This window comes from Chenopodium quinoa, unplaced genomic scaffold (assembly GCF_001683475.1).
Source record: "Chenopodium quinoa cultivar QQ74 unplaced genomic scaffold, ASM168347v1, whole genome shotgun sequence".
In the NCBI taxonomy this organism is placed as follows: domain Eukaryota; kingdom Viridiplantae; phylum Streptophyta; class Magnoliopsida; order Caryophyllales; family Amaranthaceae; genus Chenopodium; species Chenopodium quinoa.
In genome coordinates this window covers 1,258,084-1,394,494 of record NW_018744041.1, presented here as the reverse complement: position 1 = coordinate 1,394,494, position 136,411 = coordinate 1,258,084, and the positions used below count along the sequence as shown (strand labels likewise).

The window sequence follows — 136,411 nt, the reverse complement described above, 5'->3', positions numbered from 1 at the left end:
CCTTGTCATTCATTGTCCTTAAACAATTTTCCATCTTCTCTAATCAAAATAATTTTAATTATTATTATTATTAGTATTTTGCCCCTAAGAAAGCTTCCAAAGATGAGCATAGAAACGCATTTAGGGGTTGTCATTAAGGGAAGAGTTAGTAAAAGGTCATATTCTCCTTGTGACCTGCCATGGGGACCACTTGTTTAGTGCCTAAATATAAGCTATAATGACCTTATAGTGCATTAGTGGGCTACTTACCTCTAATCTTTGATATTAATAGCAATTTTATTTTTACTTTTGGTGTATAGAGAGCTATAAACGGCCATAATATAGATGGAATTCGACCTAAATTTTCAGATCTCACCATCCCAAAACTTTACCAATTACGAGTAATTAAATTTAATTACCACATACAGAGTATATGTTTAGTTAAACCGCATAAAGCTATAGCTAATACTTCGTATTAAACAATTTTCCATTTTTTTTAAAAAAAAAAAATCCATTTAGCTAAAATTATTTTACCGGTTTTTTATGGAGTATGGAATAAGTACAAATACACGATTTGATAGGTACAAATATTCTCATAGATAACTTAATTCTCTTTTTTAAGGCATTTCTTTCATTGGGGCATATACTCACTCATATAGCAATATATAGCATGGTATCAATCTCGCTTCAAATCATCACTCTAATCTATTTATCCTTTCAAGCGAACAATTAAAAATAATAACTAGAGATTATGCGGCTAAACTTTTTAACGACACAAGAGGTGAAGAGGAATGTTAGTGAGCTATGAGTTGTACATGAACATTATTTACAAAATTTGGCAGGAGCACACAACCCATAAGTAGATCACTAGACCTATTAATTTTTTTACCAATCAACCCAAAACATAAATTACTATAGTGCCCTCTGACAACACATGGGTCAAGCCATACTTCCAAACATGCTTAAAACACAAGACATGTTAGCACGATACAAGGGCTATGTGACATGGCACAAGCCCTTTAATTGAATAGTCCGTTCAAATTCCTAAATTTTATGAAAACCAAAAGGATTTTCTTAACGAATAAACACTCACCAGTAAAAGATCAAGTTATGGGGTTAATGAATAATGCAAGACCATGATATAGAATTTGGCAGCCAACTCTGTTTGACTCTGCAAAACAGCTACTACGATTAATATTGCCTTACAAATTGATCCTGAAAATTGTTATCGTCTAAAATACTGAAAATTGCTGTACAAAGAAAAATTTAATTCTGTTTGACTCTGCTAAACAGCTACAACGTTTATAGAATGGGTCAATTAACTATGGCAAGAAATTATAGGAATTGTTGAGCTTCAGCACCAGTCAGGGAACTAAACTAATACAAACGTTTCCGACAATCTCCTGTACCGCAGAAACAAGGCAGTACTTTAACTTTTCCATCAGAGCCTATAACGCTATCCAGTGCGTACCCATAGTCGTAAGTCAGTTCCTGTTGCAAGAAGCATACATCAAGTAGTAATCAGCAGACAGGTCACAGTGTATTTAGAGGAAAAAATAAAAAGGAAAAACTTAAAAAATAAAGAGCAATTGCTAATGACTTCAGTTAGAGCAACAATGAGGAAATAAAGTCCTAAACCAATCAGAAGGCTGTACTTCTAAGACAAATGACAGATCAGATGAATTCATGCTTGTTACTTTGTTAGTCATTAGTTTCAGTAGTCAAAATATCAAATTTCACTATATGAACACAGAATATAGTTCCAAGTACGAAATAAAAACCACTTTTATTTGCTATCCTAGACCTAGTTATTAAGGTACCACAGAAAACTGGATGGCTGAATTAGAATGAATTTGTAATAATCAATGATTAGATCATTAAATTTTAAGCGCTGATACAAGGTCATTCAAATCTGGTAATTTAAATTTTCCAAAGCAATTATTAAAATTACATCATTAATGCAAACTAATCACATCATTAATGCAACAACGAGAAACATGTTTAAACAATTATTTTCTGAGGTGCATTTTAAAAAAGAAAATCCAGTCCTCCAAACATAAAGAACAGAATCCGGCCAAGCAGTCAAAGGAGTCAAAATACCTGCATGGGCGGTATATTGTCTGCAGCAATGAGCACAATGCGAGCTAATCGTAAGTCATGGTGTGCACTCAAGATACATTGCACAAATAAATTAGGTTCACAACTGTGATTAATAAATCTAGCAACATTTCCTCTAGAACCTGCATCAATACAAAACTCCGGTGTACCATCTAACATCGTCTTATCAATCTTTGGTATACTTATAGCAGAGGACACCTGTACATTTCCTAAGCGTCTCTGAAAATAGAGATTAAATATTATTAAAGGACGAGAGTTGAGGATTGTACAAAAAAAATGTTTCTAATAATCAGTTTTACTAGGCAACACAAGAAAAAACACAATGTTCAGCTAAGAATTTAGTTGACACCACAAACGAATGATATACTTGTATCAGATATAATATTCCACGAGAATCTAATATGAAGCTCATGCAACAGGCCATAACATGACATACAAGAGAACATATACAGGGTCTTAAAATCCAAGGCTTAAGGAAATCGAATGATGCATCCATAACAGTACTTATTTTGCATTAACATTGTCACTATGCACAGTTCTCACACTTGCAATATCTAAATAGTTAGTACACATCCATTCAATTTAAGATAAATTATCACATCCCCTTCCTCACTTCGATGTATTGTCATTGATACATGCAATTACAATTTACAAGTGGCAACTTGTCAATAAACAATAGCAGACATTTGAATATAGTTGCAACATTACCTCTCTTCCTTCGATCTCATTAATGGTGTGCAAGCAATCAATTTCAAAGATGTATTCATTTGACTCATCTACAGCAATGCTATCAAGTTCATCACTTCTTCTCACCACTCCGATGTATTCGCAAAGCGGTGCACCTGAAGGAATATAATCCCATGACCTAACAGCCCAACCCTTGTCAGGTGTACGATACACCTGCTCAAAAGACAAAAGCACAGTTAATGTATGATACATGATAAATTAAAGATTTGATGCTATCAAAATCAAACCTCAAGACGGTATTTGATTTTCCTTTGAGATATGCGATTTAGGCATCCAGGGTTGCAGCCACAGTTTGGTCCACATTCAAAAACAACATCCTTGGGCTCAGCTAACCTGGAAACCATAATTGCTTCAATAAGATAAAGTTCCAAGAACAAAAATAATAGAATACAACAACAAAGCCTTAGTCCCAAAATGATTTGGGGTCAAATAACATGAATCGTCATAAGAAATCATCAGCCAAAGAAAAAGGTTTCAAAAGACGATATCCACTTAAAAAAGTTTAAAATAAGGTGTGTAAAATGAGAAAACGAAAAATTTAAGAGTTTCATAATATAGTACCAAGAATAAAATTTAAGAAAGTTTTAAAAGAGTAATAGTGGTAAAATATGTGAGTAAAAAACATAATGGCTTGAGAAAACTTTAGCAAAGAAATATTCCCTCCGTGTTTTAATAAGTGTTAACACTTACCAAATCCGACCATGTTTTAATAACTGTTACACTTCCTTTTTTGGCAAAAAACTACAATAAAATATTATATCTCTCTCCTCTCATGGTCCCCACCCAAACCCACTACTATTTTTTTTATTATATATTTCCTCTCACATTCATTACTTTTCAATAAACTATTAACCCCACTATCTTTCTTTTACAATTTTTTAACACTCCAACTACCCCACTTATTTCTTATTTTATTTAAGTCCATTAAACTGCCTAAAACTATGTGCAGGTCAAACTGTAATACTTAAGTAAATAAAGTTTATCAACCACGAATTGAGTGAATAATAATAGTAAATGCTAAGTTAAAATAAACAAAAGTAAATACTATATTATTTACAACTTTGGAGGGCTACATGAACTCCTTAAAAAAATTTGTTTATGAGTGTTAAAGAGAGAGATAAATATATGGATGCATGTGATGAGGAGAAAGATAGAGAAATGACAACCTCAAAAGAAAAGAAAATATCTGTTAAAAATAATGTGTAGCATATATTTTTGGCAAAGGTAAAGGTAGTATGTAATCATGATGCGTTGTTGACGTGAATTTTCTCCACACGGCCTTGTTTCAACACCATGTTTTCCTCAATCCCCAAAGCACACATATCACTATCAACCACCCTCTAGAAAGTTTTCTTAAGTTTCCATCTAACGATCCTAACACTTTGCATCTTGTCTCACTTGGTCTCCTTCTATTCTTCTAACATGGTCAAACCACCTTAAGCAATGTTCCCTCATCATGCAATCAATCGTAGTAACCTCTACTTTCTTCCAAATTATCGCATTCCACAATCAATCCTTTCTTATATGGCTACACATCCATCGCAGCATACACATCTCTGCCACATTCATTTCATGCACGTGGCAATGTTATACAATTTACATCCAACATTCTCTGCCATATAACAAAGCAGGCATTATTGTCATTCGGTAGCATTTACTATAAAAGAAAAAAAAAACCGTTGCACTCTTCCACTTCAATCAAATCGCTTTGATCCTATGCGCTATATTTTCGTCCAACTCTCCATCCTTTTGAATTATAGATCCTAGATATTGCACCTCATGACAATCATCCAACTTAGGTCGTTAAACTTACAAATCCAAATACTGTCTTATGTTTGCTCACCTTTGAATTCCAAAGTTTGTATTCACAATTCAAACTTACTTTCCATGCACATTTCTATGATAACAACGTACCCAAGATTGAAGAAAAAATAATATTAAAAGAAAATGTAAATCAAATAGGCCTAAGCCATATAAAGACCACACCCACACTCACACCCCCATCCACTAATTAAATTAATAACAATATCAGGGGAAAAAAAAAGGCATTAATGTATAATTTACATTAAAGTATGCAAAAGAATTCCATACATAAAAAAAGAAAAACAGAAAAAATAGTAAACTAAAAACCTCACCTCCCACCATCACGAAGCACATAAGGGAAATCTTGTCCATTGAGTTTTGCACAAGCACAAGTTTTGTGGTTTGTGCAACTCCCCTTACATGAGCATCCTGGCGCAGCTGGAGGCAGCTTCACACTTTCTGCAACTTCTACAGTCTTGATATACGTAAATTCTACAAATATTGCATCATCACAAAGTAATTCAAACTTAAATGGTTTGCCAGCTGTCATTTTATTCAACAAATATATAAAGGAAAGATAATGTCATGTCCCTTAATTAGATTCCTACTTCTAGCATTTATTCCTCACATGATAGAGAGAAGTAGGAATCTAATTAAGGGACAGAGGGAGTAGTAATAACACGGGGAGGAGGGAGTAGGGTATACACCCTTTCTTTTCTTGATTTTTGGCAAATCTTAAGGCCCATTTTATTCCTTTTTTCTTTCACACCTGTAAGTTGTGGGAGAATTTAAGAAATGCGAAATAATGCATACATAAATGATACTCCCTCCATGTTTAAATACTAGTAAATGAAGAGTCTTCCTTTTGCGGCCGTGTTTAAATAAATGAAACGTTTCCTTTTTTTTTAGTAAATTCTATCTATTTTTAATAATAATCTCTACATTTTTTTGTCCCTACAAAACCCCTTACTTTCTTCTCTCATCAAACTTATACCCCACTACCTATATTTAAACACGGAGGGAGTAGCTTAATTAGGGATACTTTTTAAATCTATTATGATAATAATGTTTGTGACATTGGTACAAGGTAAATTCATAATTTCAAAAAAGGATTAAATCCTCCGTTCTTTTAATATTGCACCACTTGCCATTTAAAGAAGTTTTACAAAGACACAAATATTACACCATTTCCATTTTAAGACAAAAAAATATCACTGTTCACACTGCAAATATCCAACATACCCATACCTTTTCACACTTATTCTTAAGTTTATGTTTATCACATGGACAATTTTGTATTTTTTACCTTCTCTCAATTTCTTTTTCCCACTACCCAAATTATTGTGCCCAACCTATATGGTGCAATGATAAAAATAAATAAATAAACGGAGGAAGTATATAAATTAAAAATATGCTATTTCACAAAGAGATGAAAAGAAGATAAACAGACAACCTAAACAAAATAACTTTAAACCTTAAGGTTCCAACACTTCCCCCCTTATCAGTACTTTAATTATTAATAAATTTATCCCTTTATATTCTTTACTCTCTTCCATAAACAACAAGCAAAGAAGAAATGTTACAAGTAAAAAAAGCCAAGGAAGTTATTTCATTAAAATTGAACTTGTGTAGCTCCAAAGGCCATGAGTGACTTAGCTTAATCAATCAATCAAAACCTTAATCCCATAAGTGAAGTCGGCTATATGAACCAAAAGTAATTATTCCATGTAGTCATCGACAAAAAAATCTTGCTCCTCCATCCTTTACGAACCAATGCCTAGTCCTCATGCAAATCCATATACTTCATATTTTTCCTTACTCCTTCCACCAAGTCATTTTCAGTCTCCCTCTCCCTCGTTTAACCCCTCCATGGTCCCACTCTTCCACTCTTCATACCGATACAGCCTCGAGTCTACCTTACATGCCTAAACAGCGCAACGATTTTGCCTTAGTTTATCTCTAGTGCATGCCACACCTACTTTCTCGCAAATAACCTCATTTCTAATTTTATCTCTTAGAGTATTCCTGCACATCCACCTTAATATGCGCATTTCCGTAACCTCCATCTTTTTAATGTGCTCTTCCTTAGAAGCCCAATATTTAGTATCAAGAGCAACACAAGTCTTATGACAGTCCTCTAGAATTTTCCCTTCAACTGTAAGGGAATGCTTCGGTCACATAACACTCCCATGGCCGCTCTCCATTTAAGCCACCCCGGCTTAATCCTATGGGGCACGTCTTGATTAATGCCACCATTTTACAGGATGATCGATCCAAAATAATTAAAACATTCACTCATGGTCAAGCCCTTCCCATCCAAACTCACCACATCATTGCTTGTACCCCTCTGAGTCTTACTACGACTTAGCTTGAACCCTCTAGATTCCAACTTTTGCCACCATTGCTCCAATTTGGCAATAAACCCAAAAAAAAAATCGTGAAATAATAAAAGTAAAAGAACTGAGCATTAACGGAATAAGGACTATGAGGTCCTGACTAAAGTGAGCAACCACAACATACGGTAAAATAAGAATAAAAAAGCAAAGCTACTAATGACCGGCTCCAATTACTAACACCGCGCACAGAAACTATAGCAAACTTACCTGGGGGACATATAGGAGGGTCATCAACTAAATTTGTCACAGGAATGCAATTATCTTCAAGACCATTGCTAATATCACGGCAGACCAACCTTCACAAAAAAAATATTGTAATAAGCAAGCAGATTATCTTGAAAATGAAAGAATTCTGTCACAGTTTGAGACTAATGTACAAAATCTTACCCGGGCAAGTCTGAAACAACCTTAAGCGGGCTTCCTCGAATAAATTGGACCTGAGAAAATTGCTCGAGTTAAAAGTCCCACAATACATGCATCAAGAATCAACCAATTGAACCTAAACAGCTATAATCTTTTCATTTCATGGGTATTTGATAGCACGCAACTAGAATATTTGAAGCAGGTTCAGACAATAAAAATAAAGAATCAAACAGTATCAACTTCAGATTATCTGTTACAGAGATTTGCACATGTATACAGGGGAAAAAAAAAAGAAAAAAAAAAAACCCAACCTTTTTCAAAGTTATCAAATTTGAAGTACAAATGAGCAAACGACATTTAGAAAATCTATTACACTTACTTACAAAAAAAGGTTCTATGTTTCAACTTTAACCTAAGATAACAAGCCTTGCTATTAACATCCTAGTAAATGAATCATATGGTCAGCTCATCTACAAATTAAAAACCTATGCTTTGATTCTAAGACATGGTTTTAAACAACCTGATACATAATACTTGTGGAAATATCCCAACCCCCCATAAAAGGGAGGCCCTATCAATATATTTTGAGTAAGATTAAATTTGCTCAATGTTAACAGGGTGTGATAATATACTGTTACAACTCCAGGAACTTGCTCAGGAAGCAGCTATCTTAAGCTGCCCAAAACCATCACGAGGTCCTAAATACACATTTAATACAAACTATAGAAAACAGAGACTGATACAAATGTCCAGTACTGGGCACATATTTAAGTGTTGAACACGTTAGGGTTAAGATATGGACATGGGACAGTCTACTAAATTTGGACGCTGGTGCAAGGACAGGATATTTTTAAAACAAATTCCAGAATTGAAAAGAATTGCATGTTGTATACACAATTACACACATTTAAGATAAAATCAAATACTGGATCCGCACATTTACACACATTTAAGGTAAAATCAAAAACTGGATCCGGTCAAAAGTATAAATGTCAAGCCCATTTGTGACCATATATCTCACAATCTTTCCCTCATTTTCTCCTCTTGAACAATTTACTTAGTAAGTGTGGTTCGAAACAAAAAATGTGCCGACTTTGAAAAGTCAGTACTTTTCTCATTATTGAAATCCTATGCTAAAGGCCTAAAGCCTTGTTTCAAAAAAAAAAATCCTACGCTAAAGCCAGCAGGAATATGCAACAGCTTCGGTACATTTTATAATTCACATAATTCGCAAAGAAAGAACACAAAATAAAAACTCTTACTGCACAATACAGCAAAGAGCAGATATGGGTATATCCCTATCCCTGTGCAGATGTGGGAAATATCCAGGGGCTACAGTGTATTTATGATTCAGATAATTACATAGAACATAAAATAAAAGGTCTAACAATACAATCGATAATGTGCAAATGTGGGTGGTTTCTTATCCCCATCCATGGCTAAACGGGGATCAGATTATGAAGTGGTCTAAAATAGATATAAAGAAAGTCACTCTCACTCTAGAAACTGATTTTAAGACAATAGGGCAGCAGATTCTCTCATTCACAGCATAATTGATGACCAAATAATACTCCAATGACTACTAGAACTTGTCTTATAATACCATCAAATCTTTCCTCAACATTCTAGGTTTGAAAGGTAGCACAGACAGGTACTACAGAAAGCATTGCCAAATAAAAGTTGCCGCTACAGATAAGTAAACACCAACTTGCTAACCGACAAAAAAAAAAAAAAAAAAAAAGAAAAATTGAAGAAAGCATATGCCAAAGAAAAATTGCCGCCATAATTGAGTAAACACCAACTTGCTAGAGGAACCAACAAATAAATTATGGAAACACAAAACAGTGATTATAGATGTGAAGACAAGCTTCCTCAATCCTTTCATGTTCAAGCATCTTCAGTGCAGCAAATTTACTATCATATTGCTGACTTAACAACAGTAAGATATCTTTCAGCACGTCAGAAGAACAAGCAAATCACTTAGGAGTTGGGAACAAAATTAAATTCAAATATAAACCTGATTCATAGATAACTTTGGTTGTCCTTTTATCCGTTTTAAACGGTACTTATAAACAACATGGCCTCTACACCCTTTATCAGCCCAAGAATCGACAACCTGCATGTATTAAATGCAAATTTGGAGGATCAAATAACCACAAGATCTGTTAACTCAAGACGATACAATTCATCAAATAAAAATATTCTGACAACGAAGACCTTGCAATAACTGATTTATAAATATGAACCAATTGCATTTATGACAGGAAGCAGTAATAATACAGATGAATATCGTGTATAGAACAAAGAAACCATTATAAAAGCAACAATATAGTAATTAATCAACTACTCGACACGTTATCCCCAAAAAAAGAAATTTTAGCTTCAATTATTCCAAAACAGGGACTATCAAGATTGCAAGGCTAACTACCAGGGAGTGCAAAATGAACATTTGCACAAGGGTCTTCATTTTCAGGGGCCAAACTCCTGAAGCTAAAATATAATCTCTACTTCAATCAACACATGATGTTTTAGATAATAAGTTGCGGTTGTTTTATCTATTGTTAATTTTATAAAAAAAAGCAAATGAGATAACTGATAAGAGAATGTGGAGTACTTTTATGTTGTAAGAAAAGCAGGGAGAGCAGCACCAAAGCATGGGTAGTTGTATAAAATATAAATAGAGTCTCAAACTCACATTAATTCACAAAACAAGAGCCAAAATAAAGAAAAACAAAGTCTATTTTTTAAATCAAATCTACTTAAATTAAGTAAGCAAACTACCTTGTACAATCCATCATATGAATAAATTTTTCCAGAGTAACTGCCAGCATTTTTACGCCCACGGACTACTCTGATGGGAACAGACTGATCCATGCTATTCTGCAAGATTACCAAATAGTTTAATAGAAGAAAATCTAAAGACTTGGCAAAAAGTCAAAACGAGCAAGAAGCCACTGTGAAACTACAAAATGCGCTGCAGCATGAAGGATCTTTTTTATAAAGAATCAAAGACAAAATATTATCCCAAAAGAGATACAAGTAATGGTTTTGAAGGAAAGATATCAATAGGTATAGCCAAAGTACGAAAATTCCCAAGTCACTCACCTTCAAAGCAAGATTACCTCGAACCAAAACTTGATCCTCCTGCTGTAATTTACTACCAAGCAAGTCATGGCCCCCCTCACCAGTGTAGATAATATCATCTGCATTATCCAAATCATCTTCATACTGGCCAGACATTACTATGGCCACAGCAATCGGCAAAGTACACTTTTCATGTCCCTTTAGCATAAAATTAAAAGGCAAATCAAATTGCAATCCTTGGATTATTTAATATTTGTTTGGTTGGCTTTATTAAAATGGCATGAGCTTGTGATGACAGAACGTGAAATAAGGATTATGTAGGCAAGTTCAATGACTCAACCAAAGCTAGGCTGATTTACAATTGTTGTAGCGCAAGCAGAATCAAACCACCAACTTTATAAAGGTTTATTACACGCGATTGTCACTAATTGCAAAGAACACAAACAACTTAACCAGAAATTTAGTAATACAATCTTTCCCAAAGCAAATAAGGAAGAATAAACAGTGTGGAGAAGAAAAGAAGCAAAGCAAACAACTAAACATATCTATATCAAAACTTAAGTAACCCAGACAAACAAAACAACAAGAAAGGAGCAACAAATCCCAAATAAAAAAAAAAGGGTAAAATATAATTTCACCACCCGGGCGTCCAACAACCATTACCACTTTTATATTTTGGTTTAAACATCTTTTTAAATTACAATATGCAAATTTAATAAATCAATATGGCTAATTTTACATACGGTCAACCCTCACTCAATAGTAAATACTCCCTTGGTTTCTAAATAAAAGCCCCACTTCTCATATATGGTCGTTACAAAATAGTAGAGCTAATATTTTATTGAAAAGTAAGGAATATGAGAGGGAAAGAAATAATAAATTTTAAAAAAAAAATCGTGGATTTAAGTGGGGACCATGAGATGAGGGAGAATTAATATTTAAATGGAGTATGTTGACAAAAAAGGAAGTGTATAACACTTTTAAAAACAAAAATAGTAGAGCGAAACCAAGTGCAAATAAGGAAATGTTGCAAAATTTATGAAACTTCCTACAATGGTAACTATTGCAATATTAGTGGAATGGATAAAGTATAACCTATGGTCAGTAAAGCTGTGAAGTACTAGGGCTTGGTTCTCTACACCTTGTTTTCAAGAGCTTAGTAATTATTCTAGTTATATCAAACTAGATCAGATCATAATGATTCATCTTGTTTCCGTTTTCTTTGTACAAAATCTCTTAAAATCTGAACTTAAATTACAGATATGAAAATGTAGTGTAGAGCTACTTCCTACATCCTACCATACAAAACATATTGTTGATTTAATAAAGCGGGTTCTTTCGGATCATTTTATCAATTTATATCAAAAGAATTGTTTGAAAATGTTCTTTAGAAGGAAAAAAAAAATAGAACACAATGTGAATGTTATGCATATAATTAATTAAGAAAACATTAAAGGTAAGAAATGAAAGTAGAACTAACTCATGAACCAAAAAATAGGGGGAAATCTCAACTAACTCTGAAAAACTTTACCTTTTTGGCTTTAGATTGTCCAATATAATCAATCCCATTCAGCCAATGACTATGAAATCCAACAGCAGTCATCTCAGCTCGAGAATAAAACTGATACCCCACATCAATTCCTGCCCATTCCACAAACAACGGAATCCAGTTAGTTTCGGAGCTGAGAAAATAAGAAATCCTTCTTGCTCGGGTTACATGCACCAACCAGGAAGAGAGCCAATTGTCTTCTCAGGATACAATATTTCATTCTTCTCTCTCATCTGTCAACACATTGTAAACAAGTCAACAGTGAATGCAAGTACAGCTTGTATTGATTTCGCTGCAGGGTCTACAAAATGCATGGACAACAGTCATATGTGCTTCACAACAACAGCACCACTATGTTTTTCAATGTATGACTGATAAAGCAACAACTATATTGTCGATGTGACATCAGTTGAGATGTAAAAGTATATTACAGACAGGACTGAAGGCATATTGATATAAGTAGTAAAAAAATTAGAGTACAGAAGAGTGTAACAGTCTGAGCCAAAAGGTTTACTACTCTACCATCTAAAGCAATGACATATGTAGATTAATATAGCAGTTGAACAATCTCAATTCCATTTACGAGTATTATTCACATTTTACAGGATTGAGTTCTGACATGCCAACTTGCCAAGAAGCTAAGACCTGGCAAGTAATCTATATAGTATTCCATCCAGGCACAGAAATTAAGTTACAGAGTATTACAAAATGTGAAGGAACAAGGGAACAATACTTTCCAGTAAAAACAGCCTGGCAGAAGTGTGGAGGACCATATTCATCTCTTATGGATACGAAGAGCATTAAAAGTGCCAAAATTGGCTAAAATACTCCCAAAAAACCTCATACGTCAATTCAAGCTCCAAAGTTAAGAAGATAAAATCAGAAGCATTCAAATACTCTTTATAATATTTTCAACTTTTGATAAATGAACACTTTGTATTGAAAAATAATACAATTCTAGCAGCTTAAATATTTACGTAATGAAATCTAACATGCCAATGTGTAACCATAAAATCAAGCACAAAGTATATTTATTACCTAAAGTGATGCATTTACTTATTGTCTAGAGCAATGAAACTAAAAAAAGTGCAAAAACTTGCCTTGGTTAAAGCCTTGAGGTCAGGCCGACAAGAAGTCCGCTTAACATCTTTCTCCTGTAAATGAAGCCAAAAAATTAATTCCACATCACTTACATATCTATCCTAATCCTTCAAGAAACCGGACAAAAGCGATGAAAGAATAGGCTTGATAGAGGAAAAGCTAAACAATGTAAATTGCATAGGACAAAAGAATAGCCCTTAGATGTTCAAATACAAACTTGTACTCTGTTCTAAGCATATTCAAATGTGTGCTTCCTACACTTGTATCAAGGAACAACCAAGGTTTCAGAATGATATACAATTCAATAGAGAATCTCAAAAATTAAAAATGGCAAGAAAAGGAGGGAACTAAATGATATATGCAGTCATGACCATAGTAAAGATCACACATTGAGAAAGTGTAATATCTCACAGTGATGTCATTGTCTGAATCAACCTATCAAGATGAGTAACAAAGCCCTTAACAGCTTGAAAATAGTGGCTATCAAGAAACTTGTAGCCAAAAGAGCCAATAAACAGATGCAAAGTATTTCAAACAGCATCTCACATTAAGATAAAAACAGGTAGAGGGAAAATAATAACAGAGATCTTGTAACAGATACAATAGTGTTTATCAATAACACATTCTCCCATGCAGGAGCTAAAGAGTCAACACAAAACAATGTTGAAAAATTGACATTTAAGCATAATTTTGATACATATACTTGACAAATAATAGCAAAAAGATTGATCATAATTGCAAAGTAATACTTCGTGTAGAAAAACACGCCTTCACCTTGGACGTTGAAGATTTCTTTTTCTCCTGGGCAATCTCACTTCTCTTGCGCCTCTCCTCTTCCTCCTAGATGAAATTGGTATGTAAAAAAGTAAAGTTAAATCTAGAAAACACAATATCAAAATAACCAATACTTTCCTAGCTGGTAGAATTTTTGAATACATAACCTTTTAGACCAATAAGTCATAATGTCATATGAATGTTTGATTGACATGAACAAAAAATGAATTTTTTTTTTTTTCTTGCCACTCCATAGATCTAAATAATTGCAATAAAAATAAAAATGTAATGAAGATACCTGGACACATTGAAGGTAGTATGTATTAAAGATTCTCAAAGTCTCCTTCACCCTAGCATGATCACTTCTTCCAGCAGCATCAGGAGGGGCTCCATCATGTTTCTTTGCTTCCTCTTCCCAGGCTTTTAATGCCATATTAAACTGATTAGGTGTTTCACCATTAGAAGCACGGGTTACTTCATTCACATATGAACATTCAAAGTCCAAGTTACAGTTATCTTCCTTAGAATGGTCATGTTTACATCTTTTAGCACTAAATACGTCCGTAGCAAGGGAAGCATCAAGTGATCTCTTATCATCAACAGGACTCTCCAGTATAGTATTGTGATTTTTGTTATCTTGCTTGATATGAAGTCTAGGGCTTACTCTCCTTTGCATTGGAGTCGTCGACATAGTCTTCTTCTCATTTTTATGCTCACGTTGAATAGCAGGGCTCATAGTCTTTGGCACTGGAGTCTCAAGCAAATTTTCTTCATTGCCTTGAATTCTAGGGCTTACTCTCTTCTTAATACTAGGTTCTTTGGAAGTATCCAGTTTCCCATTGGTCACCGTAAATGGGTGAAGCCTGGGGCTAAGTCTTCTCTGAACTTGACTTACTTGACTAGCAGAAATCGAATGCACATCAGGGCTTATACCAAGTGAAACGGTATCTTTTTGCGGTGTTACAGTACTTCCGAGATTCTCATGGAGCCTAGGGCTCATCCTTCTTTGAAAATTCGAATCAGTGGCCACAACCTTAGGGGTAGGGGTTTTAGAATGAGCAATGACTGTAGGGGTATCTACCAGCTCCTTTGTTTGGGCGGGGCGACGGGAATTGGGGCTTAGCGTTCCTCTAACACTAGATTGACCAGGAGGTGAATCTATATCAAAAACTGAAGAGTTATTATGAAATCTTGGACTAAATCTTCTAGGAACGGAACCCGAATTCCCGGCATCATTAGACTCAGTATGAAGCCTAGGACTGAGTCTCCTCCGGAATTCCCCATTACTCACATTCCCTAAATCCATCGATTAAGAATACCTAATACTTGAATTTCAAGAATAATCAATCTGCATAACAATTATAACCCAAAATTCACATTGTTGATTACCAAATTTTAATCAAAGCTAGACAAACACATTGCTCGAAATCAAAACGAAAAGATAGAAGAGAAAAAAGAATTATACCTCACAATTCACAAACAAACCCTAATCCGTCGCAATTCAAGCACCAATTACGCAACCTGGAAATAGAAAAATGTAAAAAGATTGAAATTTGCAGTGATTAAATACAAAAAATTGAAGAATTCTTGAAAAATACCAGTTAATCACTCCAATTCAAGAATGCATGTTTTTTGATTGAGTGATTAGCGAGTAGCAATTGACTGCTGCTCCTGCGACTCGATTGAATGCAGATTAGTTTGTCTCTACTTCAGTGTTGCCTTTTATTTATTAGGGTTTTTCGAAAATTAAAATTATGGAAGTGTTACTATTATTATTATTATTAAAATATTAATAAGGGGATTTCTGAAAGGTAAGACCTCAAAGGCGGGAACTTGGATGTTGGATATGAGTCATGTTATATGACTAGTGACTTGGTCATACACTCATACTTTTCATGCACATTTTTTTAATTTTATTCATAATAAGATTTTAATGAACCAACTACATTGCCATGTGAGACTTATATTGTGTGTGATAAAAAATAAATATACTCCGTATATTGTATCTCGAAAAAATAAAAAATAAATAATAAGATGTATAAAAATTTTATAAATTTTGAAGTAGCTAAATAGTATGTAATGTTAATCTAAGTAGTTTATTATGGAGTTTAGGTGACAACTATCTCTATTACAGTATTACTTCATAAAAGGAGTAGTTAAGAAGGCAAGACTGTTGGACAAACAATCCACTTAGGGCTTCAAACTCCTTTCAATGTCCAAAATCAATTTGGACATAATTCATTTTGCACCTAATGACTTATAAGGCTAGCCCAAGCTTAGTCGTAGTGGTCTAATAGGAAAGAAATCATCAACTAATATCATTCATATCATAAAATATAGGAAAATATATTTGTGTGAGATACTTTCCATACATATATTAGGAAAGTAATATCATTAGCCATATTTATGGTAGGATATGATTTTATTGGGATATTATGAGATCTTGGTGAATATATTTTGTTATATATGATAATATTGTATATTGTGAAAGATATTGTAGAGTTTATTGTAGTATATCTTGGCCTTGCCCTTCAAATTTACTAAGCCTATTAATATTGTATGTGGCCATGAATATGATATCAGAATACTGAGAATTATTTAGTCATGTATAGCATGGTATCAAGAGCCTGAGTGAGATCCTTTTTTTTTTCTGATCGTTGTTTTTCATAAACATAGTTCATCTCTAAGATTTCGTGCAAGTCCCATATTCAATTTTTTTTCTCAACTTATGTGTGTGTTTGAGAGATAACAGGAGGAGATAGATATTTAATAACTAACTATTATTAAAATATCATTATAATTAGTTTTTTATGATAAAAAAATCTTAAAATATAATTAACAAATTTTGATCAAAAGAAAGGATTACGAAAGATATGTTAGATATAAAATGATGTAGATTATTATCAAAATTATGTTAAGAAATATTTTTATAGTTCACTTAGGTTCCAGTGACGGGCCAGACAATATTATTACCCATACTAGGTTAGTTCCCGTGCCATGCACGGTAATGTTTAATAACTAAATATTATTAAAATATCATTATAATTAGTTTTTTATGATAAAAAAAATCTAAAAATATAATTAACAAATTTTGATCAAAAGAAAGGATTACGAAAGATATGTTAGATATAAAATGATGTAGAAAATTATCAAAATTTAAGAAATATTTTATAGTTATATAAATATTTGTGTTAAAGATATGTCAAATCATTTTTATTGCAAGCAATTATATTATATATTAGGGTATTATTTTTGTATATAAGTGTTGTTTCTTTAATAAAATTTTATTTAGCAAAAAAAAAATGGTGTGTCTTTTTTTATATAGTTATTGATGATTCAACTAAAGGGTGATAATTATGATGCAATAAAAAGTATTGATACGATATTAGTGATTCATATTTTTAATATTATGGTAAATTGGTAATATCTTTTAGGTCGATGATTTCACTCGATCTATTAGATTATACGTTCAATTTAGACACACACTTTAAGGAGAAGAGAAATAATGGTAAAGCAAGTAGGTAGATCATGTGCTTTAGCTTATTTAATCAACTTTGAAGTGAGGCCAACCAAAAATACACTTTCCAAAAATAAATACGTGTCAACTAAAATAAACAATTGTAATATTATTTTAGGTCTTATATAAAAGGGAAAGTTTAAATTAATCTCTAAAATAAATCAGTAAATATGTCTCCTCTCACAAAAAATTGTTTTTCTTCAATTTTTTAATAATAAAAAGTGAAATCATAAAGTGGCACAAAAATCAATGCATAAAATTGTGATAGGAGATAAATTGAAATGTTAATCTCATGGATTAACCTTGGCCGTTCAACTAAGAAATATAGCCTAGCCTTCTTTTCTCTCTTCTCTCTCCTAAACCTAGCCTCCATTGTCAATTTTAAAGGGGCTTCCATCGGATTTCACCGATGGAAAGCCCTTTTGTTTCAGGTTACAATAATGTCTCCCTCGAAAGAAAAGGTTTATCTCCTTCGAAAGACAGGGTTTTTTCGATCTCCTTCGAAAAACAAGGTTTTTTTGTACTCCTTCGAAAAACAAGGTTTTATTTGTGCTTAATTTGGTCTCCGGTTGTGCGCGGCTACTATTGATTATGGCTCGAATTCGGGTTACGGAATCAGCACAAGAATTTACTTTATCACAAAATTTTGAAGCGACGACGGATCGACTCAAAAGGTTGTATGAGACAACTGTAATCCCCCGTATTTTTAAATATTTTATAAATGAAATTTTATTTTATTTATAATATTTATTTGTACTTTTCCGGAATTTAATTGCAAAAGTTTCAAATTATTAATATTGGTTAAAAATTATTTTAGCACAAACTATTTTATGAACCTATGTTCTACAATTCATGATCATACAAACAAAGCCTAGTCCATTTCATTTACCTAATTGGCCCAATAATTTTATGAGGCCCAATCTTCTTACTTACCCTACAACATTCCCTCCTATAAATACCCTATTAATCCCCAAAATTTTCCCACACAAAAAGGTTAGTCTTATTTTCTCTCTACTTTGTTTTATTAATTTGTATAATTATAATTATTGATTTATGGATTTTGATTTTATTGTTTGAAAGTAATTTAATTAGTATCAAGTTGTATTTTCACGAAGTTTTTTATTTTCACGAAGTTTTTTTATACTTAAAATATTATCCTTGAGTTTGATTAATAAAATTAATTATGTTTAAATTTAATTAAGCATAAATATATGTTTTATTGAAGTTTTAAGTGCTGAAAATAGTTTCTAAGTACTACTTTTGATGTTTTATAAAGAGGGTTTAATCACCCATTAAAAAGGGAGATTATTAGGGGTTTTTTAAATAATTTTAAGATTTTTATTAAACTTTAAACTTGCTGTAATTTCATGTATAATGATGTATTTTAAGTTTTTTATGAAGGAAATATAAAGAACTATACATAAGCCTATAATTTTAACTAAAGGGAAGGTTTTAAAGTGTTGTTTAATTGGATTTTGAAGGTTTTAAAGTAAGTTAGTATTGCTGTAAATTTGGTTGTTTGGGTATTGATTGAAATCTTATTGTTTGGTTTAGGAGAGGACTTTATAGAAGGTGATTTCTAGTTGGTTAAGTGACATACCAATTCGTTTATTCAAGGTACGTACAAGTTACGAAATCTTGCTTTTAGGTGCATGTTTAAGGACGGATCGAGAACTTAGTGTAATGTATAGGGATGACTGGACTAAATTGTTTGGTTATACATTGTGAATTTCATATGATGTGCACTATTTTATATTGCAAGTATTATTTATGCTCTAATTATGCAAGGTGTGCTTAGAGGCAAAGGTATGCAATTGGTGTAAAGATTAATTTATTACTCATTCATGATTATTGAAATAGGATGAGTAACGGGAGAATTCAAGTCTTATAAGACGAGGTTAAGGTTTTGGGGTGCCTTATGCACTCAAGGTGTTTATACACTGAGGTAGTTAAAGGAATAAATAATAAATAATAAATGTTGCTTGTCACTAATAAATCAAGAATTGAAATTGAAAAGTTGTTTTACTTGATTGAATTGATATTGGATTGATTGTATTGTTTGCATATGAGTCATCACCAAGTCTAAACCTGTAAATCACGTAAAGTGCAAGATGGATGAGCAATAAAACTCTGGATTGGTGCACTTCTGGAGTAATGACAATCAGGGGTTGGGGTACACGGGGTATATTAGTCGTGTACTTTTATCGAGGCCGTCTGATCTACGAGTCTCCTATTTCAAATATTTTATTTTTTAAAACTAGGAGTTAGGTGAGATCTCATACTAACTACGGTCACGGAGTCGCGCCCGTGGTCGTTGGATTTTTATTGATGTTTCCGAAAGGAGGCATGGGGTTTTTCTTTTATTGATGTTCCAAATGGGACATGGGTTGGACAACTTTGTCTATTGCTAAATCCAATGAAGTAAATAAATGAGTCAGTTAATATCAATTAGTGAGGTTTTAATAAACTTGATAATTGAGTCGTGAATTGAGTCTGTATTTTATGATGCTTATGCTTGATTATTAATAGCATGTTAGGTATGTTCTTAATTTATTTCGCAGCTTGTATGTACTCAGCTTTGTTGATTGCGTGCTTTTGTGTGTGTCTTTCTTTGGTCATGGCCTTCGCTTTCAATGACCCTGTGACGATCCAATTTTTACACTTGTGATATTGGGGAGCAGATTAACCACAGGTTCTTACATATGCAGCATTCGCATCAGGGTTGTGGGATTTTGAGTAGAGAGTTGGTTATTATTCGCAGTTTATTTCTTTTCATAAGTTTGAATTTATTTAAACTCTGGTTTTATTTATTTACTACTTTTGTGGGGTTTTGAATAAGGGCCTTAATGGTTCCATCTTGTATCACTTAATTTGGTTTTATTTGTTGTTTTTGAAACTTATTTATAACTGAGTTAGTTTTTCCGCTGCTATTTTCTGATAAAGCCTTAACGTTTGAACACGTGGCGGTAGCACGCCAGTAATTCTCTTGAATATTGTTCAGGGTATTTACAGATTTAAGAGAGAATTATTGGGGTGTTACAACAACGAATCGAGAATATGCCGAATTGTTATATTTATGTATTTGGATTCTTATCCATTCTCCGATTAATTCTTGTTTGATTTTGTTAAATTCGTTTTCATTATCGTTCAATGTCAATTGTATATGCTGTATGGCTTATATTAATGAAATTTAATGTCCTTTAAGACTTCTTTTTTTTTAAAAAAAAAAAAACCTTGGATGCTCCCTCTAAACATATTGTTCTACTTTTGTTTGCTACATTTTGACTTTTAGTGATTAACTTTTTAAAATTTTTACTTTTAAATTCAAAATCCTTTTATACTGTCATGTTACCTGCCAAACCACCACACACCCCGACCCAAACTACCAACCAACCATCGTGTTTGCAGAACCTTATGGCAATCACCAATTTATCACCACTCTTAACTGCGGTTTTTGGATTGGTTCGTGGGTTGTAAGATGGGAATGACTCGGGATGGTGATGATAAGGAAGGTAAGTGGCATGGAAGCTTGGGTACATCAATGGTTATTGAAAGATTGGACAATGTTTTCCTTGAATACTGATCAATTGGATCACCGTATATATACACAACTACAGCCTTGATAATAGGCTTAACTCAAGCTAGGATAATTACAAAGCTAACAACTTTGACTAACTCCACTATATACGGCAACTATAGAAGACATATTAGGAACAAATATCTTCTTTGACTAATTACAATATATACTATATTTAACACACCCCCCAGTCGAAGCGGGAGGGCTACGGACACTGAGACTGTCCCTAAAATCTCCAAACAATACTAGAGGAAGGCCTTTAGTAAAGATGTCAGCTATTTGATGTCGTGAAGGCACGTGAAGCACTCGGACTTCACCCCGAGCAACTTTTTCCCTGACAAAATGAATATCCATTTCTATATGTTTTGTCCGTTGATGTTGAATTGGATTTCCTGATAAATAAATTGCACTGACATTGTCACAATAAACAAGAGTGGCCTTATTAATCGGACAATGTAACTCCAAGAGAAGGTTCTGAAGCCAACATGATTCGGAAACAACATTTGCCACCCCACGGTATTCTGCCTCTGAACTCGATTTCGACACTGTTGGTTGTTGTTTTGATGACCAAGACACCAAATTGTCACCCAAAAATACACAATAACCAGAAGTAGATCGTCGAGTATCGGGACACCCACCCCAATCTGCATCAGTATATGAGACCAGAGTAGAAAAAGAAGATGGATATAAATGGAGGTCGTACTCCAATGTACCCTGAACATACCGAATAATTCTTTTCAGAGCAGTCATATGATCAACCCTAGGATCATGCATATGTAAGCAGACCTGTTGAACAGCATAAGAAATATCCGGCCTAGTAAAAGTAAGATACTGAAGAGCCCCTGCAAGACTCCGATAGAGGGTGGGATCATCAAATGTTGTACTAGATGTAGCACTAACCTTAGGCTTCGTATCAACCGGAGTAGGAGATGGTTTACACGAAGACATCCCTGCTCGCTCTATTATCTCATCGGCATATTTCCGTTGAGATAAAAACATACCCCCCCCTTTTCCGGGTCACAACAATTCCCAGAAAATAATTCAAAGGACCAAGATCCTTCATAGCGAACTCAGAGCTCAGAAGATCCATAATAGAACAACGGAGAGTATCAGAAGAAGCAGTGAGAATTATATCATCAACATAGAGTCAAATGTATGCCATATCAGACCCCTTTTGATAAATAAACAACGGATTATCCATTTTACTGTTAGTAAAACCAAGAGACAACACATAATCTGCAAAACGCTTGTACCAAGCTCTAGGGGCTTGCTTCAGTCCATATAATGACTTACGCAAGAGGCAAACATAATCTGGATGGCCAGGATCCCTGTAACCTAAGGGTTGATGCATATACACAGTTTCCTGCAACTCACCATGAAGAAAGGCATTTTTGACATCCAACTGATGAATCGACCATTCCTTCGAAAGAGATAGACTGAGAACAGTACGAATAGTAGCCGGCTTCACCACCGGACTAAATGTCTCACCGCAATCAATGCCAACCTGTTGTGTTTTTCCATCACCTACAAGACGGGCTTTATGCCTCTCAAAATCACCATTAGATTTAACTTTATGAGTGAAAATCCACATAGATCAAATAACATTCACATGCGGAGGACGGGGCACCAACTCCCACGTCTTATTTTCAATAAGAGCATTATATTCATCATCCATGGACATTTTTCAATTTGGGTCACGAAGAGCCGCAACCAGGTTACGAGGCAATGGAGACCCCTGAACCGCAGTATGCATGGAATACTTTTTATTTGGCTTAAAAATTCCATTACGGCTACGAGTTATGACAGTAGGCTGTTGAGGAATATTTTGTGGAGGGAATTGATTTGGGGTGGTTTGTGTTTGAGAAGTGGGCAAGGAGGAAGATGGCCTTGGGCCAGAAGAAGAAGCCGACCCAGAAGCTGGACTGGGCTGCTCGCTGATGGGTTCTAGCGTCACAACAGGCTCACAAGTGGGTGTGAGTTGCTGGACAGGTGAACTTGAAGGAATTGTGTCTTCGATAAGTGCAATTACTAGATATATCAAGGATTACTATTATGGAGATAATAATTTCATCCTATTGGGGCGTCATCCTCTATTGCTAGACTATGAGAGATGATCTTTGGGCTAGTTAAATAGTCCAAAGCCCTTTAGAATGGATCCTATAAGGTCACACACAAGGGTAATGGGTTAAGCAAGTTAGAGGCCCATTAATGGGCCTCATGAGCATTTAATTAGTCATAAGTATGATTGGGCTAAGTGTAGTTTGAGTGGGATTAGGAATTGGGCTTTGACTTGGACTATTATTTAGAGATATGATCTATAAATAATAGTCATGCCTAGGGTTGATTAATTAAGTCACAATTAACATACAGTGAATTGTGAATCTAAGCAACCATCATCCAAAGTCCTTTCCTTTCTCAAACTCACGGGCCTCTCTCTCCCCTCTCACCCACGGCCGACCACCCTAGTGGTCCTCGTGGTGTTGCGCGGTGGTCCTTGGCTAGTTCGTTGTTCGTTCATCTCCGTAGAAAGTCAATTGAAGGTTTCAATTGCAACTAACTAGCATTAGTGGAGGTTTTAATCTGTGCCCGTGGACCAAGTAGAGGAATCACACTTGAGGTTCTTTATCTCCCTAGTTCTTGCTCGATCACCGGTGGAATCACGCTTCAAAGGTATTATTCTTACTCTTTATGTGTTATGCATGAGATCCTTGGTTAGGTGCTATATAAATATGATTCATGATTATTTCCGCTGCGTAGTACCTATAATTCCCTTCAACTGGGCCCTGCGAGTTGGGTTGGAGCTGCATGACTTGAAGTTTGATAATAATTTAGCACGTATGGGGACAAATCATTATCAAGAAAATCATATGTATGGGAAGCATGGGAGTGTAAATCAGCAAAAGGAAATACATTCTCATCAAATATGACATGGCGACAAATAATAATTTTTCTAGAAGATAAATCATAGCACTTGTAGCCTCGATGATTGGAAGGATACCCTAAGAAAACACACGGAGTAGACCGGGGTTGTAATTTATTAATAGTGGTAGATGGGAAAAGAGGGTAACACAAACAACCAAAAACCCGTAAATGAGAATAAGAAGGAACCTTTTGATAAAGAACCTCAAGAGGAGATTTATTTCCCAGAAGTTTACTTGGAAGGATATTAAGAAGATATGTTGCCATTTGAAGGGAATGATGCCAAAAAGATGGGGGGAGAGAAGAATGAGCGAGAAGAGTTCTTGACATATTATTTACAGTCCGAATTTTACGTTCGGCTTTCCCATTTTGAGATGAAGTATAAGGACAAGATAGGCGGAAAGACATGCCATTAGCTTTACAAAAATCCCAAAAAGGACCATTATCAAATTCCCGGCCATTATCACATTGGACATTTTTTATATTATGTTCAAATTGAGTAGAAATATGGGCTTTAAAAGCTAAAAATATGTCATACACCTCAGATTTCTTAGCCAAAGGAAAAGTCCACAAATATTTCGAAAAATCATCCAAAAATAAAACATAATATCGATGCCCGGAAGAGCTCAAAACCGGAGATGACCAAAGGTCACTATGAATAATATCAAATGACATAGAAGTACAAGAAGTACATGAAATAAATGGCAACTTAATATGTTTCCCAAGTACACAAGACTCGCAAACACATGAACTAGAAATTTTATTACAAGCAATGCTTTTATTTTTCCTAAGCACATCTAAGGTAGGAGCCGCCGGATGACCCAACCGATTATGCCAAAGTTTGGGAGAGAGAGCGGCATAGGTAGATGAGTAAGCTTGATTGTTGAGAGAAGATGAAAATGGATAAAGGTCACCTTGACTATCACATCTCATTATTGGCATCCCCGTCCGAAAGTCCTTCACAGAAAACCCAATAGGATCAAACTCAACTGACACAGAATTATCAGTAGTAAACTTTCTAATAGATATGAGATTTTTAATTAATTTGGGAGCATGAAGGACATTTTTGAGAGAGAGAGGTTGACTAGGGGAGGGCAATTTAGAGTGACCAAAACCAAGAATCGGAATTTTATGACCATTACCAACAATAATATTATGAGTAGGATGATTGCTCAAATTAAAATAAGACGAGAGATTACCGGATGAGGACGTCATATGAGACGTTGCTCCAGTGTCCATGTACCAAGCTGGGTCGGGCTGTTGAAGGGACATGGTATGCATCGCAACTTCAATATCTGTAGGCACCCAAGAAGCGGACTGACCAGATGCTGGAATGGACTGCTGCACATAGGCCTGCTGCTGTGGTCTTGGGCCCAAGATGCCGGGCTGTCGCTGCTGCTGGGGTATAGAAGGCCTGACCCATCCTTGATTAGGGAATGGGCAAGGAGGAATGGGCCAGGTCTGCCCATACCAAGGCCACATAAATGGCTGATGCTGCCATTGAGACGTTGGAGCATTGGAGTTGGAGTTCCCCCCGTTCTGTCCTCGGCCACCAGACTTGCCACCACTGTTGTTGCGTCTGCCACCACCGGAATTCTTCCGGGTGTTGTTGTTTTTCCGGCTGCCGGAGTTCTGACCAACCGACTGCTTCCCCTTCGAGTGACTGTGCTTCTCCGAAACATCGTCTTGCGAAGTGTGAATCATGGCAGACTTAATGGCTGCCTCCTTTGCCATACCCGCCTCCTCCAAAATTAGCATTGACCGAGCTTTGTAAAAAGGAGGAAGAGGGTCGGATTGCCGGATTACCGTACCTACACCACGGTATGCTTTTGTGAGACCCCCTACCAATTGCAACACCATACGGCTGTCCGAAACCGGTGCCCCAACATTCTTTAACTGATCTCCAAGGGACTTAAGATGTTGACAGTAAGCCGACACATTCGGGAAATCCTCCATAGCAGTCGTGGAGAATTCTTGCTCCAAAGCAACGGCACGGGAATGTTCATTATCTTGGAATATATCTCGCAATCGATTCCAAGCATCCATGGCCGTAGAGTCGGGTTCAATGATTGTCTGCAACAAGTCATTAGAGATAGTAGAATAGATTCACGATAAGACCGCGGCATCCAAGGTCGACCAAATTCCTTCTCCTCATCCGTAGATGGAACCTTTTCCTTGCCTTTTTCTGGAGGAATAATATGGTGAAGGACTTTGTGTGATCTTGCGTGAATTTTGAACAACTCCGCCCACGTAGAGTATTGAACGTTTTTCATATCAAGAGTAATTGGAATAGCACTCTTGATATTAGAGACGGCAAGAGCCGGATGAAAAGATGATTTAGAATCACCCATGGAGAAAAGGAGATGAAGAAAAGAAGAAGATAAGGAAGGAGAGCACTAGGGCGCAGCGGAATTTAGAGAAGAAGGCAACCTAGGCTAACCGATACCATGAAAGATTGGATAATGTTTTCCTTGAATACTGATCAATTGGATCACCGTATATATACACAACTACAGCCTTGATAATAGGCTTAACTCAAGCTAGGATAATTACAAAGCTAACAACTTTGACTAACTCCACTATATACGACAACTATAGAAGATATAATAGGAACAAATATCTTCTTTGACTAATTACAATATATACTATATTTAACAGTTATGGTGCATGTGGTGGTTGCAATTATGTAGATGAGGAAGTGAGATATGAGAGATTGTTTAATTTTATTCAAACGAGCCACTACATATTCAACATGTGGCAATTTTCAATCGATTTGCTTGATTGTAATAAGATAGAGATCAGCATGAATTAATCGATAGCAAGACCTTTCAAAAGAAGGTTATCCATAGTTGTAATTGGTAATAAAGTCAATTTTCTTAAATTAAAACTTGTTTTATGAGATATCAACATTAGTTTAGTGGTTTTTGTTTTATTAAAAAGGAACCCAAAAAAAATCAAAGAATTAGTAAACTATAAAAGACTCAAGCTCATCCTATTCTTCTATTATTCAATTAGCTGCCCTGCTCTTCTTTCTTTATTTCCTCACTGAGCTCTCTCCCCTCTGCCGAATTCTACGGTAGAGAATGCTGTAATAATAATTGGTCCATGAGAGACCTTTTTAAGTATTGCAAAAGAAAGGGCCTGCTGATAGAGCTGGGCGAGGCAGCGATACTAGTTATCAGGTCAGAGAAAGGCCTGGCCCATAAGCTGGCCCCCTTAAAAACCCAAGCCTTTTTTAGGTAATTTGTTAGCCATTGTGTATTTAGTCAATTGATTTAGTACTAAAAGTCCATAGGGGAATAATGTCAATATTTCTACCATGTCCAAGTTTTATATTGATAATAGAAGAATAGGATGACGGTGCCACTAATAATTTTGACTGTAATTTTTATTTGTAAGAAGTTCACAACAGTATAATAGTGATTTAATGTCAGCACTTATCACTTTAGGTATGGTTATAAATAAACATATCGGTCTCTCATTTCTTCTTGATAATCCCTACATTTTAAAAAGCTCAAGTAAACTCTGTATAAATAGTGTGCAGACATATATGCTCAAAATAAAGATTGTTTACTTATTTGTTTAATGATACGGAGTAACAACTCTTTTTTTGAATTCTTACAAATAGTGTTCCAACATTCATACCCCTAAATAAATTTGTTTACATATTTTTCCTTAATATTGATAACTAAAAACAGTTAATTTATGGCATAAGGCCAAGTTGAAAGAGTTCCCCGGACATTCATGGCTAGGTATGGCACGCACGTCTAGGGTTGGTCATCGATCCAAGACCATACCGGTCCAGATAAAAAATTATAATTTCAAGAACTGAAGACCAGACTGATTAAGCTGGGACTGAACCTGGACCGAAAGAATCGGTCCAAAACCCAAACCGAACCTCTTTAAGAATTTTTTTTATAAATTTATAATAACTTTATGGAAAACTCGAAAAAGGTAAAGGATAAACTATATTTTAGAGTTTTTCGTTTGTATATTTATTTCAAAAAAGCTCATACAATTAAAGTGTTCTAAACTTATTAAGGATAATCTTAACCATTATTTAAGGTTTCATGCAAAATTTTAAGCAAAAAACCGATTTGGTCCAAGACCAATTTTTACAGGGTTTCGGATCGGACCGAAAACCAGAAAATAAGTTTCTATACCCGAAGACCAGACCGATTTTCGAACACCGTACCCTACGCGCATCGCACACATTAGCCTCCTTAGCGTTTACAAAAAATTTAGTAAAAAATAATATGTCCAATAATTGTCCAACTAACCCTTTTTTTCTTTAGTGAGTAATTTGCAGATAATAACTCATTATGCTCGTTTTTAAAACAATAAATAAATAAATTAGGGTAAAACTGTAAAAGCACATAGCTTAAGTTATATTTTAAAGGTTTTTAGTGAAAAGAATTGAGATAACTTTACGAAAAAAACCTCCTTAAAATAAGTTGGACTCAGATTTTTTTTCCCTCTTTTCATTTGCTTGCAACATAACATTAAAACACGCATTTCTAAGAGTGATATGAGAGGTAAAATGAATTGTATATAAAAGTAATCAGAAAAGAAATATCCAATAATTTGTTTGTTTACATTCTTTAATCTCTTCCTTGTTGTACATGTGATAATATAAGTTACTTTCTTGACTCTTTGGATGCTCATGCTCTCGCCCTACCCATAGGAGTATTCGTTTAATTTGTCTTGGTCGCGCTGCTCCCACACTTGGGTGTTATTAATATAATTTTTGATGGTTTCGTTCGGGATGGTCGAAGGGATTTAGGCATTGCTCTAAGAGATCATTTGGGAAATAAGTTTATAGTCGCTCTTTTAATTTTGGAATGAGTCCTCCGCTTATTGCGGAAGAGATTAAGAGAAGCTACAACCCTTTGTAACAATCTTCTTCTAGCGCAGGCCCATAATATTTCAAAGGTGTTCATAGAAGGGGGATAGTTTACTTATTATTAATATTTTACAGGGAAATGCTGAATGTTCGTGGAAAATTCAGCTATTGATGGGAGACGTTAAGGAGCCATTTTGAAATCTCATTTCAATTCATTCGCGCTACATTTATAGAGAGGGGTAATATAACTACAGACTATGTTGCTTTTCTGAGCCATTTTTGGCAAGCTCAGAAAGATATTGATCCATTCATCTATACTATTAAATGGAGTATTTTTTGTTTAATTTATTTAGATAAGTTAGGGTACAATATTGAGAGAAACTATCCTAACTTCTTTGTTTACCTTTATGCAAAAAAAAAAACTTCATAATTAATTAGTCAAAATAGACTTGATCAAACTGAGCCCAATTTGAATTTTGGCAAATTTTTCCGACTCAATCCGATTTTTAAATTTTTTTAAGCGGGCTTAGGAATACGATTTATGCAATTTTAGTTATTTTTTTTTGGTCCGGTCTCTGGCTAGTTTGGATGGTTTTAGGCACATAGCATTTCGCCCCAGAAATGATATAATCTTTTCAGTCTCGGCCCGGCTAGAACCTGCTCAATAATCACCTTTTTTTTTTTTTTTTTTTTTTTTTTTTTTTTTTTTTTTAATTCATATAAAAGTACAAAAGAAGAAAGAAGAAAAAAAGAAAAATACTAGTAATTGACCAACGGATCTTGTGTCCTCTTCTTTCTCCACACCTTGTTGTTTTTAGAGAAGTTTATTTTATTCATTTATTTTTTAAAAAAACACTTAATTTTTGGAGGGGAATTCTCTCTCTTACATGATTTCTGTGTTCCATGATCCAAACGATGATTTCGCGCAATATATAAATAAAAATAAAAATCGACACCCCATTTTCCCCAAATTATTAGTTAATAATAATAATTTTAGTTGGAAAAACCAATCTTTGGTTTTCTTCTACCTCCACCTACTCTTCCCTCTCTCCCTCCCTTCCCCCGTGCCCCCGCGGAGGCAGGCGAGCGAGCGAGGGCATATCCTTTGGCGCGAAGAAAAAGAAATTTGTTCGACTTACAAACATTTCGTAAATACAATAAAATAACACAAGAAAAGCAGGTAGGGGGAGGAAGGGAAGGAGGTATAGTTAACGTGCAATGCAGGGAAAAGAAGAGATGAAGATGAAAGAGGAGAGAGAGTGTTAAGGCATCAAACAAAAGCCTTTGTTTTGGATGTTGTTGCACGGCACAGATACCTAGATCCCTCCACCCCTCCTGCAATTCTTAACCAGTTTCCTTTTCTTTTGCCGTAGTTTATTCTTTTTTATATATTCATACATTTCTTTCTTTCTTTCTTTCTTCTTCTCTAATTTTTCTGTCTGTCTTTTTGGTTTCTCTCTATTCCCGAAATTCATTATTGGAAGTTGTGATTTTATTGAATTGGGTTATTGGGTTTTTTTGATTTTTATCAAAAACTGGGAAAAAATGCCGTCTCAAATGATGGATCAGCAGGGTTTGTCTGCATCGCCTTACTTTTCTGGGGATCCTCAATTTCCTGCCGACAAACAATCTCCATTCTGGAACATCAATAACTTTGGTAATTCTTATTAATTTTTTTTAATACCAAGTTCTTTAATATAAAGATATACTAGAATGTACATGTGCATATTGTATTAGATTGAATTATATGGAGTAGTATGAATTATGATTCTTAAAATATTATTATCATGTAATTTGTGAAGTTGGGTATTTAATATTGTTGTGTAGATCATTAGATTAAGGTAGTTATTGAAGGTTTTGAAGGGATTATAGTAAATTTTGAATTTTTTGAATGGTTTTGGAGGAATTGCTTAGAATTGCTTGTGTAATATTTGCAGTGTAATACTCATTGAATTTTATCTGAAAATGTGTATGGAAAGTTGTTATTGAAGGTAATAATTACATACGAATTAAGAATTTCTTTCAATTATGTATTTATGTAGGCAAATTAGGCTCTTTAATGGTCATTGCATAGTATGCAGAGATGGAGCGACAATGTACATAACGAATTCTGTCATGCCTTATTGGAGTAGTCAACTAGTCATCCATTCTTTTTTCCCGGAATTGAGAAATTGATGGTGATAGAGTGTGCCATCTCATACCTTGATGTATTGCTCATTTTCATTCCTTGGATTTTCTTTTTATCAACCAATATTGATTAGGAAACTAGATTATAACCAACACACATATAGTTGGATTTTTAAGGAAATAAACAAAGTGAAACATTTTATTGTTAATGAAAGAATACATTTTCAATGGAATTTGTAAATCAGACCATGTAAGTGCTATGTATACTTAAGTTCAAAGATTATTTTGTAAGTGCATGTTTGGTATGAATATAAGAAGGAGAAAGGGTATGCTTTACTTATTTATGAATAATAGGATAATGTAAGTGTTACCATTATTTGTTCTAGACAAGGGGAATGGATTCCTAGTACTCTGTATTAAAAATTCGGGATTAAGGAGGGAAACATTTTTGTTACCGTTGGGAGTTGAGAAAGGTTATGAAAAGTGGTAATGGTTACCTTCGGGAAATGGATTGTGCTACCTCATCTATGACAACAAGCATTAACACTTTGTTTGGATAAGGCATTGGGGGAGGGAAACCTCCATTTTTGATAAACATCATTCCTCTAAAATGGGAGGATATTGAAGGAAAATAGAGCTCTACCTCCCGGCCTCCCCTCTCCCTTTCCTTTCCCTCTTATTGTGCTATCCAAACAGATTCAAGTAGTGGAAACTCAAATTTGATTCCAAATCCACCACATAAACACTATGCTAAACATGATGTGAATCCATGCTTTCGGCCAGCAAAGTAGGATGTGATTGCTTGTCTCTATATGATCCCTCCTTTTTATCATCAGCTTGGTTTGATTTCATTCTTCTCTGTATGTACTTAAGAAACCTGAAATTATTGTTGGAGAAATGATTTTTTTTCCACTATAAATTTTGCAGGTATGAAGACAGATGCAATTGCTGGCACTTCATGCGGGGTTCCTGTTGCTGGATCACCTTTAGAGAAACTAGTACATGTGGATTCTCTAGCAACCAATGGTCATGAAAATCTTGAACAGACGGTCAGCTTTAGTTTGCAAAGACATGCAGTGGGAGCAGAAAGAGCTCTTAGTCGGTCCTTGAATTTGTGGAGTTCTATGGACCTTAATCCTGTCGCTAGATCAAATCCTAATGCACAACAGTCATGGGAGAAGAATAACACAATTTCTCACTATGAAAATGGGCTATTTTCAAGTTCAATGTCTGAGATGTTTACCCGAAAGTGTAAGTGTCTTTATTTTCCCCCCTTACATGAGAAGATGCTAAAACTTAACTTTTCTGCTATGTCATTCTCCCTCACAGTTACTTCATTTTGATTTTCTTATATTAGCTCAAATTCCCATGACACTGTTATATGGTGAACTGGTGATTGTCATGCTCCTCTGTGCTGAATGACTAATCTGTTCTCAATGTTTCTTAATCCATTTTTATAGTGCAACTATCCTCAAATGACGACTTCCATGGTCACTCTGTTGATACTGTTGCCTCGCACTATGAGGAGGAAGAACCTTTTCAGTCCCTTGAGGAAATTGAGGCCCAGACCATAGGAAATCTGCTTCCTGATGATGATGAATTGCTCTCTGGAGTTGTTGTTGATGGGATTGAAAGTAAGATTCAACTAAGAGGAGAGGATGACATAGAAGATTTGGACCTTTTTAATAGTGTTGGAGGGATGGATTTAGGAGATGATACATCATCTGCAGTACAAAGGAATTCTGAATTTCCTTGCAGCTTTAACGGACAACTCACTGGAACTAGTATCTCTTTTAATGGGGAACATCCTTATGGAGAACATCCGTACCGCACTTTGTTTGTGAGAAACATTAATAGCAATGTTGAAGATTCCGAGTTGCAGGCTCTCTTTGAGGTAGGTGTAGGAGTTTTTTTGTTTATCACTTGCGATGATTGGAATGTAGTCAAATTAATTATGTTCTTGTCTCGATTTTGCAGTTGTGAAATTTGACAGAGGATTGTTAATCTAATTGTTTGTCCTAAACTTGCAGCAATATGGAGATATCCGCACCCTGTATACAGCTTGCAAACATAGGGGTTTTGTTATGATTTCATACTTTGACATCAGAGCAGCAAGGAATGCAATGAAGGCACTTCAAAATAAGCCTTTGAGACGAAGGAGGCTTGATATACATTACTCAATCCCAAAGGTAATAATTATTTATTTTCAGCTTTTCATGCATTTGACTTGGCTTTCAGTAGAGTTATCAAATTGGAATACACTCATGCTCCTCCCCATGATTGATTTGTTTAGGACAATCCTTCAGATAAGGATGTAAACCAAGGAACTCTAGTGGTATCTAACCTTGATGCTTCTGTTACAATCGATGATATTCGTCAGATTTTTGGTGCTTATGGAGAGGTTAAGGAGGTAAGTATGTCAATTATTTTTTGCACATGCTAACACTTTTAGTGTCTGATGTTCTTCAGTGCACAAGTACCACTTTCAAATGGGCATTATATAACAAATTCATTTTATGTACCACAGATACGGGAAATCCCACACAGAAGTAACCAAAAGTTTGTAGAATTCTACGATGTCAGAGCTGCTGATGAAGCTCTCTGTGCATTGGACAAAAGTGATATTGCTGGTAAGAAGATAAAGGTTGAACCAAGTCGTCCTGGGGGAGCAAGACGAAGGTATCAAGTTTTAAAGATTTCTCTGCAGAGTCTGAGTATAATTCCACAATTTTGCTGAAGCAAAAATTCATGTTACGAAGTATAATACAAAATTTCTGAAACCTACGTTTCAGTAGCATGTTGCCAATTTCTCTCCCTTTCTCTTTGAGCTTTTATTTTCTTTTGATTATTATTCCACTTTATGCAGTTTAATGCAACCATTGCCCCCAGATATGGAGCAAGAGGAATCCGGTATTCATGTACAGCAAAGTAGTGCTGGTAAGGAAACTTTCTTACTTGTTCTGTGTTGGTTAAATGTGAAGGGGTGATACTCTAATCATTAAATGTTAGAAACATTATTTTCAGGGATTTCAAGCAGCTCCATCAGCTCTATTAGCATGGAAAGCGATGCTAGTTGTGTTACAAGTGCCGGCATACAGGCAACTCTGGGTTCATTCATAGATAATTCTGCTCGTCATGAAATCTCTTCTAGTGTCCCCAATGGCTTACCATCCCTTCTCAGAGCTGAATCAGGAAGCTATCAAGCTGGGCTCTCTGAGTCTGGAAAGTTAGCTAGCCAAGTAAATTATGATTTTCGAGGCTTGCCAACTCTTTATCCTTGCTCAGTTCCAAAGTATAGTGATGGTTTAGCTAATAGTGTTTCTTGCAATTCTGACGGTTACGTGCCTGCTATTGTTAGTTCCCTGGTTGAGAATAATCACTTGGGCCGAATAAGCTCAAATGTCGAAATGTGTAACGGTATGTGTGTTTTGAGATTTTTGCATCTCCTTTGTGAACATCCCTTAGTCAATCTAGGCATGTACAGAATGAAATTTACTTATTTTAGTTAAGATCAATCAGATGGATGTCTAAACTCCTTATACTGTACCTTTTATTCTGTTAGATTTTTCTACATCTGGGAATGCGAGCGGATCTCTTCCCGGGCATCATTTCATGTGGAGTAATACTAATCACCACCAACCTCCAGCTTTTGGGTGGCCAAACTCCCCTTCGCAATCAAATGGGATTTGTAGTCCTCAAAACCAACATCAGCTTCATGGATTCACTAGATCACCATCTCATATGCTGAACTCAATTCAACCCCATCATGTGGGATCGGCACCAGCTGTTAACTACTCTCTTTGGGATAGGCAAAATTCTTATCCAGGGGGGTCGCCTGAAGCATCTGGCTTCCACCAGGGTCCATTAGGGAATATGAGACTTTCAGGCAGCCCTCTGCACCACATGGATTTTGTTCCTCATAATTTATTTCCTCATGTCGGTGGAAACAGCTTGGATTTACCAATCTCTTCTAGAAATGTTCTGAATTCCCATCATCAAAGAGGCATGATTTATCCCCCCAGGAACCAGATGAACATGGCAGGCTCATTTGAACATCCTGTTGAACGTGCTAGAAGAAATAGAAGTGATGGCTCTTCTGCTCAAGCTGACAACAAGAAACTATATGAACTTGATCTCGACCGCATTAGGCGGGGGGAAGACAATCGAACCACTCTTATGATAAAGAATATTCCTAACAAGTACGTAGAATTTCCGTTTTAAGTGAATTAAATTACTATATAATTAATCTTTTTTATGCTATATATCCCACAAAAATGGATTGGAGTCAATGGACTAATTGAATCAATCCTAGTGAATTGTTTTTAGTTTCTTAAACTTGACATTTTTCATGTTTGATTGTATTTGCTCCCTACCACGTTTTACGTGTTTGTAGATATACATCCAAGATGCTTATGGCTGCCATTGATGAACGCCACCGTGGAACTTATGACTTCATCTATTTACCAATTGATTTTAAGGTAAGTTTACTTTTATCCGGTGACTATCTATTATGTGTAGACAGGACCTAAACGAGATTTACCTTTTGTTATACTCTGTGTGGACTGTATTTTCCTTAACACCTATCCTCATTTTATGCAGAACAAGTGCAATGTGGGTTATGCCTTTATCAACATGATTGATCCTAGCCATATCATCTCATGCTATGAGGTTTGTTTTCTTTTCAACTCTTAACTAGTGGCTTGTTAATTCAAAATTTTCATTTTTTGCTCACTTCTGAGTGTATTTTGACCTGAAAGTTTGAAATGGGCAGACATTAAATGGGAAGAAATGGGAAAAGTTCAACAGTGAAAAGGTTGCATCACTTGCTTATGCTCGCATACAAGGCAAAGCTGCTCTTGTTGCTCATTTTCAGAATTCTAGCTTAATGAATGAGGACAAGCGATGCAGACCTATTCTTTTCCACAGCGATGGCACCAATGCTGGTGATCAGGTATGAGCATCACCAAGCTATCATCGAGCAAATATATTACCAACTCTTGACTTATTTTGCTCCTCTTTCTTTTTCTCTCTATTTTTTACACACACACCAAAAAAAAAAAAAAAAAAGAAAAAAAAAAACCTATAATACGTATTACCATTGTATACAATTATAGTTGCAGACTTGCAGTAATGTTGTCCCATTTTACAAAGCCTCTTCAACTACATTGGGTTAATAATTTAATAATTGATGTTGATCCTGTTGGTGATACATGGTATGAAGTATATTTTATTTGTGATGGGTGGGTGATTCTGTAACCCTGCATCGTTTCTCTGATTCCTGTTTTTTTTTTTTTTTTTTTTTAAATTACAGGTGCCGTTTCCCATGGGTGTTAACGTTAGATCTAGACCTGGTAAATCAAGATCCTGCAATAATGAGGAAAATCAACTAGAGAGCCCTCCTAATGTTGTTAGCAAGGAAGAATATACTTGTGGAGAATCATCTTCAAGCTCGGGAAAGGAATCAGATTGAACAGTGAACTAAACTCAAAGTTAAAAGTGTTATACGGAGGAAACGGTGAGGATGAAGAGGGAGAAATTAAGAAAAGGATGTGCATAAATAGACCAAAGGAGTGAGGTGAGGCACTGGTCATGCAGTCTTTGCATGATTAATATCAACAATAATAAGATTAATCTAACTATACGCATTGAGAGAGTTTACTCTCGGTGCATGTAATTACGAGGAGAGTTAGTAAATGGAGCAACAACTGGAGCTTCAAAATTTTGATTGGTGTTGAGTCTTATAAATACACTTTATTCGTAAATATATACTCCGTAGGTGTATATAAGTGGTGAAGATAGAAGAGAGCTCTACAGCAGCTGGGAGAAGGTTTCCTGGGCTGAACTCCTTTTACTGATTTTCCTATTTTTAACTTTGTATGTTGACATTCTTGTCATTATACCCTTCCGAGGGTAAATTTATGAAAAGACTTTTAATTTGAAAATTTTGATTTTATTGTTTCATGCAACTGCTGCCAAGATGTGCTTGCAATGTTGCATATTCTATGATTCCTCACTTTTGTATCTAAATGTTGCGATCAAGTGAATTAGTCATCAACAAATGCATTTTCAGCAGCAATTTGGCCTAACATAACAGCAACATGATATTGCATAAATTTTCATCAAAGAACCAACTAGATAACTCTTCTTGGCCTAATTCCTCTGGTTCCGACGAAATAAATGGGTGTTTGAGCCAGCAGTGTGAACCTGATGAGGTTATTCTTGACAGGCATAGGAGACTGGTGGTAGACTTCAGCAATTACACAGAGTGAATCTACAGCACTGTCACTGTAAAGCAGTCTGTTAGCAGGGGGTGTTTGGTCTCCCCCACCTACTGAAGTGGTGAAGATCAACGTTGATGCCTCAACTCGGGAAGACGGCTGGATTAGTGTGAGTGCTGTGGCTCGAGACAGCATGAGGGCTGTTACGTTTTCCGCGGTCAGGAGGGTTCAGGCTCGCTGGGAACCTCTTGTAGCAGAGTACAGGGTTGCTCTGTTTGGGATCAGGAAGGCGAAGGAATTTGGGTTCAGCAATATCATCCTGGAATTGGACTCCAGGAGTGCAATAGCTTTGTTTCAGTTTTTTGGTCTCATGTGAAGAGAGATGGGAATTTAGTTGTCCATCATCTCGCTAGGATAATGCTTGGCGGTGTTGAACAATGTTGGGTGAATCACTTTCTAATAAGATTTCCCCATAGATATTGTTGGACGATCATTCTAATTAATTAAATGCACTATTCCCCCTTTTTAAAAAAAGAGATAACATTAAATTACAAACCCTTTCTAGGAAGGAGAAAACGAAACTAAAAAATATAGGTCAAAATATGTTGAATAATAGAGATTTATTATAAATTTATAACTAAACATCTATAATCTAAAACTGATTGAAAACAAGAAAAAAAATTAGGGAAATTCCCATTGATACATCCGTGGTTTTGACTTTTCCCATTGATACACTCCAAAATTTTTGTCTTCTCATCAGTACACCTATGGTTTAGCCTTTTTCCCAACTGTGACTAACACCGTTACAAAGTATATTATTAAGTTAAAATAATTAATGAAAAGATTATAATACCCCTTTTAAATATCTAATGTCTCAATTTGCGTGTCAAAAATTGTTCGGTTAATGACTAGGACTCCCAAAACTTTAACTGAACAATTTTTGACACGCAAATCGAGACATTAGATGTTTAAAAAGGGTATTATAGTCTTTTCCTTAGTTATTTTAACTTAATGAAATACTTTTTAACGGTGTTAGTCACGGTTGGGAAAAAAATCAAACCATGGGTGTACCGACGGGAAGACAAAAATTTTGGAATGTATCAATGGGAAAAGTCAAAACCACGGGTGTACCAATGGGAATTTCCCAAAAAATTACTCCCTATGCTGCAATATAATTTCATTTCTCTCTATATATCTTTCACATTAAATATCTATACATCTTTTACATTAAATATCATCGGAGTAACAATTTGAGACACTCCTTAATAATTAATTAGCATTAATAATTTGATACGATCTAGCTCATTAGCAACCTTGTTACCATTCGGTTTTTATAAAAAACCACATAATATCTTGTAAAGAGGTAAATGTTGCATTTTGATTACGTGTAATAAATACGTTTTACAAAAGATCATATTATATTAATACGGAGTAATAGATAACCTATGTAATTCAATACGGTATTTTGATATTGGCACTTTTCTAAAATATTTTATACAAACTCCGTGTATCGTGCCGTTAACTAACGCAAAGTTAATCTTTTCTCTTCATTTGATAATTAAATAAAAATACAATTATCAAATTGAGAACAAAATGCTTATGATTGATACCGTAAATCCGGTATATATAACAATCTCTCGTACTTTATTTTTGGCTAATGAAAGCTAAAAGCCTAATGGGCTGTAGACACATGTACTGGTATCAACGATAAAATTCGTTGCAACATAAAATTGATACAAATAATACTGTAGTAGGCTAGTATCAGTGGACGATTGTAAGAAATCAAGGAGAAGAGCTTGAAATCGAAATCTATGGCGAAACAACAGGAAGAAAGCAACTCCAATCCTGCTGCTGCTGCTGCTGCTTCTGCTTCTGCTTCTGATTGGGAGAATTTCAGGGATGACGATATCATGCTTCAACATTCTGCTATTCGCGCTGAACAAGCCGACAAAATCCATTTTCTGGGAGATAAGGTTTTTCATTTCTTAATTTCTTTGTTTTCAAAACCCTAAGATTCGATTGATTACAAGTTTGCAATAATTCTTAATCCCAATTTTTATGTTTACGACAAAATTAGGTCATTAATTGTTCGAATCTTGAATGATCATTGTTATAGTTGGCCCTCTTTTGATTGAACTTGTAACCTAAATTGTAGATTATTCTGTATTTGATTGAATCAGTTTTTGTGATTGGATGCATTTGTTTTATGTAGGAACCTCTTTCTGCTTTAGCTGCTGAATATCAATCAGGAAGTTCTATTCTGCTTGAAAAGATCAAGGTTTAAATTCGCTTTCTTTTTTGATATTTTGTGTTTAATTTTGAGTGCATGATAATTATATATGAAAAATGATGATTATAAATGATTCTCATTATCTGCTGAGCAGATTCTTGATGAAAAATACTCTGCAATTAGGCGAACTCGAGGAGATGGGAATTGCTTTTTCAGAAGTTTCATGTTCTCATACTTGGTAGGAGCCTACATTTTCTGTGGATATGTAATTAGTAGTGTATTCTGTTCTATTCTTTTTGTTACCGATTTCAGTTTCTTGGCTTCTTATTTTGTTGTGATTTTAGGAGCATATTTTAGAAACTCAAGACAAGGCTGAGGTAGATCGCGTCAAGGCTAATGTTGAAGAGTGCCGGAAGACACTCCAGAGTCTTGGCTATGCAGACTTTACGTTTGAAGATTTTTTTGGGGTGAATGCACTTTCTCATTTCTGTATACAATCAAAGGAATTTCATTATATACCTTACATGCTGCGGTTGATTTTAGTCCCATGATCTTACTTTCGTGTCCAACCACTATACCGTTTGCCTCAATTAATTATAAATAAATTTTTTGTGTCTTTTATTCTATGTTGCAAGTGTTACAATTTACTTTTTTGCTCTAATTTATAAATTTTTTTTTGTGGCGGATGTCTACAGCTATTTCTTGAGCAGCTGGAAAACGTTATTCAAGGGACTGAAGCTTCAATAAGGTCCTCTTTGTTGGCTTCTTATGTCCTCTTGTTGATATGTTTGATGTCCCCTCACATAAACTTATGCTAGCATGATCTCATTTTGTTTCTTTTGTTTTATCAGTCATGACGAGCTTGTTGAGAGGAGTCGGGATCAATCAATATCTGATTATGGTGGGTTATATTACATGTTGAGCATCTATTATTGACTTTCCTTTCTTGCTTTGTTTGTTGACAATATGTGTTGGTTAGTTGTAATGTTCTTTAGATTCATAACATCTGGGGAGATACGAAAGCGTGCGGAGTTCTTTGAACCCTTCATACTGGGATTGACTAATGCAACTGTGGATCAGGTTTGTCTTTGGCTTTAAATTGGAAGTTAGACACTTACTTTTAGTTTATTTTATTTTATTTTTGGGTAAAAATTATTTTAAGTTGCAACAGCAAATTTCTTTGTTGGCAGAATTTCTGTCAGATATGTTTAATTGGGGATCCTTTATGAGTTGTAAGAAGATAGTGTAGTGAAGAAATAAAATATAGTAAAGAAGAGAGTAAGTTGACTTAGGGCCTTAACCAGCCAAACCATCTTAACAAAATCATCTTCTTTGAAGCTATGATACACATATTTAACTTTTTGCTAATAATCAGTGATAATTCTGAATTTTCTACTCTACTATTTTTGTCATTTTTTTTAGGATATCCACAGAAAATCTCCGTATTACTTGGTATGGAAAAAATCTTACGCTCAATCTATGTCATGTGGTCCCCTCTACTTCCTTTCTTTTTCTCACATCCTCACTTCACCCTACTAAGCTTGTTAATATGCAGGACTATGCCTAACATGGAGGTTATTTGTGGATAGTGTATTATTATTCATAAATTATAATTCTTTAGTTTAACTTGATTAATATGGTTTGCTTGTTCATGCCTCAATATGAACTATAGGTGAAGGTTGATTTTCTAGTGTGCTAAGCTCATTGTCACCCCTGACCCCTGTTTGACCTTAGAAAGTACTGGTGTCTTTGGGAGCTAGATAGCCAAGACGGTGGATTTAGGTCCTTATTGTTATTGTATTTGTCGGATAGTAAGGGAAGTAGAGTTAGTTGAATTACTTAGAAATGATTAGCTAGGAATCTAGAGTAGTCATTTTCCTCACATAAGACGGATAAGGCTTCCTAATGCAAGGGAGAACAAATCAACCCATTTTTCTGGGAGTGGGATCTGTGACAGGTTGACAGGTCCTCAAAAATAACCCTTTTGTTGTTAACCTGTATCAAGTTGTATATATCCAGCCTTAGGATGTATTAAGAAGGTATTTATGGGAAGTGCATCTGGATTTTGGTCTTTAATTTGTGTTTTGGAGTTCATCCCTAAGGTGTGGTTTTGTTAGTAAAGTGCGAGTTGCTGAGCATCTTCTAACATTGCTTTTGGTTGGTTGATGATGTTACTTTATGGATGGATAACTACAGTGAGGTGGATACTAGGGGATATATGGATATAGAAATAAACTTCTTGTGTATGATTTTGAACCTCAGGGGCATACGTGAAATGTGAACATATATTTAAGTGAAGAATTAAATGAACTTACGATTTAGAAAAATTAATTATTTTGAGATACGGACATGAGATCTACAAGATGTTATTACTTGGAAAAGTGTAGATTTTGAAGCTTATTGATCAATAACGATTTTCTCGTTGTATTCTCTATAATTATGCTTTGGTTAATCCTTATTAACTCTATGAAGGAAAAGGAAAGTAAAAACTTCATGTGGTGTTCAAAAATTTTATATGCTCCCCTTGCCATCTCCTAGATGCAAAAGTTTGAATTTCCAAATAGCTTACCAATGAGCGTTCCCCATTGTGGTATTGGAATTCCCTTTACGTGGGGTCTGATTTGGGTTTGATAGGAACATATGCATAATCTCTATATGTGGGTAACAATTATCCATCCCTATTCGGTAGCGTCTATGTGGTGTAGAAGCACACCCAAATTAATTGCCCCTTATTTACTAGCATGTAGGTAGTGGAAAGAGGGGTCTTTCCTATGAAAAATGTGCTTGCAAGTAATTACCAATAATATGTTCCTCTGCTTTTCAATAGATGCAAAATTTTGTCTTTTTGTTGTTTATACTGAGTAACTATAGACATTCACCATGCAATTGATACGTACAATTATTAGAACCATGTTGATTGATTGTAGCAGCGGTTTCTTTGTATTTTGTAGGCTGTTTCATCCATTTCGATCTGCTTTGTTAATGTCCCATATGCATCAAGTTCAACCATGATAGTACCTAAACCTATTCTCCACATCCCCCCTCCCCTTCCCATTTGATGTTGCCTTTTGGACAGTGGCATACCTTGTTGACAACTTCCCCTGTCTTTGGACATTTACACTAATAATGAAACAGTTATATACCTGAATAAGAGATATTTGGACATTTACACTAATAATGAAGCAGTTACAAAGTAAAAATTGGAATTCTCATTCTATTTATAATGATTTGACTGGGTAGCATCTTTATTCTTATCCTCAATTGTTGCCCCTTGTTGATTCATAATGAAATGCCTTGGTATTGTCTTGGATTTAATAAATTGTTCCCTGGTTGTGTAAAAGAATGACATGTTGGTTTGGTTTAGATCAGTTTTTTTTTATTTATTTTTTTATTATTTTTTTTTTTGTTTTTCGTATGGTTTAATTTTATGGATGGTAGTAATATTGCCTTTTCTTTTCTATATTCTGCCATGGTTTGGGAAGCCTGAGAATTATAAATTCAACTTTATAATTTTAAATTTTGCTGCATTGTTTGCTACATTCTAAACATATTAGCTGTTGTCCTTTTCATTCACTATCCTACTTGTATCAATAAATAATTGCAAGTTTGTGCTAACAAAAGTAATTATGTAAGAAACTAGTTGTCATTTTGGTAGGTAGATTTCTGTATGTAACATCTGAAAATATTTTATGGACTCTTAACTTGCTTAGTATTTTATAAATTGTTTGTTATGTGTAGTTTTGCAAATCATCGGTGGAGCCTATGGGTGAAGAAAGTGATCATGTTCACATCATTGCTCTATCAGATGCATTAGGTGTGCCAATTCGCGTTGTATACCTGGACCGTAGCTCATGTGATACTGGTGGTGTTAGTGTAAATCACCATGATTTCGTGCCTTCTGCCTTGTCAAGTGGTGGCAGCGGCTTGGAGATCAATCCTTACATAACCTTGCTTTATCGTCCAGGTCATTATGACATTCTTTACCCAAAGTAATGTAGTAATGCATTTCTGTAAATGCTGGTGGTGAAAAGGGTGTATTTTCTGAGACAAGGGGTTAGGTTCAGTACAGTAGGTGGAGCTTTGGATAACCATTTTTCTCACCAAAAGTGTATTTGTCTAAAAAGAGCCTCAATGTTGCATGTGGGAAGTATTGGGATCGTCCAAACAACTTATTTTGGTCATTTGCTCACTTAAAAAACTGTACCATCATGGGATAGCTTGTCCTTGTTATATGGGATGGTGTTGCATTGCCCAGGGAAGGTGTATTTTGTATATTTTCATTTTCGAATCCAAATGGCAATAGCTTTGAATATAAAGTTTATTGCTTTCTTTAGTTACATTGTAGAAGTAATGGCTGGAGATTGCTTCCTGTGAGCCCCCTTATCTTCTTGTATACATGCTGTCACTATATACCAGGTGACGATTAGACACTTTGTTAAGGAAAGGGATTTGTGGGTCTGGTAATTGCTGATAGTTTATATAGAGGCTTGTGGTACATATTTGTTTAGTGCTAGTAATATTGGTGGTTGGGGTGAACTTATTTCCTGGCTAGGAAGTAGGAAGGACGCTTTCTGATCACATTTGAAAAGACTGCTGCTATGAATGGGGTTTGATTCGAGTGTTGGTAGTTATTGCTGTGATGCCCTCTATTAAACTTTGCCTGGTTTATGATAGATAAATGCTTGTTCATTGCAGGGCTGTTTTCTGAATTTTGAAGACAAATAGGGGTGTTTTGAGAATTTGATGACTAGTATGGGCTATATTTGGATTTATTGGGGTTTGTGATGATTAAGATGAACAAAATCGATTCATCATTGCTGTTTTAAACTTGGAGTGATAAAATATGGAATTGTAGTGTTTACAAGTTAAAGTTTGGGAGGAGTCTCATTAAGTAGGGAGATGTGGGTGTAGATAAATCTTGACTGCCCCTTTTGATTGTTTTAAAAAGCTGGTAGATAATGGCATTACCAGCAATATCATGGGATGGGCAAGCTGGGTCTAGTTCATTGTAGGAGAGCGGGGGAGGGAGCCAGGGCAGTGCGGGTGATGAGATGGACCGGTGTCTGGTGGTGGTGGAGTGCGTTGCAAGTGGTTGGTTAGTTCTATGAAGTTAAATAGTGAGTCTTTGGATACCACTCTTAAGATTTCAACCAATTAAATTGTCGTCCTTAATTTTGAAATGTCGGGGGTACATTAGTTCATATGGATAGTGATCTAGGGTAAGGTAGTATTGATCGTACCGTGGAGGGCGTGGACCGTGGTACATTAGTACGTATTGTCGATAGCTAGGGTAAGGTAGTATTGATCGTACCGTTGACCCTTGTAGTCTAGTAGACATGTGAATGGTGAATTTGTGATGGGAATGAAGTGCTAAATGTGAGACTTGTGTTTATACAAGTACAAGTATTAATGTTGCTTTCTTTTATGTCTAATTCGAATGTATCGGGTCATTCTTTCATCAAGGAAAATGACAATTTGATGGATTAATAATAATAATTATGAGGTCTCGATTCTCTTTTTATTTTATCTTATTATTTTATAGTTTTTGTCGTTTATGGCAATTTGACACTCCATGCATGCTTTAGTGATGCAAGTATGTACTAATCTCCCGGCGAAAATTAAGTGGGAGGCCCCATTTTCTAAATGCTAATCATAAGTACGTTTAGGACTTTCATTTTCATCTATCTTATTTTTATAAACCACGGGTGAAACTACTTTAATAATATGAACAACATAAAAAGGTTACACTTTTTATCGTATTTTATTTATAGAATGAGTAGGAAGATATTTAGCTCTTATTACTATCTTTAACAGAAATATATCATCGGCTGTATGATTTATTGAAATAATACGTACTACCTCGTTTCATATTATTTGCAACGATTTGACATAAAGTAGAGAGGAAAAATGTCTAATCGTTGTAAATAATATGAAACAGATGTAGGGCCTGTTCATATTTACTTATTTTCAGTTCAGTTCAGTTCAGCTTCAATCAGTTCAGTTCAGCTTAGCTCCAATCAGTTCAGCTCAGCTCCAATCAGTTCAGTTCAGTTCAGCTCTTAATTTCCCTCTCTCATAAAATATTCATTTCAGCTTAGTTCAGTTCAGTTCAGTTCCAATCAGTTCAGTTCAGTTCAGTTAAGCTCCAATCAGTTCAGTTCAGTTCAGTTCAGCTCAGTTCAGTAAATATGAACAGGCCCGTAGTAGTAAAATAAGTTAGGAGTATGGACCACGAGGAGAAAAAAATAATTTTAGTGTAATTATAATAACTAAAAGAAAATTAGATATAATTAGAAATAGAATGTTTGCAAAAATGAAAAAGTGAAACTTAAAAAAATAGAGTTTTAAGAAAATTGTGATATTTAGAGTGTTTTATTTACTCAGATTTTTATTATTTGAATTTTCATGAAAAAATGGACAATTTAAGTATGTAACTAATGTAGGAATTGGGAATAGAGAATGGTGATTTAATATTGGAATAATGCATAGGAAAATTTAGTAAGTGAAAAGTTATTTAAAAAATTGTATGGAAGAGAAAAGTGTGGACACATTTCTCAAATAGCTAGATAAAGTAAAATTAATCGAATTCTATTTTAAAATATATCAAAAGATTTCAAATGAGAAAAACATTTGAATATTCATAATCGAAAAAAGAAAAGAACAAAATGTAGCTAAGGTTGTTAAAATTTTCGACTTGAATTTGACTAACCATAGCTTATTAACTCTATAAATATAAGTTTATGAAATAAATAAGGCCATTACTTTAGTTTGTAACTTGCATATTTTATTTTTTAACTAGTGTCTCGACTCTTGAGCATTAGAGTTACTTTTTGTAATTTTGAGTCTAGTATAGTGAGAAAGACTAATAACCTCGTAAGCATAATACCAAATGTAATTGCATGATATTTGAAAAAAAATTTTGAGGATGAAAAATTAGCATGAAAATCTTATCTATATGTTAATATGCATGAAAATCTTCTCTATATGTTATGATTGATTGATGGTTAAGTTCTCATTTTTATTCCAAATGTGTTTAATGAACTAAATTTTTTTTTTGAAAAAAAAAATCCCTTTAAGAATTCTACTTTTTGATAATTTAACAAACTAGACATTTTATCTAATACATTTCTCTAACTTAGTTTAAGGCACAGTTTTGATGATAGAATATGCATTTAAAGGTTTTTTTTTTTTTTTTCCTTCTTCTGTATAGTAAAGTTAATTAATTGATAAAAAGGCATATGTACGACATTACATAGAATATTTAAATCTAACAAATGTATAGCACGTTGAATCAAATAAAACTTAATTTCAATAAAACTACGTATGATTGTTTCATATTGAATATTTTATCAAATAAAACTTTGCATGGTCACTCATTACACTTAAACAATGTAATTTTATTGTAATTTTAGAGAAAGATTTTTAAAACATTAGAATTTCTAAAAGTAGTATTGTAGTAAGATTGTACGTGATTTTTTGAATGAATCTGGGTAACACAATGAATCATAGAAGTCGAACAATAAAAAAAAAAATACTTCCTCCATTTTGATAATAAAACTAATAATCACAAGTTCACAGCACTAGACATTACACATAATTTAAAGAAACTTATAAGGTGGGAGCGAAATAGGACTTTTAAAAAATGAAGTATAGTTGGTGGCTAGAGGATGTATTTAATTGTTAGTAAATGAGAGAACTAAAATAATAAAATATTTGTGAGATGGATTGATGGAGTAATGAGAGAGATACAATAAAAATACTACAAAGTATGTAATACTCCCTCCGTTTTTAAATACTTGCTCCATTTCTATTTTTTGCACTATTCATTTGTTCTACTTTGACTAATGTTTGTGATTTATACATAAGAAAAAATATATTCTTGTGGATACTTGTTGGAATCATCTTAATGAATAAATTATTAATTTTCAATTGTCAGAATTTATACTTATTAATAATTAAAGATATTAGTGATAAAAAATTAGCATCGGCATACGTGTCTAACAGAAATGGAGCAAGTATTTAAAAACGGAGGGAGTAATAAGTTGTTACTATGCCCTGTTCAGTTCATCACCTTATAAAAATAATATTCTATATAAATAAGTTTAGTTCAGTAAAAATCAGTAACTCTAAAGCAAAAATATAATACTGGAGTAGAGAACCGGTTTAAATAATTTTAGTTCAGCAAAAATAAAATGAAGTGAATTTAGTCTAAATAATAAAGTGTTGATATTATTATGAAATAAAGGGAGTATATAATACAGTAGATGATTTGATAAAATACATCTTAAACAAACTTTGACTAACTTAAACTTTGACTAAGATGTAGTACTCCGTAGCATATGCTTAATAAGAAAATTAAAAAGACCAAAAAGGTGAAGTAGAAGAAGCGGCTCACAGTTTAGGAGTTAGATTATATATATATATATATATATATATATATATATATATATATATATATATATATATATATATATATATATATATAGGAAGAGGATCATGTAAAAACAAGATTAAATCTGAAAACTGAAAACGGTTAATCTAGATCGTTGATTTCTATCTAACGGATGAGATCATATATGCCTTCTACGAAGTACTTCGTACTTCATAATAATTTAATTGGTTCAAATAACATTTCATTCTCTCTCCTCTATTATGCCGTATGTTTCTTTTCTCTCTCCTCCATAATCTCTTGATTTTTTCTCTCTCATCTCACTCATTCTCTCCTTCCAACTCAAAATAAATGTTAAACTCATCAAATTTCAGTGGATTTTGCTTCAATCTTTAATAATTTTGACGTTAGCTTTAAAGGTGAATCTCACAAGTGACTTTTTCATTGATATTTTTTGTTTAATTTTTTTATTTTCTACATTTATGTTTAAAATCAAACTGATTTTTTCAATCTAATTTTCAAAATCGTAGGAGTAATTACAATTTATTTGAGCTTTTTCACGTCTATTTGAGTTTCATATCAGTGCAATTTTGATAAAATTGAACTTAATTTCTTGGTATTATTTGTTTTGGGTCGATAATATGATTTTCTAATTTACACCTATATATAATGTTTTTGGATAAGCTAGGTTGATATTCGTTTGATTATTATGTTTAATATGATTTATAATTTTTCTATTTATGTATCGAATTTGATTTCTAGGTTTTGCAATTAGAATTTTGATATTCTTTTACGGTTGATGGTCTTTGCTTAGGTGGCTACTCGTGGTGTGGTTCGGGAGTTTCTACTACTCGGATCGGTGTTTGGTAAGCGGTGCAGTAGTCGAGATTTGGTGCGGTGGCGAGCTGATGGTTGCAGGGTGGTCCGATGGTAACTGGTTGTGCGGTTGGAGGTACAGTTACTTGAGTGATAGGCTTACATGTAGTAACTTTGTCCTTGATTGGGCTCTGTTCTTAGGGACAGTGTGGGGTATGTTCTTTGCTGCGGGGTAGCTCAGGGTCCTGAGAAGTGGGATACGAAGGTAGCAGAGGCCAATGAAATTTTATGGGGTCTGAAGTTAGCGCTGGACGAAGGCATTGATAAGTTAGTGGTTGAAACTGGAAAGTGATTGCTTGGGTTTAATTCAAGATATGCGTGCTCAACCCAGTGGCTTAAGTTCATTTCATTTAATTGTTGATGATATTTTAGAGTTCTAGTTTTAGTAGTATGGTCAAAATTGAAACAGTTACCCAATTTTTGTATATAGCGACCTCTATGTAAATGCTGTCAAATTGATATAGTTACCCTATTTTTGTATATAGTGACTTCTATTAATAGGATCAAAATTGATATAGTTACCCTATTTTTGTATATAGTGACAAATGTTGTAAAAATTGATATAGTTACCGTATTTTTGTATATAGTTACGTTATTTTTATATATAGTGACTCTATGTTATTTTATTTTTTTTAAACTGTTAGATCTTGTTAGTAATAATGGATGGTTGAGATTTTCTGTTTTTAGTTTTCACCATAAGCCCTGTTTTTAGCGGAACCTCCCCGTATATATATATATATATATATATATATATATATATATATATATATATATATATATATATATATTAATGAGAAAACCCTTGAATTGTCACATAATACTATAAGAGGCAAAAAAAAAAGGTGGTGAAAGAGTAAACCCTATTTTTTTTTTTTTTTTCTTTCATATCATATTAGATATCTAATAAAGATGTTGAATGAACCTAAAATCAAGTGTATGTTGAGCATAGAGATAGAAGCCGCAACTGGACCACTAGTAGCACGCAGCTAGGCTACCTTGTTTAGAAGATATAAGCCCCACATACAACCCAATTGTTGCTTACAACTTGCATGTGATTATCAATTCAGATCAAGTTGCATCTCCTACTCACAGTACTTAGCTTGCTAGTTCTGTATCATGTATTTCATCAGATCCTTAGTTTGTTAGCTATCGGATCGTTAATAATATCATCGGAGAAGGAACGTAATACGTACGACGACGATTCGAGCTAGCTTAGCTACTAGCTAGAGAGGCTGTTACAGTGGATCCAGAAAGCGGGCATAATGGGAAAAGGCCACTTCCCCAACAAACATCATCTCAACAACGGATACAAGAAGATGAAGCTTCTGGTAAAAGACTATCAACATCCTCGACTCATCATCAAGCTGATGTAGCTTCTCATGTCATGGATTGGAGAGATCAGAATGACATGAAGGCTATGGTTTCAGCCCTTGCTCAAGTCATGGCCTCCGCCTCCGATTCCGATCATCTTCCTTCCTCCGCCGTACCACCTCATGACGCTTCACTACACCACCCCTCTCAAGATCAACCAACTACAACTGGTACGTCTATTTATATTACTCTTTCTTCATGTTTGTACTAATTAGCATCATCTACTATATTTGCTATTAGATCCCAACTGGTTTTCCATTTTTTGTTTTTTAAAAACTAATTAGTAAGTTTTACTTAGTTGTAATTAGATTTGTGCACTAGCTTAGCTAATATAATTGCTCTACTTAAGGAATTAGATTCTATCTAATATATATAATTAGAATGTGTGGTTGAGATCTCAATTTATTGTCCCTAATCAGCTTAGCGAATATGGATACCATAAAGTTAAGATTCAAACCATTACTGTATCCAACACTCAACTTATTATTCTATTCGTCCTTTTAGGTTCCTTCATTATCTTTTCTTTATACGAAAGAATTGATCTTTATTGTTCTTTCAACTTATACCTTTTTCTTTTATGAGAACTTTTTCCTCGTTTTGCCCTCTAGTACCTCAAGCACAAAAAACCGCACTTGCCGCTATTTTTTTTCAACTTTGCACACCAATTGCTCTAATCTCATTCATTATATATGTTCCCATCATTTAATTTGCCTTAGTATGTATGTGTCTAAAATAAAGTTACAAAATTGGTTAGAAAAAAATGGAGGAAGAAAAAGATAAGGTAAATAAGCTATTAAAAAAGATGAAAAGATCAAAATTGATAAGAAAATAATAAGTAAAAAAAAAAAAAGTGAAAGAACTATTTAAGTTCACACTTGGCTGGTTTGGCGTGAAGCCGTGAATGATTTCTTTGGAGTTTCCCTGCCTTGTAAGTAGTACATGCGTAAGGGATTCTCTTTCTTAGCTTTTCCCTTTTTTTTTCTTTTTTTTTTTTTTTGTTTTTCCTTAATTATTTTCTAAAAAAATAATTAAATTACCGACGTTAATATATTTATAAATATATATATTAAGAATATAATTTTGTTGTTTGTCTGCCTAACTGACAGATTATTTAACTAAGACAGCATGATTACTTACTATTATTATTTCATACTTTGGTTTTGTTTGAACAAGTCTACATCAAATATCACCACATTCTTCTAATTTTAATCGTTGTTTTCGACTTCGTCACTATATTGGACCATATACTACTATATCAATTGAAATTTCTAGAAGTCCACGTGTATCAATTTGGAAACTTTAATTTTTTTTTTTTTTCAATTTGTTTGGCTCAAGAAAGCTCTACTTCAAAAGGTTAGGTACAAGTTTGATCAACCAGATGGTTAGTAGATGCCTTGTAAACAGTATGTGCTTCCTTTGTTATTAAGGATTTATACTCATTTCTTTATAAAATTTAATTATTTGTAGTATTCCATAGGCTCGGTTTTCCTCACTTTAATTCTATTTGTTTTAAATTTGATAAGTTTTAATTAGTAAGATGAAATAAGGGGCAATAAGTTTAGATAACCGTTCAAAAAAAAAAAAAAAAGTTTAGATAAAATAATATAAAAGCTAATAAGTTTTAATAAGATAAGTTCGAGATTAAAAAAATAGTGAAATTCAGGTGAAGATATCAAGTTCCATGCATCTTAAATTCTTAATGATGTATTGATGTACATGTATGTCTAAAGTAGTAACTCATTTTTTTTTAATTTCTTTTCTTTTTGAAAAGTAAGATACATGAAGGAAATTAGGTACATCTTCTCGCAAGACCGTGATCTAATCTACAAAGAAGTAAAAAATAAGAAAATTTACTATCGAGAAATGGATATGACCTAAAGCAGTAACTCACTCGCACAATAGAATATTAACTTTAGTTCATTTGCCTATTAGTAAAACCCTTTGCATATATAAAAGTAATGCACTTAGTTAAAAATTGAGAGAATATTGTAATACAGAGTAACATTTATTGTTAAAATAGAAACTCTTAGGGCCTGTTCTCATACACTGAACTCAGCTGAACTGAATTAAACTGAGCTCAAAGCTGAGCTAAACTGAACTGAACTAAAGTGAATTAAAATGAATATTTTATAAGAGAAGGAAATTAAGAGCTGAGCTGAACTAAACTGAATTGAAAATAAACGTACGAGAAAATGCACTTAGTTTGATCATATGCTGGTAATAGTAGTATTTAACATTTTCTCTACATGTTGCAAATATATGCATGCATCTAAACGTAAATAGGAGCTCCAATCAATATGTAAATTCATCATTGTCAGCTGTCATCCCCACATATTCCTTAATTGGCCTAAGCATATAAGGGCATTTTCCACGCACCTACCTCATAATGTAGGTTTTCGTACTTTTTATTTTCTGTCAATTCCATTTTATTTCATGTCATATGATTTGACTCAAATTATAATAATATCCTTCAATTGGTACATATATATATATATACATATATATATATATATATATATATATATATGCACTCTCTAAACCTCATTGTTTCATGCATGTAACGTAGTTTAATTTAACAAAATAACTGACGATCATGCTTAAAAAGTAGGTGAGGGAAGTGGTAAAAAAAGACATTACAGAGGAGTAAGACAAAGGCCATGGGGAAAATGGGCAGCAGAGATAAGAGACCCAAAGAAAGCAGCAAGAGTTTGGCTAGGAACATTCGAGACTGCCGAGGCAGCTGCCATCGCATACGACGAAGCAGCCTTGAAGTTCAAAGGCACCAAAGCCAAGCTCAACTTCCCTGAAAGAGTTATTTATGGTCATCCTCATTACTACATGGCTAACAACCAGAATCAAACCTCATCGACTACTACTATTACTGCTACTACTACTACTACTGCTACTGCTACTACTACTGCTACAACTTCTTCTCACGGTCAAGTTCCTAGCGAAATGTCATCTTCGATTTTGTCACATCAGCATCACCAAGATACTACTAGTAATAATACCAATATATACCCACATCTTGTGCAATACGCACAACTTCTTTCTAGTAACGACGTAAACTTCCCCTATTTCATGACACACCTCTATCCACAAACTAGTGCCAATACTAATATTACTAGTAGCAATAACTATTATTATTCTACATCATCGGCGTCTCACTCTTCACCTTTATCTTCTACCATGGCTTCATCAGTGAATCAGGCCGTGCCACCACCTCGATATGAAGAGTGGGATTTCGAGAGTTTTTCTACCACCAGCAGCAGCAACAGCTCCTCTCAATATTGTAGTAGCTCCTCTAATTATAATAAGAGGCCTGGTCCTGATAAATGATGGTGTTTATGCATCTAGATATGAGTTGCCCTAATTTCTGTTTGTGTTATTTTTTCTGGATTATATTATTGCTGAACCTACACTACACCTCCAACATTATTTTATAGTGTGCCACCATTTTTTTTTTGTTCAATCCAAATAATGAATTGATCATCTGCATGCTAGCTCTAAACTAACCATGCATCCCTTATTAAGCCTAACTCTTTCCCAAATATATCTTGCACTATTACGTTAATTCTTGTACAATTTTAGTCGTACGTCAAAATGGACAATATAACAGGTTCTTTCTCATAAAATGGACAATATAAAAGGTTCTTCTTTCTCACAAAATTTTCTATTATTAATTGTGAATTTGTTAAATTTTGTATTCTTTTAAATATGATTTACGACTCATATACTTGTATACCTTTTGAACAGTACAATTGAGTACATGCTATGAGGGCTATAGGTGATGTACATTGAAAATATCGTGTAAATAATACAGAGTAATATCTATAACTACTCCGTATAAATTTTTTTTTGATGTAATATATGTATTTTATTTCACGTTTGCCATGCGTTAAAGGTGTCACCTTCTGAAATAACACATGCGTTAAAGGTGTCACCTTTTGAAATAACACATGCATGTAATTATATTGATAAAAGATGAGAGAGTTAAACAATTTATAAGGCTAAGAGGTGGGTAACGTACTCCTATTACTCATATTGGGATGGAGCCTCATTGGACTTGTAAAGTGGACTCCCTCTCTCGTACCGAGTATAAAAGCTAAACTGTTGTGTTAACTCAGTATGTAATCATTTAATTATAAACCTAACCATTTGTCTTTTGCATTATTTATATACTAATTTTAACTTAATTTTTACTTCTATATAGTATTGTGTAGTATGTTGTTAATATACTCTACATATTTTCATAAAATCAAAACCGTAAACATTGATGATTTAATGCTACACAATTCAAATATTAATGGCTAAAAACTTATTACATAAGCAAATTAAATATGCTAATCAAATTGTTACTCGTTTTGTTTTTTCCTAAATAAAAAAAAAATGTAGGGCATGTTCACATTTACTGAATTGAGTTGAGCTAAACTGAACTGAACTGACTGGAGCTAAACTGAACTGAACTGACTGGAGCTAAACTGAACTGAACTGAGCTGAAAAGAATATTTTATGAGAGAGGGAAATTAGGAGCTGAACTCAAGTGAACTAATTGGAGCTAAATTGAACTAAACTGAAATGATTGGAGCTGAACTGAACTGAACTGAAATTAAGTAAATGTGAACAGACTTGTAGTATATTTAGTACTCTTTTGTTTTTAAAAACATTCTGTTTGACTTTGTCACTATGTACAAGCATCCAATTTACCAAAGTTTGTGCTTTATATTAGAGAGATTAAAATTCAAAATAATCATGTGAGTACTTGTTATTTTGCTAAATCACTATAGTTTTTCGAATAATTATATCCTTTATGAGTAATTAATTTGTACTTATCTATTAAATAATACTAAAACAAAACATTGCTGACATCATTTCTCCTCAAAATTGCATATGTGTCGCTTTCTTATGAAATATTTTCCCGCCTAAAACCATTGATGATGTCATTATTTATTTGTGATACTTTTAATTATGATATTTTTTTAATTTTTTTTTTGTGATATTTCATAAACAAGCTAAGCTAAGTAAATGCTTTCAACAACTTCTTATAACAAAAAAAAAAAAAAAAAATCAACAACATTAATCTAGAAAATTGGAGTGTAGTAAATTGAATAGCAACTTTATACCTTTCTTTTGATTTAAAGATCTACTCCGTATTATAAACTCTCCTCAATTCCTTATCACTAATATTCAAACGTACAAAAAAATTCATGAAATATTTAAACTATTATGTATACTGTATAGTCGTATATTCATTTCAAGAAATCTCCTTTCAATAAGTTTATATCAAAATTAAAAAGTGCTACACTACAATTTTTTTTTTGTTAAAAACCGTGCATTGTACGGGGATAATCTAATTACAAGTAATAATTAATGATATTACTACAAAGCGCATATAATTACTTAATTTGGGGTGAGAGAGGAAGAAGCGAGGAGGTGGTTCCAATTAATTACTCATAAAGGATAAAAGAAACCAGACAAAAAATCCTATTGAAGCTTGAGAAAGAATTGCGATGGAAACGACAGCAATAGGGGCAGCAGCAGCAACTATGAGTCGACCGTTTAAGATGACGAGAATCAGGAAGAAGAATTACATCAACACTATTTGTCAGCAACAATATCATCATCATCTTCTTCTTCGTCGTCATCAGCAAAATTCTCAACTGAAATTGAAGTTTGGAGAAAGCAGCAGCAACAGAATAGTGAATTTTGGTAAAGTTGAATTTGGAGAAATCGGAAGAATTAGAAATTCCCGTCAATTTCAGTGCAAAGCAATTGATCAAACCCAAAACGTCTTTCAAGGTGTTTACGGTCCCTGGACTATCGACTCGTCCGACGTTCGTGAGGTTTTCTCTTTCTCCTCTTTTTTTTTTTTTTTTTGCAGTATCCATTTCTATCATTCTAAGATTTTTAACTAATTATTGTCTCAACTTCTAATTTGGTTTATTATTACTATGATTTCCTTGCTTTATAAAATTGATTATACAAAGTTTAGTTAAGGCTTATACTAAAACAATTGTTAATAGGATTAGTAGCCTCATCTGAGGTATCCTAATCTCCGTTTGTTGTAATGGAAAACATGATTGTGGAAAAAGGGTTTTTGTTGTTTGTTTGATTAATTGAAAGTTCATACAGAGAAAATTGGAAATTAAAGGGAGGGTAGGATAGAGGAGAAAATGAGAAATAACATACAAGTGATGAATAAAGAGGAAAATGTGACATACCTTGTTTACAAAAGTAAAATGTTTTCCACCAAAATAAAAGAAAAATTGTTTTATACCCTTTAACCAAAAAAAAAAAAAACAAAGGGAATTGGAAAAATGAACTTGAAAAATGTTTTCCACCAAAATAAACGAAGCCTTAAGCTCCTAGGGAAAACACAATTGTAAAAATAGTTTTCCTTCCAAGAAAATTTTTATTATAAGGGGGAATTAGGAGTGGAAGGGACAAGATGGATGAGCGCAAAGGTAAAGGATGTAAAGACTAAGGAGTACGAAGGAAAATGTGGCATATCATCCTTTTAAAAGGAAAACATTTTCCACTTTTGGGAGAACTATTTTCACCTTTGGTAAAATTGTTTTCCATCCCTTTACTAATAACCAAACAATGGAGAATGACAAACATTTTCTAGGATAATGTTTTCCGCTAAAGCAAACAGAGCCTTTGTGTTTTCTTATATTCCATTTGGGTGCTTTGGTGTGTGAATATTGCCCTAAACCTATTTCTGTTGAGAATTTTTGTTCGAGTAGTCCTTAATGTTGAATTTTCTTAAAGCCTTTTTTTTTTTTTTTTTGGTGTGTGTAGTTTTTTATTTACAAATTACAAAAAGAAATATTAGAAAATTGGTTTGCATGGTATTGGTGGTGCTTTTTGGGGACTTGGGATTGGTGAGAGTTACCATTTGGTGTAGCTTCTTTGCATCAACAGCCAGCCACTAGCTAGTCAACCAGTAGAAAAATGATGGTCCTATTTAGTTATTAATGTTACATCTCTTGATCAAGAGTGATTTTATTATCAATTTAGTACTTATGTTTTGGTGATGTTTCATCATGCTTGAAGCTTGATGACAACCCTTTTAATTCTAGTATGTTATTCCAAAGGTGATTTTATATAGGTCTGGACTTGTGACGGCAGCTCTCTCCTTTGTTCTTGCCTCTTCAACAGCTTTTTTGCCTGATAACTCTTTGTTAAGCGACATCCTTAAGCAGAATTTAGATCTGTTCTATCTGTTGGGATCCACTGGACTGGGTTTGTCATTATTTTTGATTCACATCTATGTAACCGAAATCAAGCGCACCCTGCAAGCACTTTGGGCCTTAGGTACCGTTGGTTCATTAGTCACCTATACGACCCTTGCTCAACCGGCTGGAGAAGGCTTGGTGCAATATGTTGTTCATAACCCAACTGCTGTATGGCTTGTGGGTCCTGTTTTTGCTTCTCTCACAGGACTGGTTTTCAAAGAAGGCAAGTGCCCTGAATATCTGGTGTACTTCTCATTCTCGACTTCTCGACCAATCTTTATCATTGATTTATTTAGCTTTCAATATCTGGTACTAAAAAAAAACTACTCATCAGGAAATCTAGGCCATTTTGTATTTTGTCTTTATCAATGATCCCAACTGCATCTTTTTTTTGCCGATCTTTGGGACTAACCATTGTTTTCTCACATAGGCCTCTGCTATGGGAAGTTGGAAGCTGCTGTCCTTACTTTTATAATTCCTATCAGTCTTCTTGGACACCTGGTACTATTACTCTTGCAAGTGAACTTTACATTTTGCATTTAATTGGTATCTTTCTCAGCCAAAAAAGGGAGAACCCTTGAAGTATGTTATGATGCTTTCATATGTACTTGCTGGTGTGGGTTATGGTCCGTAAACTGGATATATATATTTCCTGTTAGTGTTTTGTGCTTGAGTGCTAATGTTACTATCAACAGAAAATCTTATTGTTCCTCCATTCAAGATTTTTTTTCCGAAATTTTAGTGTTTTGTGACTGAACTTTTTTGTCAGTCGTTCCTAGCTGCTTATTCATTAGGTTCTTTTCTGCATTAAGGATCTACTTGCTAATTGCCGTATTATTGAAGCTTTGTTACAGGGACTATATTGCATAAGAGAATCATTCTGTTCTTGAGAAATGTTTGAGAATATTTTAGTATTTTATGTCATTTCTCTGATATTTTCTTATAAACTTCGTATGTTGTAATTCTCAGTGACAGAAAATAACCAGGATGAATTAAAATTGTTCAGATAGCTAAATGAGATAAATTACTAGTTATAATTGAACTTTTTTTTGTCAGCAATTCCTAAGGTTTACTTGCCAAATTAAAGAATCTATGTAAAGTTGACCCTTGGGGAATAGGATTGTCCCTTCTTAAGAGTTGAGAGGTGTTTGAGGATATATTCTGTGATTTATGTCAATTTCTGTTTGTTTCATACTCATGTGCTGTAATTCTGAGCTGCAAAAACTAACCTGCACAGAATAAACTTGTCTTTTGAAAATATATATATTCCTGCTATACATGTTGTGATGTATTTGTGGTTCTCAGCACAGATGTAATAATATAGTTGCCTACTGTTGTTAATTTGGGCTTGGTGTGCTTGACATGAATTGTAACAGACTGGCATATTAGACGATGCTGTGAAATTGAGTCTCCTAGGTGTGTGGATGGCACTCTTTATCGTTTTTGCTGGAAGGAAGTTCACTCAACCTGTAAAGGTACGCATCTTTCCTTTGTATTTGGAAATCTTTGTTCTCTTTTATTATATGCCTGTAAAGGTACGTATCTTTCCTTTGTATTTGGAAATCTTTGTTCTCTTTTATTATATGTATCATATTAGAAGTCTTCATCAGATTAAATTTTAGTTTAGGATGACCTGAGAAGTTGTAATTCCAATTTCCTGAAATTGCAGGATGACATAGGTGATAAGTCTGTATTCATGTTTAACGCTCTTCCAGAAGAGGAGAAGGCAGTTTTGCTTGAGAAGCTTAATCAGTGAAGGTTTTAGTTCACGTCTACCTTGAGACCTAGCTTCCTAAGCAATAATCTATGTGAATTTTGTAAGTATTTCAACCATTTTGTCGGTCTGTAACTAACTTACTATATACAGTACCATCCATGAAATTTTAAGCATGGTATCGGTATCTTGCTGTTGAAAATTAATATATATTCTTCGCAAATAACTTCCTGATTAGTTCCTCTTGTAGTCTCTTTAAAAGCTTAGTCTATTCTCTTGATAGTAAGATACTGAAATTCTGGCCTGAACGCCTTGTTGCCTTGATATACTCCCCCTGCACATTATTGTTGTAAAATTTCCTGCATCAGCTGCAATGTCCGGCTCTCTCTGTGAAATCCAATTACCAAAGGCAACAACCAATGAACTTTTTATCCCAGGACCATCAGAAACATGTTGCTCTGTAGAAAACATTTGTAGAAGAGAAAAACAAAATCTTTCATATCTGTGAAGTTCCAGGCAAAGGGACTATTTGATTAAAAGGAACCATTTCTTTGTTATTGCAGAATGCAACAGGTTCTGCAATAATATAAAGTGCTGTTATAACTAGTATCAATCAGAACCTGCTGCTTTAGTCAACGCTCCTCGCTCATAGCTCTGATTTGGCTTTCTTTATTACGAAGTATATAACCTAGTATGAGGAAGTTGAATATAGTCATATTGAATATCTACATTGTCAAAATTTGATTAAAAAAAACAGGTAGATCTTTCGTTGCCTCGCGGCATACAAAAACCTTGAATCTTATGTTACTTCATTGGATTACTGGAGTATGGGGTAAGGCCGATGATGAATCATTGAATCTTTCTATTTCTAAAGAAAATAAGCCACAAAGCTACATCAGGGAATGAAGAAGGGCATTTTGTTAATCATCCACAGCATGGATACTATGGAAACATCTTTGTCAAGAGTAACCTCACCTTTAAATCATGAAGTATCAAGCTTAAAAATTGAATAACTGATATTTTTGTGATATCTTGGTTGGCCAGTATTGATTTCACTTATTGGGATCTCGCTAATCTAAACAAGTACTACACTAATACTTGGTTCAACCTAAAACATAAGGGAGTGATTTTCTAGACAATAAAGAATTGACACAAATTCTTATGTGTGACTAGTCATTATAAGGGTTACTTCCTTAGTATAATAAGGATTACTCGGTCAGTGGTATAGGATTCACTCGGTCAGTATTACAGATTTACAGGGGTAACTTTGTTTTTTTATAGGGGCCACACGGTACAGCCGACCACACACAAGACATGCTGAAAAATTATAAAGGGAAGGATATGAATAAGATGTTAGGAATAGAAGAAATCAAATGTTTGTTTAGGGGATAGGGTTGATTTGGGGTCTTGGAGATAAGGATAAGGATAAGGATAAGGGTGCAACATTATATTCCTAAAAGCATAATGGATAATATAATTATTCTCCTCCATTTTTTTTCCCATTTGATCTCTCTTATCCCTATCCGCTATATCAAACGCATTATAATGTGAGTAATTACTAATTAGTGTCTTTAAACGATAATTATTACTGGTAGAAAATTTGTAAAGGTTTCACTAAATTTAGAAATGTAACTAGTTATGAAAAAAATAACCTAAAATGAAACCCCTCGTCCCCTCGAGTATGTTATTGTAAATTATCTTTTCCGTTACTCAATTTTTTATATATATATATATATATATATATTTTTTAAATATGGTCAAGTTTCCGAAATTGACCTTCACCAACCCAGCTCACGAGGTAACCAAAGAAGCAAGAGAAAAACCAAACTCTGTTCCCAATTCCCAACAACCAACCTGGTTTTCAAAAATAAGGTGGGTAATATATAAACAATAAACATTCCTGCTAATTTCATTTCCTACTCATTCATAAACCCTAACCCCCAATTTCAAATCAATCAATGGCGACAATATCAAAGATTCTAAACCCAGTTACAGCATCATCTTCTTCATCATCATCAAAGTTGAATAGCAGATCTTCAACTACTCAAAGATGTTTTATGATTGATTTCAACAAATCCAGATTTTCATCATCTCGATTGTCCCTACCAACCAATCGCACCTCATCTTTCCCTTTTCTGTAAGTTTCTCTCTTTTCTTTTGTGATGATTATTCATCTCTTCCGATCTTGCTTGCTTGATCTGATGATCTGAGTTTGAATTTGAACTTGAACAGAGTGAAATGCACGCAATCTGGTGGAAATGGAAGTCCGATCAAGAGGACGAGTTTGCATGAATTGTACGAAAAGGAAGGGCAGAGTCCTTGGTATGATAATCTATGTAGACCTGTTACGGATTTGATCCCTTACATTGCTAATGGTGTTCGAGGTGTCACCAGCAATCCCGCGGTATTCTATCGACTTACTCTATCCTTCAATTTATCTGCTTGTGTTGTTTTACTTCTTTTCGAGTTTCGACTTATTTCGTGTTCTTTGTTTCCAGATTTTCCAGAAAGCCATTTCTTCTTCAGATGCTTACAATCATCAATTCAGGTATCTTTTATTCGGATGCTTATAAAACTTGTTTTTTATTTCTGGTTTTTGCTTACACCTTACATTATTAATAAAAGCTCATATTAGAGTGTGTCAATAGTATATAACTCCAATAGTTGCAATATTCATGTCACAAAAATCAAATATGTGGTATATTTGATTTTTGTGACATGAATATTGCAACTATTGGAGTTCTTTGACTGTATGATACTTTACTTCGTATTTAAACAACTTGATATTATTATACTATTGGGATTTTTATTTTTTATTTTTCGTTTTAGTCATGGTATTTTTAAGCAATTGTAAAATTTTGATGATATTCAAGATTACTACTTTTTCTAAGCAATGGAAATGAGTTGTTTTTATAAGTAATTTTAAAGGGATCGATAGAGCGCAATAAAATCAACTGTGGACTTACTTGGGCCAATATATCATTATTTATTTGATCAAAATGAATTAAAGCGTAATTGGGAAGAACTGTTTAAAATGATCTTAAGTAGAGAGAGATACTTGAAAGATAATTAAGGAAAACTTAATGGAATGAAGTAGTAGTAAGTGTTTTTTTTAATAGTGTTATTGATTTGAATGATAAAATAGAGCACATTGGGTGCAAAGATATAATATCAATCAAGACGTGAGTATGATTTTGAGTATAATATTTTTTTTTTATTATCATACTCATTTTTTAAATATTATTTTGGAATTAATATGCAGGGAACTTATAAAATCTGGAAAAGATATTGAGAGTGCTTACTGGGAGCTAGTAATCAAGGACATTCAAGATGCATGCAAACTTTTTGAGCCCATATATGATCAAACAGATGCAGCTGATGGTTATGTCTCTGTTGAAGTGTCTCCTAGACTTGCAGATGACACTCAAGGCACCGTGGAAGCTGCTAAGTGGCTTCATAAAGTTGTGAATCGGCCAAACGTTTACATAAAGATTCCGGCTACTGCTCCCTGCATCCCTTCGATAAAGGAAACTATTGCCAATGGTATAAGTGTCAATGTTACTGTAAGTTACTTTCTCTTTAGAGAATATACTGCCTGTCAATTTAATCAACTGTGAAATCTTACCAAATGTTGAATGTAACACTATGTCGATCACTTATCTTGCTTTTCTGGCATGCTATTAATTGACTATACTCTTCAAATTTCTGCTTACTTAATTTTCCATGACTGTCTATCTGCAAAAGGTTTATTCTAACTAATCAGATTGTGGTTTTTGTAAATTGTATATGTAAAGTATAAATTCAACATTCATTCCATTTTTTAGCTAAACTGAACTTGAAATGGCTTCATGCTGAACCATCAGCTTAAATATATAGCCTCTTTGAGTAAAGGTCATTTTATATAGTTCTTTCAGTTTGGTGCTGCATAAAGTTATTCAATAACACAAGTTTTCATATCACAACGCAACTTCCAGGACAGACCATTTAATATCATTCAGTATGGTCTGGTGTCAAAGTTAAACCCTTTAGTGTATGTGGTTACTAGGTGAACTTTCTTACTATAGAAAGAAGTATTAAAGTCAAAACAAAAGTTTAGAACCACTCGCGTATATCACACAAAATTAAGACAATATGTTTTAAAGTAATTTTTCAACTATGATTTTAGAGAAGTATTGGTTAGTAATCTTTACTGCAAATACGTAAGGGCGATTTGAACCTCTTAAAAGATATACTTATTATAAAGCATTAAGGTATACAATGAGATGTTACTTTGGCCGCCATTTGTTGTAAATTGTGATCTCGACCTCAGCCATTGTTTTTAGGATACTCCTTTTTAGTAGAGACATATCTTACCCTGTTCAATATGGATTGCTTTGGTGTGATAGAATCATACTGAGGTTATATGCCAACTTTATAGGCAATACCTTGATATAAAGAACAGAGTTTTCTGCAGCCAATTGAGATTCTGTATTCTGATACATAAGTTTTTTTGGTATGTGATAAAATCAATGGCTGGCACTCGTGTGTTTATATGCTTTTTCTTTTGATGCTCTCTAGCTTGCACAGTAACAGCACTTCATTCTGAAACTGATTTTGAGGTGGCAAGATTGTATTTATTGTGCATGAGGACCCAAGTTTATGTTCATATTGCTTAGAATCTTATATAATATTATCATGTCATTTTAACTATGAGGCTCTGTGCAAATGCGCAGCTTATTTTCTCTCTTTCCAGGTACGAGGCTGTGATAGATGCATACTTAGATGGGCTGGAGGCTTCTGGTCTCAGTGATCTCTCCAGAGTGACAAGTGTGGCTTCCTTTTTTGTCAGTAGGGTTGACTCCCTGATTGACAAATTGCTTGAAAAGATAGGAACCCCAGAAGCTCTTGATCTCCGTGGGAAGGTAACATGATTTCCTTTCTTTTGTTCTTTCAATTTTGGTAACATGATTGGCAACAATTACAATACTTTGAGGATTCTGAATGTTCTTATATGATCACTCATTAATATGACCTTATGACATCTTTGCTAATACAGGCTGCAGTGGCCCAAGCAACTCTGGCTTTTCAACTTTATCAGAAGAAATTTTCTGGTCCAAGATGGGAAGCATTGGTAAAAAAAGGTGCCAAGAAGCAGAGACTATTGTGGGCTTCTACAAGTGTTAAGAATCCATCCTACTCAGACACTCTCTACGTTGATCCTCTGATTGGCCCTGATACTGTAAGTTGCATTTTAAATTATCTTTATATTTTGAAGTGATTAGTACTTCATGTAAATGGTTGAAGGGACTCAACCTCAAAATTCTCCTCTTTTTTCAGGTTTCAACCATGCCGGATCAGGCCCTTGAAGCATTTATTGACCATGGAACAGTCTCTAGAACCATCGATGCAAACGTCTCTGAGGCTGAAGGTATCTATAGTGCACTTGAGAAGTTGGGGATCGATTGGAACCAGGTTGGCTCTCAGCTGGAAGTTGAAGGAGTAGACTCCTTCAAGAAGAGCTTTGATAGCCTGCTTGATACCCTGCAAGAGAAAGCAAACTCCCTGAACTTGGTAAACCAATGAGTGAGTGCCGTCGGGTGTGAAATAAATCATGTATTTTAGTCAGTGTATAAGTGGTTCTAATGCTTTCATCTTTCCTTTACAAAAAGAGGAAAAATCATATATTGATGCTGTTTAAGATTTGAATAAAAGTGAAGGGGATCTTGCTACCTGATAGGGGTGTCTGCGTATGTTTTAGTTGTGGCATGAAGTTTTTGCTGCAGTGTGATTTTCATATAATTATATCAAGAAGCTAAGATCAAAGTGTTAGGCTTTTAGTATATTTTCCATGAAAGACAAGCAGCATTTTCAGACAACCGGAGAACGAGCCATGGCTACCCTAGTGTTATCTTTAAAGCATGATTCTTGTTACCATCATATTAGGTTATTTTCCCATCATTTTTTTGAACTTAATTTTTTAATTTGTTTTGTTTACGTATTGAATATTTGCTAAAATTAATTTAAGTTGGTTGGCGTAACAATATTTGCTAATCCGTTCCTTGATCTTGGCTTTGCCTGATAGAATACTCCGTATTTTAATTTTTGAATTATTAAAATGATGAGACGAAGTTGATATGATTTCAAATCCATCGGCTATTACTAACAGTGAATATTTTTTTATCATTCATACTACCTCCGTTACAGGTTATGTGCAACGATTACACATTTTCCTTCTCTGCTTTATGTCAAATCGTTGTACATAACATGTAACGGTGATAGTATGACAACACGTTCATACCCAATCATAAATCACTATCTACTAAAGTCATACTCATACTCGTTTTAATTGTTGTACAGGTGTGAATGTGTGACGTAGAATTTGCACAATTGTAAACATCCACCATTCGTATATTCTCAAATCTCTCATTCAGTCATTCCCTTTTTAAAAAGGAAACTTTTAACCTGATCGTAGGAAGGGCATTTCAGACACCTAAAAATACGTAAAATACGGAGTAGTAACTTTTTTATCATCTAAAATGAGGTGAAGTAGACATTAATGAGGTGGTGGTCAAAGTTTCCACAATAGTCACTATGTAGGGCAAACCAGCATTTGTATTTCTACGGAAATATATAAATGGGCTTGCAGTTGGATCATAAATGCGAACAACCAACAAATAAGAGCTTATTATGGTCAGTGGGCAAATTACACTACTGCTATTCAACATGTAGCCTCTAATAATTATTCTTGTAATTGCTAGCCGCATTAAGAAGTTAATAGTCACTCACTCATTCCACTTTTTTTTTATTGTTTACGGAGTAATGTTTTATGTGAGTATTGACTTTAATGCAATTTATATAATTGTGGACTTTAATAAATCGACTCTTTTTAAGGTTAAGTCAGTATAGCTTTACAGATTGCACTTGAAAGTAGATGAGGAGGTAAGAAAATCCCTTTACTCCTATAGTTAACAGGGTTGAAGTCACAAGGTGAGTTTTCCACCAACTTGAGTATCATTTTTGTTGCATGCTTTCTCCGTTCCTATTTAATTGGCACGTTCAATTTAGACACACATACTAAGGAGAAGGGAGAGGATGATAAAGTAAGTGGGGTACACCAGTAAATGTAAGAGAAAAAGCGTATCGAAATTATGTCAACTAAAAATAAATTTCTTAAATAGAAATACTCCCTCCGTGTTTTTTTTAAGTGTTACACTTTTCATTTCCGACCGTGTTTTTTTAAAGTGTTACACTTCCTTTTTTTGCAAAAAACTATATTAAAATATTATATCTCTCTCCTCTCATGGTCCCCACCCAAACCCACGAACTTTTTTAATACTTGTATATTCCTCTCACATTCATTACTTTTCAACAAACTATTAACCCCACTATTTTTCTTTACAATTTTTTAATACTCCAAGTACCCCACTTACCTCTTATTTTATTTAAGTCAATTAAATTGTCTAAAACTATGTGCCGGTCAAACTGTAACACTTAAAAAAACACGGAGGGAGTACGTATTGTAACTAAAAAACGGAGGTAAGAACATAAGATCCTTTATTTCTGTACAAAATAATAATCTGAGTTAAATAATTTTTTTTTTAAAAAAAAAAATTCATTAATTTAAAATAAGAAATTGATATGACAAACATAAATGATAAGTGTGGTGAAGGGAGTTAAATACCTGTCAACCATCAACTAACAGACTTTGCTAAACATTAATGTGATGCATCTTGTATAGAAAAGGCCCATACATACACACTGCATCCCTCACTTCTTTTGTACCACAACCAAGCACAAAATTAACTTTGTCATGATCCTAATTCTATTATCTTAGTGTTGAGAAATAACAAGTTACAACTTCTGGGGCTGAAATGGGTAGTAAAGAAATCAGGTCTCCTGAAGATCAAGTCATTGGAACACCAACTTCTCTGCAAAATTTTAGTAAACGAAAGAAGCTCGGAACTTATTTCATCGAGTCCGATGACAGACGAGGTGCACTTGGCGGAGGTTATACTGTAGGGAGTACTCCTGTTAACATTCGCAGGAAACCCATGTCTGAAGCTGATATCTCTAAGACGGGTGGTTGGGTTGCTGCCTTTTTCATCTTCGGTACTTTTACTCTGTTTTTTCTTCTTACTACCTCCGTTTCATATTATTTGCAACTTTTGAATATTTTATATCTCACAAGTAATAACCAAATTATTGGGTTTTCTTGGTTTTCCTGTTCTTTTAGGAAATGAGATGCTTTACTCTACTTTTTTTTTTTCTTACTACCTCCGTTTCATATTATTTGCAACTTTTAAATAATTTATATCTCACAAGTAATATCCAAATGATTGGGTTTTCTTGGTTTTCCCGTTCTTGCAGGAAATGAGATGGCTGAGAGAATGGCGTACTTTGGTTTATCAGTGAACATGGTTGCTTTTATGTTTTATGTTATGCATCGGCCCTTTTCGAGTGCTGCCAATGCTGTCAATAATTTCCTGGGAATATCACAAGTGTCGTCCGTGCTCGGTGGTTTTCTAGCTGATGCTTATCTTGGTCGATATTGGACTATTGCAATTTTTACAACCATATATCTTTTGGTAACAACTTTTGTACATGAATCAGATTATCCCTTCTTTATCTCCTGCAATTTCCAATAGATTTGTCTTTCTAGTTAAAATTTTCCTCTGATTTTTCTTGTATGCATTGAATTTGAAGGGGTTAACAGGAATAACGTTAATTGCAACTATGAAGTTGTTTCTGCCAAGCCAAGAACAATGTGATCAAATAGCAATCCTTCTAGGAACCTGTGAGCCGGCGAAGCCATGGCAAATGCTATTCCTTAACACGGTTCTCTATATAACAGGGTTCGGAGCAGCAGGCATAAGGCCGTGTGTCTCTTCCTTCGGAGCTGATCAATTTGATGAAAGAAGTAGAGATTACAAGGCTCACCTAGACAAGTTCTTCAACGTATTCTACTTGTCTGTCACCTCTGGGGCTATCATAGCGTTTACTGCAGTCGTCTATATACAAATGCACTACGGATGGGGATCCGCGTTTGGTTCGTTAGCCTTGGGTATGGGCATCTCTAATGCACTATTCTTTATTGGCACTCCTACTTACCGGCATAGGTTGCCCGGGGGCAGCCCTTTGACACGAGTCGCACAAGTTCTTGTTGCAGCCTTCAGAAAAAGAAATGCTTCTTTCACCAGCAGTGAGATGGTTGGCTTGTATGAGCTTCCTGGAAAAAGATCTGCTGTCAAAGGTAGTGCAAAAATTGAACACACTGATGATTTCAGGTAAACGACCATGTTCCTGCTTTTATTAACCATCATTCAGTCAGTCCTACAAACTAATTCGTAATAATAATAATAACAATAATAATAATAAGGGTAATGTTATGTATAAGCATTACAAACACTCTTGAAAATTGTATAAAATTAGGAATTTATGACAAAACTACGCGGTAGATCAATGTAATTAGTGTGTTTTTGTCATGATTTTCTAAATTTAAACAATTTTCAAGAGTGTTTATAATGCTTATATGTAGCCTTAAGGGCTATGTATAGCATTTTCCTAATAATAATAATAACAAACATACATTCTGATGTGTGCTGTAGATGTTTGGACAAAGCGGCCCTAAAGTTGCCGGAAGATGGCGCAGATCCAAACCCGTGGAAGCTTTGCACAGTGACTCAAGTGGAGGAAGTCAAAATCCTGTTAAAACTCTTGCCTATACCAGCTAGCACGATTATGCTGAGTCTCATCTTAACAGAGTTCTTGACTCTGTCAGTTCAACAAGCATATACTTTGAATACTCATATAGGCCGTCTCAAAGTCCCAGTGACCTGTATGCCTGTGTTCCCTGCCCTAAGCATCTTCTTTGTGCTTTCCCTTTATTACTACATATTTGTCCCTATATCAAGGCGCATCACAGGACATCCTCATGGAGCCTCTCAGCTTCAAAGGGTAGGCATTGGCATGGTAATCTCTATCCTCTCAGTCGCATGGGCTGGGGTGTTTGAGAGGTACAGGAGAAATTATGCAATAAAAAATGGGTATGAGTCCAGTTTTCTCAGTCCAATGCCAGATCTGAGTGCTTTTTGGCTGCTAATACAGTACTGCCTCATCGGAATAGCTGAAGTCTTCTGCATCGTGGGATTGCTGGAGTTCTTATACGAGGAGGCTCCTGATGCCATGAGAAGCATTGGATCCGCCTATGCAGCAGTTGCTGGGGGTTTGGGTTGCTTTGCTGCAACCATTTTGAACAACATTGTTAAAGCTGCCACAGCAGATAACGAATCAAAGGGACGTTCTTGGTTATCCCAGAATATCAACACAGGAAGATTTGATTATTTTTACTGGCTTCTTACAGGACTCAGTATTATCAATTTCTGTGGTTTCCTCTATGCAGCCAGAAAATACAAATACAGAGCGGTCCACCCGGTACAATAATAGAAGGCAGGAGCATCCAACTCAACCCTATATATAAGATGATTATATATTGTTAAATCAGGTTGATTTAGGACTGATTTTAATTATAAGTCCAGTATTTGACTATTATAATACTGCATTTCTGTAGCCTTTGAACAAAACATCAAACAGGTTCATTTTTACTCCATAGTTACACCAAATAGAAATGTACAAAGGAAGAATCTATCTCCGTAGTTTACCTATTATGTCAACAGACATTCCGGGGTGAATTAGTTTCCAAGTTTTGCATTTGATGGTAGCAAACTAGCAACTGCCACGATAGGAAGCATGGTGCAGGCAAAGCAAATATTCTATATGACTACATAGTAATTGTAAGTAGGTGATCTAGTTTGTCTCTCCAAAGTAACCCACAAGACGCATCCTACAATATTACTCGTCTTCTTAGGCAGTCTGAACTGTTTGTGTGCCCTCATGATGCCTTCTTACATCTTGGGACAGCAAAAATAGATGTTGGCCATCCTGCATAATGCATATCCATATCTACATCTAAATTGCAAATTATAAGCATCTCAAAACCGAAACCTGACTATTTTCAAATGATCTTTGGCTCTTTGCCATAGTTTCAATGAGACAATTGTCAAATCTGTCCCCTTTTGTTTGTTACAAATATCAAAAACTATTCTATCCTAATTAGTTGAAATACTAAACAATTTTTTATTTGTCCCAAATATATTGCAACAACTCTAAAAATGGCAAAGATCCACTACCCACTAGTCCACTATTATGAAATCTCCAGTTACAAGCCTTTCCATTCTAAAGCTCATTGCTCATCTCAATCATACCCAAAAACCACCTTTAATTCATCCAACATTATTTCAGCTACCAGAAGCAGGCAAACCATGAACAACGAGCTAGACAGGCTCTCAGCTTTAACATAGAGTAACCCAAGACCATACCATAGCAACTTACATATTTGATCATTCTTGCTCCAACCCTCCACTTGTATAGACGAGTTGACGTGACCATATCAGTTAAAAAGTCTAACCATACGAAGAATCCAAGAACAAAGACTGACATATAATCACTACGGCTTAATTTTCAGCAGGGTTGCAGCAATAAATCCAATAATTACTTTGCTTTGCTTGGTCACATCTCAACCAGGCACAGACACCTATGGTCTGATTGAAAAAATGATAAGATCTTGTAAATATTAGGGAAATATAATTAAGCTTTACTTGCACACATTGAAGACTAATAAGTTCCGAAACTTCTAAAGAGTCATAGAAATATTGACCGCGATATTCCTATGTAAATTAGAATTTCCCTGCCTACAAGCATTTTTCATCTAGGAACAGCTAGTGTTAAAGCCCTGGCAGGCTCAAGCCAAATACCTACCTGAATGCCCTGCCTACAACTCTACAAGTCTACAACTTACATGACTCAGAAATCTCAAACTCTTTCCCAATAGAAAACTGGCTTCAGTTTCTCAGATGAAGGCCAATTCCAAAGATGCACCTACACTATTTGTCAAGGTATCCAAGCCCAAAATATGTCAATCTGACCATGTCGGGTAATAGTCACCAACTAATCACTCCACTTGGTCTTCTAACACCCTCATCTAATTGTTAGTGACCTGTGCTGCGTGATTTACATCGATAAGTTAATCTTGTTTATATAACACCATTGACACCAAAAGCAAAGTCCACAAATGAACCCAAGGGAAAACTAAAGAAAAGGCACAAAAAACAGTAGCAGAAGCATGAATTTTTTTTAAAAATAAAAACAGAAACAGAAACAGAAAAAGGATCATGTAAAGGCCAGTGGCATTGTATCTCTAAGAAACCGATGTGGGTATTCAGCAATTTGCTGCTGCTGCTGCTGCTCCTCCTCCTTGTTAAAGCAGTAAACCGGGGCCTGCAACCGGATATCCTCCAGCACAGCACCCTCTTCAAAGGTCATCACATGAGTGGCTATACCTGCCAAATAACAAATCAAATCCATTTCAGGCCTTTTCACCTTTCCATAACAAACAATCAAGCAAATCATAAAAGAAAAAAAATCTGCAAAACCCAAAAAAAAATATACCATCATAGAAGAGCCAGTAAACAGGTCTACGCGTTACAACATCCTCATAGTACCAAATGAAGTCCACTTTCTCCCAAACATTACAAAGAAATCCATCCATATGTTGCTGACCCAAATAGGTAGCGCCTTCTAGCCAATTTGGTCTCAAAATTCCCACTTTGAAAAGCATTGTCCGGCATTCAGCAGTAGCATCAAGTGTATAATAGTAAGAAGTGCCATTATTCCATTCTACATCGTACAAAAGCTTTCCCAACTGTTTTTGTATAAGATTCACGTTACGACCATTTGGCCAATCATACCATAAATCTGTCACCTGCAAGTGATTCGTCTTTGTGACGTTCATCACTAACAGTGAGTGGAATTGCTCAGGCCATGCCTTTGGTTTTGGGTCTTCGTTTGTAATTCTGTTACTAGTCGCATTTGTTAAGAACAAGCTGAGAACCATCATCATAATCATCTTCTTCATCTTCTTCATCTTCTTCTTCAGAATACAATTCATCATTCTTGGCTATCTATCTCTTATTTTAGAGTGCTATCAACAAACAGTTGCGTCTTATCATCCTAGCTCTCTTTTATTATTTGTCATAAACACATTTTTCACTTTAATTTCTGGTAATAAATGACAAAAATGATAGGACCTAGTGTTAGAATCCAACCTCTTTATTATGTATTCTACTTTATTTTCTTTGTATTTTCCCTTATGTAATGTCTCTTTAGTCTTTCTTTTTACTTTCTAGGTTCTAGGGAGAATTATTGTGTTACTGTCATGTCAACGTTCACTTGTAATTCTCTACTAATGCAATATAAAGCTTGGCTACTAACGCAATATAAAGCTTGGCTACTAACGTTCACTTGTAATCATCTTCTTCATCTTCTTCATCTTCTTCTTCAGAATACAATTCATCATTCTTGGCTATCTATCTCTTATTTTAGAGTGCTATCAACAAACAGTTGCGTCTTATCATCCTAGCTCTCTTTTATTATTTGTCATAAACACATTTTTCACTTTAATTTCTGGTAATAAATGACAAAAATGATAGGACCTAGTGTTAGAATCCAACCTCTTTATTATGTATTCTACTTTATTTTCTTTGTATTTTCCCTTATGTAATGTCTCTTTAGTCTTTCTTTTTACTTTCTAGGTTCTAGGGAGAATTATTGTGTTACTGTCATGTCAACGTTCACTTGTAATTCTCTACTAATGCAATATAAAGCTCTTTAGGGAGCGAATGGTTATTCAATCAAAACTCTCTACCCCGTTGCTATTGCTTTAAGACTTGTGTGTTATTTAAGCGTTTATAGATATTGTGCTTGCCTTGTTTTAAAGCATCCCCCACCAAACCAAGAGACCCCAGAGACGCCCTCATTTCGTCGGTTCCGCTTGTGCCCGATTCGAAGTATCGACCGTCACAAGCCCCGACTCCACACTCGTTGTTATCGTGTGTAGGGGTGTACACCGATCCAAAACCGGACCGGACCTGGACCGGACCTGTTTGGACCGGGGACTTGAATTGGGTAATTATGAGGACCGGGGACCGGACCTGAATTAACAGGTCCGGTCCGGGTTTGGACCTGTTTTGTGTCTTTTTCGTTTTTTTTTTTTTTTTTTAATACAAAACCTGTTGGACCTGCATATGGACCTGCATATGGACTTGTTTTGTGATTTTTAGACCTGTTGCATAATTTAATAATTACATACAAACCAAAATTATCAATTACAAAACTACATAAAGTCTATAAAGTCTCGATTCTCAAACACCAAAAATACAAATGAGTCCACCGAAAATACAAATAAGTCCACGAAAACTCAGTTTCAATTTTTCAGAGTTTGGTTTTCTTCTTTTTTTTTTTTTTTTTTTTTTTTAATTACGATTTTCCCGGGTTTCAGGTCCGGACCTGAAAACCCCGGGTTTGGACCGGGTTCGGACCGGGACCGGGAACCTGGATTTTTAAGAACCGGGACCGGACCTGAATCAACAGGTCCGGGTCAGGTCCGGTCCGGTTCAGGTCGGTTCAGGTTCGGTTTCAGGTCCGGGCCAATTTTTGTACACCCCTAATCGTGTGCCCTCTTGAGACACCCTAGGTCCGTGTTGCTGTGTGCTCACGAACCTCCTTGCTTTAGGCTTGCGCCCTTGTCGCCAATAGACGAGAGCGCGCCGCACGCTTCGGTGTTGAATCACTCGGATCGTGACACCTAGTCTCTGTTTTATACTGTACTCCGTATATTCTTCCTCGGACCCTTATTGTTTTTCTCATTTGTTAAATTTCATGGGAATTAAAAATTGAAACGAGGAAGTACATTATTAATTAAATGAGAAATAATCACAGGTTGTCAAGTAGCATAATTAACCTTAATAACTAAAAGAGTTAATCACTTAGGGTACTCATGAGTATATGGTGAATTTGAAAATTTTGATAGCTATATGGTAAATTAAGTGATAACACAAGGGTATTTCATGAAAAATCCGTAGATTATAAGTTATTATCATATGATTTAAGGTGTTAATTTTTATTAAAGCAAGGGCTTATTGCCTTATTGGTTAATTTACATAAAAAAAAAAAAAGTTACTACAAAAGAAAGATTTTTTTTGGTTGCAAATAAGACATACAAGTAACTACTAACTAGTAACATCCCCATATGGTAAAAGCTGTACAAAATAAGGTTTTTTTTTTTTTTTTTTTTTTAGCAAATAAGACAGGGCACCATAATGCGTGATACAAAGTTAAAAAGGTCGCTCATGACACCAAAGTGAAAATATTAAAACCACAAGGCACTAAAGTATAATTATGACACCACTAACTCAGTAAGCAAAATGATTGAAAATTGGAATCAGACACAGCCTCACACCCAAGTACCCAACTCGCTCTACGTTATTCTTCAAAAATCTGCTTGCCGGTGAGTCGGCGACTGAATCAACCCTTTGGTCCCCGGCAAGCCCTTCAAACGGTGACAACAAGAAGTTGTATTCTACTCCCTTCCATTGTTTCTGCCAAGTATCAGGCACACCTATTTCTCTCTTTTTCCATGGTCCTGACAAGCCTTTTCATTCTACAGATCACTGCTCATCTCAATCTTACAAAAGAGCTACCTTCAGGTGTAGCAACAATAATTCATCCAGCTCTATTGCAGCTATCAAAAGCAGGCCAACCATGAACAAGATGCTAGTCAGACTCTCAGCTTCACATAGAGTAACCCAGGACCATATCGTAGCAGCTTACATATTTGATCATTGTAGCTCCAACAGTCCAACCCTCCACTTGTATTGATGTATTCATGTTAGACATGTATATATCAATGCTTGGGTGCGATCGTATAAGTAATGGGGAAGCATAGAGAAGCTTGACGTGACCATATCAGATTATCAGATACTTTTAAAGAGTCTACCCCTACAACGAATCCAAGATCAAAGACTGACAGATAATCATCACTCTGGTTCATTTTCCAGCAGGGTTGCAGCAATTACTACTCTCAAGCTTAAGTCTTTGTTTTTCCTGGCCACATCTCAACCAGGCATAGACACCATATGGACCAATTGAAACAATGATACCATAGTATGATCTTACAAATACTAGGGAAACATAGTTAAGCTTTACTTGTCCATATTGGATACTAATAAGTTCCGAAACTTCTAAAGAGTCCTAGGAAGATTGACTGCGACATTCCTATGTAAATGGGAATTTCCCTGCCCTACAAGCAATTTCCATCTAGAAACAGCCACACTGCCTCTTATAGTGTTATACAGTGTTTAAGTCCAGGCAGGTTCAAGCCAAATACCTAACTGAATGCCCTGCCTACAAGGCTACAACTGATATGACTCTGCGATCTCAAACCCTCTCTCAATAGAATTGACAGCATTTTCTCAGAGGGAGGTCAATTCCAAGATTCCCCTAGGCTCTTTGCCAAAGTGTACAATTCCAAAAGATGTCAAACTGTACATGTCAGGTTATAGTCTAAGGGATCTTTCCCACACATCCAATTATAAAAGCTCAAAAGGCAACCAGCAAACATCAGAAAGAAGATCATAACAGTTACTAGCCACCCTCGTCTAATTGTTATTGAGCAGACATGCTGTGATGCTGCATGACTTTCTGATAAATCAAGATTACTAATGCAAGATACATTGATTAGTTAATCTAATTTATTCAACACCATTAACACAGAAAGCAAAGTCCACACAAAACAGCAGAAACAGAAAAACCACAAGAAACAGCAGCAGAAACAGAAATCATGTAAAGGCCAGTGGCATTATATCTCTAAGAAACTGATGTGGGTATCCATCAATTTGCTGCTGCTGCTGCTGCTGCTCCTCCTCCTCCTCTTTCTTGTTAAAACAGTAAACCGGGGCCTGCCACTGCAAATCCTCCAGGACAGCACCCTCTTCAAAGGTTATCACATGAACAGCTCTACCTGCCAAATAACAAACCAAATCGATTTCGAGGTTTTTCACTTTTCAATAACAAACAATCGAGCACATCACAGAAGGAAAAAAAAAAAAAAAAAAAAAACATACCAGTATAGAAAAGCCAGTAAACAGGTCTGCGAGTAACAACATCCTCATAATACCAAAGAAAATCCACTTTCTGCCAAACATTGCAAAGAAATCCATCCATATGTTTCTGACCCAGATAAGTAGCGCCTTCAAGCCAATTTGGTCTCAGAATTCCCACTTCGAAAAGAACTGTCCGGCATTCAGAAGTAGTATAATAGTAAGAAGTGCCATTATTCCATTCTACATCGTACAGTAACTTGCCCAATTGTTTTTGAATCAGATTCAAGTTACGACCATTTGGCCAATCATACCATAAATCTGTCACCTGCAATTCATTCTTCTTTGTGTTGTTTATCACCAAGACTGAGTGGAATTGCTCAGGCCATGGCTTTGGTTTCGGGTCTTCGGCTTTCTTCTCTGTAATTCTGTTACTCCACGCATTTGTTAAGATCAAGCAGAAAATCATCATCATAATCATCATCTTCATATACTTCTTCAGAATACAGTTTATAATTCTCGTCTGATGGACCTTTTCTATCTCAATTTTGAGTAATTTGAGAGTATTATCCACAATCAATTGTGTCTTATCAATTTATCATCCCAGCTTTCTTTCCAACTATTTCGCTAAACCCACTTTTTACTTTGTCAATTTGCAGTTGATAAAAGACAGAAGTGATGGGGCAAAATCTCTATCACAAATACTACTCCATAATATATTGCATCTGTTACCTCTTACTGACAATAATTTCAGGAGGCCGCCCCCCAGTTAATTTTTCATTTATCATGGACTTAAAGTGGCAGTTTTGAGGAAAACACTACTTCAAGTAGCTGAGATAAACTGCTACTTTTAAGGGCCTGTTCTAATTTATTGAACTGAATTGTTTATGAGAGAAGAAAATTAAGAACTGAACTGAACTGAAATTAGCTGAAGAGAACAGTACCTAAGTAGCGGTTTTAAGACAGAACCACTCCTTCAAATAGTGGTTTTGTCCAATTTTGAATGTAATCAAATAAGACTACAAACATAATTTATTTATTTTTCGTTTTAAAATGAGCATTAATATACTGAGTATATTTCTAAGCACCAACAAAGTGATATTTTCAAACCACAAGACACTATAGTGAAACAAAGTTTAAAAGGTCATGGCACCAAAGAGGAATTATATCAAACCTAAAGGCATCAACTGAATTTTTTTTTCATAAATATCATTAAACTTAAAAATATGCTAAATCACTAATTTGATGATTAACAAATCAAGTCGTTGATTAAATTGCTATTGATCTTTTTGTTGAGATCTCAATCGGTGATGGAATCTTGAAGAGGTATATACTCGTTCGTTAGGATATAAAATTTCAAAACAAAGGTAAATGATGAGACTCATAGTACCATTGTATAAGGTTACTAAAAGAATTGTGGATTTTAGCATATATGCAACCCAAAATTATATTATGCATAGCTATATCCAAGTATCCAATCAAACTACTACATGAATAACGGAGTATACAAGCATATATCTAAGTATCTAATCAAACTACTTCCGAATCATGTCATTTGACAAGACAAACTCAGACAAATCCCCTGATGGGTATACTAATTTGTACTAATCGTAAACTCAATGTTTGACTTTACTTCAGTAAAGAATTACAGAAATATTAAGAAGTGCCAATATTCCATTCTACATCATATAGTAACTTGCCCAATCGTTTTTGAATGAGGTTCAAGTTACGACCATTGAACAATCATACCATAAATCAGTCACCTGCAAGTGATTCTTCTTTGTGTTGTTCATCACCAACACTGAGTGGAATTGCCACACCTATGCCTTTGGTTTTAATTCTTAGTCTGTATTCTGTAATTCTGTTACTACTCGCATTTGTTAGCACCAATCAGAGAATCATCATCATAATCATCTTCTTCTTCAGAGTACAATTCTTTCTTGTTGCACATAACTTGTAATATCTCGTTTAAAAGGTCACATCTCAACCAGGCACAGACACCACCATATGGTCCAATTGGAAAAATGATATGATCTTATTAATACTAGGTAAACATAGTTAAGCTATACTTGCCAATCTGAAATACTAAAAAAGTTCCGACACTTCTAAAGAGTCCTAGAAAGATTGATGGCAACATTCCTATGTAAATGGGAATTTCCCTGCCTACAAGCAATTCCATCTAGGAACAGCCACACTATGTAAGCCCAGGTGTTCATGTAAATTACCTAACTGAATTCCCTGACTACAACTGATATGACTCTGCATTCTCAAACCCTCTAATTGACATCATTTTCTCATAGGGAGGCCAATTCCAAAGATTCCCTTAGGCTCTTAGCCAAAGTGTTCAAGTCCAAAAGATGTCAATCCAATTACAAAAGCTCGAAAGGCATCCAGCAAACATCGAAGAAAAGGTCATAACAGTTACTAGCCACCCTTGTGTAATTATTAATGATCAGTGTGATTTTCCAACATATCAAGATCACCAATGCAAGATAAATTAATAAGTTAATCTCATTTATTCAACAACATTGACACAGAAAGCGAAGTCCACAAATGAACCTAAAGGAAAAACTAAAGAAACAGCAACAGCAGCATTAAGAAACAGAAACAGAAAAGGGATCATGTAAAGGCTACTGACATTGCATCTCTAAGAAACTGATGTGGGTATCCAGCAGTTTCCTGCTGCTCCTCCTCCTCCTCCTCCACAGCCTTCTTGTTAAAGCAGTAAACCGGGGCCTGCCACCGCGAATCCTCCAAAACAACACCCTCTTCAAATGTTATCACATGAGCGTATAAACCTGCCAAATAACAAACCGAATCAAATTCAGGGTTTTTCACTTTCCAATCAAGCACATCACAAAATCTGACAAAACCAAGAAAAAAATACCAGTATAAAATAGCCAGTAAACAGGCCTGCGAGTAACAACATCCTCATAATACCAAATGAAGTCCACTTTTTCCCAAACATTACAAAGAAATCCATCCATATGTTTCTGACCCAGATAAGTAGCACCTTCAAGCCAATTGGGTCTCAAAATTCCCACTTCGAAAAGCAATGTCCGGCATTCAGAAGTAGCATCAAGTGTATAATAGTAAGAAGTGCCATTATTCCATTCTAAATCATACAATAACTTGCCCAATTGATTTTGAATGAGATTCAAGTTACGACCATTTGGCCAATCATACCATAAATCAGTGACCTGCAATTCATTCTTCTTTGTGTTGTTCATCACCAACACTGAGTGGAATTGCTCCGGCCATGGCTTTGGTTTGGGGTCTTCGTCTTTCTTCTCTGTGATTCTGCTACTGCTCGCATTTGTTAGCAACAAGCAGAAAATCATCGTCATAATCATCATCTTCGTCTTCTTTTTCAGAATACAATTCATCATTCTGGGCTATTCTGTGCACCTTTCTATCTTTATTTTCAGAGTATTATCCACAATCATCTGCGTTTTATCATCCCAGATATTTTTCCCATTATTTGATATAAACCCACTTTTTAGCTTGTTAATTTCCAGTTAGTAAAAGACAAAAATGATTGGGCAAAATCTCTATCACAAGTATATTGACAATTGCTTCACCGTTAATTTTTCATTTATCATGTTAATTTTTCATTTACTTAAAGTTGTTTTGAGGACAACACTATTTTAAGAGCCTGTTTCGATTTATTACACTGAGCTGAACTGGAAAATTAGGAACTGAACTGAACGATTAGAACTGAGCTAAACTGAAATTATGCTGTAGTGAACAGACCCTAAGTAGCGATTATGAAATAATTGAACTTCAAGTAGCAATTTAAGGCAAAACCACTACCTTAAATAGGGATTTTGCCCATTTTTAATATAATCAAATTAAGACTACAAAGATAATTTTTTTTTTACTCCTTAAAGATGAAAATATTTCAAGGCACCACCAAAGTATTTAAAGTGCTCAAAAACAGGTAATGAAAATCGTACCCATGGAGGGAAGCCCTAATCACTTGAGCTATCCCTCACTCTTGTCAAACCTTAAGGCATCAAAGTGACAATTTTTCTTAAATTTCATTTAACTTAAAAATATACAAAATCATCAATTTGATTAATCAAAATCTAGTCATTGGTTAAATTATTGATCTTTTTGTTGATTTCAATCGTTGATGGAATCTTGAAAAGGTATTTACTCGTTGAATTGGAATTTGGATATGAAATTTCAAAAGAGGAAAAAGACGAGACTATTATAGTAATAGAATTGTATAAGGTTTTAGCGTATATATATGCAGTCTAAAATACTTAAGATAAATATACCCAAGTATCCAATCAATTATCAAACTACATCTGAATCATGTCATTTGACAAGACAAACTCAGACAAATCATCCCTCGGTGGGTATGCTAACTTCAGTAACTTGTACTAATTGTAAACTCATTGTTTGGCTTTACTTTCAGGAGAGAATTACAGCACTCAAAGGCATCAAGCTTTCACCTGATGCTCATTCAATGTCAACGCGTATGATGTCATGCGACATGCCTTTATCTAGACATGATTGTATGTAGATCAAAAATCCAGAATAAACATGGGAAAAAATGAATTACTCGTGATATAAATACAACCCAAGCCCAAAACGAGCACAGGCCCTGACAAAGGCAATCTCTTCTGCGGCAGCAACTGGATCAGCAGCATTTGGGTCATTAGACAATATTGTTCCAGTAGCTTCACGATATGCCTTGAATTAAAAATGAAAAAAATTCACCATCAGAAGATTCAGACCATTGTGTTGATCAATCTAGAATACTATGACACAAACCATCAGTAATCTAGCAGTGTGCTAAGCACAGAGACCCGTAAGATGCTTGTTGCATTGGGAAATGAACAAACAAACCATATAACTATGTAAGGTACCAAATTAAAGCCAGCCATGAGAGGATCAATAAACTTGGACACAAATATCTAGAGAACAAAAAGAGATCTATTTCTTATGCAAGCTCAACAAGGTATCGATAGTATCATACAACTTCCATCAAGCACAGATCAGCATAGTGTGTATAGCAAACAAAGGGAATGCATTTCAGGTTGGAAAGCAAGGCATTAGGAAAAAGAAAAGCAATGTCATGCTTCATATAAGTCCAATCAAAGTGATTTTTACATCAAAATGTTGCAGCAAGTTAAACTAATATCAAGAAGAAAATATATTGTTCAAGAAACAGCCAAATTTGAAAAACACAGAACATTTCTCAATGAAAAGTGAATACAAATCTATCAACATCTAATAGTAACAACTTCAAGGCTGTTATCCAAAGTTTGTCATAGCAATTCAATAATCATATTCAATAGTGAATGGCTATATAAGTAGAACTCCATCTTATGCAACAAGGCTTATAGAGAAGAACATCGTTTATTCTTGTCCATTATATATTTATAATACGTAAAATATCAATACCTTGCATAAATTGCAGTCAGAAGACTTAGAACCAGACATCACACCTAATAATACTCGTATAAAAAAGCCAAAATAAACTTTTATCTTGCATGAGTTTGAGTGAGTAAACAAAGAAAATGCAGCACAAGGATAGAAACCCACCTCTCCATCAGATCCTCGTATAGTGACACGGTAAACAACTGTTACACTTCCATCATCAGAGAATATGGCATCACGTACTTCTCCACACCAACCTGCACAATTAACAATGAGCATCAACTTTGCTTCATTTCTGAACTAAAAATCTTACATCGGTGAATAATTCCATCAGAAGTTCAGTCACATTAGCTTCATTAAGTTCATTTCTGAACAAGGAACTAATGGAAACAAATCAAGCAACCTTTCATTCATCACAATGGAAAAGTAGCATTCAACTGATTTTACTGATCCCCTTATGTGGACAGAAGCCTTTTTACAGACATTGCTATCACCAAAATAAATATCAATGGTATCACATGATCCATGAGTGTTTTAATATTCTCTGGTCATGCAAAGAGTTTAAACCATCATCTCCTAGTTGATCACGATTTTTATCAAATATTCGCAGCAATTTGACTTTTGAACTGTGTATACTTTAAATTAGTTGACACGTATTCCTTTTAAAAGAAATTCTTTGAGTTGATACCTTTCTATTTTGGGTAAGTTCTATACATTAATATGTCAATTTTAACCTTCCTAATTTCTATTATTCTCTCCCCTCCCTTCACCAATCCTCTGATCTCTCATTCCTCCATTGTCATCCTCCCCACTCCACCGAAAACATTAATGCCGCTGCCACCGCCGCCACCACAACGTCACCAATCCTCTGATCTCTTCTCTATCCTGTCTACCTAGTAACATGCCCAACTATCCAGCAAAGCACATAGTAGAAAGAGCATGGATCTAGCCTCTATCTTCAATCTCCCTTCTCTACTTCGATCTCTTTGCTTAAATCTAGAAATCTTCATTGATTTTAGGATATGAATGTAATGCATCTGAATTTATGCCTTCTATTTTTCTTTAATTTACTCTCTAAATCATACCAAAATATTGGAGAAATTAAAAAGACAAAAATAAAAAAATAAAAAATAAAATTGGGTGCAAATTGTTTAAGTTTGATAAAAGTGTTGAATTAAATCAACCAACAATGGATTTGAAGGATGTACAAAAATTCTGAAATTTTCAAGGGAGCTTGTAATTGGTTGAAGAAGAGAGAGAAAGAGGAAGGAGGAGATTTAGAGAGTTGTTGATTTCTTTGGAGATATGGGTTGTCGGTGGTAACAATGGATAGAAGAGGGTGGATTTTGGTGGTTGTGAAGGTAGTGGTGGGGTTGAGGAATGGAGGAAAGTGAAGGTAAGTTGATGTGGCTGTGGCTAGTTGATGTGGCTATTTGAAGTGCAGGCGAGTTAAGAATGGGTGGGTAATTAATTTGTATATAAGGGGTATTTATGTGATGCATCTTCTACTCTCACAATTAATACGTATGCCAAAAAGAAACGTATCAACTAATTTGGAATGGAGGAAAAACTAACTTCGACCTTTGTTTTTTTAATAATATATACAAAAAATGTTGTGATATAAGATGTAGTTCGATTAGTCTTTATTTATATTTTACTATATCATATTTTAATAATTTTTACAAACATACAATATAAGTTATTAATGATACAGAACATGCATTGACAAACGCAAACATCAAATTGTTCCATTTATATTCTTCTTTTCATTGGATTGGAGCAGAGCTTACTTGTTTCTGCCCCCACTCCATACTAGACAGCCAAAAAGGTAGGAAATGGGAACAGAAGAAATCATAATTAATTGACTAGGCAAAAACAAACTAAAACTCCTGCAAATATTCTGTACAGTATCTTATACAACAGACAATGAGAAAAATATAGAAGCAGCAAAATCAAGGATCACACTGCAAGAAGTGGACAGAGTTATAAGTACAATCGGCAAACCAAAGGACTTTCAGTTTAACCTAATCCAGCTTCAAGCTTCAACTACAAATAAAACTATTAAAAAAATAATAATAAAGAAAGAAAGAAAGAAAGAAACATATGCAGCATTAATACCCCATCTACTTCATTGCCTAAATAATAAATACCTATACAAGGTTTTTATAAATAAATATATAAATAAATAAGGCCATGAAAGCTAACCATAAAGCTAAAATCCAAGTGATTAAAAAAAATGCAAAAACTAATAGCACTATCACTAAAATTCTGCCATATTAACATCACCAAAAAGCACTATACCCGCCTCCAATTATTTCAAACTATTTTCAGTCAACGAAAACCATATTGTTTCATAATTAGCAGCAAAGAAACAAAGACCTGTAGACAAAAAGCATACGATTTCTAACTTATCCCAAGAAAATAGTAAAAGACCTGTAGACAACAACAATCTTTAGTCATGCCAATGGTAAGCTTAAGCCATCAACTCGAAACCATAAGATGGCCAAAGGACTCTAGATACTTTAAAAGCATATTAAGCTCCTTTTAGATCAGCCTTGTCATTAATTGATCTCCATGATAACGGGAAATACTCTGCCAGACTAAAAGCCAAATTTGACAAAATCAAAAGAAAAATGGGAGATCAACCATTGCAGTCACTCTTTTAGTCCCACAAAAAATAGCCAAGTGGACTTATTTGAGGAGTCGGGAGTGTAATCAACGAGTAAAATTCAACCAACAATAGGGTAAATTAGCTGGAAGAGAAAAAAAGAACTTGGTTAAACATGAATATATTGATCAAATGGATTTTTTATTTTGGGTTAAAAAAAAAAAAAAAAAAAAAAAAAAAAAAAAAAAAAAAAGTGCATGCTTCATTCCCTATCATACAATGAATTCAATCCACATTACTGTAAATTTGTAAGGTTCCCATGCACAAGTGCACAACTTCAGATAGTAAACCAAGCATTCCAAAGGAACTTCAAACAAAATTCACCATCAGACTAAGAAAACCTTGTAACATAACTATCCTTCTCCCTACATTAGGGGGAACTTCACATTACGACCTGAACAATGCCTCCTTGGTAACATATAAAGGAACTCTTCATTATTTTTTTCCTGGCCAATACAGATCACAACTTTACCTTTAATAGTAACACAGTTCTTTATTATTTGATTCTGCAAGCACTTCTTGACAAATTGTTCAAATGACATCTTGGACAAAGGCAAACCAAATGTTTGACTCTACATTAGGGGCATAGGGCCTTCATTTATTCATCATAACCCATCGAGAGATAAGCTAAGGAAAGCTAAAAAACAAGGTTATCGGGAAAGAGAGATATAAAGAGCGGACAAGATGTCCATGAAAAGGAAAAAGAAAAGTAAAGCCATGGAATGCATGACGATTTCAACCTATGGAAAGGTAGTGCTATGAAGGCCCATGCTACTTGAAAGGGTGTCAAATCCCTAAGATCATGAAGCCGGTTGAAAAAGTCTCAATACACGTAGAGCCAATCATGTAATGCTAGGTATCACAAGAAATATGAAAGTCGCTTCCAAAGATTCATTAAGGTACTTGGTGCAAATCAAAACCCTTCCTTATAAGTTACTATTATCTTAAGAACTATGTTTAGGAGTTGACTTGATTTTCTCTAACGCTTAAGGTAGGGGATTCACTAATAATTTTACCCTCAATAGACCTTGTCAAAACATATCCAATAGAGCTGCAAAGAGAAAGAGCTCAATGCTAAGGATTGCTTTGGTGTAGTCCAATCATAGTAGGAAAATCCTTCATTTTATCGCAAGTCCTTAGGTTTACTTTTACATTCTAATACTTATCATTATCTATTTCAATATACATGTAAGGTATATCCATTTAAGGATTTGCCAAACAAAGGGCATCTCTTGACACCTTATCACAAATCCACTTCCCCCCCCCCCCTCTTCCCTTCTCACTTGACCTTAAAACAAAATCAATCAATCAATCAAAACTTTAATCCCATAAATGGGGTCGGCTACATGAATCTATCTCCATCTACACCTGACCACCTCACAACACACTCAAAATAGCTCTTGAATGTATCCATCTCCATTCGCCCACCTCATGAATCATGTGATTCATTAACAAAGAAAATTATATGCAACAATGGATATTGGTCAAAGGATTGAAATAATAAACCCTAACCCTTGGAAAAAAAAACACTTATTCGTTTGCCTTATCAAATGAATACCTTCAAATATAGACTATCTCAACATAATCCCAAATTATACATTTCCTCCATCTATAGTCTATCACTATTTCCCTTATTTTCATGGAATGACTCATGAGCTCTATCCCTTAAATTTAAAGTCTATCACTTTGTTCTTTTAGATGGTACCAATGTGCTCCTTCACTAATTTTGATGTATCCTTTTAGTCCTTTAAATCTTGTTGATGAAGTCGACTAGACCCAATCATCTCCAAACCTCGATAGAGAATGGCTAACTTGCTTCATAATTTCACTCTCTAATGCTTTTTTTTTTCTACCATCACTTTCAATGAACATCTAAAATCCTCAATAAATATGTCTCCAACGACAACAATTTGACTTACATAGAACAACTTGACAAATTATCCCCTATATCTTATCTTTCCTAAATGTCTTCATCTGGATTTTATCTTTTACACATTTAACGGTACTAAGGTCCTTGTTAAACATTTGTCTTCTTTAAACATTTCACCCTTCTTCGAATCTAATTTGTCATAAACCTCAAAATATTACTTCTCCATTGCTTGTTACACTGCTCCTTTTGCCTTAGCTTTGGCATCCTTGTATGTAACAATATCCTCTTCAATCTTATCCATGTTTGTAAGTCCTCATCCCACCACAATGTAAATTCAAATTACGTTGCTTTCCTGTTTGCTTTTCCTTAGCTATTTTGGAGAAACAACTCCTCATCTTTAACAAAGTCAAGTCGGGTTTGCTTGTGATTCCCAATCTAAGCCTTTGACTACTCTATCAATAAAAAGTAAAGCTGATCTTATCTACTTTTATGTCCTGCCACCTTATTCTACATTGGAATCTAACGATTAATGATAGACAAATAAAAATAAAAATTGTCGAATAACCGCTAAGTGGTGTCGTGGTGGCTTGGTAGGAAAGACAAAGATGATAATAGTTAATTACACAAAGTTATAGCAATGGTGATGATGGTGTGGTTAGAGCCCGCCAATGGTGGCGAGGGAAAATAACTCATATATTTGAGGAATGCACGTTCATCTAAGTGACGACATTCAAGTTAATTTCATATTTGTTTTTTGTTTTTCTCTCACCCTTTTCATTATATTATGCATCAAAGTACGTTTGTGTACTTAAAAAGTATCCTATGTACGAAGGCCTTTATATCAGCCCCTTATTAGAACTTAGTGCTTGTTTGGTTGACAAAATTAAATGGAGGAAGTGAAAAATCATGGGAATTGGTAAATTAGATAGTTGTTTGATTGACACAAAAAAGCAAAAGTGGAGAAAGTTGGAATTCATGGGAATTTTATCTCACCCTTTTGTCTTTGGTCAATCAAAATTCATGGGAAATTCAACTTTCCATTGTCACAACCAAACAACTTCCATGAAATAAATCTTCCAAGGGAATTTATTCCTTGTGCCAACTAAACAAGGCCTTAGTAGAATGGGGCTACATAGACTGTTACATGTGTGATAAACTTGGTAGCCCTTATCCACCATTCCTTTTCTAATACTTCATAAGCTTTAACAAGTGCAAGCCTTATTCCCAAAAGATCTATCTTTTATGAGAGCTTATCATATTAATATAAGCTTACAAGTCCCAAACTTACACACATAACATCACATCATAATCAAGAGATTTGGATTATGACCAGCGTAGTAATTCTAGGAAACACAATATTCTCGGAATATTAATGTCATGTATACATAACAAATTTTAATATCCTAATACTCAGCTTAATGTTTGATAAATAATTATAATAATAATAATAATAATAAAATAAAAAGGGTTTGAGAGGGTACCGCACCTGGGGCATAGAAACTCAACATTCGATTAGCGTGGTACCTAATGATAGCATGTTAACATTATGAAATCAATACCCAGACCTAAACACTTAACAACATGAAATTTGAATAAAACATAGTAACAAATAGTGGAGACAGACCATGGAATAATTTTGGAGTTGGGTTTGAGGATGTTATCAGGAATCCTTTTGTTAAGATCTCGGAGGATCTCAGCAAGTGGACGAGTGATGCAAGATGCAGATTTATCAAGTGGTACCACATAATTCGAGTTGGGGACTGCACCCTTCTTGGCATCTCCGCCACCAACGTTGCTCTTGTTATCTAGAGCTGCCACTATTAACCTCTTCTTGTAACCCACTTTTACTGGAGAAGAAAAGCTGCAGGGAGACCTCAACTTTACTTGGAACCGATTATCCGTTGAAGCTGATTTCGGGAACAAACTCGCATTTCGGAGTGCCATCACCTAGACGATTAGACAACAATATGCTGAGATTGCTGACTTTCTCTTCACCTACTACGCCTAATTACTGATTTTGCTTGACTTTCATTTCTTGTATACTCCTTAATTTCAGTTGCTACAAAAATTGAATATACACATGAAAATAGAGGTAATAAATATATGTATATAGCACTACAATCATCACAACATAATTACATCAATCAAAAAAAATTACAACCAAATTCACAATGTTTGACGCAATTAACAAATTAGGCTCCAAAAAATCACATAAAACGCTTCTCGTTTAAGAATAACAACAAAAATTGCAATAACAAATTCCTAGCAACAAATCGATCATTGTAATCTTTCACAACTTCAGTGATTAACAAGTTCACCAACCCTAATTGACTATACTAACAATCAAAAACGATAAACCCTAGATTGTGAATATTCGATGATTTCAAACAAAAAATTGAAAACATCTTACCTCAGAAGCTGCTTCAATGGAGTAGAGAAAACTCAGAAGCCCCTCCAATGGAGAATTCAGAGTACGCGCTTCAATGGAGGAGAGAGAAAGTGGGATGAAAAAGAGAAATTGTGAGGGAGATCTAAAATGATAACGTAGGAGGAAGATTCATGACACGCATATATGGTGTAATGTCAACCGTCAGATCAGTATAATATTAGTTTTGTACGACTATACTTCCTTTATTGCAACAAATCTATACTTTACTCCATATTCCGTAATATTTAAAAAGTATAACCAACAAACTAAGAAATACACGTGTCTATATTCATTCTATTATACTTCTCTAACCATAGTGTCACATGTCATCTTACACTATTAATTTTTTATTACACCATTTTAATTACAGTTTTGTACGACTGTACTTCCTTTATTGCAACAAATCTATACTTTACTCCGTAGTATTTAAAAAGTATAAAGAAACTAAGAAAGACACATGTCTCTATCAATTCTATTGCACTTCTCTAACCATAGTGTCACATGTCATCTTACACTATTAATTTTTTATTACACCATTTTTTTTAATTCTTTCATTAAACTTATACTTCATCTTTCATACACACTTCATTTCTCCCCTTTAATTCAACCTTTTCCTATTCTCTCTTTAATTTTAGCCCTTCCACCTTCTTTTTAAGCCTCCTTTTCGATTAAAGTTTCAAAATTTTAATTTCTTTAATCATGTTTCCGATTACATATTATACCCTATAATGTCTTACTGATATTTCCTCATTTATCTCTCAATACAATTTTTTCGATTACATATTATACCCTATAATGACTTACTGATATTTCCTCACTTATCACTGAATACAATTTTATATGAATAACTCGTGCATTGCACGGGCCAGAAGGCTAGTTTTCTTAAATTTAATTACACAATGTTTGATTGAAAAAAAAATAATAATAAAAATAATAAAAATTACACACTATTTTGAAGAGAGGGGGTGTAATTAAAAATAATAATAATAAATAGTCCCAGTTCACTTTCCCTTAATTTTGCTGAATTGAAATATTTTTACGGAAATGGAAATATTTTTGCTGAATAGAAATTATTTTTACTGAATATTATGGTGAAGTGAATAGGGTCGTATTCCTTTCTTCTCGAATTACATTGCTCTTAAAAATGTTAGTTTAAATAAAAAAAAATTATAAAAAAATTCATACATTGTACATTTACAAAGAGCATTAAATCTAACAACAATTAGGATGGGACTGAAACCTAACCACCCAGAACTGATCTCCGAATTCGGATTAACCCGAAAGGTGAACCCCGCGGAACTCCCAAAAAAATTAAAACAAAAAAAAAACGCTTTAAATCTAACAAGTACTACTCTCTCTTTTTTTTTACATATATATAAGATAGAGTCCAAAAAAAAGAGTCAAATTTGCACATTTGCCGAGAAACAACTTTGACCATTCAATATTTTTAATAAGAGATTAGTAAAAAAATATTATATATATATATATATATATAGACATTATGACAAATCCAACAATATATTACTTCTTATATGATTATATATTGGTAAAAAAAATATAATAATAATAATTCAATGATGATATATGTATATTGGAAAATCTCAACTCTAGCTTAAAAAAAACGAAGGGAGTATAATAATAAATCAAACCAATCACTTCATGCTTACATAATGACCCCTACTTTAGTGACAAGTTTGGTAAATGTGTAAAATGAGTCAAGTGTCAATCTTAGGAATGAAGAACCTAATTGGCTAGAAATATCTTTATGCGTTTAGTTCAAATATTAGTATGGGTTTGGAATAAGGAATGAAACCAAGATGGTATGGGTTTGGAGCTTGATACTTAATTTCATTTTTTGGGTTTGAGTTGGGAATGATATGTTTTTCTTTTAATTTGAAGTAAAAAAGTTATGGGTATGACTCATACCCACCTCCCCCGTGGGTTTCAAAACCCCATACCTTGGGAGTTTGAGGTATGGGTTTCAAAATTGAATTTTATAAAAACAAACAATAGGTATGAGTTTCACTCATTCTAAACTCATACTTCATAGCTTAGATGCTTGAAAAACGCCCCTTAAATGTTACATTGTACATAGTATATAGATTAACCGTATAATGTATGCAATTATTGGGATCCTCTTGTGAATGATGCTACTACATTAGGAATGTCTGGCACAGTTGTTCCTCTTGCCTCCATCTTTCTTTGTTTTCCTAAGTTGTATGCATAATTACATATGATAAATTTAAGTTTTTTATTTTTTTAAAAAAATTAATTCAGATTATTTGCTAATATTTTATGCAAGATAAAAAGCAATAAATTTTTTGTCTGCTAGACACTATGTGTGTTGCTTCCTGCTCAACGGCTTTTTGTTGCTGCCTGATTGATGGCCTTGTTGTTGCTGCCTGATTGACACCACTGCTGTTGCTGCTGCCTTCTATTACTACTTCGGTAATCAGATTTTAGAATTTGTAATATTGTTTGTTGCTGATGTTTGTTGCGGTTGTGCTCCTGTCGTATTAAGTTAAGATGCTGAAATGCTTGATGTTGTCCAATTGTATTTTTTACTTTTTGACGAAAGTGTAATGTTACAAGCTTTTATTAATGGAAATAGTTAAGTTTATGTATAATATAAGTCTTTGAGTAGCAATTTAAGGTGCAATTTTGTTTGTTCTACAAGTACAAAAAAGATTTTAGGCTTTTTGTTTTGTTAGTTGAATAACATATTAGCAGCAATTTAAACAAATAAAAACCTAGGTATAGCATTTTTAATTAAATATAAAAAAATCTATTTATTAGTAGGGGATAATGGAATTAACTACTGCAAAAAAATCTTTTTTTTTAGTAAGATTTAGCCAATGTGCTACTGCAGCAAATTAATCATTTATAATTGCTGCAAATAAATGTTTTTCTAGTAGTGACAAATGGTTTTTCTTCAATTTATCTGTTGTATGATGATACTGCTAAGATTTCTTTATGTTTTAGTTCCTTTAATATTTCTCATATCAAGCGCGCGAGCAATGCTCTAGCACATAATGTAGCAAGATGGGATGTTAGGGGTTGTGATGAGTTTGTATCTTCTGGTCCGTTCTCTCAAAGTCTAATCACTTTGGCGAATTATTGATCTATAATAATAAAATGCGCAACTTGTTTTTTCTTTAAAGAAAAATGAGTTCAGTAAAAATAATTTCAATTCAATAGGAATAATTTCAATTCACACGGGATGCCATGTGCCCTAATGCCCCATGCTACTCGGGTCGGAGCGTAAGCTCAAAAGGAATTATCACTTATCAATTCAATTAAAAAAGCACCATCAATTTTTTGACCGAGATTTGGGTAAAAGTTGAATCTATAAGGATAGTCCGATGGTGGATAAATTAGATGTAAAAACTAAAAAAGACAGAAGCTGCATCTAGCATGAAATGGGTAGCACCAAAAAAATAGTGAAATTGCTCCTTTGAAACAGGACTAGTGTTCTCATCTGGTCAATACCGGAGTCACTACCTTCAGATCTCAACACTCAATTATTTCCGGAGGAAAACAAGATGCTACCACCGGAGCTCCAATCCCCTTTACAGTATCATCGTCCTTATCTTTCACCACCTTCTTCCCTCCATTTTAATGGCGGACCAAACCCTAACCCTAGATCATCATCATCATCATCCTCCGATCGATTGAAGAATCCTCGATACATTCCTTCATCCTTCGCTCACAATGCTCGGATCGCCATTGCACTTGTCCCTTGCGCTGCTTTCCTCCTCGAGCTCGGCGGTGCTCCCGTCGTTACCGTCTTAACACTCGGTCTAATGTGCTCTTACATTCTCGATTCCCTCAATTACAAACCTGGTGCATTCTTCGGAGTTTGGTTTTCGCTCATCTTCGCTCAGATCGCTTTCTTCTTCAACTCGTTTTCGTCTCTTTCTTCTTCGTTCAATTCTACCTGGCTCGCTGTTCTCGCGTCGTTGTTGTGCTCTCAAACGACGTTCCTCGTTGGTGTTTGGTCGAGTCTTCAATTCAAATGGGTTCAGATTGAGAATCCTTCTACTGTGCTTGCTTTGGAGAAGCTTCTGTTTGCTTGTGTTCCTGTTGTTGCTGCTTCTATCTTCACTTGGGCTACTGTTTCTGCTGTTGGTATGTCCAATTCCTCTTACTATCTCATGTGTTTTAGCTGTGTGTTCTACTGGCTTTTCTCGCTTCCTCGGCCTTCGTCGTTTAAGGCGGAACCCGAGGCCGGTTCGCGGCGTTACCATGGTGGTGAATTGCCTGATGACATGTTCATTCTTGGTGCACTTGAGAGTTGTTTTCATCTTCTACATTTGTTGTTTTTTCCTTTGCTCTTTCATATTGCTTCTCATTACACTGTCATTTTTTCTTCCGCTTCCTCTATATCCGATGCCTTCCTTCTTTTCTTTGTCCCTTTTCTCTTTTTGCTCTATGCATCCACCCGGAATTCTCTCTGGTGGCTCACTCAGAATCCTGCTCAGCTGCAAAGTATCCGTGTCGTTAACGGGGCCATCGCTTTACTGGTTGTTGTCATCTGCTTGGAAGTCAGGGTTGTTTTCCATTCTTTCGGCCGTTACATTCAGGTCCCTCCTCCTTTCAGTTATTTCCTTGTTACTGTTACATTGCTCGGCGGAGCAGCTGCTGTTGGTGCATTTGCCTTGGGTATGATTGCTGATGCTGTCTCTTCTATAGCCTTTCTTACCTTGGCTGCTGTATCTAGTGCCGCTGGTGCTCTTGTTGTGGAATTCCCCATTTGGGTATGTTCTGCACTTCTGTCTTTTTAAATTTTTTTTTTTTCAGTGCTATGGAATTCATTACTGTATTAAGGAATAGTTTGCTACTGATTAATGGATTGGATGACTGAAAATTACATAAATGTGTCTGCTTTTGAGTCATAATATAGCTCACTAATCATTGATAGCATATGTATCCCAAGTCACTCGGATTCTTTGACATCAGTTTTTGCTTGTTCATCAGTCTTTACTGGATTTTTCATGTATAGATAAGGATAATTCTTCTAGCTAAAGTTAAATGACTGTGCTGCGTTCAGTGAACTCCTTTTCTATTCTCCATCAACAGAAATTTACACCTTGTTACTGTTTACTGTTTAGCTTGTGGTTTAAGGGCATCATTGTATACCGAATTAATTATAATGATGTGTAAGTAACATGAATTTCCATTAATATACTATAGGGTTTCACTTTTATATGTATCCTTAATTAAATGACACCTTTACAAAAATCTTGACTAGGATTGTGGTGAACATTCAAGAAGGTTTCCTTTTGACCCATTGTCACTGAGCTCTTGTTGGTATGAGTGGTAGAGATTTAAGAGCTCATGACTTATTTTTACATTCATTGGTAACCAAATATAGGGCATTACTAAAGGTGCAAGAAGGTTGCGTTCTTTTTATTTTTTATTTTTTAAGTTATCTTCAGCCAATCTATAATTCCTTCACTTTTCTAAATATAAGGCCCTACAATTTCCTCACATTCACTTTCATATTAAATATAATTTGATAATGTCTTGACAACTTAGCACCTAAAACTCCATGGCCGGAGAAGAATTTGAAATATTATGGAACGAAGGGAGTATCTTTTTTAAAGTTTTGGTATTTTTTAAGTAGAAAATATGCCCGCAGTTCGGGACTTCTAGAAAGGAACAATAGGCAAATATCTTTGGGCTTAGGGTGTGTAACTGTGTAGTTTTGTGTGACTTTCTTTGTTTAGCCTTGGCCTTTTGCCTCATAACTTGTGTCTAGGTTCCAAGATCCTGAATGCATCTAGTGTTTCATGTTTGTGAAGTTATCTAGGTTGAAGGAATTGGTGAGAAGCCATATAAGTTTCTAAGAGGTCCTTTGAGATAATATTTGATCTATGATAAAGTTTGTAAGTGGAGATGAATGAATATGATGTTCATTGATGTCACATGTTCAAGTGGGCAGATGTTATGTTGGATGATTCAATCCTTATTTCTATGTTGGATAAACCATCCAAGCTTTTGTTACTATATTTATTCTTGTAAAAAAAAAAAAGGATAAACGTGTTAATCTTATTTGAACTTTGGGAAAGGGACTTAGACTCAAGGGATACTAATTGTTGTGGGACAAATTAATGCTGTTAGTGTCTTTATGGACCAAGGTGGATAGGGCTATCCAAGATTATTTAATTCCGGAGATATTGAGGAATTGAGTTAATTTGTTTATACTTTCTTTGTGAGGACACCTTGTCAGGCCTGTCCACATGCTGCTCTCTTTATTGTTTTAATAAATAAGTTTCATTTAAATAAAGACTTAAGGGGTCCTAGAATAATTTGTTAAATATTCAGGAGTATGTGACTATCTTGCTCCTGTGCCAATCATGTTGCTGAGTAATTTTCATCATCTGATTTACTAGCCTGTAAGCTTTTACTTTTAATAAGTTGTGCATGCCGGATATTGTTCACTAATCCTTCTTTTTCAGTGCTATAACAAATGACCAATGTACCAAACTATCGTATCCTGCTAAGAATCTTATTTCTAGTCATGTTCTTTCCCTATTGATATTCAAAACCTTTCCTACTTTGGGGTTCTTTGGTTTACCAAAACAAAAATTATGTGTAGGCCTAGAATCTACAAAGTTATACTTGTTTGGGGACCAAAATTGACACAAAACTCAAAACCCATGCCTAAAACTTGGGGGCTAGGATTTGAGAAAAACCTCCACCTTTGGAATAGTGTTGAGAAAAAAAAGTGTCTAGAAATATGGTAGTTTCTTGTATTTCATTATCATCATTACCACCATCGTACTCATCATGTTGCTAATCAGGAGTAGGCTATGGAAGGTCATGGGGAGAGGGAGGAGGAGAAAGGCTGATAAGGATTATGAGGAGGCGAATAAGACAAATAGCATGTTGCTAATCAGGAGTAGGCTATGGAAGATCATGGGGAGAGGGAGGAGGAGAAAGGCTGTTAGGCTGAGAAGGATTATGAGGAGGCGAATAAGACAAATAGAGAAGGCACTGAGGAGGCTGTTAGGCTGAGAAGGATTATGAGGAGGCGAATAAGACAAATAGAGAAGGCACTGAGGCAAATTGGTGGATTGGGATTTGGATGAGTAGGAGGGTGAAGAAGAGTAGAGGGAGATAGAGATGTGGGGATTGTGGGTATCATATGGGTTTGATACCCCAACCTTGACACTTGTCGTATCATATGAGGCCTTCTAATTTATTTAATTGGGGAAGTTACGTGAGTGCCTTTTATCATGCTTTAGTGGTAGCTTGTATTATGATTTTGTAGAGAAAAGTCCAACTGATATTTGTTTGTTTTGTAATAAAATGCATGAAGCATAGTTGTTTTTTGTTTTGTATTCGCTCTCTCTATGTTCAAATTTCATTATGTCTTATGCACCCCAATTATACTCCGTTAAAGGTATGCATTTAACTAGATTAAGATTTCATAAATAAAAACAAATACTGTGAAAAGAGGAAGAAAGAGGAGAGAAATTTTTTTATACGGAGTATATCCTCACAACTGTCTTGAGATCATTATTGTAACACAAGCTACCAAATAAGTCAATCTGAATTGTGTGCATATGAATTTGTTATGCGAATAAGTGGCATAACATAAGCAAAGTCTCAAAAATTGTTATGTAAGCATTTTTAGTGCAATATTAGTTCTATAACACCCGGGTATTATTAGAACTTGGAACTTTAGAAGTTCATTTTTATTTATTAGCCTAGCCGGGTATCAAGTTGGTATCAATAGTTGAAGAGGATACTTAGGCTGATTTCCCCTTTTTTTTTGTAAAAAAATTGGGACATTACTGGTAGTTAAGTGAAACTTTCAACTGTCAAGGGGAAGTTTTGGTACCAGTAGTCCCATTCCTTGAGAGTAGGTAACTTAAGATTTTAGGCCAGAAAGTGGTGGTGTTGACCTTTGTAAGAAATTCAACATAGTATGACTCTTTGGTTAGAGAATCTATTCTAAATTACACTTGTATGTCTCGCATATGTTGTGTACTTGTGTTTACATGCAAAACTTATTTTTTTACCTCAGAGTAAAGGGTAAAAAAAAAAAGCAAGAACATAAAAGAATTATGTGTATGATGTAAGTTTAGCGGTATGGGAAACAATGAGGTAGGGGTGATCACCTTGGATGATAAAAGTGTTAAAACTTCAAAGTTGTGAAGTCTTCCAATATATGGGATCTATTTTTCAAAAGGATGGAGAATTGGATGGAGATGTAGCTCATAGGATCAAAGTGGATTGGTTGAAGTGGAAGAGTTTGACGGGTTTTTATGTGATTTAGGCGTACCCTATAAGTTAAAGGAGAAATTCTATCGAACAACAATAAGGCCTGCTTTGTTATGTAGTACCGAATGTTGGGCTGTAAAGTGTTGCCAAGTGCATAAGATGTATGTGGTGGAGATGTGTATGTTGTGATGGATGTGTGGTCATACAAGAAAGAAACGATGAAGGAATGAGATAATAAGGAAGAAAGTAAGGGTTACATATATTGTGTACAAGATGAGGAAGAATCGTTTGAGATGGCTTGACCATGTAAGAAGGAGACCGAGTGACGCTCTGGTGAGGAAGCTTGAAGAATGGCAAAGTGTTGGGATCGCGAGAGGTATGAGAAGACCTAAAAAAACTTGGAACAGGGTAATTGAGAGTGACATGGGTACATCGGGGATTGAGGAAATTGTGGTGTTGGATAGGGGGTGTGGAGGGAGAAAAAATTCACGTCAACGAGTCATGATTATATATACTTTTAGATTTATTTTCGTTTTAAATTTTAGGTTCAGCTCACCAATCTGTACTGTTTTCCTTTTCCAAAATTTTCTCCAACCTTTATGTTTTCAACTTGAAGTTTTAAACTCTCTTTTAATACTTTCTTGCATTTTATTCTTGATTTTCCTTTAAAATTCCCTTATTTTTTCTTAAATGCTCTTTCGTTTACTTACTTTACTCACCTTTTTCAAACTATTTTAAATGATGGTTTTGTTATGTCCATTTCTTTATATCGTACGATTCCTTATGACGGTTCATGTTAGTTGACCCCAAATCCATCTGGGACTAAGGCTTTGTTTTTGTTTTTGTTGTTGTTGTATGTGTATAATGATAGCTATAACTTGTTTCTAGTCATGTTAACATTTCTTTACATTAACTTGATCCCTTCCATTATTTGCAGCTGCTTCCGCTTCCTGCAGTGTCTGGATTTTACCTCGCTCGTTTTTTCATTAAGAAGTCTTTGCCGTCATATTTTGCTTTCCTTGTGCTTGGGAGCCTGATGGTTATGTGGTTTGTGATGCATAATTTCTGGGATCTCAACATATGGTTGGCAGGCATGTCTCTGAAATCCTTCTGTAAGCTCATCGTCGCAGGTGTTGTCCTTGCTATGGCTATTCCTGGCTTGGCCCTTTTCCCTCCTAAGTTTAAGTTCTTGATTGAGGCTGCTTTAATCAGCCACGCTGTGCTGCTATGCCACATTGAGAATCGATTCTTCAATTACAGTAGCATATATTATTTTGGTTTGGAGGATGATGTGATGTACCCAAGCTACATGGTTATATCAACAACTTTTCTGGGCTTGGCCCTGGTAAGGAGGCTTACTTCGGATAGCAGAATTGGGCCCAAGGCAGTCTGGATCTTGACTTGTCTGTATGCTTCAAAGCTAGCAATGTTATTTATCACGTCGAAGTCAGTTGTATGGGTCTCAGCTGTCCTATTATTGGCAATCTCTCCTCCTTTGCTTCTTTACAAGTATCAACTCTATCTCAAGAGCTTTTCATAAGTTTGCTATGAACTTTGCTACTTTTGGTCAGTCAATGAACTGTCTCATTTTGTATTTTGTAGGGACAAGTCAAAAACAGCATCAAAGATGAAACCTCAGCAAGGATATATGCATGCTTTTGTGGTTGCTTTGGCTGTCTGGTTTTGTCGTGAAGCCATTTTTGAATCTCTTCAATGGTGGTACGGCAGACCTCCAGCTGATGGCTTACTGTTGGGTTTCTGCATCGTTTTGATAGGAGTGGCTTGCATTCCTATTGTTGCCCTCCACTTCTCTCATGTGCTGGTATGGTACTTATTGTCGTTTGTTGTAGATATTTTGCTAGAGATTAGTATGAGAAACAGTAAGATAGCAAGCTAGAGAGATAGAATTAATGGCAGCCAAGGGAATGATAGATATATTACTGAACAGAGTATCCGATAATACAGATCTTCTTTCGAGAGGAAGGAGCTCTCCCAAAACAAATCACTCAATTAATTTCTTCATACATCACCTATTAATACCCCAAAATTAATCCCAAAACAGGCTTAACACACCTTAAGCATGCCAGCCTAGAAATAACAAACTCATAACAAACTTATCTAGAGATTACTATTTTACCCTTCTTCCCAAAATGAATTTAACAACCTGACAACTCAGCATTCTTCCATCTAATTCTTGAGCCTTCTAGCATTAGTAAAACGGATAATAGGTTTAGGCTGATTCCTTGCATATTTTAAGTTCTTAGACTTCAGTTCATGAGGAACTGGTACAATGCCAGATATCTGGCATTCGATACTGTATATGTTAAATTCACAGAATTATGTGAAACATTACATTTCTTGTTTGTTGGCTAGAAAATTGTATGTTGTTTTTTCATCAATTCATCCATTATGCCTTTTGAGGGATACAGTATCATTAGAAAATGGAAGTTCTTGTCTGATATACATAATCTAGTCATGGTAGTCCGTTATTACGTGATACGATAACCGTGTAATATGACTTGCAACAGATAGTGATTCTGTCTCGGTATTTCAGGTAGAATTTCTTGCAGGTTCAGTAACAAATACTTCTATAAAACAATATTTATGATAGCCATACCTGTTCAGCTGTGGTGATATCTACCATGATAGTTGGGCTTGCACGTTATTTTGTTATTAGTTTATCTATTTTGAAAATGTGCTAAATTGTTTCTTCTCAAAGTAATATTTTTTTAGTTTATATTTCCAATTAGTGCCTTGCTGCATTTGTGCATTCTGTGGAGATATTTCTAGTGATGCCTGTACTTCGAAGGTCCTTGAAGTTTCATAAGTTAATGCTTGATTAATAGTCATGTATACTTTGGACTTTACTTGTTGTAATCAGCTCCGAGAAGCTTATTTCCATGATGTTGTGTGAATTGTGATATGTGAAATACCAATATGTGATGTGAACTGAACCTTACCTCTTGAGAGCCATCTACAAGATACTTTATTCAAGGCATGAAATGTTCAGCTTTTATTCTGTTATTAATTTAGCTGTAAATGCTTTACCCGTTCTTCACATGAAGGTTTGTTAAGGAGATACAGATAGATGCTTCTTGTCAATTCGGTTATATTTTATACATAACTGTGTTTGTGACATTATGTACTTATTTAGATTTTGAATCATCAGCGAAAATTTCATGCTGGGTTAGGGGTGTCATAATTAGTAAAGTTCTAATGATTTCTTCTTGTTCTTTGCGTAGATTGCCAAAAGGTGCTTAGTACTGGTGGTGGCAACTGGACTTCTTTTTATCTTGCTGCAGCCACCCATCCCATTTTCATGGACTTATCGTTCTGACCTCATTAAAGCTGCTCATCTGACTGGAGATGACATCTCTATCTATGGCTTTGTGGCAGAGAGACCTACATGGCCTTCTTGGCTCCTTATTGTGGCTATATTACTCACACTTGCTGCAACAACCTCCTTAATCCCCATCAAGTACATTGTTGAGTTAAGAACCTTTTATTCCATTGCTGTCGGTATTGCTGCGGGTGTCTACATATCTTTTGAGTTCTTCCCTCAAGCTGTTGTCCTGCAAGCCCTAATTGTTTTGACTATGATCTGCACCTCGGTGTTTGTTGTCTTCACACATTTCCCATCTGCTTCTAGCACAAAAGGTTTGCCATGGGTTTTTGCTCTCCTTGTTGCACTTTTCCCTGTGACTTATTTATTAGAAGGTCAGGTTAGAATTAAAAGCCTTGTAGATGGTGGAGATATCACAGAAGAAGAAAGGAGACTAACTACAATATTGGCTGTTGAGGGTGCAAGGACGTCACTCCTTGGATTATATGCTGCAATCTTTATGCTTATTGCATTGGAAGTAAAGTTTGAGCTGACTTCTTTAGTGCGGGAGAAAGCTGTTGAAAAGGGTGGTTATAAGCCGAGTCAATCTGGTCAAAGCAGTTTGGCAAATTTGCCTGCCAAAATGAGATTTTTGCAGCAGCGTAGAGCTTCCATGACGCCGACATTCACTATTAGAAGGATGGCTGCCGAGGGAGCCTGGATGCCTGCAGTTGGTAATGTTGCTACTGTTTTGTGCTTTGCAATATGCTTGATCTTGAATGTAAATCTCACCGGTGGTTCAAATCGTGCTATATTCTTGCTGGCTCCGATCTTACTGCTACTCAATCAGGATTCTGATTTTGTTGCTGGGTTTGGTGATAAACAGCGGTACTTTCCTGTTGTTGTTGTTATTTCATCCTATTTAGTCTTAACTGCTTTACACAGTATTTGGGAAGAAGTGTGGCATGGAAATGCTGGTTGGGGGTTGGAGATAGGTGGACCAGACTGGTTTTTTGCAGTGAAAAATGTGGCTCTCCTGATTCTGACATTCCCAAGCCATATTCTTTTTAACCAGTTTGTGTGGAGCTACGCAAAGCAGAAAGATATGGCCCCTTTGCTTACTCTACCTTTAAATCTGCCAGCCATCATAATTACAGATGTGATCAAGGTCAAAATTTTAGGGCTGTTGGGAGTTATTTATTCCTTGGCCCAATATCTAATATCAAGACAACAGTACATTTCAGGATTAAAATACATCTAGATATGCACAAACTTTGTACAATACTTTTTTGCAATCATCAGATGGGAATTTCAGGTTTGTCTCTGGCCACTCATCATTTTAGCATAGTTTGAGTTGTACATTAGTTGCTTGGGCAGCTGTTGATTTTGAAATCAATATATTAGCGCTCTAAAATGAATATATGCAAGTTCCTTTGCTGTGCAATTGTGGTTAAATCATATTTTCTGTTACTTATATTATGCTGGCCTATGCCTGAAGCACCTGTTAGTGTACTACTCACGGAGCGGTACTGTGCACTCTACCTGAGAGAAGTGACCTAAAATGGTGACAGCTGAGCGTTGGTGTGTGTGTTGGGGGGGGGGGGGGGGGAGGAGTTGTAGGAAGGCTGAACAACATGACTTGCTGCTTTCAAGATGTGAAAATGCCTACACATTTTCTATGCACCTGAAAATATCATGCCGATGCATTAATATTGTGATTTTTTGCATTCCCTTTTAAATTGATTGTGTGGTGTCTCCGTATTTGTTGTCTGCCTCCATGATTGTGCCTCCAAGAAATCTGTGAACTTGGATGAGCGTGTGTCTTGGCATTGAGAAAAAGCCGCAAGTACACAAAGCCTGACAGTAACTATTTGGAATGAGCTGCTGACATGTCTTATCTTTGAGGATAATTGTTGGAGCATGAAGTGTGGCAGAACTCAAATAAGGTGCTTTGAAGGCATGTGCAGACTGGGGTATTTGTTATAGTGATAGAAGTGATGATGGCTGACTTTGTTAGGGTGCTAAAGCAAAAACAAATTTTATGAAAAATTCCCCATAAAAGGCAATCCGGAACTCCGAATAGTACTTCGGGGCATAGCTATCCCTATGATATCCTTATGGATGATACAGCCCAATTTTAGCGGAGGGACTTCAATTAATTCAACCTATAATAGGTGCCTTGAACCAAACCAATGTGCGATTCTATTCCTCTTTTTTTGTTTTTGTTTTTGTGGAAAAGATTACAAAGTCGACAAACTACAAGCAAGAAAAACTTGGTGACCATGGTGTGTCCGCACATGGTAGTGCGTCCGTGGCGCCTGGTTGCTCAGATTTGTGACGCATGTTTTCCTCAACGCTTGATGAGTTGTCATTTTCGCGGCGCTCTTATAACATCTATTAGCGTATTGATTGGAGAGTAATTTAAGAGTTTATTAGGTTGTTTTTTATGTTATAAAAGAACCATTGTAATTCATTATAGTCCCAATACGAAAAACTCTCGAATCCTCCCCCTATAGAATAGGTTTAGTTGAATAGGTTTAGTTGATCAAACACGTAAAATCTTGTGTTTTGTTTATCTTTTCTATTGCTTTTTCAACATTCATTTGTTCATTGATTATTGTTCCGTACAAATCAAATACTACACGAGCTATTTCATAACAAATGGTGGCTTTGGTTTGCCCTCAATTGGCATTATTAGTAAGGTGACGGGCAAGATCTTTGAAGATAGCGAGCCCAAAGTGTAGCAATTGATGAGGCTCAGGAGCATCTTCACTCATCTTCTCATACTCTAGAGTAATTTTTACTGCACAAAATTCATGTCCCTTCGGGATTATACACAATGTGCTTGAGAATGTTTTGTAATGAGTTTTCATTATATCTCCATCAATTGCACTACGATGTATGATCTTGTTCTTCTCATCATTTGCTTCAATCCTCTCTATAAGGTACTCTGACTTCCCATCTGTTAAATTGCATCAATCATAAATTAGATTCAAACATACTTCCTCCGTTTCTTTTTAGTTGACCAATTCTTTAGTCATGTTTGTCAATGCACTTATTCAATCACTAATATCTTAAATTATCGTCAAACAAAAATTATGAAAAGTTGATATTTTGAAAGTATATAACGTGACGAATCTAACAGGATCTCACATGACTTTATTTTTCATTACATATAAAGCACAAAACACGGTCAAAAAGAGGTGTGTGAATAGTGCTAAAATCAAAACGTGTGAACTAAATAAAAACGGAGGTAATAATACTTAAGACCATCAAAGGGAAATTAATAGGAACTTTTATTAAGTGTACTCTTTCGTCTCAAAATATTTAACACATTTATTTATTATTTTTTATGAACTTTTTAACTAAATATCAAGAATATGCTTAACAATTAACTCCAAACAGAAGAATATGTTTATATTTAACACATAAACAGTAGTAATTTTTTTTTGTTTGTTAATGATTGAAATAAAATAAATATAAGGAAAGAAAAGGATTATTAAGAAGATTCAAGTAAAAAATAGAAAAGTTTACCAATAATATAGTCCCATCTTCTGGTGCTACCCACACTTTCCCAATTGCCTTGGTGTGCTTCAACCCTGCACATGTTGGAACAAATGTTGGGAATATTGGGTTGTTTAGCCATGTTCATTTTAAATAGCATTTCTGCTGAACATTTCACCTCCACTTCTCCCTCTAATTTTCGCAACTGTGCCATTTATTATTTTTTTTTACTTAAATTGCTACAATTTTTAGAATTTTCTTGATTATAATTAGTGACTATGTATATATATATATGAAAACGTAAGAATGTAAGATAGATATTTATAGAAGATTAAAAAAGCATGCATTATTTTATGAAGAATATTTGACATTTTGACTGTAATTATGCTCTTTGTTTTGCTCCACTCCTTTTATCAAACTTTGAGCTTGCTAATTGCTATGAACGCATTAATAGATTACTTATTCGGTTATTCCCACTAATACTTCCTTTATTTAAAAGGAAACAGAAAAAATTAGAAAAATGTCAAAAATAGAATTCATAGAAATATAAAAAGGTGCCAATGAAGTACCATGTAAAATATTATTATTGTTCACTGCGACCAATTTCTATTTTCGAAATGCCCAATCTCTTAAAACACAGATTGTGCTTTGTGTTGTGGCTCAACTCTTATTGCAGAACAAACATGTACTCATACCAGTATTTGTATAAACAGATGCATACAATAATTCAAATTTGATAATTACAGTACTATTTACAACTGCACATGATGGCAGGATCACAAGTGCTCCTAGAAAATGGCTATATAGTATGAGTTTGTAGTGTAATGAAAATTGCTGAGGATCAAACCATATGAAAAATAAGTCGCCGTAATATACAGAAGTCCAGTGAATCTGTGACTGAAATATTGAATGCTGCTTGGGAAATGAAAGGATATGCAACCTCTTGCAGCATAATACATTCAGTTTTAGGTTATGCAATTGGTGATACGAAGGTTTTGGCTTTTGAAATAAGATCAGCACGGTAAAAGGGTTTGATTCCAAAGAAAAGAACCAAAAGCAGAACCAACAAAAGGAAAATAGGGGCTGGATAAGCAGCATGAGAGCTCAAGAGAATATGACTATGTACAAAGCCGTCTTCCATCCTTATCCATGACTTGAGGGTGAAAGGCCGATCAACTATCTCCAAAATTCTAGCTCCTCTAGCCCAATTCCCATAGCCACCATAGCCGGTGTGTCTAGCATAGCACAGCCACAGTTTCTTGTAAGGGCAACACCAATCATTGCCATGGTCATGCCCTACAAATACAGCCTGCACCAAAGGCAAGAAAATTGCTCAATATTAACTCCAAGTGTGCCCAAAACGGCCAAAAGGTTGTGTTTAGTGGACCAATTCATCCTGGACCTTCTATTTATGCAGAATAGAACAGAACAGAAAATTGCCTTTGAATTTTACCAAGTTCATTGAACAGAAATCTAAAGGTAAGTTCTATCTAAAAGAGTTATGTTGTTTTGTTCGACAAAAGGTAAGTAGTTTGCTATTGAACTTTTAGCAGAAGTCTTAAGGTAATATTATCATTATTAAAAAATGACTTGTGCATCTAATGTTTCTTCTATTAGTGTCCATCCAACATTGCTTGTGAGCTAGCAGTTCAGGAGAATAGGAGATCATGAGGCTATAATACGACATCAACCTTCCAAAGTTCTTAATTATACATAAAACAAGCCTTTTTGAAAATTTTGGTTGAATGTGGAGTCACTCAATCCACCTTCAAACCTCGCAATGGGGATCCAACTCTCACAGGAGGGTCCATCGCCCACTGCCAGGAAAAATATGTAACAATCCTTATGTTCACACACCTTCAAATACATAAAGGAGCTATGACAGTTCTCCAAAGACTAGTAGGTACTTGCAAAAGTTTTAAAATAATGGCTTTGCTGCCTTTGCAGTCGATTATAAGCATGAACAGAAATCTCAATTAATGCAAATAAGTACAAAACATTTTGAAACAATGGCCACCTTCAAATACTATATGATGTTGAATTTCAGTCACGCAACTCAAAAGATGATCCAAATACATATCATCTATCGCATCATCTCTGTCAACATGTACCTTGCTCCAAGTATAAAGGTCAGAGAAAATTTGCAGACATAAATCCTCTGAATGAACCTCTTATATATTAGTAACTCATTACTCAGGCAACGCAAGCATATAAATTAATATGTTCCCAGAGCACCAACTGCCATTTTGTATCAAGTATAATGAAAAGCAATCATGCATACATGACATTACCTGGACTGAAGGCCGACCTTTCAAAATCTTCATGATCCCCTCCTCGGATTCTTGAGTACATACCCATTCCTTATTTATTGAGCCCACACAAGGCTGAGGAACAAAAAACAACCAAGGGGCAGCCTTCTGATATGCTTTACTAGGTATGTGCCAAAAGAAAATTTCAGGAACCCTGCAAAGTTTTTATAAAGGTCCGTTGATTCCCATCTAATGAAAGAAAAACAAAACTAACATTGCCCAATGCCTTTACAAAGACTTCTGTTTTTTTGGTTAAGGCAGGGTAAGGGATCAAATTTATACAGCCTCCCTGCAATAATAAAAATAGAAGCTGTTTCTATTAAACTTTTTGATCTGAAAACATAGTACTACACAATAACAAAGAAACACAAATATTTTAATTATTATTTTTAATTCAGGGGATTACAACCCACAGTCAACGAAAAGTAAGTTTTCCGGTTTCAGTGAATATGGATTCAACATAAGAGCCCTATACGCAATACCATATATCTATAGGTGAAGTAATGAGCATAAAAATTGCATTATTTACACTTCATACAGAATTTGGGCAATGTGTGAAAGGATGATCTGAGCTTCCAGTTTTTAGTTTTTAGTACCTATAATCGGGATTAATTGCTTCAGATATGCCTTTGAGCCACTCTACTTGAGCACTTGAAATTACTTCTGGATAAGAACCTCCTCCAGAATCAAGAAAATACATAAAAGCTACAGGTGACTCTGGATTTTCTGACGACGAGATTTGCAGGACATAGTTAGATACACTTGGCCAGAGATTTCTGGATCCGTGCTGAGAGAATGAAAGCATGTCATTTCCAATTTGATAATTCATTAACTCCAATCTTGTTGTACCCATGAAGCTGCAATTTCCATCACCTGAAATAAATTATACTTCGTATAATGCAACAATTACAGATGTTCCTTTCTTATCCATCAATAAAGGTTATAACTACAGTTAGATATTAGTTAGTGAATTATTTTAAACTTGTCACCATGAGAAGATATAGGATGTGTACCGATTAGAGATGTGTTAGGCTGAGAACAATGCAAAGGGGGAATCCCCTCTTTTGAAAACCATTCCTTGGGCCACACAAAATGGGCATCATCATGATTACCAAACACACCGGCCCAAGGTATGCCACGTTCTCTTGTGGGTGAAGTAGCTTGATCCCAGTATAGGCTAGCGTTTGCTATAGGTATATTATTGGCCGTGATGACATCTCCGAGATATACAACAAAATCTGGCACGCAATTCACAATCAGCTAAAAGCAACAAGAACAGACTTTAAGGTATATCGAAGTTTTTCAAGAAACTCATAGTCACTTATTACTAATAGCAACAAATCAAAGAGGACTAAGGGTCTGTTCTGATACGATTATTTTCAGTTCAATTCAGCTCTAATAAGTTCAGTTCATTCAGCTCCTAATTTTCTTCTCTTATAAAAGATTCAATTCAGTTCAGTTAAACTCAGTTCAGTCAATTAGAAAAGGCCCTAACTAGCAAAAAGAGGAGGAGGAGCTTGAATTTGCATCCATAACAATGACCAGACTACTTATCGCGTATCAGCAGAGTTAAAAAGCATAGTTGGTTCAGACTTATTTGAAAGGGTATACCATTTACATACTAGGTCAAGTACAAGTATTAAGTCTTAGTAACTCAAAAAGAAGAAACCTAAAAGTCCTAACCATGTCCTTTGCAAACTTTATTATCCCAAAAGCTTATGGAACCATTAGGAACAGTCATATTTATGACAATGACTTACATGAGTTGCATCTCCACAAACTCAGGTAAGACTTATGAATTATATACCTTGAAGCTCAAATGTAACATCACAAGCCTTGTATTTGGATGTTCTTTGAGGCAAAAATCATAATTTTATCTTAGCATGCCAGTCAAATATAAGTTGCATCTCCACAAATTCAGTTATGACTTATATGCCTTTAAGCTCAGATGCACCATCACAATTTAAAGATCACTGAGAGCAACTCTACTTTAGGACTTTCAACCACAAAATTAACCTTGCTAAAAAAAGTTGATAGGGAAGGGATATACCTGAAGCTAAGGTTTACATGATCAAATTTAGGGGTGTTAATGTCAAGCTAGCTGGCACCTTAGCATTGAATGATTCAAATCTCATCAACACCAATTTCCTTTGTAGCTCTCGGTACAATAAAGTAACACACTAACATATCCTTAAGGGTTATAGCATTAGCATGTTAAATTGAGCAACCAGCAACCATAGTATTAAATCTCCTTTGGAATACTATGCCAAAGAGGAAAACAAACATAAATCAAGTGTTGTGAGGAACTGGGGATACTATAACGCCATCCCATATCCTTTTCCATTATACCATTAAACTCACGCGCTCCTTCATGCTCACTTTAAGCTTAAATTACATCACTCTAAGTTTTCTTTCACTTCTTTAGGCTTACATTCTATCTATGAGGGTTCATTTGCACTCAATTCTTCAATTCTCATGTGTGTAACTAAACTCAACAAGTCAACAAACAAACAATATCATACATGAGCTCAAGCATCAATTAACCACGCAAAAAATTGAAAAGCCGAGTAAATTCTAAAATTTAATCAATAAGTTGAACAATCTCAAAGAAATATTTTATGTATATATATAAAAAAAAAAAACTTGACATCAATTCTAACCCTGTATTCTAATTTCAAACAACAAGATAAACAACAGGTTATTCCTTCTTTTTATAGTCAAACTAATCCATCCTTTACCAATCCAAGAATTTCCCATAATTTAAAGAAGTTAGAACCAATAAACTCATCTAAATACAAACAAACCCAGATATAATTCAAAATTATCAATCAAAACCCAGGATCCAAACTAAAAAAACCCACTCATAAATTTCAGCAACACAACAATACCACAATAATACAAAAATAGAAATAAATAAAAATCCAAACTTTCTTCAACTAGAATATTTACTTACAAGTTATAAATAAAGAAAAAACAGAAAGAAAGAAGAGGACCTGGGTTTTCGTGATGAAGAAGAGAGTTCATGGCATTGATAGAGTTGGCATCTTGTTGGGGTCCCCAATCAGTCCAGGAATTCTCCCCAAAATGCAAGTCTGCAAAAATTGCAATTTTGAAGGATGATTTTGTCTTATTAAACTGCAAATTTATCAATCCAAATGTTAAGTGGAAGTGGGTGCTTAGTAAATAGAGTAAAATTTGAGGGAATTTGAAGAACAGAAAAAAGTAGGATGGCTTCATTCTTCTTCTTTCATTAATTACACCCATAAAAATTGAGAGAAAATAGTGGAATTTGAGAAAGATGAACTTAGTTTGGAGAAAATTGACAAGGAAGTAGTTCAGTGATCAATTCATCATCATGAATTCATGATCAACGTTTGGGAAGTCAAAACTGAAAAATGGCTATGATCATCTTTTTACTAGTATTAATTTTATTCATTAAGATGAGAATATGTTCAGGGTTTATCCAAGTTTCTCGTTTAACTAGAGGGTAATTATGTAAATAACTTATTAGGGACATGTGTTGCTGCCTCATAATACAGAGTAATATTTATTTATTTATTATTATTATTAGGAAAATTTGTAAATTACCACCCAAAAATAAAACCATTTTCGAAATAACCACCCATTAAAAAATTTATTTTAAATTATCACCCCTTAAATTAATTAATTACGCAGATTACCACCTTTTTTGAATTTCCGATTGAATTCAGATGTTATGTCTTCGATAAGTGCAATTACTAGATATATCAAGGATCACTATTATGGAGATAATAAGTTCGTTCTCTTGGGGCGTCATCATTTGTTGCTAGACTATGAGAGATGATCTTTAGGCTAGTAAAATAGCCTAAAGCCCGCTAGAATGGATCCCATGAGGTCACACACAAAGGTATTGGGTTAAGCAAGTAAGAGGCCCATTATTGGGCCTTATGAGTATTTAACTCATCATGAATAGGATTGGGCTAGTGTAGTTTGATTGGGATTAGGAATTGGGCTTAGTCATGGACTCTTATTTATGGATATGATCTATAAATAAGATCTGTGCCTAGGGTTGCAAATAGAAGAGTCACAATCAACTTACAGTGAATTGTGAATCAAGGCAACCAAAAATCCCAATTCCCTCATCTATCTCTCTCTCACGGCACCCCTCCCCCCCCCTTGGACTTGCGGCCGACCACCCCTGGTGGTGTTCGCGGTGGTTCGTGGTGGTTCGTGACTAGTTCGTTGCTCATACCTCTCCGTAGAAGGTCGATTGAAGAGATCGATCGCGACTAACTAGCATTAGTGGAGGTCTTAACCTGTGCCTGTGGACCAAGTAGAGAAATCACGTTTGAGGTTCTTTGTCTCCCTTGTTCTTGCTCGATTGCTAGTGGAATCACGCTTCAAAGGTATAATTCTTACTCTTTATGTGTTATGCATGAGATCCTTGGTTAAGTGCTATATGAATATGATTCATGATTATTTCCGCTGCGTAGTACCTATAATCCCCTACAGTGGTATCAGAGCCTCTTGCAATTACATATATTGAGTATTAAACCTTTGTTAATCCACAATTTTAATTCAATTAGGTGGGAGAATAATTTAATTATGGGTCAATTATTATATTAAATGTGATTGAACAATATAGAATCATTAAAGTTGTTTAATTTGCTCCATATTAGCCCTAATTTGATTCGAAAATTGCCCTATGAAGTTCAAAAAATTCGAACCCCCCCCCCCCTTAATTTTCGAAATTTTCAAAATCATTAACCCTAATTTATGAAATTTGTGTTTTTGATTTTGATTTATTTCGAAAGTTTTATGTTTAAAGAATTTAATCTAATTGATTTCATGATAAATTATGAATTTTTCATGATCAAATTATTTAATTTAAGTGTTAAATTAAATTGGGGATTAATTTCATCAAGAACCTTAATTTCAAAATTGAATATGATTTAGTTTTGAAATTAATTGGACCACATAAAGTTTAATTTAATTTTACAAAATTTGTTTTGTTTTATTTAATTGAAAATAAAAAAAACAAAAAAAAAAAATTTCAGCAGCAGCAACCGCAGCTGGGTGGCGCTGCCACGGCTTTTGCCGCTGCTGGTGGTCCGGAGGGAGGGGCGGGGAAGGGCAGCATCACGGGTCAGAACAGCAGCAACAACAGCACCGTGCACCTGCGGCGTGACACTGCTGCTGCTGCCCTGCGTCGCAGCACTGCAGCGTACACCTTGCGGTGTACGGCCACCATGGCTGGCTTCGGCTGGCCACACCACGGTGGCTGGCGACAGTTTTTTTTTTCAAAAAAAAAAAATTATTTTATTTTATTTTGGATAAAATCAGTTTTCAAAATTAAAATTAAAAGATAAGTTTTGATTTTGAAAGGATAATTAACAAAATTAAAATTGTTGATTTTGTTAATATAGGATAATTATGGAGCAAAAGATTCTATTTGGATAATAATTGATTAAATAATATGATTATCCCATAATTATTTGAGGATATTAATTGATTTAAAATATGTGATTGGCAAGTAATTAGGATAGAATCTCCTAAAAGTTAGGATAATCATGGAAGATAAATATTATTTATCTTCCATAATTAAAATAAGATTTGATTCTATCTCATACCTAAATTAAAATATATGATATTTTATAATTGGTCATGAATAATATATGATATTATCTAATTACAGTAATTAATTAATTGATTAAAATATGAGATATTTTAGGAGCCATGTTTCCTTTACTGTGAACATTCGATGTTGTAGTTTAGGAAAGCATGATGAGTGATTTATTAAATGGCATTTTATAATATATGATGTTACATATTGCTATATAGACTAGTATGGCCCATAGATTCTAAATACGATCTGCGCATCGTTTCGTATTTTTGTAATCTAAATACGGTCTGCGTACTGTTAAGTATTTTTATAATTTATTTTATTTTATTAAAGTAGTAGATAGAATAGAATAGAATTACAGGTTGCAGTTAATCCAAGAATCCTTGGAGTGGAGGCCCAAAGGAGCAAGATGGATGAGATCCATGAAGGTTCAAGTAGGAGCTTTTGCTTTATTAGTTTTTCTTAGGATTAAGGGGTCATACTATGTCATGTTTTATTTATGCATTAGTAGATTATGCATGTTAGATCTTATTTATGTTGTTTGATGATGCGCTAGAGTTCACTAAATAATCACAACATAATAAATTTAGGTCCCAGCAATATTGAGGTAGCTTTTCCAATCAAAAACCCGATGAAACCTTTGATATTTATGATGGGTCATGCCAAAGCAGGGTGTCATATTATATCTTAGGGGAGTGGGGGTAAAACAAATTTTACACTTTTGATTGGTTATACTCAACAAGGTTACCTAAAGAGTTTAGAACCTTGAAGCTAAGGGTAATAATTAAACATGTGATGGTTAATTATTCAACCAAGAATTACAAAGAGTTGTAATCAGTAAAGAGTTTACTCACCTTGAAAATGTAATAGTTGATGGTAGGGCCAAAGTCCGGTCAATTATTGCACAAATAAAGGATCTTGGAATCATTCTATTCAATAGGGATCAATTAAATATTGAATGAATGTTTTAAAGTTACCAATTTTATAATCGTTTATGGTACTTTAATTTGAAATTAAACATAATTATTAAACTTTGCCTTATTTTGACATAGATGGGTAGCCGTAATCACAGTGACAACAACGTTTACAACCTTCGGCCATTCCTTGAGAAGGATAGGTTGACAGGGGAGAACTTTTCCACTTGGGAAAGAATGCTAAGACTTGTTATGAAATCTGAGGGTAAAGAGGATATCATTGATACCCCATTACCAGGACCTTTGCCAGAAAATCCAACTGCGGCAGAGATCAAAAAGCACAAGGAAGCTTATGACAGAGCTATACCTATCACTTTCTTAATGATTGCTACCATGGAGCCTAGTCTTCAAAAGCGTTTTGAGGACCAGGATGCCTACTCAATCATGCAAGAACTCAAAGCTTTGTTTAAGAAACAAGCTAGAGTTGAAAGGTATGAGCTCCATCGTGAGATTCTGGATTGTAGAATGGAGAAGGGAGCCACAGTTCATGATCATGTTTTCAAAATGATCGGCCTAATTCAAAGTATGGAAAAACTTGGGCACCTATACAGTGATGATTTGGAAACAAACATCATTCTCCATTCACTACCAGAAAGTTTTAACCAGTTTATCATGAATTTTAACATGACTGCCACTGCAAAGACTATGAATCAATTGCATGCAATGTTGGTTAGTGCTGAGAAACAAATCCCTAAGGAACCTAAGAAGGAAGTTCTTATGATTCAAAAGGGAAAGGGGTTCAAGAAGAAGGGGCAAAAGGCTAGTTCCAAGAGCAAGGGCAAGCAAGTTGCCAAGGCTCCTGAAAAGCCTAAGACGACTCCAAAGCCCAAGGCTGCAAGTGAAAGTGAATGCTTTTACTGCAAGAAGAAGGGGCATTGGAAGCGAAATTGCCAGAAATACCATGACTTCCTCAAGAAGAATGGAGCATCAACCTCAGGTATAATGTTATAAACATTTTAACTTTCACTTAGGTATATGATACCAAGTTGCAGTGCTTAACATAGTGATGTTGTGCAGGAACTGCAAATAAGTGAAGCTAGCATGAAAATGGAGCTTGAAGGTTCACTAGAAGTATTTGAGTGGCCAGAGATAGCTTCATAGTTTTAAATTTTGATTAGTTTATCATGATTTTAGAACAATTTCCAGTTTTGATGAGACAATATTTCGGTTTTATTGTTTTGAATACTGAATTTGGTTTACTTAGCTTGGACAAGTGTTGATCCATGACCAAGGTAATAAATTGTTTTCATTTTTCTAGATACGAGTTAGTTTTGTTTTATGACATTGATATAAGTAGATCACAAAATAATTTAGATGATTTAAAGTACACTTACTTATAACAAAATAAGGTTGGGTCACATAAACCATTTGCACATCCAAAGTTTTGGATGGACTCTCATTCTTATATGATTATGAATTACTTGAGAATTAGTAGTCATGCTTGATAAGTTAAGATGACCAAGTTGCCTTTTAGTAGAAAGGGTAAAAGAAGCTAAAATGACCTTTTGGTACTCATACATATGATGTATGTGAATCAATAAGTTCAAAACTAGCAAAGGGATTTAACTATTTCATCGCTTTTACTAACGATTTAAGTAAATATTTCGATAATTACTTAATGAAATAAAGCTTGGAATAATTGAAAAGTTCAAAATTTCCAAATGAAATGTAAAATAAATTTGAGATAAACAATTTAACACCACAATATGATTGTTGTGATAAATATTTAGCTCAAAAAGGAATGATCATCTAAAGGGAATTGTTGAATTAATTCACAATCCAGAAACATTACAATTAAATTGTATGTTTATGAAGAAATGAATCAAACTTTGCTTGCCATTGTTCGATCCAAGATTTAATGATTTACAAATATTGTTTTGAGGATATGCATTAAAACAACAACAACTGCGAATACACTAAACAGGAAACTTAACCAAAGCAGTAAAAAAGATGTCATAAGAGTTATGATTTGGAAATGTTCCGAAAGTTATCTTTTCTAACAGGATTAAGGGTTATGAAATCAATGTAAAATGTTTACAACGACAACATAATACACCCTAAATCAGAAATGTAGTTCTTCATGGGTCTTCTCATGGAAACTAAGAGGTATTATTCCTACAATCGCGTAGAAACAAAGTGTTTGTTGCTCGCGATAGTGTCTTTATAGGAAGAATGTCTTCCTACAAAGCCAAGTGGGAGTAAAGTTAGATCTAGATGAGATTCGAGACGAGCAACAAATGGATGTGGATAACACTACATCAGAGACGAAGGCATATGAAATCAGCTAATTTGATAAACCATGTGTCGAAGCAAGCTAATTCCACTAGCGAGGCTTCTATCGTCCCACTAGAATGAAAGACTTCAAAGAGTTGAAGAGAATGATTCTATTGTTGCTCATACCTATCGTAGGTCACTTGGGATCAAAACAAAAAGTTTGTTGAAATTCTGAGAAAAGGTGGATTCTAAAATTTTCCTATTGGAATGTTTAGAATCTATGGCCTACAAGCAAGCTTTGGATAAATTCCAACTCAGGAAATGGCTTAAAACCATGAAATCCAGTATGGACTCCATGTTTTTAAAGATGTGTTAGTCCATAATAGTCTTAAAAATAGGGTCAAACCTATTACTTGGGTAAGCCTATTCGGATTATTCTAGTTATGGATATCAAAATCGCTTTCATGAAATGTTCTTGATGGTGAGAATGTATATGATACATCCTAAGAGTTTTGAAATTCAGAAATTCCTAGAAAGTTTTGCAAACTTCAGAAACTCATTTATGGATTGAAGTAAGCATCAGGGAGTTGAAACATTCGTATTGATTAGGCAATCAAACAGTTTGATTTCCTTAGTAGAACGAAAGAATTTTTGTAGAAACAAGAAGTTTAGTGGGAGCAATTGGTCTTTTAGTCTACTATGTAGTTGACATACAGTTCATATGAAATGATATATCAATGCTTGAATAAGTCAAGCAGTGATTAGAAAGATTGTCTCAATATGATAGACTTAGAAGATGTTGAGTACACATTGGGTAATTAAAATCCATGAAGTGAATCTTAAAGAATGGCTGGAATGAATTGAGAGACTTATGTTGATTAGGATCTTGACAGGTTCATGAAGCAAGACTCTAACATAGGATATCTTCCCATGTTTCATGGTAATACACTCAGTAAGACTCAGTGCCTTCAAAAGCTAATAGAGTTGAGTTGTATGGATAATGTACCTTATGCTTCTACAAAAGGATTCATTATATGTGCCATGAAATGTACAATACAAGATGTTGCATATGACTCGTGCATATGTAGCAGAATTCAAGCAAATTCAGAATAAGCATACAGAGAATTACCAAGAAAAGTCCTTGAGTGCTTGAGAAGCACTAAAAGGAATTCTAGTAATTTAAGCAAGTTGTCAAAAGGTTACACGAATGCAAGTTTTCCAAACAGGCAAGATGATTCTAGATGGTGATCTAAATGCATATTTGTGTCTGGATGGAAAAGGATAGTGAGCTTGAAGAGTTCAAAGCAGAGCACTGTTGCATACTCAATGTCAGAATTTGTGTATTAAACTATAGTAAGATAGTTAGAGAGTAAGTTTGGATTAAAATGTTATGTGACTAACAGGTCACCTTTGCCCAAAAAACAAAGGAGCCAGAGTCACATCACAAATCCAAACAAAAGGATATGAGATATCACCTCAATTATGAGATCATTGACCTGCGGAAGGTCGTGTTCTGCAAAGTTTTAATATGAGTGAGAAATCACTAAACCCCTTCCATGGACTAAGATATGAGAGTCATATTAAAGTCCTAGGATTGAAGCAAGTTGTGTAATTTAAGTTGTATATGTTTTGAGAAAACATATTACATGAGAAATGCATCAATTTACAGAATTATGTTTAAAATAGAAATTATTATTTCTCTTATTTAATTATGGTTTTGGAAATTAAATAAAATGTCCGAAATAATTATGAATTGATGGGCTCATCAGGTTGATGACCAGGTGAATTGAAACCCCACAAGTGAACAAAATTCATATATTATTTAAAGTTCCTAGTTCGAGATCATTAAAGTGGACATAAATGATTTCAATAAATGAACTAGCATGTAAGATTGATTGGATAGCGCAGTTTCATGGGCTATAGGAGCATAGTGAGGCTCGGTCAATCACATGGATATGCATGAATAATGCATGATCGAACTATAGACCTACTTTGAAATTCAAGTATAGAACTTCCGGATATATTAGTGGATTCCTTTGACATGAGTGGAACATTGATTTCACTCAATGGATGTTATGGATGTGGTACACTCAAACGTCTGCCCGTAACTGGAGATTATAAAGGGTGTTTCCCGGTTATTTCTGAAATTGAGTGGGAGCTTTGGTTTCCACAAGATTGGATTAAGTCTACCTATTTAATTAGGAATGTGTCTTGCCCCCTTGAAGAGGGAGAATTCAGAAAATGCATGGTCGTGCTCAAATGGATTACACAGTAATCATTTGTTTTGTAATTCTCACTCAGTTTTCAAGAAAAGATTTGTGGACTAATATGATCACGACATGAGATGCAATCATATTATCAAATCGGCACACATTGACTTAAGGAATTTGAATATTGCGCACTTGTCTCAGACAAGTGGGAGATTGAAGGAGTTATGTCTTCGATAAGTGCAATTACTAGATATATCAAGGATCACTATTATGGAGATAATAAGTTCGTTCTCTTGGGGCGTCATCATTTGTTGCTAGACTATGAGAGATGATATTTGGGCTAGTAAAATAGCCTAAAGCCCGCTAGAATGGATCCTATGAGGTCACACACAAAGGTATTGGGTTAAGCAAGTAAGAGGCCCATTATTGGGCCTTATGAGTATTTAACTAATCATGAATAGGATTGGGCTAGTGTAGTTTGATTGGGATTAGGAATTGGGCTTGGTCACGGACTCTTATTTATGGATATGATCTATAAATAAGATTTGTGCCTAGGGTTGCAAATAGAAGAGTCACAATCAACTTACAGTGAATTGTGAATCAAGGCAACCAAAAATCCCAATTCCCTCATCTCTCTCTCTCACGGCACCCCTCCCCCCCCCCCCTTGGACTTGCGGCCGACCACCCCTGGTGGTGTTCGCGGTGGTTCGTGGTGGTTCGTGACTAGTTCGTTGCTCATACCTCTCCGTAGAAGGTCGATTGAAGAGTTCGATCGCGACTAACTAGCATTAGTGGAGGTCTTAACCTGTGCCAGTAGAGGAATCATGTTTGAGGTTCTTTGTCTCCCTTGTTCTTGCTCGATTGCTAGTGGAATCACGCTTCAAAGGTATAATTCTTACTCTTTATGTGTTATGCATGAGATCCTTGGTTAGGTGCTATATGAATATGATTCATGATTATTTCCGCTGCGTAGTACCTATAATCCCCTACAGTATCTTGTATTGAAATCGCACGAAGTCCTGAAAATATATTTTTATGTCAACAGAAATATACTCTCGATATCATTATGAAATCTGGTTAGGCCGGATCTCCGATTGAGCAAAACCATACTTTGGCAAATCGGAGACACCTCTTATTGATGACCCCAAAATGTAACGTCGATTTGTGGGTCGTTTGATTTGTTTGTCTTTCACTAGACTAGATTTGGGTTAAACCGTTCATATATTATCTCAATTTATGCAACAACCTCGACAAGATCATTAAGAGGCAGCACTTCATACGGTTCGCTACTTGAAAGGTTGTCCGAGTTAAGGGATCCTTTTGAGTTCAGATAACAATCTACATTTGATAAGTTGGTGTGACTCGGATTGGGCTAGTTGATCTTTTAATTTGACGAGATAGTCCAGATTTTGTTGGTTGGTGCTTCATGGTGGCTCTCTGATTTCTTGGAAGACCAAGAAACAACATTCGATATCTCGTTCTTCTGTGGAGGTAGAGAATGTTCAATGGCAGAAATTACTTCAGAGTTCAAATGGTTGAAGGTGCTACTTGACAGTTTGGGGGTCTCTCATCCACGCGCGATGATCTTGTTTTGTTATAGTCAATCGACGTTATATATTGCGCAGGAATCCAATCTTTCATGAACACACTAAACATATTGAGGTTGATTGTCATTATATTTGGGATGCAATTCAGGATGGGGTTATTAGTCCGTCACATGTGAAGACAACTGATCAACTTGCGGAAATATCAACTAAGGCCTTAAGCAAACAAGATTTTTTGTATTTACTTGGAAAGTTGGGCATTTGTGATTTGCGTACTCCAACTGAGGGGGGTATTAAGCCCTAATATTGTATTTAGCTAATGGGCCAATGTTAACGGCCTAGTCTCTTGTTTTAGGTTGTATATATAAACCTTATGCGTACAGAAATACAACTACGGAAAATCAATTCTTGATAAAAAAATTTTGTAAAAAATTACCAATTAAAACGCGTGTTTTGAAAAAGAACTACCTATTAATATTATTTTTTTTTTAAAAAAAAAGAACTACTACAAAGTTGTAAAAAGTTTAAGTAGCGATACTACTCTAATAATTCCAACTTAAATATTCGGCAGGTAGATTCTACTTTTTACCTCTACCTCATAAAATCACTATCTAATTTGACAAAATTACCCTTTATAAATAAAGGCAAAAAGTGATAAAAAGTGAGTCCCGAATCCTAGAGATTCTAGCCAAAATTGTTAGAGTAGTAGTGCTACTTAAACTTTTTACAATTTTGTGATAGTTTATTTTTTTTAGTAAGTAATTGCTTTCAAAACACGTACTTAAATTGATAGTTGTTGTTAAAATAATCAACAATGGGGCAGTCGTTTGGATGCTTTCAAGTGGCTCAACCGCTCAATCAACACATAGCAATCAAAGAAAAATGGGGCAGTCGTTGAAAGGCTCATGGCATTGGACTGAAAAGAACATAATATTCATCATTAAAACTAATATAGAATGGATTAGATTGATCACGAAGAATGGATTAGGAAAAAAAAAGCATTTGCGAATTGTATATCAGAATTTAGAAAACACAAATTTTACTCATATGCAATGGCAATAAGCCAATAACATACGAGTACATTAATTAATAAACACTCAAAAGGTCAATAGTACTGTATTAATCCTATGACAAAGCTCTATGCAACCCAAGACTACATATAAGAAGCTGGAAAAAAAAACAGACATTAAACATAGGAATCATTTATCATATCACACTGATTTATGCGTGAATTGTCAATAAAGTCACAACTTAATCTTTTGAGGTTATGGCTTGGGACGGTCATCCCAAAAAGCGCAATAGCAACCACCATCTTCAGTGCAATATCCCCAGTATACAAAGTTTCCAGGAAATGCTATTCCTTGGCAAAAAAAAAGTACAGAGTTGAGTATCAGGGCAAATTTTACCGTAATCATCAGGCAGCCTTATCGAAGCGCAATCTTGCATCCAATAAAAAATAAAATTTGTCAATACTATCAGCTTTTGGTTGTCGCATCATCCTTCTCAAACTACATTAATTTAAGTTACAAGCTACCACCTATTTTAAATTTAGTAGATTCCACATGTCATATAACTATCATAATAAATTTTTTTAATAAAATAAGAAAATAAATGTAAAAAAATAATCACAAATAATTTAATTACCGAGGATGCCCCAATTTCTAGAAACAAATTTTGATTAAACAAATTTAATTATACATAGCATTTTCGTAAATAAACTAACAACTTTATTCAACTTTATTCAATTGTGGAGCCCACAATAATGAAAAAGTTGTTGATTTATTCACGAAAATGCCATTATGAGAAACAAATTTGTTTCTCACCTTGAGAAACAGGGAATTTCCCTTAATTATATTATCCATAATAGACCACACATAATTTAGGTGCTGTAAAATTATGTATGGAATAGTTTTCTGCAAATCTACCATACTAAGCTACCACTGTTGTAACTCCATAGGGTGAGCTACTAATTTTAACTATTTAAAAATTACAAGCAAGGACCTCTCCACAATTATTGTGGATTCTTATTATACTATTAATATGACAATAAATTTTGGGAAAATAGGGGAATCAGATATAGCGAAAAATGGTTATTAATACCAGGCCACATTTTCAAGTATAACCAAAAGTCCAAAAACACCTAGTTACTTTTGAGAATTAAAACTAAATTTCACTATCATTGAGAAAAATAACATAAAATAGATCCCAAGCAACCATTTCCACTCTATTTTTTCTCTCTAGGGTTTAATTCTTCAAACCTTCAAATTAAGTGTTTTACAGGCGGAAAGTAGCTAAATTTCTCTAGATAATTGGCTATTTCCGACCCTTTCACCTTAGTTTTATGTTTTTGATAATAAATTCAATAAAATTATACTCTTTGATGGCAGTAAGTAGCCCTATAGTGGGTTTTGAGTGTAGTAACTGGCCCTATGGTGGGTTTTGATTGTTACAGTTTTGTATTTTGAGTATGGTACGAGTTGTTTCATGGGTAAAGTTTTGTGTTGTATTGAAAAAATGGTTAATCCTTAAAGTTTTCTTCATAACTACAACATATGGACAGATCCCTTGTCGTAGAAGGCTGTAAATCATAGCGTTATAAAAAAGAGTATGAAAAACGTAAGATTTGCAACAACGATAGTAACTCTGCTGAAACTCTAAAAGGTTGTTTTTATTTGATTCAATTGTCATGTTTTTTATTAGATTTAAATCACTTTATATATGTCGTATGACTTTTTATTTATGAATTAATCTTTATTCAAAACAATAATAAAAAATAATAATAATAATAATAATAAACATCGGTTAGATTTAAATCACGGTTAGGTGTTCCTTTGTTCTCCGTTTCAACACCGTGTTCTGCTTTCTCTAAGGTTTTTTACGGGGATATTTATGGGGATCATGCAGTGTCTTGTGCTGGGATGGTGGGTATTAAACATCGGCACAATGTTGTTCGTGACACCCTTGTTGATATTTGTATTCGGTCTGGAATCTCTGCTCGAAAGGAGGTTAACATTGGGTTGATTGGAGGAAACGACGGGGCTCTACGACCTGCAGATGTGCTGCTTTATTCCTGGGATAGAGGCCTTGATGTATGTGTTGATTTGACGGGGTCTTCACCTTTGACTCAATCGGGGTTGTCTGACTTCGTTCCTGGTCGTGTTGTGTCGGCGGCGGCTCAGCGGAAGCGGGACAAGTATGGGGCGCGTTGCAGGGCTATTGGCTATGGTTTTCTTCCTTTCTCCTTTTCTTCGTTGGGGGAATTAGAGAAGAATGTTATTGCGTTGCTGAAGCGGGTTCAGGCGTTCGCTAAGACTCAAGATGTTGGTGCTCGTGCAGCTGCTCATATCTTCAGCAGGATCGGGTTCGCTATAGCTAGAGGGGTGGGGGCCCAGATTGTATCTCGGCTCCCTACCAATTTCTTGTAAATTGATTGACTCTGTACGTTTTGTTTTTTATAATAATAATAATAATAATAATAATAATAATAATAATAATAATAATAAAAAAATCATGCAGGTAAGCTGTTCATATTATTACCTTGAGCAAGAGCGTTGGATACCAAAAGTGCTATCATCATAATAGATCAAATCCTTCCGGATAAAGTTGCAGGAAAGAACATGGCCGTTTTCATCTTTTCGGGGGAGCAAACTCAACGAATGTGAAGCTATTTATGTATAATACTGAATTCTTGGAGTAACATGGTGACTTCCATATTTATAGCCATCCTTAGCTGCAAGTACGTAACGCGCATGCAAGGTTACTTCATTCCATATTTATAGCCATCCTGAGCTGCAAGTAACATGGTTAGCACGATCATATTGATTTAAGGATGATTAAGTAACATGGTTAGCACATTTTTTTTTATTATTATTATTATGAATCGGCGATTCAGTTTGTGTTGTTAAACCGACCCTAATTCTTTGTTTTCCCGCCCCATTTACTTAATATTATAGGCACTTGGTGTCCTTTTCAGCTCGTTTATATGTTTGCCGGAATTTGTTTGTTCGTCGTCCTCTAGTACATTCTCCAAGTTCAAAGGAAAAGGCAAATTATTCAAGCCAACAAGATCAAGTAGGGAAGAATTTTAGGGGTCGTTTAGTTGGGGTTAATCATCAAAGGAAATGGGAATCAACTGCCCCCATTCCCTTTGTTGTTGTTTGTTTGCCCATTTTTCCCATTCCCTTTACCCCCTTCATTCCTTCAAATCCCTCTAACTTCATTCCCCACCCCCCAGGTATTTCCATTCCATTCCCTACCCACCTTCACATCACCACATCACCACCTTCACACCACCACCGGAAAATTAGCCCAGACCACCGCCGCCCCTCATCCGACCACCGCCGACCCTCCCCCGCTAGGGTTTCGAGGGTGGTGGGAAGGCTGGGCGGCGGATTTCGGGGTCAAGGGAGATCGGGGTTAGGGTTTTTGGGGGCTTGGGGAGGTTTTTTCGGGGGAGGAGAGGTCAAGGCAGTGCGGCAAGGGGTGGTAGTGGCGCGACGAAGGGGGGGGGGAGTTGTGGAGGAGGTGCGGCAAGTGGGTGGAGTACCTAGGTGGTGGCCAAAAATGGTTGAAAGTGAAGGAGAGTGGTGGTGGTGTGGTGGTTGGACTGGTGGCCTTCCATTCATTTCATTCCTTTGTTATTCAAAACAAACAACACTCCAAAATTGGGGGATTTTCGTTCCATTCCATGTCTTTCCCTTTGTTCATTCCATTCCGATTCCCTTGTGCGAACCAAACGGCCCCTTAGTTTTATGTATTCTCCTTGTATTAGGAGAGCTAGTAAGGTTTGTAGTTTGTAATACTTTTATATTTATTTAAACCGTTGTAAAAAAAAAAAAAAAAAAAAAAAAAAAAAAAAAAAAGAAAAAAGAAAAAAAGAGTTAACCGAATTAAAAGAAATTAGTGGGGATCGAGATACAATCTGAGCCCTACCCCTCTAAGTATAGCGAATCTGATCCCGCTGAAAACGTGATCAGTTACACGAGCACCAATATCCCGAGTTTAGCAAACGCTTGAACCCGTTTCAGCAAAGTAAGCGCCTCCTTCTCTGATTCCCCAATGAAAAAAAGGAGAAAGGAAGAAAACTATAGCCAATATAATAGTCCCGCAACACACACCATACTTGTCCCGCTTCCACTGAGCCGCAAACGACAGAACACGACCAAGTACAAAGTCAGACATCTCACAGTGTGTTAAAGAATAAGACATCGTCAAGACAACACACATTAAGGCCTCTGTCTCGGGAATAAAGTATCACATTTGCACGTCGAAGAGTCCCGTCGTGCTCTCTAGTCAACCCAACGTCAACCTCCTTTCTTGCAGAATCCGGAGCGAAAATATAAAATCAACCAGATATGAAGACATACACCCAACACCAAATTGAAGACCATCAAAATAGCATCTCGGTCCAACAAAAACAACACCAACGCCTTCGAAACCAAATGCCACCAAACAGTACCCCACAGTTGTAGGCGTCGTTTGAAGCGCGCCTACGTAAGCATGTGTGAATATGCTTGGCACTCATATGAAGTGGGAATTGACATATATGATTAGGGACAATGAAAGCAGGAGCCGCCAACAAGTTTTTAAGGAGAATGTAAACCGTTCACATATCATTTAAGGTAACCACGAATAAGGGACAATGATAGGCAACAACGATTGACCCGTGAAGGTTACACCCCATTCATAATCCATGAGATTACTAACTCCATATGGTTCAAAACCACAAAAGGAGGATCGGGGATGATGGTGCGAAGTGAGTCATGAATTCACATTCGCCCGTATTGGCCTCTACTCGATTCTTATAGAATTATAGCGAAAAGTATTCTTGCGATCTCAAAGGCATGCATGCAAACAAAGATTCAATTCGCTCCATACTATATGCTAAATTGGTTGAATATTAATGCACACATATTGTTATGGGTAAAAATCTGTAAGTATAAAGTCAACAATAGTCATCAAGTAAAGTTAACGTCGAAGACTCCTCTTGACGAAGGCAGAAATGTGACGAAGCATCTTCAGCAGCAACGGAAGACGAAGTCAAGTAACGGCCTCCTATTTTCTAGGAAAATATAGACATAAACAACCGAGTCCAAGCTCAACCTATCCTTCGTGGAGAATCAAAACAGAAAAGATATTTTATGCAACTGCAGACCGAAAATCATGGGAACAACCCTATCTCCTTGTAACGGCTAGAATCTAACCTAGAAATGATCTATATAAATGGGAAAGCATCGACGAACAAAGGATACATCAAGCTTAGCAATATTCTTACAAAAAACCACCTTGTAAACTGTCATTCTTGATATTTTCTTCATAGTGAAAGTTTGGTAGATCTTCATTCTACCCGCGGTTTTTACCTTCATTGGGTTTTCCGCGTCACCAATCCCTCGTCTCATTTAATTGCTTCAATTCTATTTTGTCCTTGAATTTATTTAGTTGATTCGTAGCCTAGATTTTGATATTCAATCCCACTTAACAAAAATTAGCATAAACACATATAATTCTAAAATATTTGTGATCACTTAATTAAATAACAAGATTAAAAAGGAACCTAAATCGGTTGTCCAAATTATCTTATTAGTCGTGATTTTCAATTACATATTCCCTTTAAACATGCAATATGGCAATCAATAAATTTACTCCCTCCGTGTTTTTTTAAGTGTTACACTTCCCATTTCCTGCTTTGTTTTTTTAAGTGTTACACTTCCTTTTTTGGCAAAAAGCTACATTACAATATTATATCTCTCTCCTCTCATGGTCCCCACCCAATCTCACAACTAATTTTTAAATTTATTATATATTTCCTCTCACATTCATTACTTTTCAATAAACTATTAACCTCACTATCTTTCTTTTACAATTTTTTAATACTCTAACTACCCCACTTACCTCTTATTTTGTTTAATAAGCTCACACTAACCCGTCAATTTGGGATGATACAATTCGGGATTTTCCTTGGAGGTATCGGAAAGGAATTGGAATGTAATAATATCAAGTCAATTAAATTGCCTAAAATTATGTGTCGGTCAAACTGTAACACTTAAAAAAAACACGGAGGGAGTAATAAAATCAACATTAATATTGGAACCAATTCAACAATAATCAAACAATTAATATATGACAAATTAAACATAATAAAAATTGATAGAAAAATAATAGAAATAAAAGGAACACGATTCCTTACTTTGATTTTGTTTGTTTGCAACTACAAAATATTAAACGCGTTAGTAACTTTAAGGAAATTAATAAAACAATAATTTAAATTAAATTAAATAAAGTTGATTTGAGGTCAAACCCTCAAACAATTCTACCTTTCAGGCCTTAGTTTAAGGATGAAATCTCGGGTAAAGTATGGACTCCTTAAAGTGCTTGGGGGAAGTATTGTGAGAGATTAAGGTAGGCTAGTGTTTATGCTAGAGCATAGAAGAGAGAATAGAGAATTATTTGATGCCCCGAACTGCAGAAAGGAAGGGGGTATTTATAGAGGAAATGAATATGGGGATGCACCGAACCCTAGAGCTGCAGATAAACCTTAATTAAGGCGCCGTGACATGGTGTGTCTGTCATGACACGGTCACAAGGCACTGTGTCACGGTATTATCTACCGTGGCGCGGCACAAAGTTTTGCCCTAAATACAGCTAAATTGATAAAACGTGTACGTGGAGCTGTACACGGAGAGTACGCAGAAAAATCCAATGTCACGGTATGTGTACCGTGACACAGCAAAGGACATTGTGACACGACACTGTCCACCGTGGCATGGTATAACACACCGTGTCACGGTGTACAATTTTCTAGAAATGCGTGCAGGTTCATAGGCACGTGAGAAAAAAAACGCGGAAAAGGCACGGAAAATCATCGTGACACGGTGAAAATTACTGTGTCATAGCACCAGGCACCATGCCACGTCATATTTTGTGGCCACAAATCATATTAGCTCGGTTTCGTGATGTGGACACAAAAAGAGGAAAACAAGTTATGGTGTGGGGAAATATGCTAATATGGATTAAGCACTCCAAATATTAGATACTCAACCCGACCAATAATCCATAAGGTGTTGAGCTCGTAAATCAACCCTACGACATGATGTGCCACACGGAATACTCATAATCCCAAAAACTAAGCAATGAGATGATGAAGATCAATAAGTATATCAGGCAAAGATAGAGTTGACGAAAAAGCGTGTTTTGACTGTAAATATACGTAAGAGTGGCATCATTATAAGGAGCAATGCCGGAATAAGAGAGAATCCAAACGCAAAAGTATAATGACCATCACAAATATTTCTCTTACACTGCTTGATTATACATTCATCCAAATCAACGTCCTCACCATCAACCTCCAACAAAGAAGGAAAACTCTCCGCCAAAGTTTCCCTCACAAGCTACAAACTACCACCCAACGCACCCCAAGAACAAATAGCATGAGAAATACTATACCCATTTCTTGATGATGACGCTTTATTGTAGACTTATACTCAAGGCTACTCCGCGGGGGAAAGGTTTTAAAGGTGCAAAGAGGTAACACAAACAAAGAAACCCGGCCATCAAAAAATGTATTAGGCTTAAAAAATCACCTTATTATTAAGAACACCTTTCAAGGCCTCATAAAACCCCAAACAACTAACACTTGATAGGGATAGATTTCACAGTGTGAAACCCCTTAGAGAATAAAAGACCGAGGAGAGCCACATTAAAATTAAACCATCCACACGTCCTAGCTGAGCAAGAGAAGAAGAAGCTTGCGACTTGGAAAAATCATGAAGCACAAAGCGAACAACACCCACCATCTCCTTCATCGGGGGTGACACAACCTCAACCCTACTACTGATGTGTCTATTTTATATATTATTTTACCCCCGTCCCTTGGTCATAATTAGTAGTGTTTTTGGCTCTTTAGAGCCACTTTTATTACTAACTGGTGTTTTCTAGTGTTTTCGTAGATTTGGTTGACTTTTGCAGGGATTTATGCTTTTGGAGTATTTTCCCGAGATATTTTGGAGCAATCACGAGCATTGGAGAAGCACGACCAGATTCTATAGCCCAGGGCCGGTTAGAGCCATCGAACCGGTGATTAAGGGCTCGGTATAGGTGATACCGGAGCATTTGGACCGAGTATTCAAGACCCAAAGAGGAAACCCAGATTGGCTCGAAGAATTGGAGCCCAATCGAAGTTCAAATAGTGGCCCAAATGAGTCGCTCGGCCGGGCGGGAGAAGCTTAGTCTAGCGCCCGGTGACGCGCCCGGCCGGGCACGAGATTAGTGTTAGAGTCAAAAAGGCGCGCCCAATCGGGCGGTGCCTCGCCCGATCGGGCGCGTGTATTTTTAGGAGACGATTAGTGTCGTTTTAATTTGTTTTAGTTTAGGATTTTTTGTACGGAGTATAAATACTCCTCCGTAATACGATTTTAGTATCTTCTTTCTTAGACTTTCTCTCTCTACTTAGTTTTCTCTCTCTTAATCTCTCTCTAAACCTTTGTTCTTAATTCTTTCATTAATCCCAGATTTATTTTGGTAACGATTTCTCTTCCCTTAATCTTAGTTATATATTTTATTCCTTTCATCATGATTTATTTTATTACCTTGATTAGTTTAGTTTTTTTAATATGTGTGAGTAGTTTAATTTCTAGGGTTTATGGGGATCTAATAAATAATATGAAGGGTTAAATTATTGTTGTTGATTATCAATGCTAGATTAATTTCCTATTGATTGATTTAATGCTCTGTGACTAGATTAGGCCTATCTTTTATGCATGAGTTTGACAATATTGATTCAAGAATCGAGAGATGAGAATTAATGTTTAGGTCTAGTTTCAATAGGCAAGTTAATTTATAAATGGTTAAGTCAAGATTCGAGAGATGAGATTTAATACCGGTAAATTAATTGTGTGATTGTAATACGTAGCGAGAGCCCTTTACAATCTGGTTAATTGATGCATTGATGATTGACTATTATTGATTATTGGTATTGCATGATGATTTCTTATTGGATTGTTTTAATGTTTTACAATTGCGGCTTGTAAAAGTATAGCAATATTAAATTGATGAATCGAGCAGATGTTAATTTGATATTAAAGGCTATTTTCAATAAGGACTTAGATCTAGTAAATTGCGAGAGCCTGTTAGATCTATGTTGATTAATAAATTGCGAGAGCCTGTTAATCATGTTATTTATGCAATGTCAATGATTGATTACTAAGTTTTACCCTGGAGTATTATTTATTGGTGAACCTATGCCCTAGATCCTTTCATATTTTGTTTTCTTCCTATTCTCAACCTTAGTAGTTTAGTTTCTTATTCAATTATAAATATTGGTTACTTAAATAATTTAGATTATAATAATTAATTAGGAGTAAAAAGACTTGTTTCCCTGTGGAGATCGACCCTACTTCCCTATCTACTTTAGTTAGAGGACTTAGGTATTTACTTTTGATTAGGGGATACGACTTTACCCTGTCAACTACCATGACGACACTTAGAACAAAGTGTCTGTGTTTAGTAGAAAACCCCACATAACCAAATTCCCATACACGTAAAAGTAACTTCTTCCTCATTTTAAACAACCAAATTATAAGAATGAAAGATAATGTTGTGTGATATCTCGCGCACCAATGTAGCAATGAAAATCACAAAGATGAGTGATAAAAGAGCTTTTAATAAGCCCTTTACCACCACTATCTTCTAAGACCCACAAGAGGACAATAAAATCTCACAACGGCAGTCGACATGGTTACACCCCACCACCACAAAAATACTATCACTGAAACCAGCCTCACCTGCACAACTAACTGATAAGTCGTGTATAATACATGTTTTTAGAGTTTATTTAGGCTGTTTTCGAGTCTATATTAGTTGTTCATAGCTTATTTTGGCTTGATTTGGTTTAGTTGTGATCATACGATGCTTTTAAGGGTAGATTCGTTGTTTTTTATGTATTTCAGAATTTAACGAAGATTTTTGGAAGTTTTACGGAGTTGCGGTTCGTGATCATAGCTTACAATTCACCTAGAAAGCCCCAAAGTTTAAAGTTGAATTCACTTAAGGGTATTTCCAGCCAGACACACCCATGTCACTCAGAGACATGGGCATGTTAGTGTGTTTTGAGAAGGCAGAAAGTTGGAAGTTGAAGTTTCATATGAGGCACGCCCATGTTCATTTGAGGCACGCCCACGTCAAGTCGAGTGTTTTGAGCTAGCAGCTACGTGCTAAGGGAAGCATGGCCATGCTGAATGCGGGCATGCCCATGCCTCGTCGAGTGAAGTTGGCCCAGCAAGACACGCCCATGTCAGAATTTGACATGCCCATGTCTCGCTAGAGATTGAATAAAAATTGAATCTGACTTTTGACATGGGCATGTCCTGTGTGACACGCCCATGCCTGAACGAATTTGGTCCGTTTTAATCCGATTTCTTTCCTTATTCTATCCTATCTTTTTATCCTTATTATAAATACTCTTTAGCATTGTAATTTCATTATCTATCATCTTAGAACCCTAGTTTTCTCTCTAGACTTTATTTTCATTGTAATTCAAGATTATGTACTCAAGTTTCTTCATTTATCTCTCATAATTCAAGATTTGGTATTTTCTTATTCTCTTTAATTTCTTTTTATTATTAATTATGTTTTCTTTAATTCTTGTTATTGTTTTTATTAATATGAGTGAGTAGTTTCCTTATTCCAAGATCTAGCGGAACCCGAATATGATTGATGCATGATTTAATTCTTTAAATTCTCTAATGATAATTGCAATTAATATGTTTAATTGATTGTGCTCATGCCAATACTAGATTAGGGATAATTAGTATTGTTATTAATCCATTATTTTAATCGCAACGGGAGTTGGGTTCTAACGGGTTTGAATAAATCAATTAAGGATTTGAAGTTCATCACGGGAGTAGTTGAATGGATGATTAGGAAGTTAGAGTAATGTGCTCAAAGTCTTTAATTTACATGATTCCACAGAAGTAGGCTTGATTATTGTGATTAGGGAAGCCATTGATAACTCGGGAGAGACCATTGGTACTATATAGGGATTATGTACTTTTTCTCATTAATCAATTGAATTATATGTTAGGGGTAGAACTATTGCATTAATTGTATTCGTGGTGATGCTTGATGTTGGATGTTTTTAGCATTGATTTGTCATATTACTTAGATTTAATCGTTTTAATTAGTTCCTTAGGGTTCGTTTTGCATCATTGTGGTTTTCTGTTTTTTGGTTTTTTGTTTTTTTAAATCATATGATATATATCATGTAATGAATAAAAAATTAGTCAAATTTATTAAAATTATGATAATTTTGAAAACTGACAACCAAAAAGTGGAAACACCTTTTTCTTGTTTTCTGTTTTTGGTTTTTAGTTTTCAAACAAACAGAAAACTGAAAACAAAAAACAATGCCAAACAAGCCCTTAGTTATTAATTCTCACTTATTTGATTTGGTTACTTGCTTAGTAGTTACTTGAGTCTAGTTAATTAGTTGAACCATAGTCTCTTGGGATCCGACCCTTACTTGCCCGTCTACATAGTAGTGGTCTTGTTAGGTTATTTTTGTTAGGTACGCGACAAGCCTATCACTAACACCCACAAAACTGATACGTGTACGCAACAAAGACAAATTTAAAAGGCGTGAACTGAATATTTTATAAGAGAAAGAAATTAGAAGCTGAACTGAACAGAACTTATTAGAGCTAAACTGAACATAACTTATTAGAGCTGAACTGAAAATAATCATATGAGAACAGGCCCTAATTAGAAGCGACATGTAACATACTTAACTTATTAAATCAATTATCAAGAATCGATTTAGGAAGATAGATGCAAAAGGTTGAATTATTAAAAAAAAAAAAGTTATATATACCCGAGTTTTTTTTAATTATTTTTTGCTCATTTAAAGTCTTAGAATATCATAAACAAATTGTACAAAAAAAAAAAACCTTCGGTGTGTCGGAAAGTCGACCCCCGAATAGTCCTGATGGAAGGTCCCCCTCCAACAGGTCACTATTACTCGTAGTATGCATGAATGCGGTAGTGCCAAAACCACGCAATAAGCTCACAAAGGAAAAATGTCGTTCTCACTTAGCCAGCTGGCTTTCGTTGTTATCTGTTGTCTCTATCCCATCAATAATCAATAAATATATACTATAAGATATACCAGTAATGACACATTTCATCTCCTGGTGTGTCCTTAGTGTTTTTTGAAATTATATTAAAGAAATAAAATCTATACAAAAATAATTCCCTAATATTATATAATATAATTACTAAAAATAAGAGAATTCGACATATTTTTAACATAAATTTTTATATAGCTATAAAAAAAATTTCTTAACATAATTTTGATTATTTTTTACATCATTTTTTATTTAACATATCTTTTGTAATTCAGTAATTTGATCAAAATTTGTCAATTATATTATTAGTTTTTTATGTTTATAAAAATTAAAAACTAATTATAATAATGATAGTTTAATAATGGTTATTTAAAATTATCGTGTATAACACGGGAATTAATTCTATTTGATATTCTCCCATTTCTTTTCTGTGTACTCCGTACTTTCTTCTTTTTCTGTTATTATCTCACTGCATATTATCCGCTTTTCGTTTTTCCTAGGTTTTCTCTCTCTCTCAATTCCATCATCAAGGTACTCAGCTTCGATTCCCTCTTTCTATCTCTTTTTCATTGCAATCTAATTTATCTTTCATTTTCTTCAATTTTTTTTGTTTAATTACTTCAATTTAGGGTTTTATATTGTCTGAATTTGTGATTTTTTTTTTTAGAAATTTTCGAATCACTCAAATTTCGCTTTACACTAAGAATTTCTATTGAATTTCGAAATATAGCAAGTAATTATGAATTGTTGATCATTTGAATCTGTAAGTGCTCGAGAATAATGCGCACTTTGAATAATCCAGGAAATCCAGCAATTATGATGTATACTTCTTGTGTATTTTAATTGGAAGACGTGTTCCAATAAATGTTATCATAATTGATATTTTGACTATTATTAGTTAAAAATTTGGATATTTGTTGATTTCTTGTAATGTGTTTGAATTTTCGTATGAGTTGTAAGTGGTCCTTATCGTGCTTTCCTAGGAATGTGTATGAAAGTTGGCATCGTTTTTGTATAATGTATACTATTCAACAAGATAAAAATATTTGTTTATGTATTGTGGATTGTTATATAGGGTGGAGTGTTTATACTTGTTGAGTTGTGTGTTCGATTCGTTGTGCAGAAGGAACCATCTATCTGTCTGAGTGTTGTATTCTTGTTTCGTTGTGTGGAACGAAGGAACTATCTATCTGTTTGAGTATTGTGGGTTTGTATCGTTGTACGGGAGGAACCATCTATCTGTTTGAGTATTGTGGGTCGTTTTGTTGTGCAATTGTTGCTTCATTGGTATTTGCTATTGTTGATCCTGGTATTAACATTTCAAATGATTATTTTGTAGTTAGTAAATGTTGCTGAATTTTGTTAATATGAGTGACATCATGTTGTGTTTGTAGCTGATTTTTGTGTAATAAAACGAATTTCGTTTACTAGAGTGACCATCATGTTATGTTTGTACTTTGTAGCTGATTTTTGGGCAATGAAACTGTTTGCAAGTCAAATATAGCACGATACAAACGTGATCATTAGACATAATATTTGTCCATGTCAGTTCAGTTTGCAAGTCTTGTGGATTGGGGCGGGAATTTAGACTGTCTGGTTCAACCTGGGGATGGGATAGCTAAAGGCTAAAGAAAGAGGGACATGTTTGACTATTGCTCTTCGCTGTGTTACCATATATACAGGGACTGTATCTAGATACAACTGATCTAGGATCAACAATAAACCAAGTATAGAAAGAATTGGCTAAGATGCCTTTACTATCCTATTAATGAGATCATAAGCAATGTCTATCTAGTATGTATAGTATATCAATGGAATTAAATGGCTTCCTTAAAGTTCTGTATGCTCCTAGCCAAGCTTTTTGAAGATTGGAACAGATTAGACATTCTGCTTAATTATTCTTTTCATTGTTATATGTGTTAGCTCTGGGAAATATGATATGCTTCTAGTAATAGCTTCTCAATATTTTTGTGTGCTTCATGATTTCCTTTTCTTGTCTGAATTATATTATTTGGTGTGGGAAGATAAGAGGAGTTTGTGCACTTCTTTGTACCTAGGACTCTAATAGCTTTCTAAGCCTTGTGGAAGACTTTTGGCAATTCTTGATGCTTACATGTTGTCGTGCTGTGTGCAGAACTAAACTATGGGACAAGTTTTGGGATGCGTTCAAGTGGCTCAGTCGACTGTAGCTATTAGTGAAAGATTTGGAAAATTTGAAGATGTGCTTGATCCTGGATGTCACTGTGTTCCATGGTGCTTTGGTAGCCAGATAGCTGGTCAACTCACCTTGCGAGTTCAGCAACTTGATGTTCGCTGTGAAACTAAAACTAAGGTTTGAAATCATTTTTATAAATCTAATCAGCATCATTTGCTACTTTATTACTTTGTATTCTGATAGTCTTTGAACTAAGATTAAGAACTCAATGTCTCTTTTGAAAATGAATTGTTGATTCAGAGTGGCATGCCAATAACTTGTTCTTCAATGTGTTTCACAAAAAAATACAATCTTTTCAAAAAGTAATCAATGTGCTTTGATGCATGGATGCATTTCAAATTAGTATATAAAAGATACATGAGAATTGAGAAGTGAATAAACCTTGAGTTTATAATCTGAGGGAACAAACAAAAGAACGAACATTACATGTCAATAACAAATTGATATTCAGTATTTACATTTGCATTTGATAATTTACTTTCTTTCAATGAAGACGAGAACACATTAAGCTTTGCACATTTATGATATTGTATAAATTGTGCTTATTTCCAAGTTTAATTTTCATCTTATTTTGTTTGCTCATTTCTCCTGCAATTTGTAATTACTTACTCTTGGATCTCTACCATCTCTTTCTCTTTTTTTTCCCCTTATTGGTATCTGCTTAATATATAACCTCTTCTCTTTGATATCTTCAGGATAACGTGTTTGTCACCGTGGTTGCATCTGTGCAATACCGAGCTGTGTCAGAAAAGGCTGAAGATGCTTTCTATAAGCTCACTAATACCAGGGAACAGATCCAAGCATATGTTTTTGATGGTATGTGTATAATATTGATTGAAGGGATATGGTTATTGCTTGGGCTTCAGGTGGCTGAAAACAGACTAGCATTGCTTGTTCATTGTAGATTAATACTATAAATAAATAACATGTTATTTTGCTTTTGTAATAAAAAGGGGATTTTTATTATTTTTGGCATTTTGATTGGGCTTGTCTAGTGATCTAGAGCTGTTAAATTACTCCCAAGTGACATGTTTTGATGCTTTTGTTAAAGTTTAAATTGGTGCTGACTGCTGAGGCTTGGAATATCTGTGGACTTGCTACCAATATGCTTAGAGCCTGGGCTTCGGGTGGTATTTTAACTCTCTATCGTATAACTGTGCTAATCTGCACCATTCAATTTGACAGTTATTCGTGCTAGTGTGCCCAAATTGTACCTTGATGCTGTTTTTGAGCAGAAGAATGATATTGCAAAATCTGTTGAACAAGAGCTAGAGAAGGTAATCCTGTTTTATATAGGCTGTTTGTGAAGGCAAAATTGTTCAACAATGTAATATGTTTTTTTCCTTATGTTCATGGATTCATGCAGGCAATGTCAGCCTATGGGTACGAGATAGTTCAAACTCTTATTGTGGACATTGAACCTGATGTGAATGTCAAGAGAGCAATGAACGAGATCAATGCAGGTAATGTACCTTGGTTTTTACCTCACTTCCTTATTCCCATCATTGTCTTTTGTGGTATTGCTATTTTCAAGAGCGTTGTTTCTCTCTTCCAACTGAATGAAAAAATGAGGTCAACTTAATTGTGGCTTTCCATTCATAATAGCTGCTCGAATGAGACTGGCGGCAAATGAGAAGGCTGAAGCAGAAAAAATACTGCAAATAAAGAAAGCTGAAGGAGAGGCAGAATCCAAATACTTGGCAGGGCTGGGTGTAGCTCGGCAGCGTCAAGCTATTGTTGATGGGCTGAGAGACAGTGTGCTCAACTTCTCTGAGAATGTACCTGGCACATCTGCCAAGGATATCATGGACATGGTATTGATAACTCAGTACTTTGACACAATGAAAGACATTGGTGCCTCATCAAAGTCATCCTCTGTGTTCATCCCTCATGGCCCAGGTGCTGTTAGGGACATTGCGACTCAAATCAGAGATGGCCTCCTCCAGGCACAAACAATGGAGAAGTAGGATCAGTAGGATTGTTGCTTTTATCAAGTTTGTGTATATACTATATAGGTCCAGTATGAACTTCAATGGAGTAAATAATGTTCAGTATTGCTTGGTGTAGTATAGAAATCATAGATGGTTTAATTTGGCATTATAATGTTTATAGCTTTGATTAAGTAACCAACATAACTTACTAGTTTGCCACACATTCTGGTAAGTGGTGTTGGTAATGTTTGTGGTAATGAAATTTATATATTTTGCGGCTTTTTTAAAGTTCATTTTCTCATTGTTGCTTGTATTACGCGGCTTTTTTAAAGTTCATTTCTCATTGCTGCTCCATACGAAGTATTAAGTCGTCATCTATGAAACTCTTGAGATTCCTTTTGTTGCACCCACTTCACAACTTTTGAGCTTAGTATGAGCCTTTAAAACGGGATGATAGTTTGATCCCACACACACAATTGGCTAAAATCCTTAATCAATGGCAATTCTGTGTATACCTTTAGAGAAAGTGAATAAATGGCAATTTGCAATTTTGAAGGGTGAATTTGACACTGCTGAGGGGTTTAAGTGTGAGTTTGACACAATTAATCACATTCGAAATCAACATTATTTCTCTGGCGTAGATGACTTTCGGGTAATTTCAGGCTGTACGCCGTTTGATCTACTTACACGCAATGCATCAAAACTGTCTTCTTTACCAACATTTTAAGCTATTATACCTTCCAAGTTTAAAAGTAGCCACCAATGACATCAGTTTGGTCAAGCTATCAAACAATTAGATACAATGTAGGCCATTTTTCAAAGTTATTTGTAGCACAGCTGGACTCTTATTCTCAAATGCTCAGAAAATAATTGATACAGAACAAGCAGATGAAGAGAAGATATGGGATGGAAATTAAAATAGGTAAAGAAATAATACAGGGGGGAAAAAGTCATATACTTGCAAAAAAAAATCTCATCA

At 35.0% G+C, this 136,411-nt stretch overlaps 17 protein-coding genes across 25 annotated transcripts in view; 8 read left to right on the top strand and 9 right to left on the bottom strand.

Annotated features, from left to right (window-relative positions):
* Positions 1–1,121: 1,121 nt before the first annotated feature.
* On the bottom strand, positions 1,122–15,676 carry LOC110690461 (histone-lysine N-methyltransferase, H3 lysine-9 specific SUVH4-like). The gene is made up of 17 exons (XM_021867299.1): positions 15,513–15,676; positions 15,380–15,435; positions 14,213–15,262; positions 13,915–13,980; positions 13,140–13,193; positions 12,218–12,272; positions 12,022–12,131; positions 10,512–10,688; positions 10,188–10,286; positions 9,424–9,522; positions 7,431–7,480; positions 7,251–7,339; positions 4,980–5,139; positions 3,072–3,177; positions 2,806–2,997; positions 2,080–2,316; positions 1,122–1,470 (listed from the first exon to the last, which is right to left on the bottom strand). Exons 3-17 carry the CDS (start codon positions 15,218–15,220, stop codon positions 1,357–1,359), a joined length of 2,616 nt encoding a protein of 871 aa, XP_021722991.1. The 5' UTR covers positions 15,221–15,262; positions 15,380–15,435; positions 15,513–15,676; the 3' UTR covers positions 1,122–1,356.
* Positions 15,677–20,624: 4,948 nt separating this feature from the next.
* LOC110690462 (uncharacterized mitochondrial protein AtMg00810-like) lies at positions 20,625–23,615 on the bottom strand. Its single transcript, XM_021867300.1, has one exon. It carries the CDS (start codon positions 22,005–22,007, stop codon positions 21,162–21,164), a length of 846 nt encoding a protein of 281 aa, XP_021722992.1. The 5' UTR covers positions 22,008–23,615; the 3' UTR covers positions 20,625–21,161.
* Positions 23,616–24,912: 1,297 nt separating this feature from the next.
* On the bottom strand, positions 24,913–25,973 carry LOC110690571. The gene is made up of 2 exons (XM_021867434.1): positions 25,171–25,973; positions 24,913–24,916 (listed from the first exon to the last, which is right to left on the bottom strand). The coding sequence occupies exons 1-2, from the start codon at positions 25,971–25,973 to the stop codon at positions 24,913–24,915; spliced, it is 807 nt and encodes a 268-aa protein (XP_021723126.1).
* A 3,298-nt stretch (positions 25,974–29,271) lies between these two features.
* Positions 29,272–36,839, top strand: LOC110690459 (protein MEI2-like 4). Of its 2 annotated transcripts, none has more exons than XM_021867298.1 (13): positions 29,272–30,427; positions 31,825–32,148; positions 32,358–32,791; positions 32,928–33,086; positions 33,191–33,307; positions 33,425–33,576; positions 33,764–33,834; positions 33,922–34,314; positions 34,460–35,096; positions 35,291–35,375; positions 35,497–35,565; positions 35,669–35,848; positions 36,209–36,839. In XM_021867298.1, the coding sequence occupies exons 1-13, from the start codon at positions 30,316–30,318 to the stop codon at positions 36,365–36,367; spliced, it is 2,892 nt and encodes a 963-aa protein (XP_021722990.1). In that variant the 5' UTR covers positions 29,272–30,315; the 3' UTR covers positions 36,368–36,839. The 2 variants fall into 2 exon arrangements, with proteins under 2 accessions (XP_021722990.1, XP_021722989.1); XM_021867297.1 differs by having other exon boundaries at positions 33,907–34,314.
* A 1,932-nt stretch (positions 36,840–38,771) lies between these two features.
* On the top strand, positions 38,772–43,809 carry LOC110690458 (ubiquitin thioesterase otubain-like). Its single transcript, XM_021867296.1, has 8 exons — positions 38,772–39,088; positions 39,328–39,393; positions 39,500–39,583; positions 39,690–39,812; positions 40,041–40,093; positions 40,197–40,246; positions 40,325–40,425; positions 43,084–43,809. The coding sequence occupies exons 1-8, from the start codon at positions 38,927–38,929 to the stop codon at positions 43,336–43,338; spliced, it is 894 nt and encodes a 297-aa protein (XP_021722988.1). The 5' UTR covers positions 38,772–38,926; the 3' UTR covers positions 43,339–43,809.
* Positions 43,810–49,421: 5,612 nt separating this feature from the next.
* Positions 49,422–53,514, top strand: LOC110690457 (ethylene-responsive transcription factor ERF113-like). Of its 2 annotated transcripts, none has more exons than XM_021867294.1 (2): positions 49,422–50,151; positions 52,587–53,514. In XM_021867294.1, exons 1-2 carry the CDS (start codon positions 49,995–49,997, stop codon positions 53,318–53,320), a joined length of 891 nt encoding a protein of 296 aa, XP_021722986.1. In that variant the 5' UTR covers positions 49,422–49,994; the 3' UTR covers positions 53,321–53,514. The 2 variants fall into 2 exon arrangements, with proteins under 2 accessions (XP_021722986.1, XP_021722987.1); XM_021867295.1 differs by having other exon boundaries at positions 49,424–50,151; positions 52,590–53,514.
* Positions 53,515–55,386: 1,872 nt separating this feature from the next.
* Positions 55,387–59,170, top strand: LOC110690456. The gene is made up of 5 exons (XM_021867293.1): positions 55,387–55,824; positions 57,079–57,442; positions 57,650–57,720; positions 58,596–58,694; positions 58,889–59,170. Exons 1-5 carry the CDS (start codon positions 55,492–55,494, stop codon positions 58,973–58,975), a joined length of 954 nt encoding a protein of 317 aa, XP_021722985.1. The 5' UTR covers positions 55,387–55,491; the 3' UTR covers positions 58,976–59,170.
* A 1,582-nt stretch (positions 59,171–60,752) lies between these two features.
* LOC110690455 (transaldolase-like) lies at positions 60,753–64,870 on the top strand. Its single transcript, XM_021867291.1, has 7 exons — positions 60,753–61,070; positions 61,166–61,337; positions 61,432–61,481; positions 62,196–62,496; positions 63,646–63,834; positions 63,969–64,151; positions 64,250–64,870. Exons 1-7 carry the CDS (start codon positions 60,892–60,894, stop codon positions 64,493–64,495), a joined length of 1,320 nt encoding a protein of 439 aa, XP_021722983.1. The 5' UTR covers positions 60,753–60,891; the 3' UTR covers positions 64,496–64,870.
* A 1,742-nt stretch (positions 64,871–66,612) lies between these two features.
* Positions 66,613–69,460, top strand: LOC110690453 (protein NRT1/ PTR FAMILY 6.1-like). Its single transcript, XM_021867289.1, has 4 exons — positions 66,613–67,021; positions 67,280–67,497; positions 67,616–68,196; positions 68,518–69,460. Exons 1-4 carry the CDS (start codon positions 66,784–66,786, stop codon positions 69,350–69,352), a joined length of 1,872 nt encoding a protein of 623 aa, XP_021722981.1. The 5' UTR covers positions 66,613–66,783; the 3' UTR covers positions 69,353–69,460.
* Positions 69,461–69,589: 129 nt separating this feature from the next.
* LOC110690454 (uncharacterized protein At4g14100-like) lies at positions 69,590–72,055 on the bottom strand. The gene is made up of 2 exons (XM_021867290.1): positions 71,417–72,055; positions 69,590–71,307 (listed from the first exon to the last, which is right to left on the bottom strand). The coding sequence occupies exons 1-2, from the start codon at positions 71,916–71,918 to the stop codon at positions 71,138–71,140; spliced, it is 672 nt and encodes a 223-aa protein (XP_021722982.1). The 5' UTR covers positions 71,919–72,055; the 3' UTR covers positions 69,590–71,137.
* A 1,967-nt stretch (positions 72,056–74,022) lies between these two features.
* On the bottom strand, positions 74,023–79,421 carry LOC110690451 (uncharacterized protein At4g14100-like). Of its 3 annotated transcripts, XR_002505101.1 has the most exons (5): positions 78,791–79,418; positions 78,542–78,701; positions 76,218–76,331; positions 75,928–76,095; positions 75,745–75,824 (listed from the first exon to the last, which is right to left on the bottom strand). XR_002505101.1 is itself a non-coding variant. In XM_021867287.1 (4 exons), the coding sequence occupies exons 1-4, from the start codon at positions 79,290–79,292 to the stop codon at positions 75,643–75,645; spliced, it is 1,248 nt and encodes a 415-aa protein (XP_021722979.1). In that variant the 5' UTR covers positions 79,293–79,421; the 3' UTR covers positions 74,023–75,642. The 3 variants fall into 3 exon arrangements, 2 of the variants coding, with proteins under 2 accessions (XP_021722979.1, XP_021722980.1); XM_021867287.1 differs by having other exon boundaries at positions 74,023–75,824; positions 75,928–76,331; positions 78,791–79,421; XM_021867288.1 differs by lacking the exons at positions 78,542–78,701; positions 78,791–79,418 and having other exon boundaries at positions 74,023–75,824; positions 75,928–78,515.
* Positions 79,422–80,122: 701 nt separating this feature from the next.
* LOC110690450 (DNA repair RAD52-like protein 2, chloroplastic) lies at positions 80,123–88,403 on the bottom strand. Of its 2 annotated transcripts, none has more exons than XM_021867285.1 (5): positions 88,243–88,403; positions 87,457–87,891; positions 87,319–87,356; positions 81,460–81,551; positions 80,123–80,604 (listed from the first exon to the last, which is right to left on the bottom strand). In XM_021867285.1, the coding sequence occupies exons 2-5, from the start codon at positions 87,774–87,776 to the stop codon at positions 80,470–80,472; spliced, it is 585 nt and encodes a 194-aa protein (XP_021722977.1). In that variant the 5' UTR covers positions 87,777–87,891; positions 88,243–88,403; the 3' UTR covers positions 80,123–80,469. The 2 variants fall into 2 exon arrangements, with proteins under 2 accessions (XP_021722977.1, XP_021722978.1); XM_021867286.1 differs by having other exon boundaries at positions 87,457–87,779; positions 88,243–88,389.
* Positions 88,404–91,631: 3,228 nt separating this feature from the next.
* Positions 91,632–101,258, top strand: LOC110690448. Its single transcript, XM_021867283.1, has 4 exons — positions 91,632–93,017; positions 97,430–98,001; positions 98,095–98,314; positions 99,735–101,258. The coding sequence occupies exons 1-4, from the start codon at positions 91,803–91,805 to the stop codon at positions 101,073–101,075; spliced, it is 3,348 nt and encodes a 1,115-aa protein (XP_021722975.1). The 5' UTR covers positions 91,632–91,802; the 3' UTR covers positions 101,076–101,258.
* A 1,078-nt stretch (positions 101,259–102,336) lies between these two features.
* LOC110690449 (MLP-like protein 28) lies at positions 102,337–103,606 on the bottom strand. Its single transcript, XM_021867284.1, has 2 exons — positions 103,349–103,606; positions 102,337–102,776 (listed from the first exon to the last, which is right to left on the bottom strand). The coding sequence occupies exons 1-2, from the start codon at positions 103,530–103,532 to the stop codon at positions 102,496–102,498; spliced, it is 465 nt and encodes a 154-aa protein (XP_021722976.1). The 5' UTR covers positions 103,533–103,606; the 3' UTR covers positions 102,337–102,495.
* A 321-nt stretch (positions 103,607–103,927) lies between these two features.
* LOC110690447 (probable inactive purple acid phosphatase 16) lies at positions 103,928–109,053 on the bottom strand. Of its 2 annotated transcripts, XM_021867281.1 has the most exons (5): positions 108,621–109,053; positions 106,641–106,865; positions 106,224–106,500; positions 105,610–105,781; positions 103,928–104,627 (listed from the first exon to the last, which is right to left on the bottom strand). In XM_021867281.1, the coding sequence occupies exons 1-5, from the start codon at positions 108,889–108,891 to the stop codon at positions 104,289–104,291; spliced, it is 1,284 nt and encodes a 427-aa protein (XP_021722973.1). In that variant the 5' UTR covers positions 108,892–109,053; the 3' UTR covers positions 103,928–104,288. The 2 variants fall into 2 exon arrangements, with proteins under 2 accessions (XP_021722973.1, XP_021722974.1); XM_021867282.1 differs by lacking the exon at positions 106,641–106,865.
* A 22,618-nt stretch (positions 109,054–131,671) lies between these two features.
* Positions 131,672–135,725, top strand: LOC110690446 (hypersensitive-induced response protein 1-like). Of its 3 annotated transcripts, none has more exons than XM_021867277.1 (6): positions 131,672–131,817; positions 133,421–133,618; positions 134,197–134,317; positions 134,687–134,778; positions 134,868–134,964; positions 135,107–135,725. In XM_021867277.1, the coding sequence occupies exons 2-6, from the start codon at positions 133,430–133,432 to the stop codon at positions 135,466–135,468; spliced, it is 861 nt and encodes a 286-aa protein (XP_021722969.1). In that variant the 5' UTR covers positions 131,672–131,817; positions 133,421–133,429; the 3' UTR covers positions 135,469–135,725. The 3 variants fall into 3 exon arrangements, with proteins under 3 accessions (XP_021722969.1, XP_021722971.1, XP_021722970.1); XM_021867279.1 differs by lacking the exon at positions 131,672–131,817 and adding an exon at positions 132,342–132,573; XM_021867278.1 differs by lacking the exon at positions 131,672–131,817 and adding an exon at positions 132,342–132,595.
* Positions 135,726–136,322: 597 nt separating this feature from the next.
* LOC110690445 (mitochondrial outer membrane protein porin of 36 kDa-like) overlaps positions 136,323–136,411 on the bottom strand; it is a 2,889-nt gene continuing 2,800 nt past the window's right edge. Inside the window, exon 6 of the mRNA XM_021867276.1 lies at positions 136,323–136,411. This exon is cut by the window's right edge and continues 562 nt beyond it. The gene's annotated coding sequence lies outside the window, so the exon portion shown is untranslated.

Bases quoted from the DNA above. Each gene is read 5' to 3' on its own strand.
- LOC110690450 (XM_021867285.1), bottom strand. From the start codon at position 87,776: ATGGCACTCCGAAATGCGAGTTTGTTCCCGAAATCAGCTTCAACGGAT. The intron at 87,357-87,456 runs GTCTGTCTCCAC...TGCTATCATTAG, and splicing joins AACTCCAAAATTATTCCATG to GTACCACGCTAATCGAATGT. The intron at 81,552-87,318 runs GTGCGGTACCCT...TTAATTGTGCAG, and splicing joins GTTGAGTTTCTATGCCCCAG to GTTGGTGTGGAGAAGTACGT.
- LOC110690459 (XM_021867297.1), top strand. From the start codon at position 30,316: ATGCCGTCTCAAATGATGGATCAGCAGGGTTTGTCTGCATCGCCTTAC. The intron at 33,835-33,906 runs GTAAGGAAACTT...ATTAAATGTTAG, and splicing joins TGTACAGCAAAGTAGTGCTG to AAACATTATTTTCAGGGATT. The intron at 35,566-35,668 runs GTTTGTTTTCTT...TGAAATGGGCAG, and splicing joins ATATCATCTCATGCTATGAG to ACATTAAATGGGAAGAAATG.
- LOC110690571 (XM_021867434.1), bottom strand. From the start codon at position 25,973: ATGGATGCTTGGAATCGATTGCGAGATATATTCCAAGATAATGAACAT.
- LOC110690453 (XM_021867289.1), top strand. From the start codon at position 66,784: ATGGGTAGTAAAGAAATCAGGTCTCCTGAAGATCAAGTCATTGGAACA. The intron at 67,022-67,279 runs GTACTTTTACTC...CCGTTCTTGCAG, and splicing joins TGCTGCCTTTTTCATCTTCG to GAAATGAGATGGCTGAGAGA. The intron at 67,498-67,615 runs GTAACAACTTTT...TTGAATTTGAAG, and splicing joins TTACAACCATATATCTTTTG to GGGTTAACAGGAATAACGTT.
- LOC110690446 (XM_021867277.1), top strand. From the start codon at position 133,430: ATGGGACAAGTTTTGGGATGCGTTCAAGTGGCTCAGTCGACTGTAGCT. The intron at 134,318-134,686 runs GTATGTGTATAA...TCAATTTGACAG, and splicing joins CCAAGCATATGTTTTTGATG to TTATTCGTGCTAGTGTGCCC. The intron at 134,965-135,106 runs GTAATGTACCTT...CATTCATAATAG, and splicing joins AATGAACGAGATCAATGCAG to CTGCTCGAATGAGACTGGCG.
- LOC110690458 (XM_021867296.1), top strand. From the start codon at position 38,927: ATGGCGAAACAACAGGAAGAAAGCAACTCCAATCCTGCTGCTGCTGCT. The intron at 39,394-39,499 runs GTTTAAATTCGC...TCTGCTGAGCAG, and splicing joins TTCTGCTTGAAAAGATCAAG to ATTCTTGATGAAAAATACTC. The intron at 40,094-40,196 runs GTCCTCTTTGTT...TTGTTTTATCAG, and splicing joins GGGACTGAAGCTTCAATAAG to TCATGACGAGCTTGTTGAGA.
- LOC110690451 (XM_021867287.1), bottom strand. From the start codon at position 79,292: ATGATGAATTGTATTCTGAAAAAGAAGACGAAGATGATGATTATGACG. The intron at 76,332-78,541 runs GTCAGTAGCCTT...GTGGAGTAACAG, and splicing joins CAGTTTCTTAGAGATGCAAT to AATTACAGAGAAGAAAGCCG. The intron at 75,825-75,927 runs GTATGTTTTTTT...GTTATTTGGCAG, and splicing joins TTACTGGCTTTTCTATACTG to GTAGAGCTGTTCATGTGATA.
- LOC110690457 (XM_021867294.1), top strand. From the start codon at position 49,995: ATGGATTGGAGAGATCAGAATGACATGAAGGCTATGGTTTCAGCCCTT. The intron at 50,152-52,586 runs GTACGTCTATTT...ATGCTTAAAAAG, and splicing joins AGATCAACCAACTACAACTG to TAGGTGAGGGAAGTGGTAAA.
- LOC110690456 (XM_021867293.1), top strand. From the start codon at position 55,492: ATGGAAACGACAGCAATAGGGGCAGCAGCAGCAACTATGAGTCGACCG. The intron at 57,443-57,649 runs GCAAGTGCCCTG...TTTCTCACATAG, and splicing joins AGGACTGGTTTTCAAAGAAG to GCCTCTGCTATGGGAAGTTG. The intron at 58,695-58,888 runs GTACGCATCTTT...CTGAAATTGCAG, and splicing joins AGTTCACTCAACCTGTAAAG to GATGACATAGGTGATAAGTC.
- LOC110690462 (XM_021867300.1), bottom strand. From the start codon at position 22,007: ATGTTTTTATCTCAACGGAAATATGCCGATGAGATAATAGAGCGAGCA.
- LOC110690455 (XM_021867291.1), top strand. From the start codon at position 60,892: ATGGCGACAATATCAAAGATTCTAAACCCAGTTACAGCATCATCTTCT. The intron at 61,338-61,431 runs GTATTCTATCGA...CTTTGTTTCCAG, and splicing joins GTGTCACCAGCAATCCCGCG to ATTTTCCAGAAAGCCATTTC. The intron at 61,482-62,195 runs GTATCTTTTATT...ATTAATATGCAG, and splicing joins GCTTACAATCATCAATTCAG to GGAACTTATAAAATCTGGAA.
- LOC110690448 (XM_021867283.1), top strand. From the start codon at position 91,803: ATGCTACCACCGGAGCTCCAATCCCCTTTACAGTATCATCGTCCTTAT. The intron at 93,018-97,429 runs GTATGTTCTGCA...CATTATTTGCAG, and splicing joins TTGTGGAATTCCCCATTTGG to CTGCTTCCGCTTCCTGCAGT. The intron at 98,002-98,094 runs GTATCAACTCTA...TGTATTTTGTAG, and splicing joins CCTCCTTTGCTTCTTTACAA to GGACAAGTCAAAAACAGCAT.
- LOC110690454 (XM_021867290.1), bottom strand. From the start codon at position 71,918: ATGATGAATTGTATTCTGAAGAAGAAGATGAAGAAGATGAAGAAGATG. The intron at 71,308-71,416 runs GTATATTTTTTT...GTTATTTGGCAG, and splicing joins TTACTGGCTCTTCTATGATG to GTATAGCCACTCATGTGATG.
- LOC110690449 (XM_021867284.1), bottom strand. From the start codon at position 103,532: ATGGCACAGTTGCGAAAATTAGAGGGAGAAGTGGAGGTGAAATGTTCA. The intron at 102,777-103,348 runs GTAAACTTTTCT...GCAATTTAACAG, and splicing joins AAGATGGGACTATATTATTG to ATGGGAAGTCAGAGTACCTT.
- LOC110690447 (XM_021867281.1), bottom strand. From the start codon at position 108,891: ATGGGTGTAATTAATGAAAGAAGAAGAATGAAGCCATCCTACTTTTTT. The intron at 106,866-108,620 runs GTCCTCTTCTTT...ATTGCGTGCCAG, and splicing joins TCTTCATCACGAAAACCCAG to ATTTTGTTGTATATCTCGGA. The intron at 106,501-106,640 runs GTACACATCCTA...AATTTATTTCAG, and splicing joins GCCTAACACATCTCTAATCG to GTGATGGAAATTGCAGCTTC.
- LOC110690461 (XM_021867299.1), bottom strand. From the start codon at position 15,220: ATGGATTTAGGGAATGTGAGTAATGGGGAATTCCGGAGGAGACTCAGT. The intron at 13,981-14,212 runs GTATCTTCATTA...AATTTCATCTAG, and splicing joins ACTACCTTCAATGTGTCCAG to GAGGAAGAGGAGAGGCGCAA. The intron at 5,140-7,250 runs GTAAGTTTGCTA...CAATATTTGTAG, and splicing joins CCCTCCTATATGTCCCCCAG to AATTTACGTATATCAAGACT.